Source organism: Lagenorhynchus albirostris, chromosome 8 (genome assembly GCF_949774975.1).
Source record: "Lagenorhynchus albirostris chromosome 8, mLagAlb1.1, whole genome shotgun sequence".
In the NCBI taxonomy this organism is placed as follows: domain Eukaryota; kingdom Metazoa; phylum Chordata; class Mammalia; order Artiodactyla; family Delphinidae; genus Lagenorhynchus; species Lagenorhynchus albirostris.
The window spans coordinates 103,629,621-103,773,799 of NC_083102.1; the positions used below are offsets into that span (position 1 = coordinate 103,629,621).

Here is a 144,179-nt window from a genome sequence, read left to right on the forward strand (position 1 = left end):
AGAGGGTTCCCTTTTCTCCACACCCTCTCCAGCATTTGTTGTTCGTAGATTTTCTGATGCCCATTCTAACTGGTGTGAAGTGATACCTCATTGTAGTTTTGATTTGCATTTCTCTAATAATTAGTGATGTTGAGCAGCTTTTCCTGTGCCTCTTGGCCATCTGTATGTCTTTGGAGAAATGTCTATTTAGGTCTTCTAACCATTTTTGGATTGGGTTCTTTTTTTTGTTTTAATATTGAGGTGCATGAACTGTTTATATATTTGGGAGATCAATCCTTTGTCACTTGCTTCATTTGCAAATATTTTCTTCCATTCTGAGGACTGTCTTTTCATCTTGTTTATGGTTTCCTTTGCTGTGCAAAGCTTTTAAGTTTAATTAGGTCCCATTTGTTTATTTTTGTTTTTATTTCCATTTCTCTAGGAGGTGGGTCAAAAAGGATCTTGCTGTGATTTATGTCATAGAGTGTTCTGCCTATGTTTTCCTCTAAGAGTTTTCTAGTGTCTGGCCTTACATTTAGGTCTTTAATCCATTTTGAGTTTATTTTTGTGTATGGTGTTAGGTAGTGTTCTAATTTCATTCTCTTACATGTAGCTGTCCAGTTTTCCCAGCACCACTTACTGAAGAGACTGTCTTTTCTCCATTGTATATCGTTGCCTCCTTTGTCATAGATTAGTTGACCATAGGTGCATGGGTTTATCTCTGGGCTTTCTGTCTTGTTCCATTGATCTATATTTCTGTTTTTGTGCCAGTACCATATTGCCTTGCTTACTGTAGCTTTGTAGTATAGTCTGAAGTCAGGGAGTCTGATTCCTCCAGCTCCGTTTTTTTCCCTCAAGATTGCTTTGGCTGTTGGGGATCTTTTCTGTCTCCATACAAATTTTAATATTTTTTCTTCTAGTTCTGTAAAAAATGCCATTAGTAATTTGATAGGGATTGCATTGAATCTGTAGATTGTTTTGGGTAGTATAGTCATTGTCACAATATTGATTCTTCCAATCCAAGAACATGGTATATCTCTCCACCTGTTTGTGTCATCTTTGATTTCTTTCATCAGTGTCTTATAGTTTTTTGAGTACAGGTCTTTTACCTCCTTAGGTAGATTTATTCCTAGGTATTTTATTCTTTTTCTTGCAATGGTAAATGGGAGTGTTTCCTTAATTTCTCTTTCTGATCTTTTGTTTTTATGTATAGGAATGCAAGAGATTTCTGTGCATTAATTTTGTATCCTGCAACTTTACCAGATTCATTGATTAGTTCTAGTAGTTTTCTGGTGGCATCTTTAGGATTATCTATGTATAGTATCATGTCATCTGCAAACAGTGACAGTTTTACTTCTTCCTTTCCAATCTGTATTCCTTTTATTTCTTTTTCTTTTCTGATTGCTGTGGCTAGGACATCTAAAACTATGTTGTGTAAGAGTGGTGAGAGTGGACATCCTTGTCTTGTTCCTGATCTTAGAGGAAATACTTTCAGTTTTTCACCATAGAGAATGATGTTGGCTGTGAGTTTGTCATATATGGCCTTTATTATGTTGAGATAGGTTCCCTCTATGCTCACTTTCTGGACAGTTTTTATCATAAATGGGTGTTGAATTTTTTTTAATTAATTTATTTATTTTGGGCTGTGTTGGGTCTTCATTTCTGTGTGAGGGCTTTCTCTAGTTGTGGCAAGTGGGGGCCACCCTTCATTGCAGTGCACGGGCCTCTCACTATCGTGGCCTCTCGCTGCAGAGCACAGGCTCCAGACATGCAGGCTCAGTAGTTGTGGCTCACGGGCTTAGTTGCTCCGCGGCATGTGGGATCCTCCCAGACCAGGGCTTGAACCCGTGTCCCCTGCATTAGCGGGCAGATTCTCAACCACTGTGCCACCAGGGAAGCCCCAAAGCAGGACTTGTAAGTGACTAACTCGTCATTGTGACCAGACACGGGGCTTCCAAGCATAGTGTGGAAGGTGCTAACTGGTTCCTGCTCATAGTGAAACACAGGAGGAGAGTTGGGTACCGATAGAAGAACCATCAGACAAAACAGAACCAGGGCTTGATGATTCTCAAAATCCTCAGCCTCTCCAGATGGCAAAGGTGCTAAAATTAAGAGATTTATTGTCAGGAAGATGTCTCAAGGAAAAGCAGAGCGTGTCACTTCAGAAGGATGAAAAGTTCAGAATACTCACACAAAAGACACTTTGGTGCCCCACAGACCCTCCCCATTCAGCTGGCTGGCCTCTGTCCCTTGGCCGTGCTCAGGGGCCATGGAACAGGAGGGATGGTCTGAGGGCATCAACATCCCTCAGATATCTGATGGGGTCAACCCACCCAAATCCACAGAAGGCTTATACAGTATCTGAGAAAAACTGTCTTGGTGGAAACACTGTCAGCTTAGACTAACAGGGACAACGAATAAAGACGAAGGTGGATGGCAGACTCGAACACTTCTGGCAGAAAACAGGCTGGTGAAACTGCTCACCTGCCAGTACCTTCCATGAGAAAGGAAGGATGGCTCAGAGGGCAGAACCCGAGACTCGGAAGGCAGAGCCAGGGCCACGGGATCTTGTACTCAGGCCTTGAAACTGAAGCCCCTCCCGGCGTTAGCCTGGTGGAATTTCAGAACCTCTCGGGGTCAGTGCCACCCACCTGAGTGCCTCTCCCGGGTCCCCATTTGGCGTGAGGCTGTGGGTAGCTGCTTTCCTACCATTGTACTCAGGTTGTGATGGGGTAGACAGCTTGTCTCTTTCATTTGCAGGCTCTCAGATCAAGAGATTTTGAACCCCAGGAACTTGCTCAGGGGCCACATCTGGACCTGGACTTGACTTAGGTGATAAGAGTTTGGACTTTGAGTTAAATGGGATGAGACTTTTCAAGGGGTGACTGTATCTTACAGGTGTCAGGATAGAGTCACTGGGGCCAGTGGGTGGATTCTGGTGGATGGACTACAAGGCAGTTCCCAGGATCCTGACTTCATTTGTTCATGGTTTCCTGTAATCCCCTCTCCTTGAGGGGGATTACAGGAAACCATGAATACAATGCAGTAAGTCCAGTACATACAAACCTTCAAGTTGCGAACTTTCAAAGATGCAAACATACGTTCCATCAACGTCAGGCATGAGTGAAGTTGCAGCTGGCCCTCCGTCCCCTGTACTGATGACCCTTCAGCTCTACCATCTCCCACCTCCTGTCCCTCCACCAGTCAGTAACTCTTCTTCCTGTTCCCTCGATGCCAGCCCCGTGCCAGCCATTGTACTGTACCACTGTACTTTTCAAGGGACTGTGCTGTAAGATTAAAAGTGTTTATTTTTTGTGTTTGTTTTTTTATGTACATATTATTTGTGTGAAAAGTATTATAAACCTATTACAGTATGGTACTGTATAGCACTGTTAGTGTGTACCTAGGCTAATTGTGTTAGTTGGGTACCTAGGCTAACTTTGTTGGACTTAACGAACAAATTGGACTTACGAATGGGCTCTCAGAATGGAACTCGTTCACATGTAGGGGGCTTACTGCATAGCAAAATTGATCAGATGTCACCTCCATGCTTAGTTCTCAAAGGCTGGTTTCTAGCTCACTCCTCTCTTGCTGCCTCACTCTGTGGGTGGACGGCTGCCATGTGTGAGCTGCCCTGTGGAGGCCCACACAGCAAGGACAGAGACCTTTAGCCCATGGTCAGCAAGGAGCTGGGTTTCTCCATCCAACATCCCGAGAGGAATTGCATCTTGACGATCCCATAAATGAACTTGAGTGAATCTCCCCCATTTGAACCTTCAGACAAGACCTCAGCCCAGGCAAACCTTGTTTCCAGTCTTGTTGGATGCCTTGAACCAGAAAACCCAGCTAAGCTGCACCTGCATTCCTGACCTCCAGAAACTGTTAGAGAACAAATGTTTCCCGTTTGAAGCTGCTAAGTTTTGGGATAAGGTGTGTATAGCAATAGATAACCAATAAGGCCTGTAAAATGATATTTCTTGCACACTTGAGTTTGTGGCCTGAAATTCAAACATATAATAGTATGCATAATTTCACTGCTAACCATATATGTTTACCCCTAAAACGCTTGCAGTAAAAGGAAGACTTATGATTTGCTTTCATAGATTCCGTGGTGTCTTTCCCATAGCTACTAGTTATTTAAAAACTCAGGGATCCCACTCCTTATTTGAAACTTGCTAGCTCACCCACTTTTTTTTTTGTTCTGATTAAAACATCTCCTATTTTATTCATTAAAAATACTTCCTATTTAAAAATTTCAGACTTACAAGAAGTTGCAAAAATAGTACAGGTTTTGTACCCTCTCCCAGTTTCTCCTGTGATAACATCATACATAACTGTAATTCATCATAAACATCATCTGCTCTATTTTTTGAATAGAAGAATAAGTCTATTTGGCAGATTTATAAGTAGGAGTTCACCCTCCATGGAAAGTCTCTGTCACTGGAGCCTTCCCCCAAATGTGGCTTCAGATCGTCATTCTTCTCTTGTTTAACAGAAATTATTCCAAAGATTGATGGGAACCAATACCTCCGTGCAGGCCTTACACTAGGCTGAATCCCACACAATTGCCCACATTGGACCACTCTTTGGACCACATTGGACCACCTAAACCATGGAACTTCACAGGGTACAAGCTGATAGGAAGATGATTCTGCTACTTCCCAGGCCTCGGGTCATCACTGGTCAGTGGTGCTAGATATGCCCACCCTCAGCCTCCAACCTGCTCTCGGGTCTCCCCTACCCCCGTGACCCTCACAAGCAGGATGCTTCTTGGAGGAAACCGGGCATGGATGGTGTTTCCAGCAGGTTCTCCATCTTGGGGTCTCTGGTTTATGCGCCCAGTGAAAGGAGCACTTCCTGGCACTGTGTCCTTCCAGGCTGAAGGGAGAACGACTTCGCTGTTCCAGGTCAGTGTTTATGCTGAGGCTCTAGAGCAGAGTTCCCGGGTTCTTCACAATTTTATTGACTTTCAGTCCTCTGTCAGCCTTGGCTTTCCAGCCGTAGATCCAGACTCAGTGTGTCTCTCATTCGGCGTCCTGATTGCTTTGGGTGCTTTCGTACAGGGAGCAGAGTTGTGTGAAGGTTTTACATGGTTAAATGAGAGAGACAGAGACAGACAGCAGAGAGAGCTGGGGAGGGGGGGAGGGACAGAGAGACAGGAGACAGAGAGACAGGAGAGAGCTGGGGAGGGGGAGAGAGACAGAGACAGAGGGAGACAGGAGAGAGCTGGGGAGGGGGAGAGAGACAGGAGAGAGAGCTGGGGAGGGGGTGAGAGACAGAGAGACAGAGACAGAGAGACAGGAGAGAGCTGGGGAGGGGGAGAGAGACAGAGACAGAGGGAGACATGAGAGAGCTGGGGAGGGGGTGAGAGACAGAGAGACAGGAGAGAGAGCTGGGGAGGGGGTGAGAGACAGAGACAGAGAGAGACAGGAGAGAGCTGGGGAGGGGGAGAGAGACAGAGACAGGAGACAGGAGAGAGCTGGGGAGGGGGAGAGAGACAGAGACAGGAGACAGGAGAGAGCTGGGGAGGGGGAGAGAGACAGAGACAGGAGACAGGAGAGAGCTGGGGAGGGGGAGAGAGACAGAGACAGAGGGAGACATGAGAGAGCTGGGGAGGGGGTGAGAGACAGAGACAGGAGAGCTGGGGAGGGGGTGAGAGACAGAGACAGAGGGAGACAGGAGAGAGCTGGGGAGGGGGAGAGAGACAGAGACAGGAGAGAGCTGGGGAGGGGGTGAGAGACAGAGAGACAGAGACAGGAGAGAGAGCTGGGGAGGGAGTGAGAGACAGAGACAGAGAGACAGAGACAGAGGGAGACGCAGAGAGAGACTCCTACGTGCCCACCTTACAAGGAAAAGCCTGTTCCCAGATGCCCAGCAAATGGGTCTCTTTGCCCTCTTCCTCTCTAGTCTTGGTTCCTATCTGTTTATGAACCAGACCGCGCAAACTTCGGTGTTTTAATGGACTTTTCTCTTGTTTCGCTATATCACAGCTCTTTCCTGTAAACTTAGGGTTAGACCTGCTGCTCTCAGATCACTCTGGCGCTCATGCACACGGAGGGAAATGACCTAGGAGTGAGTTTTTGCACTGGATTGCAAGTTCTGAAATTGCACAACCGAATTTCACCACCACATTTTGTGCGGCAAAATGTTGCACTTTGTTTGGGGAAGATCTGCATCTTAATGAACTAAAATTTTGCCTTTTTAAAGATAAAGTTTTAAAGTGGCAACTTGCATCTCAGTGGGGCTTTGGAATGAGTCTTGGGCTTTAACCCCGACTCAGTCCCAGTGATGACTCTGGATGCGACCTAACTGCTCTGAACCAAGTCTCCTTATCTGTAAAATGGGTCTGATTGTACCTACTGTGTGTGCCTCACTCGTAGCACTGTGATAAAAACAACTGAAATGACATGTTTAAAAGTACACAGTACCAGTTACATGTGAAACATTAGAAGAAATTCTATAACTGAATTTCACTTATTAATATAAATTATAATGTGGTATATGAAATAGCATGTTGTTTAAACTTGATGAAGTAATATTTGTAATGGGCTGGTGAAAGGAAACGATTGTAAAGGTTTATAAAGTATTTTGCTGTGGTGAAATGAAACGCTTTGCCATCAAGACAGATGATGGAGTAGAAGAATATTCACTGACGTGGGGAGGGTCTCAGGATGGGCAGGGGTGGAGTGGAGGGGTCCTCAGGCTTCCTGGTTCCACCCAGAGGGACGTCACAGGGCAGGAGAAGGAAGAAACACTCTGTCCTCAGAGAGCAGGACGGAAAAGTGAAGACCATCTCGTGCTTTTTATTTTATCTTGCTTTACCTTATTTGATCTTCATTCTCTTCTATTCTGTTCTATTCTTGCTATACAGGGAGTGCTTCTTGTGAAGATAAGGACCCAAGCTCGCAGGGACGTGCTTTCCTAGGGCAGCTTTCCAAGTCCATCTTTTCTTCAAAGAAGAAAGGCGTTCCCATGGTGAATGGCCAAGCGTCCACTTGCCCAAAGTCTCCTGAGCCTGGAAAAGGAGGAATTAGAAATATCAGTGGGGAAGAAACATTACTCAAAAATTTTGCAGATACTTGGTGAGTTATTTGGAAACATCCATCTAAATACCCTATGACATTTAACAGCATCAAAGGACCATGCTGCCGTTCACATGCCACGTCACATCTGGTCTCACATCCCATGTTTTCTTTCCTTCCAGATCCTTGCATTGTCTAGACCAGCTGTCCCAAAGATCTTTCTGTGATGCTGGAAATGTTCTGTGTCTACACTGTCCCAGACAAAATCCATTGGCCACGTGTGCTACTGAGCACTTGAAATGTGGCCAGTGTAACTAAGGACCTGAATGTTTCATTTCATTTCATTTTAATTAATTTAAAGTTAAAGCCACATGTGGATGGTGACTGCTGTTTGAGATAGCACAGGTCTACATGCCACTGGAAAAACTGTTTATTACCCTGTGTCTCCTGAGCAGATCATTTCCTAAATGGTCTCTACTTATTTAATGGCTTTGCCACATTAATGTTCTGAGTTTTTGCTGGGGACTGCACTGTGAGGTTGATTCCACACTTCCTCTTAAATGAAACACGTACAGGGTTTTAAACTTGGACATTGTTGACAAGAGCCCTTGCCTATCCTGAGAGGTGTGACTCAAGAACAGGTCTGTCATTTAGCTGAAAGGGTCTTGTTAAGTCCCACACTTAGGTGCCCAGAGCCAGGACTGAAGTGATGCTTGCTCTTGCCTGAATCCAAATAGCGGCGCCCCCTTCCTCCTAGAATCTGTGGTGTATATCACCATGCTGCCGCTGCCATTATTTTGGTGGTGTGGCTTTCCCCTGAAGCCTAGGGCTGTTGGGCCCCTCTCAGGAGCTCTCCCGAGAGCCCAGCGCCTTCTGTGGGGCGGGCTCATCAGGGCTGCAATAGGTAGGCCAGGTTGATGCTGCTCTACCTTTGCTAACGAGCACAGATCCCCACAGAGGGGGTTCGGGCTCTGCTCCCTGTACAAAGGTACCAAAAGCAATCGGAGGCTGGACAAGATGCACAAGTGGACAAACAACTTCCCAGAACCTGGGCTGAATCCACAGCAATAGCATAAATAATAAGTTAAACACAAATAGTCTCTCCTAGAGAATTAAGTGAGCCTTGGTGGATCTGTGCGCCTGGGCCCCGGTGTGATCCTCAAAAGACACACCGTCCTTTGCTTTTCCCACGTTTCGGATCATTTTCCTGAATAGTCACTGTCTGACACACGAGGGGGCACACTTAGCGAGATGAGGTCACCTCGCTGCCGTGACCACACCAGCGACTCAGCCAGTGAGTCCAAGCCCATTTCAAGGTGAGTCTGAATTTAGAGCCAATATCTTCCTTCAATTCTTCAGTTTTCAGACTTCTCACAATAGCGGTTTATTATTTATTGTTGCCTGTGCCATTAACAGAGTGAGGCAGAATGAGTTAAATAAGTTGAAGGGCTATCATTTCCCTTTTACCTTTAGAATGACTACTAAATACAAGGAATGCGACCCTGTTTCCAGCAAATCCTACATATGGGGTTAAATATGTGTGATCTTGACAATTTGCAAGGGTCCCAGATGCCAGGACGGGCGGTGATGTTATCTGCACTGGGTCCTAATGGATGCGTTGTATACGGAGGCCGGTCTCCCGGCCCCAAGGTGAGCCTGGGGTGAAGGACACCACGGGCTTGTCAGTTTTCCTCACGCATGTTGGGAGGACCTTGTGAAGCTGGGGACCCACGAGTCTCCTGAGGCAAATTTGCTCGTGAATGTCAAGGGTCCGATCTGCTCTAGGACACGGCTGCCCGCCAGGCATCAGAGGTCGCTGGTTTGCTCTGACGTTCACACTTTCCCAAATAGTCCATCCTAGCATGGACCAAGAATGCGTAAACGTCAGGGAGCCTCCCGGTTTCCAGGGCTCTGGGGATCCCCCAGTCTCCAAGGACCAGAATGCAGTCAGTTCCCAGGCCATCGGACACAACCCTCAGCAACCGATCTCCCGCTGTTGGCAGGTTTTCTCCCACCCTCGGGTTTCCGTGCATTGTTGCAGCCTCCTGTCTGGCCTCAGCCCTTCTTCACAGACGTTTATTCAATAAACACATAGGGACAATTGCTGGTGACAGTGGTTACAAGTATGAACGGGACGTGAGGCCTGACCTAAAGGAGCCCGCCGTCTGGAGGCCAACAGACCTCACGCATGAGGGCTAGAGCTCCAGGGCCTGGATCTCCCGAGCACTTTCTCCCATCCCCCCTCACATGGTGGGGTTGCCCTTTCTTAAGCACGTGGGCGCCTCCGTAAAGACCCTGGACCCAACTCCAGCATGTTGGGGGCAGGGGAATTCCCACAGCACCAGACACTTCTCGGACAGCAGCTGGGGGTCCTACAGTTTAACTGAGCTCTGACACTGTCTACCTGGAGGCAGGATCAGATGCCACAGGCGAAGGGCTCAGTCCCACAAGACCACCCTCCACTTCAGGGGCCAGTCCCAAACCCAGACTATTACCTGTGCTTCTAACCAACTGGCTATACATCAGAGGTTCCCACAACCCCTCCTTGGGTTCGATTCATTGGTTAGAAGAGCTCACAAAACTCACAGAGACATTTTACTGACTGAGTTCCTGACTTATTATAAAAGGATATAAGGGATACAGATGGACATCCAGATGGAGGAGATGCATAGGACAAGGTGGGGAAAGGTTGTGAGGCTCCCATGCTTTCTCTGGGTGCTGCCATCCCCTCAGCCTCCACGTGGTCACCAACCCAGAAGCTCTCTGAACCCCGTTTTCTTGGGATTTTATGGAGGCTTCATGGCACAGACAGGATGGAGTCAATCATTGGCTGTTGTGATAGATTCAACCTCCAGCCCCTCTTTCCTCCTGGGAAATTGGGGGGGCGGTGAGGGGTAGGACTGAAAGTTCCAACTGGTTGGTTGGAACCAACATGGTTGGTTCTCCTGGCAACCAGCCCGATCCTTAGGTGGGACCCCAAAAGCCACCTTCCCTGAAGGGTTTTCTGGAGCTGATCCCATTGCTTTTATCACTCAGGACAGCCCAAGTGTTTCAGGATCTGTGAGCCAGGGATGGTGCGTGAAGGCCAGTCATATAGGAGAAACGTGCGTGGTGATTCAGGTCAATGAGCAAAAGCATATATGTGTTTCTTATGAGTCACAATATCACAGTACCCGCACCAACCTTACTAGCCAAGCCTTATGTACCGTTGCCTTTCCAGAAGCTACCAGCCCCGCACAATGAGTCCCTTTCCTCGGTCTCGGCCCTTCTCATTAAATTGATCTTTCTTTGTCTGGATGGTTCAACAGCCCCCAAGCCTCACTGTTTCTTGAGGGGGGGGGTTTCTCTCCTTTCCATGAAGTCCTTGTGTCACGTACAACTTTTAACACCAGATAAACTGTGTGCCTTTTCTCCTGTTGACCTACTGTTGGCTTATTTTGCAGACTCAGCCACTGAACTTACTTGGGTAGAGGCCAATTTCCTTCCCTACAGACATCAGGCATCTTGGTTCCAGGGACCCGGAGGCCCCGGGTTAAGGGCCAGTGGAAAGAAGAATCGCTCCTGAGCAGGTGAGCTCCCGAGACCCCTTGCTCAGGCCAGGGGGAAGCGCCACAGAGGTCGAGGTGGGATCCCAGGTAGGGGTCGGAGAGGAGCACCCATCAAGTTAGAGGGGTTCTGGGCTAGAGTGAGGACCCCCTCTGGGTGGGGGAGGTCCCTGCGCTAGGTGTTGACAGAGTTTATGCCAGAACTGCTTTCGGGGGCATAACAGCTGAATAACGGATTTTAAGGGTATTGAACATCAAACCATAAGCTAATGATACTGAGAGAACACATTTCCAGCCTTAACATGCTAAGTGACCAGTTCAGTTTTCACTGCCTCAGGGCTCCGTTTGTCCTTGTCGCAGTGGCAAGCTGGGCTCAGGGTGCAGAAACGCTCTCCCCTGGTAGGTGCTGTGAGACCCGGTCCTGGAAGCAGGGGGTTGGCGGCTGCACTCTCTGCCTTCACCACTAGGGGGCGCGCGTCTCCCGCTTTCCTTGGGGCTCTGGGTGGGCTCTGGAGTTGCCTGTATCCAGCCAGCCCTTTGACATTTTTTTTTTAAATTTCATTTGTGAGCTCTTTTTTGTTTTATTTTACTTTTTAATTTTTATTGGAGTATAGTTGATTTACAATGTTGTGTTAGTTTCAGGTGTACAGCATAGTACTTCAGTTATAGGTGTACAATGTATCTATTCTTTTTCAGATTCTTTTCCCATATAAGTTGTTACAGAGTATTGAGCAGAGCTCCTCGAGCTCTACAGCAGGTCCTTATTAGGTATCTATTTTATACATAGCAGTGCGTGTATGTGTCAACCCCAATGTCCTAATTTATCACTCCCCCCCCACCATGTTTCCCTTTTGGTAACCATCAATTTGATTTTGAGATCTGTGAGTCCGTTTCTGTTTTGTAAATAAGTTCATTGGTATCATTTTTTAAATTAGATTCCACATATAGGCGATATCATATGGTATTTGTCTTTCCATTTGAAGTTTGATACTATTTTAAGGAATTCCAACTCAGATGTTAGAGAATGTTCAGCTAGTTTGCCACACAACTCAAATATTGAGTTTCTTCACTTGTGTATTTAAACTAAAAACAAATTGTGCTTACTGAATTGGCTTTTAAAAATGCTCTGGCCTATAGTGTTACTGGGAGCTTTCCAGCTGGATTGCTTTACTGATGCTGGCTTCTGTGTACACAGAAAGAGCCTCGAGTCCCTTCCAAGGGACCTGTTCTTTCCTGGGCCAAGCAGACGTGTGAACCGGTGGAGATGGGGGAAGGCGGGCAGTCGGTTCCTTCCACCCTTCCAGCCTCTGTGCTTTCTCAGCTCGGTAGCCTGCCAGAGAGTCCCCAGGTCCTCAGCCCAGACACTGAACACACACACACACACACACACACACACACACACACACACACACACACACACACACACACACACACAGAATGGCTCCCTGGGAGGGCAGTGCACATGTACTCTCTTGACGTCTAGAGTCTCCTGAACCCTTCCCTCTGCTCTCAGGATGAGTATGTTCAACCTTGCTTGTTACAGAGGAGGCAGGTTAGAGTGAGTTGCTAACCGAGGGGCCCCCAGCTCCCCAGCACACACAGAGGCCTGGACTTTGTCCATTTGCAGCAGGGCCGCGGAGAGGCCTGGGCCTTCGGGAGGCTGCTGCTGGCTGACGAGGTCGCCGTCCACCCTGGGAGGCCCCCAGTTCTCGGGGGAAACCTTCCAGAGCTCCCAGAGATGCATCCCGTCCCACCCTGGAGTCCAGCGGAGATGAGCACACACCATCAAAGGAAGAGCTGGATGCTTCGAGCTGTCGTTTGTCTTCCGACAGAGATGCAAGGACTTTAGCCAAAGTCCAGGGATGGGGGAGCCAGGCCCGGGGAGGAAACTGCCGTGCAAATCCCTCCTGGACGCCTGGGTGGCACAGCATGTGGATGTGTGGAAATCGCTTTCACGAGGAACATTTCTCTAACTGCAAAGGAAATGAGACAAGCACTTTATCGAGGAGAAGCAGAAGCAAGAGGAAAGTGATTTGCCTTTTTTTCCTCTTTTTCTCCTGAGAGGAGAATGGTCCTGCAAGAATCTACCAGCAGGGCGTCAGAGTCCTTCCCTATTTGCTGGAAATCCCACCCTCCCGCGGCTGCTCTGCAGGTCGCCACTGCCAGGAGGGGACTGGAGGTCACAGGGGGAGCCGCCGGGGCACAGACCCAGGGGAAGCAGGGTGAAAGTCTGGGAGATACCCGTGGGGCATCGGGGAAGAGCAGCCCTACCCCAGAGACACCTTGAAGGGCCTGTGAGCCTGCTTTATTAAAGGGACATGGTCTCAGGCGAATGCGGTGTCCCTGCTGGCAGAGTGGAAGGCCTGATTCCCCAAGGGGAAGTGAAAGTTGCTGCATAATTTGAATATTGGCGGCAGCCTTCAGGATTCGGTACCCCAGGGCAGGCTTCCTCAGGAACAAGCTGCGAGCCCATGGTCTTCTCGGGGGAGGGGGTTAAGGTGTCCCCCTCCAGGCGCTGGACGCTGAGGGGCTGCTTGGCACCCTGGGACAGAGCTGCCCCTGCGGTGGAAAGCTTTCCTGTCTGCTCTGTCCAGCATGGCAGCCAGAAGCCCCACGTGGCTTATGGAGCACTTACAATGAGGCTATTGCAACAGACAGGCTGAATGTTACAATTTATATAGTGCTGATGATTTTAAGTTTAAATCGCCGGGGGTGGCTGGCGGTTAACGTGTGGAACAGCATCGTTCTGTGTAGAACCTCTCTTTGGGGAAGGATCTCAATACTCTGTTCCGGCATTTCCAAGCTGCAGGTGTGGAAAAGGATGCCCTGTTTCTCGAAGCAAACAGGCGAGAAGCAGAATTGCTCTTTGTTTCTGCGCGCCTTTGTTTCCGTGCTCCTTTTCGGCTGCTCTGTGTTTAATCTCTCAGTATAGCCTGCGTGGGGCTGGGCGCGCACCCAGAGTGTGTGGCAGTGACTAGGTAATCCTCAGGGTAGGACACTGTTACCTGTTTTCCTTTCTGGTGGTTTAACACGATCCTGTTGTACGCGAGTTCCTGCCCAGGTCACCAGGAGTCTGAGCTGCCCCACGGCCTCGTAGTGTGGTGACAGCTCCCCCCAGCTGGGGGACCCCAGGCCAGGTGGGGACCCTCTACGCCTCTTTCACATCGTCTCTAGGGCACAGGGATAGCGACACCTTTGTTTCAGGATTGCTATCTGCATTGCTGTGCAGTAGTATTCTTTTTCCTATGTGTCTGACCCAGGGAAATATTCATTCAGGGACTGTGTACCTTGGGCATAAGGGGCGTCAGGAAGTGTGGTTCAAGGGTGACTCTCTGTCACCTTGAAGGAGTGTCTCTGCTTCCCTGGCCTTCGTTTCACTACCTGAAGCTGCTGATAGCGCCCCTCCCCGCCCTTCCTCCGAGGTCCCCTGACAGCCGGCCAGTTCCAGGACCAGGACGGGGGCTCGTTTCCTGCCTCTTTCCCCAAGCCTCTGCTTAGCATTGAGAAGGCCCTTCTCAGGCTCAGTGTGGATGCCCCCCTTCCTGCTGGACCCCCCAGTGGGCTGGCCCCTCAGCACCACGGAGGCTGCAGACCCCAAAAGCCCTTCCGGGTCCCTCTGGCCAAACCCAATGGCATGGCCGTCCCCAAACACATGGCCATGTTCTGGCCTCTGGACCCGTGCTCACCTGTCCCTCTGCCCCAAGTGCCTTCACACCTTTCTTCACCCAAACACCTTCTGTCTTTCCAATCAGCCCCGTCCTTCCTGGTTTTCTGTCTGCTGGATCTGTCTGTTTCTGATGGAGGGTGTTGACGTCTCCAACCGTGAATGGATTTGTCTATTTCTCCTTGTGGTCCTACGGCATATTGGGATGCTCTGTTTGTAGGTGCATACACGTTAAGAATTGTTACGTCCTCCCAGAGGACTGACCCCTTTATCGTGACACAGGGCCCCTCTTTACCCCTGGTAACTTCCCTGGCTCTGAAGTCCGCTGTGTCTGAATGTAGTATAGGCTCCGCTCCTGCTTTCTTCCGACTGGTGTTGGCAGGGTGTGTCCTTCTTCATCCCTTCACTTCAATCCATGCGACTTATGTTTAAAGTGAACTTCTCATGGACGATGTGTAGTTGGGTCTTGTCTGTGGATCCACCCTGACAGCCACTGTGTTTTAATGAGTGCATCTAGATCAATGACATTTAAACTAAGGATTGATACAGCTGGATCGGTAGCCACCACATTTGTTACTGTTCTGTTTGTCGCCCTTGTTCCTCTTCTTTTTAAAAACTTAATTGTCTTCCACTTCTTCTGCCTTCCCTGGTTTGAATCGAGTGTTTCTGCCTCTGTCTCTCCTGACTCAGCTGAGACGCACTTGGTCAGTGGAACCTGGCTGCCCTGCCTCCAGTCCTTGCTGCTCTCTGAGCAGCAGCCCCCAACGCCCCCCCCCCCAGGGCTGCTCAGCCTGTCCCCTGGACGAGACCCCCCTGCCAGGGCCTGAACACCACGACCCACGAGAGAGGACCCTCCTGGAGACCCCGGGAGCTTGGACCCTGTGTCCCATTGCCTCCTGCCTTTCTCTGGGGAGATGACGCCGGCCCTGAAGCAAGTGGAAAGATGGGAGGGGGCTTCAGAAGGAAGAGCCGTGGGCTGGGGTCCAGGCCATCATCTTGGGTGAGATAAGACCTCACAGACTTCCAGACGCAGGGGAGGAGAGTCCATCCTACATGCCACGTGCCATTCCTGGGGCCACAGGGGCATGACCCCAGCTTGGATTGGAGGTTTGGGGGTGATGAGGTAAGACCCCCTGACTCACAGTCCGACAGGGGAGGTTGGCACTTAACACAGCACCGTGAGGGCCCTGACACAGACTTAAACATGCTGCTCCAGGAGCCCAGAGAACTGGCCTTGAGAAAACTCCAAAAATTAGCCAGGGACAAGGGTTCAGCCTTGTCACACGCCTAGTTCAGCAGCCGGCAAGGCTCGGGGGGCATCCCAGGGCCAGCGGGCTCGTGGTGAGAGGGAGCCTGGGTACCAGGCTGCCTTGAAGGTTGGAAGCAGCCTGGAGAGAGGCCGGGGGTCAGGTCTTGATCAGGCTGGATGCCATTCTGGAGGGGGTGGACTTGAACCCCAGACCCGTCTCCCTGACCCCCAGGCCCTCGGTGATGGCAACAGACCCCTGAGCTCATACCCGTGCCTATTTTATTTTTGTAGCAGTGGATATACACGTATGATTGCTTTCTTGTAAGATGGTTCAAAGGCAACTTAGCAAAGGAATTGTGATGCCTTAAGGGGTGGGGTCCGGGTGTGGGCAGGGGGAGCCATGGCGGGTTTTGTGGAGGGCAGTGCCCAGAAGGGAGGAGGGCCCTGAAAGGGGAATCGAACTGAGGGCCTGAAACCGCACGCACCCTTGCTGTGGGGCCTCGCCTGCCCTTGCCCACAGGAAGCGGGAGGGCTGATGCAGCCGCAGGTGTGGGGATGGGGTGAGGTGTCCGGGAGGAGCTGCTGCCAGGAGCCTGGGGCCCTGCCACGGGGTCCCTCTGAGAGGGAGCGGGGTTCTGCCTGGGCAGGGGGCAATGCTGGGTTGCCCACAGGGGCCGTGGACCAGCCGGGGAGGGGACCCTGGGAGAGTAAAATCGGGGGAGAGGGAGGAGGCCTGACTCACGCAGGGAGAAAGAAGACATCTTTGGACAAGTCACACACTCAATGTATCTAGTTGGCTTGACAAAACATGGGAAAGAAGAAGTGAAATTTGTTAACTGTACCGAGATCCAGGCAGTTCACTTCAGGGGACAGCTTTGGTACCAAATTATCCTTATTATGCAAATGTCCTCCCCAAGCGGCTGGGTCCCAGTTCTGCGCAGGGGACCACGGTGGCCACATCTGCTTCCGGTCCTGCGATCCCCCAGGCAGCCACAGCCCATCTGCTCTGCTGGGGCGGCACCCCGCTGCCAGGGAAGGGGGGCACGGGCTGCTTGAGTTGGGGAGGGATGTGGGGCCGGCTCCCCAGGGGTGCCCAGGGCCCCAGGAAAGGGTGGCCACAGGAGACATCGCACAGGGATGGTGCCTTGTTCCCGTCCTTGGCTTTGCCAAAAAGCAGAAAAAGTGAGGGGACTTCACACTGAGGTTTTCACCTTCCTCCTTAGGAAAGTTCAGCCCAGTACTTGGCATTTTTGAAGCATCAGGTCCCAGCTGAGGCCTGAGGCCCGTGCTTCAGGGAGTCCCCATTTCTTCTCTGCCAGCGTCTCGGGTCCCAGCCGTCCTCCGCCCATCCTTGCCTCTTGAACCCACCTGCCCGACCACCTGCTTTTTGGCCTCTTCTTCATAGAGGAGACCCAGGTGCTGGACTCAGCATGCTTTCCTCCTGTCTGGAACAATCGCCCTCTTCCCTCTGCAGTTCCAAAGCGTCTCCCACCCTCCCACCTGGCTCTCCCCTTGGGCACCTTCCTGTGCCCATCCCGCTTTCCTTGCTGTTGTCCACATGACTCTCAAACTCTGACCTGTCTTCACAGCTGACCTACTCTTGTCATCCAATGGCTTCAATTAAACAAAACCGAGCTTCCTTCGCCAATCCCACTGCCCAGCCTCCCTACTAACTGCTCATATAGGACCGGAGACTTGGGGTCAACGCCTCATGATTCCTTCATGTACAATCACTTTAATCATCTTCAGTAGATGATTATGCATGCATGGTTATTGACCTCCGTCTCCATCTGTGAGCTGCTATAACAAAATGCCAAAGACTGAATGGTTTATAAACAACAGCAATTTATTTCCCCCAGTTCTGGAAGCTGGACGTCTGAGATCAGGGTCGGGTGAGGACCCCCTCCTGGGTGGCAGACTTCTCACTGTGTCCTCACATTCGAAAGGGTGAGGGAGCTCCTTGAAGCCTCTTTATAAGGGTGCTACTCCCATCACAAGGGCATCACCCATGTGACCTCATCACCCGCCAAAGGTCCACATTCAAATACCATCACCTTCGGGGGCATAGGATGTCTGCATCTGAATTCTGGGGGGACACAAACATTCAGACAATAGCAAGCACCTACTATGTGCCAGGTACTCTTCTTGACACTGAGGATATGACAGTAAAAAATTGTCCCTGTTCCTGGAGATTGCATTCCAGTGGCAGAGATTCATGTCCTCCCCTCTCTGCTTCTGCTCCAGCCCCGCTGCTGTACAGGTTACAGCCGTGTCTCTCCTGCCAGGACTGCTGCCTGGCCCTCCCATCGCTCTCCCTGGTTCCCACTACATCACTCTCTTCTCTGTCTCCAGTGGCTCGCCTGCACCTGGTTCTCTACCTTTCCACACTTGTCTGGCTGCAGGAACTGAGCTTGCTTTTTGCTGCTTTCCTGGGGTCTGCTGCCTGCAGGATGTGGGCTTTGGTCCCCCTCCCCTTTCTTGCAGGGTAGGGGCTGAGCCTCTTCAGGGGGTGCCTGAGTTTAAGTCCTGTCTGCATCCAGCAGAGCAAGTCTGCCTGAGGTTTGCAAGCCCGCTGTGGTCCATGCACTGAAGCCATGTCCTCTAATCTAGGTTTCTATGGGTAGCACGGATAGGATTTTGACTTCCTACTCTCTGACTCTCTTGTCTATATCTGAGTTGTCTCAAACTTAAGAGGGGGAAGAGAGAGACATTATTAATTTTTAATAATTATTCATTTTTATTAATAATTATTAATTTTCTTCCTCTGTCAAAAAAGAGGGGGTTGATTGAGCTGGAGGAGAGGGTGAAGGCTGTACCTGCCTTGACGCGAGGGGGCTGGGGGGAGTCAGCTTATCCGGACTTGGGGAGCTGGCCCCACACCTGGTATGGGGGGCTCCATGCAGACCTCCAGCTCCAGAATGGTCAGGAGTGGGTCTCTGGAAACTGCATTTTAAAGAACCAGCCAGGTGATTCTGAGTTGCCTTTGAGAACCAGGGTCATGGGGGAGTTTTGGAAGCCCTGGGGCTTGGGGAAGGTGGCGTGGTTTAGGGAGTCCAGAAGCAGCCTTGAGCCAGGAACTGGGAATTTGGGTTAATGTTGGGAGAGGCCAGTGGGAGGACAGCAGCCTGGCTGTGAGGCAGAATTGTTATTCCAGGAGCCAAGGGAATCCATTTCCCCCTCGTTCCTGGGTTCTCTGGGGAAAGGCAGAGAAGATCAATGCTACATAGGCAGTACTCGGGCTCCACCCAGGGTTGCTGCTCTGGGTTCTGGTGGCAGAGAAAGGCCAGCGGGGTTCAGAGCGATGCCCTGGGCTTTGGAGGAATATTGAACTCCTCTGTCAGTGGTCTGAGAACGTCTTCCGAGTCTTCAACAGATTGTCCAGCTCCTAGATGTCTGTTTTGAGCTCTGCTCTGTGTTTGGAGTTGAGAGGTGGCCATACAAAAAAAACAAGACTTTTGGCAATGTCCAAGGGATCCTGTTCCTTGAGAATGCACGTGCTTTTAATGAGAATGCACAACCTCACCAAGGAGTCACAGAACCACCAAGACGTCTTATTTTGATAGCAAAGATGACCAATTAATTGGAAATGGGATCAGAAATCCTTGGCATCTGAACCCCGAATTCTGATGTGTAGCTCCCCAGATTTCACACTAATAATTAAAATATAGCACAGCACTCATCAGGAATAGAACTGGACGGCAGATGAGCCGCTGTTTTCAGGGGGTGGGTGGGGGATGATAAACCGCATGCAGGAAACTTCCAGGGCTGCCCCAGGGGCGCCACCAGAGAGGGAGATGTCCAGCACGCGCCAGGCTGTTCCAGGTGCGCTGGGAACAGTGTCGGGTGTGAGAGCTGCGTCCATACCGCGCTTCCTCTGCTCAGCCTCTTCCCGGCCCCCTGTGCCGGCCACCGGCTCTTCGAACCTTGCTGCGTCCACCTGGAAGCAGGCATAGTCCTCCTGGGGCCAACCAGGCAGACCGATGCTGACTCCGCTCCCTCCCAGGTGTGGAGGTGAAACACTCTGGTCCTCACCATCACCTCAAGAAGGTGACACCCTCCAGGTCAGCCTCCCCAGAGTGGGGCCCACCGGGTTGGGCGCATGCAGTGGATATACCACTGACTCATTGCAAGTTCGCAGGGGCCCAGAGGAAGATTAATGGGAACGATGGTTTACAGCATCAGAAAGACATGCTGAGAATAATCATTCTTAGGAGGACTCAAATAGAATAACAGGTAGTGAAAACCAAGGAATGAAGTCGCGTCTTGCTAGTGGCTCTCGAAGTGGGTGTTTGAAAACTCACCCTCGCTCGTCGCCACGTCCCGGGATCCAGGACGGACGCCACCGCCCCCACCCACCATGCTCGGTTGACGGGCACCAGGGAGGCCGGAGAGAGGAGGGCAGGCAGCTGCTCCCCTCACACCCCTTCCACACACACTCGTTAGGCTTTGTAAGATGTACACAAACACAGTCACGTCCTCACTCTCACGGTCTAACCCCACACTTCTGAGTCACTTTTTCTCCTTAGGTTGAGCGTAGGTCATTTCTGAGTTAATGCAAGCCTTCTTTCTTTTTTGGACCTGTGATCACTGAGAAACGACAGGACATAGCTGTGAAACGGTGGGATGGATCTGGCAATGGGTGTGTCATCACGTCTCTCTAAGCCACACGCTCTTTCAGAACTCACGCGCACTTCGGTGCTGTAACCGAAGGAGGCATTCACCGTGAGAACTTCCTCTGAAGGATGCTGCCAACCCCACTTACGAAAAGCCCCTGGTGCCAGAGCCTGATGTGAAACAGTACAGTCTATGGATTTCATGAAAGTTTCGCCCCATTTGGGTCAAATGTTGGACCATGGAAACTTAGTCACTTCACCTCGTTTAGTAGACCTGAACCCATAGGATGTCTGGCTAGTTGTCCAAAAGGACCAGAGGGTTTTCACCACTGAGAGTGTCTGCAGCAGTGCGGGTCTGCAGCAGAGCTGAAGCGCCCCTGCCCTAAGTGTGCAGCTCTGCACGGAGAGTGCCACCAGGCGGTCAGTGCGGTCGGTCACTGCCTCTGGGCTCCCCGGGCCACGGGCCTGCTGCTTGCGGCATTAAGCACTGCTCTACGAAGAGCCAGGGATGTATGTCTTGCTGCTCACGACTTCTACCTACCCTCAAACCCACAAGTACCCTAAGCCCAGCACAGCTAGGCCCGGGGCGGGGGCGGGGTGTCAGTCTGCTGAAGTGAACTGACGCACTGGCAGGAACGTCGTACGCAGACGATCACATATGATTCCAACTTGTACTGTACCCGCCCCCAAGCCCACCTCTGTCTCCTCCGACCCGGAGGGGGTCTGTAGCAGGCGGCAGCTCTGCAGGACCTTCTCTCAGACTAGCGTGGGCTTCACAGGATAGGGCAGACAGAGTACTGGTTGCATTTATTTGTTCTATCACTACAGAGGAAGCTTTTCAAAATGTGTACAAAAGGATACTCTATTCCTCCAGGGGTACACCCCTTGTTCACAGCAAAACAGAAATAATTTAACATCGTCATAGAGGCAGATTGGAAATACAACTGCATTTTCCCATTTACAATCCTGTACACGTAACTGCCAGAAAGGCAGCCGAACACCTAAAGCTGCATTAGATACAAACAAGTTGAACCCTGAACAGTCATCACACACAACATTGTAAAAAAGTGTATCAGAAAGGATTGGAAACAAGATTGCATATTCATACCTGGTTACACGGGTTCACAGTGAATGCTATGGTGCCAACAGCCTATGTGCTTTTTTTTTTTTTTTCTGATGCCTGTATATCTTAAATAACTCTAATTTTGGTTCATTTTAAAGTAAAACACACACACACACACACACACGCACGCACACACACACACACACACACACACTGGACTGAAGGAGCGTTATCTGCGTTTTGAGTAGTGGTGACCCTTCATTATTGCTGGAACTTAAGAAGTGCAAGAGAGAGAAATACATTTGCTTCATGACTTGTCTACAGCAGTTCATTCCATCTCGCTTTTGTTTCGGCAAGAAGATGACACCATGGAGAGTCACAATCAAAACAAAACAAGAGAAAAGCACAAAAATAGAAAAGAAAGAAAAAGAACTCATATCTCCATAACAGGTAGCTGTCTTTCTCAGTGAAGATTCTAAGATTTCATTCTGCGGTTGATTCTGAATTGGAAGTGAAACGTGCGGGTATCTGAAGCGCTGGGTGCTGGGACATGCCCTCGGGCGATAAAGCAATGGTAACACGATTCCTTTTAGTGACTCTTCTACTAGGACAAGCCCATGCTTTAAGGGACGCGATGCAGGAGGACCTGGGTAAGGAGCGGGCAGCCAGGTGTTTCGCGTGGAGGGAAGCTGGGTGACACGGAGTGGCAGGAACGCCAAGCAGGGATTTCTCATTGTGATCAACGAATCCACCTGCTACTGACGCCCCTCTTTTGGTTGATATTTATTTTCAACGAAACGAGAATGCATGAAACCTAGTCCATCCATGACAGTCCCCAAGACACACACTCACACCATCAAACAGCAGAACAAACCACAGAACAAAAGGGAGTGAGATCATGCAAAATCCTACTTTTACCAGCTAGGAGGAAAACGTTAACAGTTTTCGGTACAGAACATGGCCGCTTTTCAAACATAATTTAATTACTTGTTGACATTATATGAAACTTACTTTAAATACAATAGTTTGAAAGAAAAATGGTGTTACAATAGAAAACCACAACAAAAGGTGTGTAAATAAACAGTTATATTGGCTATAAAAGGCAGAGACAGGGAGGGGAAAGCCCTGGAGAAAAGAACTCCTGTAGCCACTATTTACAGTGGTGGGTCCAGCTCTGTTTGAAGTCACAGGGAAAAATAACTCCGTTCAGCCAATGGACCCTGTGGAGCTGGCTGGGAAAGGACAGGGCAGGTGAACTTGGCCTACAAACTGGAAATCTAAGCAGTCTCTCACCTTGAATATATATGTTCTTGGGGATGAGGTGGGTCTTTCTCTGTAACTGCAAATGGAACTAACACTGTCCACAGCCCAGAGCCTCCCTCTGCCCCTTCACCCAGTGCATCAGTGTGTCACTGCCCAAATTATTACAACTTTGTCTATTTCCAGGTTCAAAATGTCAAACGGTTCTGTAAGCAAAGAACCCCATGCCTCAAGGATGCTGGGACGCCATCCTTTCCAGAAAACTCAAATGCACCTGAGAGGGTATGTTTCTGAAGACTGAAGAGGGATAATTCATTGATGGAATTTATAATGAATCCAAAGGAACAGGAGTCAGGCTCCAGCCTGCTGACGGGAAACATTCTTGCAGGGCTTCTAGACCCTTCCAGACCCTTTGGAAGGCCTCCAGACCCTTGACTGGTTCAGAATTTGCTTAGAGCAGTGTTCTCCGCTAGGGGCAACTCTTGTTCCCAGGGAACATTTTTGGTAGTCAACTCGGGGTCTTATTGGCATCTATCGGGTAGTGACCAGGGATGCTGTTAGCCTATGATGCCCAGGGGAATCTCCTGCAACAGAGTATCCAGCCCCAGATGTCAAGAGAGCTGAGCCCAAGAACTCTGGATTTAGATGAAATGCAGAGGTGCTTGTGCACAATTTTTCCTGTTTCTTCATGGTCACCTTGGACATTTTTGGTGATGACAAATACTGGAAACATTTGAAACTGTATGCCCTTCCTGCTAGATGGTGGAGATGAATGTCCTTAATGACAGAATTACCTTCCTGGTTGGGATGAGAACCCACGGACACCTTCATGGAGCTTCAGAGAGCACCTCTGGGGCCACCTGCCTCTGTCCTGTTGGACTTCGAGTTCTGGTCACGAGATGGTCCCGAGTCAGACAGGTGCGTCCTGCCTACGTGGATGCAGGGTGCAGCTCTGTCCTTACAGGAGAGAGTTTCAGATGGTTGGAAAGTTTAGTTTCAAACAAATAGGTGCTGTGTGTAAGAAGCGTCTCCCGGACTTCACCTGTCAAACTTCCTTGACCTAAAAATGAAGGGTCATTCTGAATCCTTCTTTTACGGATTTAAAAATGAGAATAATATACACAGCGAGCAGGGTAAGAAATGTACTGACGGTAAGAAATCCAGGCCTGGGGCTGCAAACAAAACATTAACTGAGGTCTAGGATGGGCCTTCTGCAGGGAAAATAGCCTTCTGGTCATAGGTAGAACCCAGCAGGGAAGGAGGACAGAACCAAAGAAATGAGTGTGGAATTTAGAATAAAATTTTGGTTTCTGGGGGATTTTATTATCTGAAAATTTCAAAAGGAATTAAGGTTCTAATTTCAGGACTGGTGTTAAAAATGTAGTGATAGGTTTTGAGGGGGGGGCCCTTAAAAGTACTGATATGACGGAGCAGAGGACAGTAGTCCCAGGTGCCCCAGGGGAACAGGAGTTCATCCCACGTGACAACAGGCCTGGGAAGGCTTAGCTGTGGGCTGAGCAACCTCACGGTCTGGAAATCGAGAATGAGTCCAAAGGCTGTGCAACCCCTCGCTCCCTCTGCCCAATGGTCACTTGTCCCCAACAACGTGCAGAATTTGACTTAGAATCATATCTCTGTTTAGAACCTGTGGCCTGTCTTCCCCGGATGCACACGCAGCTTCCGGCCCTGCTGTAGGGGCACTCACCCCCAGGGTCGGCTCACGACCGCAGCTCAGGGGCTGCGCACACGGCTCCTGGGACCTCGGAAACCCCATCTGGGGCGTGAATCCCGTGCTTAGCACGGAACCGGCTCATTCCTTCCCGGGCTTCCGCCTGTTTTTATAAAATTCTCTCCGAACATGACCCATCATTTGGAGGACAGCAATTTCTAGGGAGCAACAGGGGAGGGGATTTCAGCCAGCGGTCTACAGAATTGTCTAGTAAGAGAGCATTTCGGGGGCTCCAAATGGAACCCTGCATCTAACAAGAAAAACTTCTTGTTTTCAAAAGCAAACCAACTCAGAACAAAACGAAACACGACCTAGAGGTCAAAGCACAGCAGGCGGTCCATCCCGGCGGCCCGCGCAGGGGCTGGCGCGGGTCCTGGATGCTCTTCCTGGGGGCGGGGCGCGGTCCGCGGGTGGGGGTGGGGGGTGCTTTAGCTCATGTGGAAGCGGTGCTCCCCCCGCGTGATGTGGGACGAGAACTCGTAGCGGTCCTGGCTGTGGTAGCCGCACATGTTGCACTCGAAGGGATCTCGGAAGCCGTGGCAGCCCATGTGGATGGTGTACATGACGTGGTCCAGGAAGAGCACGCGACAGTGTTCGCACCTGTACACCTTGAGGGGCTCCCCGCTCGTGCCGATCACGCGCAGCGCGTCCGCGGGGCCCTCGGAGGCGGCGCGCAGCACGTCGTAGGCCGCGTGCTCCTCCTTGATGGACAGGCCGTTGCGCGCGTGAGGGGTGAAGTGGTTGGTCAGGTAGATGAGGCCGCCCCGCTGCTCCTCCGTGTTGCTCTCGGTGTCCGTGGAGTCCTGGCAGCTGTTGCTCGGCGACGCCTCGCGCTCGGAGGACGCGGACTTGGCCTTGGAGAGCAGCAGCAGGTTCTCCACGGCGCCGTCCTGGGCCGAGTGGTTGGAGCGCGTGGGGCCCTCGGCGTGGGGCTTGTGGAGGTGGTACATGGGGCTGAGCACCGGGACCACGTCGGAGCTGCCCGGGGGCGTCTGCACCAGGGGGCGCAGGGACTCGGCCCCCAGGTAGCTGATGGCGTTGTTGATGGCCTGGTCCATCACGTGCGTCTGCATCATCTCGTTCTCCTTCTCGTAGCTGGCGCTGCCGTCGTAGGGCAGGTCCGACAGGCACTTGTCCCCTGTGGGAAGCGGGGGACAGTCAGAGAGGCCCAGGTTACCTCTGCACCCGGCGGCACGAGCTGACAACTACACCTGCGGGGCACCGACCTCGGGAGCACCTCCAACACGGGGGAGAGCTGACACATCTCTGCCTGCCGGGCACCTGGCACGGGGCTCTGCCCGGGGTCGGCGTTTAAACCAATTTGTCTGGACAGATCAATAAATGAATTGGGGAAATAAGGATGGTGTGCCAATTTAAACAGCATATATTCAAACGGATGAAACCAATACTTGTGTCTTTTACTCCGGATGTTATAAACATTTTTATATTTAACATTAATATTTAAATGATGTATTTTCAATATACTGTTGTAAGAAATTTACAATGGCTGCTTAATTTATCAAATTTATTTAATTAAAACATAATTATATGATTAGAACAATGTGCGACGTACTTATTTAAAATAATATTATCTCGTATGTTTTAAATTCCCATCTTTAATGCGCTAGAATAAGCCTTAGTCAAAAACACGAAAACTGTGTATTCTTTATAGTGAAATGGTATCAGTCTTGTCAGTAGCACAAAGCTGGCTCTGACTTGCGTGAGAGTGAAGAGCATCATCGGACGCGCCGGCCTCCACATCCTGCCTGACCTCCAATTCCACTCTCGACTCCCAGCCCTTAGCAGCACTGAGCCTGTGCTGCAGAGTCACGTGGTGGAGAGCCGGGAGCAAAGCAAGGAGGCTCCAGGGGTTACATTTACTTGTCCTTTCAAACAATTACTGAACATGAACGATGCCCGAGAATTGTTGTCAAGGACTTGTCAGCAAGCTTCGCCTCAAGAAACTTAAGGTCTAATATCACGGTTTGTAGAAGGCGGCGAGCTCGCTTCCCCTGGAAAGGGGAAATTTGAGAAAAGATTTGACTTCTTGTAATTAACTTTCGAGTATAAATTTTCACAATGAAATAAAATGAATATACTTGAAGATACACCTTCCCGATATACTGGTTCTAAGCTCAGTAGGAAACCATGGCTTCATTAGCAAATTCATTAATGAACTGTCTGTCCTCATGGTCAGGGCTATTGATTCACTGGACTTTCAGCGGTGGTTAGTTAATAAGTCACAGGACGAGAGGCCATCCACAGGCAGGTCTGAATTGTTTACGTTTCACCCCTCGCTCTGCTTCTTTCCTTCTCGCACCAAATCTCCACCAAGCGTCCACCCTGAAGCAGACAGGAGGGACGGAATGGCGAACAAGTAACAGTGGTCCCCATTCTCAGCAGCCCACAGGGGAGACAGACGTTAACACATGATAACATGCAGTGCATCCCTGTCTGAGAAGTTGCATGAAAGGAAAGGAAGGTTTGCTACGGGGACCTAATAAAGCTTTCTAGTATGATGAGGCATATTCCTGCCACTTATCAATGGTCACAGATTTTTTTAAGGATTAATAATAAGTCTAGGAAGTATGGAGCAGTTTATCCTTCTGTTGCTAAGAGCTGGCTGCAGACCGTGAAGTGTGTCCCACACAGGAGAAGCAAGAGGACCGAGAGGAGAGGGAGACTGGAGCCTTGAAGGGATGGGTGAAGGTGGCCAGAGCCCTGGGCTGATCACTAGGCTGGGTAAACCCTGCAGAGACTGTGTCTGAAGGAAGACAGAAAGGTCCGAAGGAAGGAAGCACCCTTCTCGGTCACTGGCGGGAGGCAAAGGTGAGGAATGCCTTCCGGCTGCCTAAGGGTCCAGGTTACAGCTGATGGTGGCTGGAGCGGCTGGTGACAGCAAGGACCCCCACACCTCCCACACTGAAACCTGACAGCACGGTCTGCAGCTAGTTCTTAGCAACGAAAGGAAAAATTGCTCCACAGTTCGTAGACTTATTAATAATCCTCAAAAATGTCCATAACCTTTGATAACTGTCCAGGAGTATGCCCCATTATACCAGAAAGCATCATTAGGTCCCACTTCTTGCTTTGTTAGGGATGTGTATCATACAGCGGCCTGGCTCTCATTCATTCAAATCTGCTGGTGGTCAGGAGTGACACACGCCCTGACAACAGTACAATGTGACCCTTGGATGACACAAAGAAACTTGTCAGTGGACTGCCACGCCCTCTGCAGAACTGCAACAGAATGGAATTTCTACGTAAGTTGGGTGGCAGGGATCACAGAAGTGGTGTTTCTCCCCATTTAAGGTTAGAAGTAATTGAGTAGCATTACAGAAACCACGTGGGTTTTTTTTTCCTGTTTTTGTGTCAAGGTGCCAAGTGTCTGGTTACATTAACCTCAGAGGAGAAGGAGTCCCTTCTGGCTGGTATCTCAGTCTGTCCCTTCACCAAACCCCAGCAGGGAGGGGAGGGGAGTGGACTTCACAGACAATTCTGATACATATAAAAGTGCTTACAGCTCCACCAAAAATGGTGCTTTCCCACCTAATCATCCTGTTTCTCCCAAAGTCATGGTTCTCTGGTTTCCTAAGCAACCATTGAAATCTGTCGTTTTTAAAACTGGGAATCAACAACAAAAGGAGGTAGGAAATAAACAACAACAGCATAGATTTCAGACTCACGTGGCATATTAAAACCACCCACAGAATTTCTCTTCCCTAATATTCCACAAAGTGAGAAAATCCCACAACATTCACTTTGGCAATATGCTAAAGAAAGGTACATAGTCTAATGAAATACATGTTTATAAAAAATCAAGGACCAAGGAAAGAAAATTCTGGCGTGAGATACATGGCAAAGCTTGGCCGTTGATCTCACTTACAAAAACCTTAAGTATGAATCAACAAAATCTTCAGCATTTTCCCCAATAGCCTCATATCCATAGAGAATCAATTCAAATAGGTGTCTTTTTCCAGTTATGATCAAAAAGCAGTTAAAACCTCTGCTAATGAGACCAGGTGACCCTGGCCAAGTGAGCAGTGAGACTGGTTCTCTGGATGGGAGACAGGAGTTAAGTCCTCAATGCTGTACACTGGGAGGAAATAGCCCAAAGGACCAGAGCAGGCCCCTGTGGGAAATACTCCCCAACCAGGTACAGTACAGTGATAACTGGTTTAGGGCATTTAACCAGGTCTCAGAACGAGGGACAGAGGGCGGAGAGGAACTCTTTTAACAAAGGCTGCACTTTGCCTCACCTGAACTCTCCCAACCCCATCCTTGGCATTCTTTCAGTATTGAGAAAAGTCAATAGCTCTCACAGGAAAAAAAAAATCTCAGATACAATAGGAAGAATGTAGACATGTCAATCAAACTCTATCAGCCCAAGCTGAATAAGCAAGATGAAAAGAAAAGGTCATGGTTGCTGTGAAGATATTTTCTAGCAAGACAAGGGAAGAAAGGAAGTGAAACACAGACCACTAAGCTCATCCTAGGGAAAAGCTTAATTCAAGGAAGAGAAGTAATGTTTCATAATTGCTTTGTGACACAGATTCAATTAAAAAAGATACTGAAACATGGCAGGCTAAAACAACAGAATAAGATGAAAACAGAGATTTTCGATCTCAGGAAACAAAATGAGGTCCAAACAGTATTATTACAGAATTAACACATGGATTAGAAACATCAAGTAATAGAACATAAACTCCTAAAAATGGAATTACTAACATAGAGGAAAAACACAAGATAATAACAGTGAATAAATGTGAAAAAGCCAAAAAAATAAACTTAGAGAAATGCTAACAGATATGGAAGACAAACTCTCCAACATAAGGACATCTGATATCTCTGAATAGAGATCACAGCAGACGAAACAAAATATATATTTATAAAAAAGAGAATTTCCAAGAAATAAAAGAGAAAAGAAGGGAATCCCCCGATTAAAATGTCAGGAAATTTTTATTCAGAATGCAAAAACACCAAGACACATCCCAGTTAGGGTATTTAACTTTTAGGTTAAAGAAAAAACTCTTCAGGCATTCAGAGAGAAAATGAAAATCTTGCCTTCAGTCATGATGGCAAGATCTAAAAAGTTCCCAGGGGAAAAAAAAGAGTGAACAACATCACATACTTGTCAGAATGCTCTTCAGGTAGAAAGGCAGCAGGCAGACCTCCTCAAACACAAAGCAATTATGAAAACAGAACACCTACAGAAGCTTCTTGAAAAGAGTGGCATGTAAAGTCCAATCAATTAAGAGATCACTCTAAATAAATAGAAATAGTAGTAGAAGGGCTGGGTCTGAGCCTCTCTTGAGTTCAAACTCAGAGCTCTTTCAATCCCACCAATACCCTGCCAGCTTGTACGGTTACAGCTGCATTCCTACACACTCTTTCTGAATTTGTATACAAGATAGACCACTTCTAGAGGTTAGAGGTCCATCTCCTTTTTAATTTTAGAGATGGAGAAACCACAGGTTAGGAGTGGTTGATGAAAACCCCATCAAGTTGACATGAGGGTAAGGTAGTCATCTGGGGGCAAGAAGAGGCATTAGTTTAGAAATAAACTGCCAATCACCAAACTCTTGGGCAAACACCTAACAGAACACACAGCCAGTTCTGAGCCCTTTTTTCCAATCTCCACTCTGCCATCCTTGTCCTACTGTCTACTGTCGTTCCCCCCGGGACCCTGCCACTTCTCCTGTGCTGTCCACCTCTCCCCAGTGACTCCTTTTTACCTTAGCTTTGCTTGACCAGACAGACGGGTTCTGGTTTTGTTTGTTTGTTTGTTTATTTATTTATTTATTTATAAATAGCACCTAAATCTCAATACAACACCTAAATTGTGGTCTCACCCGCGGTGGCTACTGTGGAGTTTCACAGATAGTTATTTGAAGTCTCCATAAGCTGCAGGGGCTGAAATGCCCATTTATAAAGCCCTTGGTATCCCTCACTTTCCTCACCTGAAGGAGGAAGTGGTACCCAGCTCCCCAGGGCCCGTGACTGTCAACAATCCTCGGGCACACGTGCTGCTCCATCTCTCCTGGTCACCGGCCCCCAAGCCCCCTCCACACAAGGCCTCCAGGGAGGAGCTGAGGGGCCCCAGGCTCGCCTCCACCCGGTGCTACCTGAAATCCCACCCGCAGCACTTGGTCCTCCACGTCACGTCACTCCCACTCTGCACAGGAAACGTGAGGCCTCCCCCCCGCCCAACAGTCTAAAGGCTCAGGTTTGTGTGGGCGACTCCCCAGACCACGTCTCCAGCCGGTGGTTTGCAAAAGTGTTTTTTAACTGAATCCTTCCTCCCCCCACCCCTCCCAACACCCAGCCTCCGATCAAAATGAAGCCTGTTTTAAGTGTCAGAGACAGGATGGAGCCCAAGAACTTGGCCTCCTGTTGTCCTCCCCACCTCCTGCAGGAAAGCAGCTGCCCCAGGCCTCACTGACCACTAACCCCATGCTGGACCCACGCCCTCTCCCAACACACGTTTCCCAGGCTCCCACAGGGCGTCACTCAGAAAGCCCTTGAAAACGAGCAGATCAGACCCAGACTCTATCTTTTCCCAGAATCTGTCAATGGCATATGGGTCCCCATGACTCATAACTTCCATCCCCCAGTCCCGGCACGGCCCCCATACCTCCCTCCCTCCACCACAGCCCCACCGTCCTCGCATTTCCAGTCAATCTTTGGCACTCGAGCTCTCTATTTTCCAAGATGTGGCTCCAATCAAAAACACGCCAATGCTTTCTTCTGCCTACTGCATTGGGGCTACCTTTCTCACCTTGGCATTCCAAGGCCATTCACCTGTGGCCAGGGCTGACTCGGGCTTTACTATTATGGCTTCCCTGAGGATCCGTGGGTCACCCTGGGATGCGCCCTGCTTTTCAGACGTGTCCACACGTCCCACTCTAGCTCCCAAACGGCATCATCATTTCTCTGTATTTGTATCCATCTGCCTAGAACCCTCCTCCATTCTTCCACTGTCAAAAATGTGTTGAAATCCTCTTCCTCCCTCCCAGTGACAGGTCACTGTCAGCTTCACAAGCTTTTACTGATCCTCTTCCCTGGACGTGACCCTCCCCCCTGGTAGTCCTCCCTGGACGTGACCCTCCCCCCTGGTAGTCCTCCCTGGACATGACCCTCCCCCCTGGTCGTCCTCCCTGGACGTGACCCTCCCCCCCCAATCCTCTTCCCTGGACATGACCCTCCCCACCCCGGTCCTCTTCCCTGGACGTGACCCTCTCCTCTATGTTCCTCCTTCTACATTATCTTCATGATATTATCTTTACACTCAGGCCTTCTAAATGTTGTCACTTCCTTGGTGCTAATCTAGGTTCATAAAACCCTGTGATATACATAAAGAGTGGAACCAAGGCTGGAGAGTTTGACTAATTTTGCGAAGGTGACAGTGTGGCTGTGAACTCACACCCTCAGGCTGGGTCCCCAGCCCAGAGCCCTTCGCCCCTCCCTCCTGCCCAGGTGTCATCCTTCTTGAACTCCCAGGGTCTGGGCTGGATGATGGCTACATTGGCAATAACCTCCTAGAGGAAGGGCTGCCCCACCCTGAAAGCACCTGGAACAGGTAGAGTCAGAGGTATCTCCTTGCTGGGCACCTCACAGGCCAGTTGCCCTGCAATTCTGCCCTTTTAGCCTTCAAAGTAGCCCATGTGGGGAGTATTATGAGCTTCTTCTGAAAAATGAGCACCTGAGGCTCAGAGAGGCTGCTCTCCAGGCCATGCCCCCGCTGCCCTGTGCTCCCTGGCAGGCCACCCCCAAAGGACACAGAGCGCCCACAGGCAGGTCTCACCGAGTGCCCCAGAAGCTGCAGAACCACCTCTAAGGACAACTCCTGGGACAAGGTCTGTTATTTTTAAGAAGCCTATTGGAAAACCATTCCGAGATATTTGAGAAATGTTAAGCTTGCCAATGTTTGCTTTTTAAAAAATGAGATATGTTTTCCTTTCTTCTACCCTCAACTAATCACCATTTAAAGCACCCGCGTGGTTGTTCTTTTAAGAGACAGGAAACGTTTAACTCTTACCAACAAATTTCTGAGGCATAGAGCTCTTACGTTTGGCGACGTTACTTGCTAGTCTGTCCAGCACGAGCGAGCGCTCCGATCCCATCTTGCACAGGTCTTCTGCCATTTCACTGTGATTAGTTTCTTCTTTAATGACTAAAGTCAAAGACAGTTAGAAAGACCAGTTTAGAAACACTTACGGTGAAAGGATTCAGTCTCATCATCAGTGTTAAATATGACATGTGTTAAGCGCCTACAAGAGCCAGGATTTTCCCGGAGATTATTTCTAATCATCCTAGCAACCCTGCCAGCCAGATGGAGGCTGACCAGAGCCACCTGCTAATGACACCTGCCTTATCCCCCAAGACCAGGGAATAAGCACCACCACTGTCCCTAGAAGCCGGACTGTGATTAAGTAATTGTGTCCCTTTGACAAGTCCTCTTAACTTTTCAAATACACCCCAATCCACTAATTCAATCAATCCTGACAGCAGCCCTCCTGAGAGTCAAAGAACTCTCAGCTAGAAATGATCTAAGGCTCGGACTCTGCCACAGTGGACAGAGGTGCAGGAGAAACCTGGCCACAGAGATGCTGCAGCCAATCCTGGCAACATGGGAATGAACTCAGAGCTCCTGGACCCTGAACACAGCAAACCGGAAAATCAAAAAAACATGCACCGTAAGAAATCTAGAAATTGTGGAGGTGAATGTTGATCTAGGAAGTGTTTCTAGCCAACCTGTGCTTTTCTATGTCATCCCTTTCTTTCCATAATTGAAGACACAGCTTTGTATCCTGCGTAACCATCCGTGTTCTAGTTTTTATGGTTGGATTTTTGGAAATATCGCTCTTTCATCCCCCTGCAATTTCTCCTAAGCTATAAGAAGCTAAAAATGCAAACTGATTATCTTCCAAATGGCTAATCAATTCTTCCCACACCGATTCTGAAAAGTCCACTGAAATCCCACTGCTCTGTGCTTCTTCCTTTTTCAGATGGGGCGGGCTGATTGATCACAGGGTCTCTGGAAGTTTTACTCATTTCTATTATGGATTTGTCTGTCCATTCTTCAAAGAGGTCCAGATGACAGCTACGTTTGAATACAGCATTAGACATTACTCTTCTTTTTAAAAAAATGCCATTTCCCTCATTTGCTTTTCCAGATACACTTTATAACATTCCAATAAGATTGACAAACCAATTTCATGCTAAAACCATGCTGTGATCCCAGGGGACACACGTGCAGTGTCCAGGCCTCTCTCCCTGTGACTCCTCCATGTTTTCTGGCCCCAGTATTGTTTGCTAGCTTTCTTCATCATGGACTGCACATGACCTGCTAAGATTATTTCTACGCATTTTATGTCTTCATTGCTTCACGATGAACGCCACTTTGAAAAAATATATTTCAAATTGGTTATTATCGCTGGTAAATTTAATTTTTTAGCCTTGGAAATGTGGGTTTCTTATTAAATGGACAAACGTAACAGCCCACACCCTGATTTATATGAGGGGTACCCATAAAATCCATAGAATTCAATTGCACTGGTAGTATTTTTGATCTATCAAGCTGATATGCTTCCCGGTGTATCCATCCTTCTCTGCAAAGCCAGGCCTGTGGCCTGTCCAGGGCGCCTACAGCACCTCGAGCTGGGTTTCCTCTCTGCCAGGCCATGGGGCCTCCTGAGACCCTCAGAGACAGCACAGTGAGGGGCCACGAGCCCAGGGCTCCCAGACCAGTGACTCTTCTGCCATTTGATTCATTTCTCTCTAAGCTTGTAACACAATCTGTGCACCTAAGGCTCAAGGGAACCTCATGTTTTCCACAAAGACATTAGGAAATTATGACAGATGACCAAAAAGGCTTTTCCTAAATAAAATCAAATTCAGAAAAATCAAATCTTCGCTACATCTCATAAGCTAGGCTCTGTCTATACCTAAGCCCAAAGAATGGCTCCAACCTAAGGGGGTGGAGAGGGGTGAGCCCGCTTAAGGGCCCATCTGAGTGCTCACAGGGGCTGGTCCTGGGGGGCCCGGGAGGGATGGGTCATGAGAAATGCACAGAGGGCACAGGTCAACCAGCCCAGCACAGCGAGACCCCCACCCACTGCCTGCCCGAGACCCGGTGTAGCCTTGCATGAATTCCACTGGCTTTTATGGACCCGCAACCAGCACTAACTCCACAGGAGAAGCCGTCTCATCTGAGTACAGGACAGAAAGCCATCATGAAGAATCCCAAACCATCTGATCACCAAAGGGAATCAATCTGCATCTTAGGACTAAATGGATCCACACTCTCTCTGTTTACGTCTTTCACTTTACGTTATCTCAGATCAGAGCCAAATGTTATCTCGAGATGCAATACACAGCGAAGCATCAGAGCACATGAGGAGAAAAAGCAAGCTTCCCTTGAAACCTGTGACAGCTGCAAGACTACAGACAGTCAGGGTCTCCCAATCATCCCACGTTCCAGGCAGGTGCCAACACTGATGAATGAAAACATGGCCTGAAAGCGCTTATTTGATCCACTTCATGAAAAAATCATTTTTAAAACCAGATTTCACATCTTATTTTGATGACTAAGCACAAAGAAGCAATTGATACTCTAGGTTAAAAAAAAAAACAAAAAACACCAAAAACCAGAAAGAAAAGAAAAAAACCCAGACTTTCAAGGGTCACTACAATCTTAGAAGCTTCCCCAGACTTCGAGAGGAAGGGGTTTCAAGGTCACGTGCTCCCTGGTAAGAGGAGGTCTTGGAAAGCTGGGAAGCACAGGGCACTCCTAGTGAGAGTTCAGCGGCCAAAAACATCCCTCCATCCCAGCCGTGGTGGCTCCCAGGCCTGTGCTCTGGTCCAGCTGCATCCCAGCGGGCAGGGGGCCCTCCTTCCCCCCAGCTGGGGAGGGAGGGGGAGCCAAGGCCAGGCAGCCTGTGCCCTCGGCGCTTACCTGGGTACAGTGTGCCTGGAAGGCCCATGCTTTGCAAGTAGTTGTGGCAGCGCTCTTTGTGTTCCTCTAAAGAGCTTCGCTGTTTATAGCTTCGGCCACAATATCCACATTTGTGAGGCTTACCAACTGCAGGAGACACAATGGAGTTCAAGACCCCGATTAAATAGCGGCCGTACGTGTCATGGGAAGGCATGCAATACACTTTTTACCAAAAAGGCAAAAAAAACTCTGCTCTTGAGAGCTAAAAGCATTATGGGCTCCGTCGAGTTGACTGAATTTAAAGATGTGAATGCCCAGGGGTTTCCTGATTGTACCAAGAACTCCTGTTACCTTTTTATCATTTTAACTTGTTCACTGCCTAACAAATTCTCTTCTACTTAAATCACAAAGTCTGAACTTTAACTGGAAGAAACAAACCACTGCAGTGTTATAACAGGGATGCCCGACAACAGGGCAGAGATGTGAGGAAGGCCTGAGCTGGCTGGATAATATACAGACTCAGCTCCAAAGTTGGCCTCTTGTCCATGGCCACACCGTGGGCCAGGTCTGGAGTGACAGTGGCGTCAGGTCTGATGCAACCAAAGTGAATTCAACTCCTAAACTAGTGCTAAACAAATACCTGTGGTCTGTAAGACACCACAGTGGATAAATAGACTTTAATGAAATAAGCATTTTGTTTCCAAAGTGTATTTTCTTGTTCTAACCTGGAAAAGCTCTGTTTTCTCCCCAAAGACCTTCAGGGATGGCATGGCTTCTAGATCAGCCCCGTCCCACAGAATTTACTATGAAGAAGGAAATGTTCTCCACCTGTTCTGTCCAATATGGCAGCCACCAGCCACGCGTGTCCACTGAGCATTCGAAGTATGGCTCACGCCACTAAGAACAGAAGTTTGAATTTCGTTTAACTAATTAAAATTTATACACCACATATGGCTCATGGCTACTGTATTGAGCAGTGCACTTCTATACAGAGTTTAGTTCTTCCTGAATTTTATTGAGTGGTATTTTAGGAAAAGAAGACTAGCACAAGTTCATATCATGCCTAAGTTTAAAGATTTTAATAGCATTTTAGGAGATAAAATGGATAAAGGATCTTCTATTATTTATACAATACAAATTTCCATCCTAAAGCCAGAACCTTTTAGTTCCTTCTCATATTGTTAGATTTCACATATTTGAGAGTATTATGTCAAAATCGATGCCATCCAAATAGGACTGTTTGGTGAAACGGCTTAACCAAATCTTGTATTGGTTAAATCTCTTCCTTAGGTGAACAGAAACTATGGTTTAAGAAGACTAGACGAAAACCAAAATTTGACTTCTGGAACATTTACTGGAGGGAAAAGGGAGCTTTTATTATCTGGAGAAAGTGTTGTATCCCTAACATCAGAGAAACGACATTGACGTATACAATGTTGCTAAAACCGCACGTTTTATTGAGTATGGCCTTTAGAAACTCATAGAATATAGATAACCCACTCAATGTCTTTTCCTGGAAAAGCTACAGCTTTAGCAAATTTCCATACATATAGCCTGGTGTCTGAATACCCATTTCTGTCTGCGTATATGATTGATTTTAATTCTGGAACATAAGAAGTTCATGAAAGCAACTGAACGAAAGTATATCTTGAAGTGTAGTCCACTGTTCTGCAGGAAAGAAGGTCTCTAGCCAAGCTTGCAATTTCCAAAGAAAGCAGAGAAGAAGGGAGGGGAACCCTTCCTCACCCTTCCAGACTACCCAAGCCCCTCTTATCAGTACGGGACAAATCCTATAGCTGGAACCTCAGGCCACCACCTGTTGCCAGGGAAAGCTACCAGGTTGATGGTGGTTTTTAGTGGAATGGGGCTGTGGCCATTTCACAACGGACTAGAACGTGACCATATTTGAATTTGCAGACAAAGGCTGAAGTCCTCACTTCATTCTAGTGAAATCATCTTGTAGAACCTAAGTCATTGTCTTTTTTTTTTTTGCAGGAGTTGTGTGTCGGTGGCACTTTCCGACGGCAGAATCACCAGCAGCCCTGGATCAATGATGGTTTTCTCACTACAGTTTTGTCTACTCGCTCATCAGTGGATCCCTAATAGAAATAAAGTGTCCAGAGTCTACCACTGTTATATATAATCAGCCACACTGAGCAGGATACCATCATGCCTCAAATGAAATAAGCAGGCATGGAGCCAGAATAAGTTAAAATACTGCACTAGATATTTCTAAATTCACCATAGAACTGATACGCAGGAGAGATTTCTGTTGCCAGTCAGAGTGACCCAGGGATGACGACAGTATGGTTGGTGTCAAGCTAGGGCTGAGTCTTTGTGTTTTCTACCAAAGGGGATATTGTGCATCCTACAACTCTAATGCAGTGTTACTGCTGTGATGATGTCAACCCGACTCCACATGAAGGCCACCTGTGAAGTTTCTCTGCCCTAGACCCCCTGGTAGGCTCTGTACACAGACGGTGTCACTGTCACATCGGAAGCCTACAGAGACCCTGCAAACCTCCATCTCGGGGGGACGACACATGTGCTCCTTATTAGCCACACGTGTAAGCACCTGCGAATGCTCACTGTCGCGGCGTCATCATCCCGCTTTGGGGGAGCCGCCTATCTTCCTGTCCCCTGCAGCAAGGTCCTCCCCAGCCCTCAGCAGGGCCCAAGCCCCACAGGCACCCCCGCCGACCTCTCGTGGAGAAGCCACTCCTCGGCTTCGTGTGGCTCCTTTCTCGGAAGATTCTGAGAAGCTCTCCCACGCCATCCCAGTGTTCTAAGAGCATTTGGGAGCCTCTGCCACGCTGACGGTCAGGAAGGAGGCCGGAACGAGGGGCGATGGCCGGACCGAGCATCTGAGAAGCAGAGCTGCCGGGACCCGCCCCCCACTGTCCCTGTGGCCTTGCGCTGACTCCCTGCAGGCACCACCCACCAGAGGAGGACCACCTCCCCACAACACTTGTAAATGCCCAGCACCTCCCTTTCCAGGACCACATGCTCACTGGGAACTTTTCCGAAGGTGAGCCTAGAAACTCGCCCTGTGGCTGGACCCAAGCCCTGCCTCCTCCTGGATGGACACCTCCCGCCCGAGACTGACTGTCCCCTCCCTGCACTCCTGCTGCCCCTCGGATGCTCGCACCACGGTACCCGGCACACGCTGGGGCTCTGCCGTCTCCTCCCCGGGGTGCTCAGTAAATGTGTGATGAGGAAGCGGCCCCAACCCTGGCATCAACTACACCCATCACCTCTGGGGAGCGGGGCCTGAGCGCAAGCCAACCTTCCCCAAGGACACGCATCCCCGCCCCCTGTGCTGCTGTCCTGGGGGCGTCGGGGGGAGCTGGTCTACAGCCTCTTCCTCTCCCACCGCAGGTCTGGACAGTCTGATCAGTGAGTTCCCTGAGGGCAGGGGCGAGGGCCCATCGCCTCCTGCTCTCGGGGCTGGAAGGGCGTGATGTCAAATACCCCTGCGGGTGGCGTGCTGGTACAGCACACATTCCCTCCCCTGTCTTCTGACCTGGAAGGTTACAGGGTCACTGGATCATGAAACACCAAGGAAGCTTCTCCGGGGACAGAAGATCCAGTCTAGACAGAGGTGGATCTGTGCTCTCAGGCTGGAGCGCTTCGAATATCCTGGGACATTCTCGCTTACCATGACCTTGCTGAGACCCTGATTACTCAGGACGCATTTACTAAAATCTCATAACAGCCCCAAACTGGCCTCTCCCACGGAGGCCTCGGCTGGCCTCTGGCGTGACCGTTGCACTTGGGCCCAGTCGGGAGCGCACCCTCAGGGAACAGGCAACACCCATCAGGACAGAATCACCTTATCTACCACCTTTGCAAAGAAAATTGGCCCCACGATGACTCCCGAAATGCTCGGCATGAAACAGTCGCGTGGGAGGCTTAACAGTTAACATTGAGAGACGTATTTGGAAACTTGGGGGTGTTAGCGGCACACTCAAGACAAGTACGAGCTGCCAAATCCTTTAAAAGAGAAACCCACTTACCTGACACAAGGGGACGAGGAGGCCTCTTTTGAAATACTCTACCTAAGATGAGACGTGTGCATGCGTGTGTGCGCGTGTGCACGCGTGTGTACGTTAAGGTTCCCCACCCATCCGAGCACGTGGGGGAGGGCACTGCTGTCTCCGTCAGGTGCAGCCGATGCCCGGGGGAGCGGTGTCCCGGGAGCAGGGCATCCCTGAGAGGATGCCAGGCAGTCCCCAAGCCAAGCCCCGCCTGCGCCCAGAGGACCTACCGGAGTGCGTCCTCAGGTGGCCGGTGAGGGCGTCCCGCCGGCGACATGCGTAGTTGCAGAGGTGGCACTTGAAGGGCTTCTCGCCCGAGTGAAGCTTGATGTGCCGGAGCAGGTTGCCCTTCTGCGTGAAGGAGGCCCCGCACTGGTTGCACTGGAAAGGCCGCTCTCCTGCGGGGACGAGAAAGGAGCCAGTGAGAGTGGGACCCAGCGCTGGGACGAGGGGAGGACGTGGCGAGAAAGTTGTTTCCCGAGGGCCCGGTGACTTCCACCGGCTGCAGGTTTGATGGAACGTGAGGCTTTCAGACTAAACCTGCCAGTTCCTTAACGCTTCACTGGTTGGGTCAATTTGATCTGAAAATCTAATTTTTTTCCCCTAAATCAGAACGGCACATCACAATGCAAATTCAAACTCATTTAAATAAAGCGGCGGCAACATTTTGTGATGAAGAGCCACTCTTCCTCATCAGCAGTTTTGGAATAAACCAATATCCAATTTTGCGTGTTGTGGCATTTGGTGGGGCTTTTAATGTGGCTTTTTTCAAAGGGTCTTTAAAATATGCCACTGAAGCAGCAAAATAAAAAGGAAACTCATTAAAAATGCATTTCAGGATCACAAGTTCATTTCAGCGTTACATTCTTATATTTAAATGAAAGGTACTTCATTATAACAGTTATAATAACTTCTTTTCATTTACATTTTCCCTGTATTTTCCCTTTCAATTTCTTCTCCATTACCTGTCTGTCCCTATGCAGGCAAATCAGGAAAGAGACAGAGTGTGAGGGTGGGAGAGAGAGAGAAAGATTGAATAAAATGAGAAGTTGAGAAACTGGAGGGAAGGTCTGCACCGTCCAGAGAAAAGTCCCGAATCTCCCCGCGATGCTGCCTCAAAATCTGACCTGCACTGAGGTTTCTGGCTTTTTGCTTTCCTCACAATCCTACAACCTTGAAGCTAGTATTGTTCTATCCATATTCATAGAAGACAGTTATATTTTCAGTACAAATATTCTAAGAGGTGCAATTTAGTTATCATTAGGAATTCTTTCAGGGGTGGCACTACTGGAGTGGTGACAAAAACAAAAACAACAAAAAAACACTGGACCCTCTGCTGTGTGTCAGCTCATGTCCCCAAACTCTGAATCCAACAAAGGATTGAACAGGCATCTGTGCTCAAGAAATATGCTATTGAGTAAGTCACAGGTCTCAGAATCTAAAATCGGTGAACATTTTTATTTAACTCTCAATTAAAAGAGGGATACATTTGCCGTGTTTAAGTAAGCATTAAAGCTCTTTTAAAAACAAATGCTTTTTTTTTTTCCTTTTTTTTTTTTTTTAAGAAGGAGAGCTCTGTATGACCACAATATCTGGTGTTGAGATACCATGAGAATGCACTTCCTATTAACAATTTTTTCTTCAGAAAGAAGAATGTGTTAAAATGTACAGTCGATTTTCCCAATTGGCTTACGTGATTTTGGTGAACAAGACAGCACTTAGCAAAAGCGATTAAGTAGAAGCATATCTGGGACTCTTAAAATCTACACCAGATTAAATTTAAAAGTCTATGTTGGCCTCTGAATTTCATGATTACCATCATTCTTAATTTTAAGTGGGCAGGACAGATGTGCTACTGGAAAAACTGCAACTAATTTACAATGATATTCAATCATAGACCATTTGGAAACTTGACACAAACCAGAATATATTCAGAATTCTCCCAAATCTAGATCTAGATTGGACCTGGCTGAGCAGAGGAAGTCCAGCAGGTGGGAAGGTGATTATAAAAGTAACTAACTACCTAAATCTCTGAGTTAGGAGGCCACACTGGATGAGATTAAAATAGCTGATAGTCAGGCAGCCCCGAGGAGCATCCAATAGAGATTGTTAATTACCTACTAGAAACACTTCTGAGCCTTCACACACACACACACACACACACACACACACACACACACACACACACACATGCGTGTGGCTGCCGTGCTTAACTCTAAGCAGACAAAAGAAGGAAGAAGAGTCCAGGGCGACCTCGCAGGGGAAAAGCCTCCACCCACTCGCTCTGGCAGGGGGACCCTCGGGCTGGCTGTTCTGGAAAGCTGGGTGGTCTCATGCCACGCAAATGCGTGTGACAAGGATGTGGGCCACTCTTGGTGACCAGCGTGCCTCAGTGTGACCCCACCCATTGTGAAGCGTCCCCTCTGTGCTGACGAGGCGCTTGCTGGGCTCCCCCCGAGCTCGGGCGTGCTGGAGGGAACACCGGCTTGGACCCTGCGGTCCAGCCAGCGTCTGTGCAGGACAGCCGGTCAGCAGAGTGAGAAAGGACAGATCCTTCCAGCCACGTGTCCCTTCTGCAGAACAGGGCAGGCAGGAAAGACAGGGGCCGTGCCTTGCAGAGTGCAATCTGTCTTCCAGTTTGAGTCATCGGCTCTCGTGTGTCCTGCTGGGCCTGGTGTCTTAATCCCGCTGGTAAGCTTTCCCGGAAATCTATCCGTTTCTGATTTGCTGTGCTGGCATGAACATGTATCACAGGGCCCGGGGACCGGAAGACAGCATTCCCTGAACTGACAACACGGAGCTCAACTCAAGGTGGTTTCCCTTTGGAGGTGTTAGCAGGAAAGGGATCAGGGCCCCGGAGCTAGACGACACAACATGGCCCACGATACCTGTGTACTGCTACTGGTGCTCGCTTGCCCCCCGCACGTATACGGCTGATGGGAGCCAAGTTAGACCAAGTTCCTCCAAGGCTGTATTCCCTTTTAGTTAATTGGGTTGAGGGCTTTCATATCATTAATTCAAAATTTAGTTTTTAATCCCAGGAACTCTATAATCTGCCATTTCAGAGACTCCCTGTAAGAAATGTCTGCGCTCCTTTTCATAACTTAATTGGGCAAAAAAGAAAGTCTCCACGGATGCCCACATCATGAAATTTCTGACCCTATATCTGAAGAAAGCGAATTAAAAAATACACTGAACTACAAGGCTTCGCTTGGGCTTATTGCAGCTGTGCCTTGGAACAGCACCCAGTGCGATGCCGTGTTTATAAAGCACGGAGACTCTGCCTTTCCGCCTTATAGACGGGAACAGAGTGGGCACAGGGCCGGACAGAATAACCATAATTCAGACACCTTTCCTGATGCTTCCTGTTAAAAATCCCATCATTCAGAATCAGATTACTGCACGTTCCTCTCCCACTACCCTCCCTCTGACTCCCCCGTGAGCCCTCAGAGGTTGGCGGGAAAGTGTTACTACGACGCTTGAGTTTAAAAAAATGAAACTGAACAGCAAAACTGGGGAAGTGAAACGGTGTCATCAATGGACGACTCACACAAGGGCAGCCCTGGCCCCGCTCGGAGGCGGTGACGTGGGAGATTGCCCTGGACAGCTGCAGTCCTCCAGAAGGAAACCCCAGTGCGCCCATCCGACTCGGTGACGGCAGGTGCAAGTCCTGGCTTCTGGGGGGACATTAGGTGGAGCCCAGGCTCCCCGACGAAGGGCCCCCTGAAATGGCACTGTTTCCGGTCCACTGGCAGCTGCATGTCCCACCATCTACAGATGCTCCCAGTGTCCTCTGGGTCTGGACCAGAGTCTGCATTTTCAAAGGACACCCCAGTGATTTATGGGGACTTGACGTGTTAGAGAATTCAGGATGGGGTCGGTGATTAGCAAAGCATGTCTTTCTGATACATTCCACTCCGATTCCAGGAAAGTGGAAACCTTCTAGCATGTCTATTTATTCAAACCTAGTTTGGCCAAACTATTTCTATATCGACCTGTGACTATATTTATGCAAAGTGGAAAAGCATTATGAAAACAAATCAGGAGTTCCTTGTTTCGTTTTTGTTTTTTTTTAAAATAAAAGTCAAAGCAGGAACCATAAAACTGATGGTCTCTATGTCCCTCTTTCTGGAATGAACTTGTTCTGTAAGCGAAAGACTCTGCGTGTTGGCACCTACTTGGCCCGTGGCCACTATTCGTGGGCAGAAGTGGGCAGCAAACAGCCGGTCTACTCTGCAGGTCTATGCTTGGCGGGTTCATTCATTAAATGCAATTATTCTTTTTATCAGGGCAGGCAGTCATTATATTTTGGCCATTTAGGATGCCAGCATTTCATTCAGTTATCAAATATTTATTGAACTTTCACTGTATAGTCAGGTTTTACATGAATTAGCAGGAAAGTAATTCATGTGCGAGGTCTATTTCTCCATCAGGAATGAATTGCTATGGGTCCCGGTGTATCCTGTGAAGGGTCTATCATCACGTAACCTACCTTCACATTAATTTCCACCTCATTACAAAGTGGGGAGCCTGTCTACTCTCCTGTGAGCTTCCCTTGGGGCTGGATGTGGCGTGGACATTCCACCGGATAATTGGAGGATTAAGAGGCACATTAGGAAAAACAAAGTCTGCTAAACTGTAGAAGTTAAGTTTTTACCGAAAACGAATGTTGACTGAAAATAAACATACTTTACGGTTTTCCAGTTGTATGACAAACAGAAATTATTTTGGGAACTGCCTGATTCAAATACAAAAATGACAACTCCACAAAGGTCCGCATTTCCTGACAACCCAGCTGTTTTGCTCCCTGAATTTTCTGAGTTCCTGCTTCAGTTTTGATAATCAGATAAGCGTTTGGCCCCTGGGGAAAATCGCATGAGGCTGTGATGCTCTTCCTTACTTCCCTGAGCTAGCTGACAAAACCCACCCTGCTTCTTCAGCCTGCTTCTATCGGTTTGTTTTTCTCCTCTTGTGGAGAACAGGGGCAGACGCTGGCTTTATGATGACCTAAGATGCCACCCACCGGGACAGCAACGGCTCACGGTATGTTTTATGTTCAAACTTTCAGTGACCACTGGAGTTGGCACATTTATTGTGTTGTTTCCACCTTTCAGGCAGAAGAGTAAAGTTTCTGTTTAATTCAAAAGACACCTTATGCATGCAGTTTAGGTAAGATGTTACCTGTTAACATTTTATTTTGAAGACTGTCTAGTGCCACTTGTGGTGACAGTCCTGGTGGGGACACCCGTGACTGGTCACCCACCAGGACCGTGCACCCTGGGGGATGTGGACGGTGCAGAATGGAAACCCTATTCCTCCGGCCCTCAATGTGAGAACATGTCAGGAGCCTGGGTGCAGCCGTCAGACACAAGATTGTCTGCATCCCTTCATTTCTGGACACAGAATACTGTTCTCTACTGCCAAAGCCTCCACTGCCCCGTCCACTAGGACAGGGGTTTGGGTATTAAATTCTTTACCAATTTGAGATAGAAACTAGTGGCAACCAAAGCATCTTGGTGGGAGTGTCACCTGCTGGAGGATAAGCCATCTGAAAACAGAACTCTTTCTGAAAGACTAAATTTTGCTGCTAGTCAATCATTCAACGAATGTTTCTAAAAATCAAGCCTTGTCAGTTTGGATACCCCCAACATGCACATTTGACTCATGGGTTTCTTAGTGGAAAACTGGAGGAGTAGATTTCAGGGTATCAATCTCCTCTTATCTTGCTTTGTCTTGTTTTTTGAAGGGTGAACCACCTGACAGCCCCACCGCCAATATTTAGAGAATGTGCTCTCAGGCCCTTGTCAGAACTTGCATGCCGGTTACCTTTTCCTTTTTGTTTACGGCTTTAATATATAGGATCGAATTGGTGCATGTTCCGAAGTCCTTTTCTGAATATCGCTCCCGAATAGGGAGGCTACGCCTCGCTCAGGACACTCAGCCGGGAAGGGCCTTGTCCTCTGCAACACCCCGTGGGCCCCTCCAGGCCGCCAAAGGAGGAACCACGCCAGGCCTTACCAGTGTGGCTTCTTTTGTGCACCGTGAGCACATTGGGGCCGATGCAAATTATCCCACAGACATCACACTTTAGTTTGCCGTTAGGAAGTCGAATGCCCCCAGCTCCTGACAAAGCTCTGCTGCCTTGGACACCGTGGGAGCCATTCATTTTCTCTCCGGAGGCATCGAGCATCCGTAAGTCCTCCGCACACTCTTCCCCATTCACTTCACAGGCACGCCCATTCTCTTCATCACTCTGAGTCTCTACTTTAACATTACCAGCTGAAAGAGACAATACAACACAGGGGGCCGTTCAGTGTCATCGCAAAAACAGAACAGAAGAGCACAGCAGCACAGACAACCTGGAGGGAGCGACACCTTCTAAACACAGGTTCCTGGCAGCTGACACCAGGGGACAGTGGCCCGGGCTCTGGACCCACTGGCCCACAGGGGACTGTGATATATGGCAACAAGCATCACAGGTTTGGGACCCTCGTCTGCCCCCTCTGTAGGTCCGAAGGGCAGACGGAGGAAATGCATGGAATTTATAAATTCTCGCTTTAGACTGGGTGTGTGGGGGGGGACCTCTATGCAGGGTAAGGTCACTGGGTCCACTGTGACAGCCTGGGTCCCTCTGAAGGGACCTGAGGCCAAGTCCAACACCCTGGGAGCCAGAAGACCCCTCACGCCAGAAGGTGAGTATTGATCACGTAGCCCCCCCGCCCCCGCCCGGTGTGGGACCTTGTTTGGCAAAACCCCCTAAGAAGCGCTTATCTAGCCTGAAAAAGTCCCCTTAAGCATAAGGAAAAGCATAAACTACCTTTCCTTCATTCATGTATGAATAAACATGGAGACAAAACTCAGCAAACGCGCGCTCAGATTTCTGACCAAAGATTCCTGAAAGGGTTCTGTTTGTTTGTTTCTTTGGCACGTGATCACTCTAAACCCTTCTTATTCCATGATGAAAATAAAACCTGCGTCCTAAAGGAGTGCCACGATTTCTCAGGTTTCTTCCAGTTGCTGAAGGGTTGACCAGCATGATGGTGAACGTAACAGATCTGCACTAGCTTTTCAGAAAGTAAGACTCGTGTGTGCATGGGGGTGAAGGGCTCCTGGTAATAGTACAATAACCACTGTCTACTCTGCATTTAGAGTCATTATTTCTGTCATTCACGGATTTTTCTCGGTAAAGAAAATAGTCATTTGGTTTGCATTCTTCTGAAACACCAACTGACGATGGATGGCTGAATCCAATATTGTAATGACCGGGAGAAACTGCAGTTACACTGAAAGGCCTCACGTTCATCACAGTCTCTAGAGATGAATAAGAGGAAGTAGGTAAATTCTGCCCAGGAAAATAATCAATGAGATCGACAGTAACCACGGCTACAAAATCTTTGATCAACACTGTAAATCAGTGGTTCTCCAAGTGTGGTCCCTGGACCAGCAGTACTGGCATCTCCTGAGAACTTGTTGGAAGAGCAGACTCTTGGGTCCACCCTAACCCGCTGAACTAGAAAGTCTAGGCGGTGGGCCCTGCCCTGGGCGTTCTTCACGTGAGCCTCCAAGGGATTCCCACGTACACTCGAGTCTGAGAACAACTGTGCTAGTAACACTCCAAGTTTGTTTGACTCAACACATTTCTCGTGATTTGGAAGCCCAGAGCCCAGACTCTGAAATCAAAAGTCCTGGTTTGGAATCTCAGCTCCACTCTTCATAAGCTCTGAGATCTTGGGCAATCTTCATCTGTCAAAATGGGAACTACCCACACTAGCCCAGCAGGGGCTTTGAGAGGATTTAGTGGGTAAAGAGATGTAAAGTGAACTTAGGCCAGTGGCTGGCCTGGCAAATGAAAGCACGTTCCCATAGAGCCGTCCCCTTGAGGGGGCTCCCCAGGAATGTTCACGGCACGGACCGCGTGCCAGGCACTTTAACTGCCCTGTAATGGGTAACCCTCACAACGGCCCTATAAGTGAGGTGCTGTTACCCTATTTTACAGTTGAAGACGTCCAGGCACAGAGAAGTCGAGCAACTTGCCTGAGGTCACACAGCTGGGAGATACTGCAGGCAGCCTGGCCCCAGGGCCCATGCTCCTAACCGCCACACTGCCCAGGTTGCCCATCAGATCTTTGGAGAGAAGACTTGCAGACAAATAAGCAAATGGAACGAATGAGCTGGGACACGGGCCACACCCCCACTGTGGACTTGGAGACCCCAGAAGTGAGGGGATATCTCTTCCCATCACATCCTGGCATCACAGAAGACTGTCCCGAGGACTCAGTAAGTGGGGGTGTCCAGGTGAGCCCCCCTACTAGATCCCGAAGAGCAGGGACTTGGGAGCATTCTGCATCTCAGCGGCCTCCTGCTGACCTCTCCCAGCCTCCGGAGACAGGGAACCAAGCCCTCCGGCGTGGCGAGCTCAGGAGACGAGACAGGTAAGGAGGGTAGCTGTACCAGCATGTGCAGGAGCTTCACCCCGAGCCCTCTGGAATCACGTGCTCAAAGCTAACTCACTAGGGCCTCCTTGCCCGCCGGGTTCTGCTCCGGAATGCTCAAAGCCCTCTGCACTCCTTCACCGGGGTTATTTTTAATCATCTGTCTCATGGCTTTTGAAAATGAGATGGCGCCAGTTCAGAGCACAGCGGGGCAAATGACTGTAGGTGTGGCAGGTTCTCCAGTGCCCGGAGGTGGGACCCAGGGTGCAGGCCAAGGACCCTGTGGACGGAGGAGGGGAACCAGGCAGATGAACAAGCGTTGGCATGATTCCCTTCGCCCATCTTCCTGCACTCAGCTCCAGGTCGTAAGTTTAGAGGCAACCAGCTCAATGGGACCGACTCTTGCTTTCTCCAAAGCACACCTCAGTATAGGACTTATTGACAATTGCCCCAAACTCCCACCTGTTCTGCATTAAGAAGACAGGTGTTTGTGTGACCGTCTGGTGGCCCTGTGGCTTGTGTCGATGACGAAGTGCGGGCCCTTCCTGGTGAGCAACAGGGGAGCTTCGGGTGACCTGAGGTTTCTGCCATCAGGACACACGTCCCAGTCCCGCGGGCAGCCTGCTGGCAGAGCAGGTAAAGCGCGTCAGGAGTGAACGGGATGAGGACAGCGGGAGTGAAAATTGAGGGACGGATGTCACCTTAAATATCGCAGACGCCCTCAAGCCAGAAGCCTTGACGCCAGTCACTCATCCGACAGCAGTTCGTGAAGGCAGGCCAGCTGCCATGTGACAGCTTCTCTGAGGACCCTGTTCACAGAGCCGAAAACCAGAGGCTGAAGAGAGCTTATTTTAAATTGCCCTCCGATCACGGTGGGTCCCCTCGTACGACTTTAGGTAGATATGTTTGGTGCCAGAAGAGACCAAACTCGAAGAAGAAAATCCAGTATCCTGTGATGTTCTGGTTTTCGGAAAAAAGGTAGGCAGACCCCCAGACTGGGGGTCCCTGCATCACAGTGGCAAGGTCAAGGCAGCGTAAATAATGGGAACCGGACAGAGCGAGCGCTCCAGGTAAGCAAAGGGTAGACGCACTGAGTCCCGGAGGCCAGATGCCGGGGATGCAGAGCCGGACGCATGCTAGAGCTCTGGGGGCGAATTTGAGGCCAGACCGTGACAGGAAAGATCTGTGGCAAGTAAGAGGGGAGAAAGGGGGCCTGAGGGGGCTGGGAGTGGAGGTGAGAACCAGCGGGCAACACGTCAGCAGGGGCTCAGCAGGTTCAAGCACGTGTGCATTTTCTCTCAGTGTTGGGGGAAGGTTCCCATCTCTTCGTGGACAAATGCAGGCTGGGTGCTGGTTGCACGGAAGAGGGGCAGAGATGCCCCCCACCCCTGCGTCTGTGAAAACGGGGCCTCTCGTCTGATCGGGAGGCGAATACAGGCGACATGCATCTTATTTTTGTAGATGATGGAAATCAGGCCACGGAACTGTCTTAAAACATGGCAAACACAGACCAGATCTCAAAGGTCAAAGTCTAACAGACATCCATCACTTAAGGTAGAACACACATTTTAGAAACACAAGCTCGGACAGGGGTGTCGCTTCACCACCTCGGGAAATGGGAAAATGGCTTCGGGGCTTTTAGGTCATGAGGAGCTTGATTCGTGACGAGCCCTGAGCAAAGGACAGCAGAGGCTGCGGTCTTGGGGGCCTCTGTTATTGACATCTAGAGTCCCCTGAGCCAGCCAGGCTGGACGCCTCCTTTACATGGGGGAGGGCAGCCCGGAGAGGGTCAGAAGGAAGGAGGTCGGGGGACACTGAAGCCCATTCCTAGGGGACATCGCGGGGCCTGGACATGCTCGGCTCAGAGACACAAGCCTCCGGCTGAGATCAGAGATGCCACCACCCACCCTGAGCTCCTGAACGAGGGGAAGCAGAAAGAGCGGCAAAGTGGGGATCGGAGGTCCCTCCACGGGGGGCATCCGCCCTGGGAAGCCTCGGAGCAGCCCGAGGGCAGAGGGCAATAGCCGGGGCTCTCGCTGCCAGGCTCCCAGGCAAGGCGCCAGAGGGGCGGGCGCTGGTGCGGGAAGTCCCTCGGGGGTCTGAGTGCTGGTGGGCCCGCGATTCTGAACTCCACCCGCCGAGAGCCAGCGGCACCAGCCTTTGCTCCAACCAGTGAAGGAGGAGACTGGGAACAGGTGCTGGGAGCGTATGCAAGCTGTCCATCTCCTGCAGGTTCACATGCAAGCAGCCCGGAGCCCACCCAAAGGGACAAGCAGGGTTCCTGCATCGTCTCTTGAGAACGCCACAGGACCAGCCCCGTCGTTTTCTTTCTTCAGACCCGCCCGTCATCAATTCCAGGAAATGGTCCGTCCTCCCTAGCCTGCATTTAGTGTACGGGGGTCCACCCCACGGAGGCTGTCTCTACGTCCCTCCCCTCCTCGGGATTCCTAAACCACTTCTTTGGCTCCGTTTCCTTGGACCCCAAACTGCTCAGCCGCAGTCTTGCTTCTGTGACATGTTAGACTCTCCTTGAGTACAGGGATTATACTTACAAATACCTTCTGACTCCATCCTCCCACCACTTAGAAAAATGTCAAACTCAGTAAGGTGCTGAATGGAAGTGATTAAAGCTAGAACATGAAATGGAGACTTCTGTGTCTCTTGACCCCAGAACACTCTGGCTCAGGCCTAGCCTTGCAGCCCTTCCACTGACGCCCAGGAGCTCATGGACGGGACCCCAATGTCATTATTTAATAAATGTGGCTGCATGAAGAGTGGATGCCTTCAAATCCTGAGGCAAAAGCCACTTTCCTTCCCCGATGCAATTGAAAATTCGGGAAAATGAAAGTTTCGTTGTTATATATTTCAGAGGCCTTCTATGTGTTTAGTAACAGGGGAGATCCGGTTGACCCTGGACCCCTGAACCTTAGCACTTAGACAAGTTTAGCAATGAGAGAATCCAGGGAACTCGGGGTCATCGGGGCCTTAGTCTCCTGCCAAGCATCGTGCGGCCTCGTGAATGATCAAATCATTTTAATGCACAGGAATAATGCACACTGGCAGCCCCGCCTCACAAAGGGATTCTGTTTCCCTTTTGTCTTCTTCCTTTCGAATGTGTCTTTATATTTCCTGGTGAGGTAAATGGTACTCTGACAGCATTTTTCCATTGAAAAGATATCCCCAAGCTGTCCCTGTGAGTTTAAGCCAGGGAAGCTCAAAGTGCTCAATATTTTAAATGAAGAAACAGGAGACAGAAGTGTTCCTGCAACTGACGACTAGTAAAAATCAAATGGAATAAAAATATTTAAGAGATATCTTGAATGAGGGTAATTAAACGAAAATTTTAGATGCAGAGAAAACGTGTAGAAGTTTTTGCGCTGCCTCTAAAGGATTTATGAAAACTTTCAAGCATTTTTAAGGTCACTGAAACCATTTATTATAACTTATATCATTTAAAATGCAGGTGTTTTTTTTTCCCTTGCAAAGATGCATGGTTAGGAATACGTTTATCCTTATTTTATGTTTTAGGTTTTAAATGGAATGAAATCAGGGAGAGACACAAGAGGAAGATTATGGAAAAAAGAATGAGTTACAAGCATATTTACATTTTCCTCAGGTAACAAGGGACACAAACTGAGGTACAGGGGGTCGAACAGTTTATGTTTTTAATTTTCAAGAAGGAAAAAAAGAGAGATGAGTGAGGAGGACAATTTTCCACTATGACCACTAGGTGGTGATGTTGGCCCAGAACAGTTGGGTTGCTGTTTGGGTGGAGACTTCATCAAGGTCAACAGCCATTTAGTTACAACTTGGGTACTTGGGAGCGGGTGGGGAAGGAGGAGAGAAAGAGATACTAATACCTTGTGAACCCAACTGTATAAATATATAGACAGGAAGTGTATCGAAACATGTATCATCTGTCTTACAGTATCTCCAAGTATTGTAGAGGTAGCGATTTTTTACCTACTGAAGTCTTCACCAAAGGATCTGCTCCAATATTACAATATGCTCGGGCCTAAACCTTTCTCAGATTTCATGAAAACACATCTGAGAATGCATTATCTTACTCTTAAGTGCTTTTGACTTTTTAATATTTCAACCATGTGATTGCTCATCTCGAAATCAGTTATCTGTCCTAGTGTAACCTTTTATATAACAATAGCAGCACACATATACATATATACGCACATATACACGTTTATATATATATGCATATCGATCTCACAGAAATAAATTTCAAGCTGTTAAAGTTAATTCAAAGGAACATTAGTAAGAGAAAGATCTCTACAACTTTTTTAAACATCTTTATAGGAGTATAATTGCTTTACAGTGTTGTGTTAGTTTCTGCGGTATAACAAAGTGAATCAGCTGTACATATACATACGTCCCCATATCTCTTCCCTCTTGCGTCTCCCTCCCACCCTCCCTATCCCACCCCCTAGGTGGTCACAGAGCACCGAGCTGATCTCCCTGTGCTATGGGCTGCTTCCCACTAGCTATCAATTTTACGTTTGGTGGTGTCTATATGTCCATGCCACTCTCTCACTTCGTCCCAGCTTACCCTCCCCCCTCCCCGCGTCCTCAAGTCCGTTCTCTATACTGGAAAAGCAGTCAATGTAGGTTATGAGAAAAGAGATATCCTTAGGTTGATACTGCTAAACCCTTTAGGTACCAAAGAGTTTTTGATAGCTGGGATGTCAGAAACCTATCTTTAACAGCTACTGACACCTTTTAGACTACAGCCTGTGTTAATAAGTGTTACAGTATTAACAAGCATGGCCTGTCTTCTGATGTTGCTTTAATATTAGATAATTTATTAATACAGGCTCTGAAGACTTAAGTCCTAAGGGGGCAACCAACTTGTACCACTTTGAATATTCAGCTCTCTGGACATTTTTATAAAGCACTTGCCAGTCCTTAACATACTCCCTCAGGGGTGTTGCCCAAACACACTTATCTCTCGATTCATAAAAAAGATAAATGAAATTAACATCTGTGTTTGGTCTGACAGCTCAGATCAGGAGCTTCCCGCACGCAAAAGCACTCAGTGTGCTGCTCAGGAAGCGAGGACCACGGACTAACGGCCTTGAAGCCCCGCGATTTTTCTCCTCTCGGTTCTGAAATTAATACTTCAGAGCAACAGAAGGACAGTATGTATCCTTCTCCGTCCTACAAAACTGTAAAAAGTATCTTGAAAGTATGTTGGGTTATTTAACGGTGACAGAAAGTCTGGCCTTTATCGTCATACTCAACAAAGAGGAGATACTCGTAACGTTCGTAACAAGGCTGTTTAACAGCATTAGGAGGGTAACAATTCTGTCGATACTATTGTTACTTCTACCCTTACTATTACTGCATTGCCACCAGAAAAGGCATGCTCCATAGTATATCCAACAGTCTAAAACCAGGCATACATACCTCAGTGTGTAAGAGATGTTCTCGATGACAGATGTTTAATAAACAGCGTGATAGGTATTTAATTTATCTTAAGGAAGGTGATGAAAAAAGATGCATTCACAACATTTACACTATGGGAACTGAGTATGAAATGAATACACGTTATCATTTTCTAGAAGCAAAGTGTATACTTACGAGAGAAAGAATTGGGAATTATTGCATGAAAATCCCTAAAGCCGTCAACCCCATAAGCAACTGCAATAGAGAAGGCAAAAAGAAAGCTGGGCTGTAACACCATCTGAGAGACAGAGTAAGAGTTTAAAAGAAAGCATTGTTTTTTAAAAGGAAAGTAATATTACTCAAAACCATTATTTAGTTACTAATCTGGTACTGTTAGCCCTCAGACAGAGGGCTGAAACCATAACACAGTGCTTACACAGAAAGACGACCCCACTTCCCAGAGGTCTGATCTCATGGCACTATATCACACAGGCACTGCAGAGCAATGTCTGGTGTGTTGAACATTTGAGGGGCTGCAACCTAGAACATTCTAGAACTTTCTCTGCTGAGAAACCCTTCAGGGGAGTTGGTATAAACAGGTCCAAGATCTCAGCATCACAGCCAAGTGTCTCCTGGGAAAGCGCTTACCTTCACAAAAGCAGTGTGACTCTTAATGGGCTGACTGCATTGCAAATGTTCTTCCTTCAGCTTTTTCTTAGAAAGTGTTCCCAGAAAATTAGAAAATGTTCATGCAACACACTGAGTGGGGAAAAATTCGTGTTTTCTACCTCAAAACGAGCTACCAATTTCTGTGGGTATTCCTTATCAGCTGCTCTTATGAATACTATCACCACCTCAAATCGCCAAGTTTGTTCGGTTTTGTAGGTCATAGCTTTTCAGCGTGTGCCTGTATCTTGAAACTTAATAGATACAGCACATCTCTCTCTCTCTCTCTCTCTCTCTCTCTCTCTCTCTCGCTCTCTCTCTCTCTCTCTCACACACACACACACACACACACACACACAGTTTTCTCTGCTGGAGTGACCCCCAGTAACTGTCTGAGTTATGCATACCGAGTAGCTGCTAAATTAAACGTGTTGCTGAACTACTGAATTAGCAGAGTTTCCTGCAGGAAACAGACCTACTGAAGTTTGCTTAGACCAGTGTTTTCCAAACTTATCTGACCACAGACCCTCCCTTTTTTTTCCTCATGAAAAATTTAGTAAAATACTGGGATAATGGGGAAACAGTTTGGTAGACACTTCCAAAGCTACTCCTTGAAGTCGCTACCTTAATGATTTCCTAGCAAACCCTTAGTCTTCCTCTATTCCTTTTGTTCCTTGAGCATCCGAATCTAACAGTCACCACCTGTGTCCCACCCAGCAGAGCTGTCATCAGGTGGTCCACCTGGGTGCACCTGTGCTCCACGGTCTGCAGACAGTCAAACACAGGATGCTGATTTCACAGCGACCTTTGCAATTCTATCGTCTTCACTGAGTTCTAACCCTTTGTATTGACTTTTGGTACCTCGGTCGCTCTGTGTCATGGGGGTGCTACCATCTCAGATAAGGGAGAAAAGGTCAAGATGTTTTGAAAGGTAAGCATTACCTTTTTAAATCAGGAACGTCACACAACATGAAGTTCTCTGATTAAATGATGTCACTGCCCCAATTCCCTGAGATACGGCTGAGGTTGCTGACAGGGGGCCTGAGGGTGACTTGATTTGAAAGTGAACTGCCTGGTACCTCTTCAGTACAGGCCATGCGTGATGATGAACAGCATTCATCTAAAAGCTGCCTCGCCAGGAGAAGATGTACACTTGTACAGATCCTGGGTGATCAGAGCGTAAGCCTTGAAGTATGGAATTCTGTCGGAATGCTTTACCTTTGAATATAAATAATATTACAGCACATCGTCGGACACTGAACGTTAATCATTTTTCAAGAGCGTCAATTCTTTGCTTAGTATAATTCAAATGAATTTGAAAGCTGTTGTCCTAAAGATTTGATTCCCTTCAAATTACAAAAAGTTTAAAAAACAAAACAGCTGTAGCTATAAAGTTGTTGTGCTTTTCCCGAGGAAAGCTGAACTGATAAGAATTCACCCTTGCTCGGGTACCATACACGTTCCTGCAGTTACCTACTTCTGAGTTCAGGAAAAGGAGAGCTCTCACGCCCTGTGGGGAAATGATGCACAGCAGGGAACCGTGAAAACTCACCCTATCCTGCCCCGTCCCGTCTCGTCCCATCTCATCCCATTTTACTCTGGTCGGTCCAGTGCCTCGGGGAAGGCATTCACCAGGAGCTCTGTAAACACCAGGGACTTACAAGCTCTTTCCACAAGCTGCCTTTGGTCCTCACGAGGCCCTCCAAGGCAGAAACTATCATTAGGTCACAGGGAGGAGGCTGGGTCTTCCAGGAAGCTCTGGAGTTTATCCTCTTGGTGGTTAGCAGGGAAACAGGTGAATCTGAGACCATATGTAATTGACACACAGAGTCAGTACTCCAGACACACACTCTCCCTGCTGGAAGGGCCTCTGGGAGCTGTGCTCTCTCCTTTACGATGTTGGAGAGGCACTGGACCGCGAGAACGTTACGGCACCTGCACGCACACTCACCCCGCGTGAGAGCTACAGCGCATTTACCTACGGAATCCCCTGCACGGTTAGCAGACACACACCACTGTGTAAGCAACAGGTAACCAACGAGGACCTACTGTAGAGCCCAGGGAACTCCGCTTATACTCTGCAATGACCCGTGTGGGGAAAGAATCTGAAAAAGAATAGATGTGTATGTATCTGTAGAGCTGATTCACTTTGCTGCACACCTGAAACTATCACAACATTGTAAACTACCTCTACTCCAATGTGAAAATAAAAATAAAAAAAATAGATGAGCATCAAGGATATATTGTGTAGCACGGGGAATTATAGCCACTATTTTGTCATAACTTTTTTTTTTGGCAGTACGTGGGCCTCTCACTGTTGTGGCCTCTCCCGTTGCGTAGCACAGGCTCCGGACGCGCAGGCTCAGTGGCCATGGCTCACGGGCCCAGCAGCTCCGCGGCATGTGGGATCTTCCTTGACAAGGGCATGAACCCCTGTCCCCTGCATCGGCAGGTGGACTCTCAACCACTGCGCCACCAGGAAAGCCCTGTCATAACTTTTAATGGAGTCTAATCTGTAAAAAATACCGAATCTCTATGCGGTACACCTGAAACAAATACAATATTGTAAATCAACTGTACTTCACTTAAAAATTATAAAATAAAGAATAAATATCTTTACTAAAAAAAAAGGAATTGCCCACACAACAAAATGATGACCAGTGAGTGGTCTGGAAAGTGTGCCCCCCTCCCCCTGCTGCTCTCTGCATGGCCACCCAGCCCCCTTGCCCACGGGCAGTGAGAATGCATGGTGGGCATGGTGGTCAGGGTCTCTTGCGCTCTTTGGACTGCTGACCCAAGTATCCTGCACTCTGATGGTGTCCACGTGCCTGATGAGTGTGAAAATCAGCCACTCCACCTTTCTCCCCGGGCACCTGGGAGGCTGTGTTACAGGTGCAGACCTGATGTGTCTCTGATCACAATCCTGGCTGGTCCCAGAAGCTTCACCATGGGGCCAGAAGTGATGCCTCCTTGACTCTCAGCCTTGTCTTCATTTCTCTAGTAAATTTCACCCCACATTTCAGGCTCTTGTTTCATAAAAAGGTGCAGACACAAACAGATTTAATGAACCTTGTTAAGTTTCCTAAATTTCATGAACTATATTCTTGTAACCAAGAGCAAATTGAGCTCATTTGCTAGGAATTTTTATTCCCCAAATTGTCACGAACATTTTTGTCTAAAACACTGGGAGTGCCTCAGGTTCTGAACCCTATTCAGATGGCCAACTGATGACCATTCTGGGACAAAGGTGAAAGCCCCCAAAACCACACTCTTCAGTTTGCCTTTAGTTGTGCAAACTATAAAGGATATAATTATATACTTCTCACACTGCTGGAGCCTTCAGGAGAGATGAAAACATACTTGGGATTTTCAAACTGGGAGAGAGGAAGTCTGCCCACTTCCAAGTCAAAAAAAGACTCTGACGATTTCAGTGTAAACACATTCAGATTCGTAGGTAGGAGCATTTAGAAATGTGCAGTCATGTGACTTTTTTACATATTCTTTAAATCATATTAGCCTGTCGGTCACAGCCGGATCATCAGTCTCTTATTAACTTGTGTAAGCATGGTTTGCAGTGACCTTTGCGATATCTGCAGATCTAGCATTTCAGGGAAGGGCATCCTCACCCTGTCACTGCCCTAGCGACAGGGTCCCCGAGTGGGCCAGTGGGCAAAGGAGAGGACCAGGGACCCCCCCCAGAGCCAAAACCCCAAGGCCATGCTCCTGCTAGAGAGCTGGTTACATCCTGCATAGGTACCGGATCCAGATTCTCTTGCGATCCTGCCACACCCAGACGTTCCTGGGGTGCCTACTTGTCCTCAGACCATCCTCTATGTTAGGGGGCTCTGTGTCTTGCTGGGGAAGAGAATGCTGACATTTCCTGACCACTCACGCCAAGAAGGGGGTGTCCTTCCAGACTGACAGAGAGGATGCTAGTCCGAGCCCGCACACCGAGCCCACGAGCGCTGGCTGAGGCCTCACACGTCAGCGGAGCCGCTCCCGAGCGGCTCCTGTTGCCACACCCTGCTTCTCGCTCCAGGTCCTTCCCGTAGCCTGGGCCCCGGCGTCCGTTCAGCCCTGTGTCCTGCATGGACACGGGGCAGCGACGTGCCAGCGCCCCGCCTGCAGGGCTCTCCCGGGCTCCGTCCCTCGTCCAGACCCAAGGTCTTCCTTCAGACCCAGCTCCCCGCCCCGTCCCATGTGCGTGGCCCCACTCCCACCCCTGGCCTTCCACGGCCAATTTCTCTCTGAGTTCTGTCTCTCTGACTCTTTTCCAGTCACATCGCAGCCAGCACACGCGTGAAGCCGCTGCCTTGCCCCGCAGGACGGCCCCCACCCCACTCCCGCCCCACATCCTTCCAGGGCTTCCTGCCCACTGCCCGGCACAGGGAAGGGGATGACCTTCACCCTGGGGACCCCGCTTTCAGGCTCCGCTTCCAATCCACCCTGCCCATCGCCCTGAGATCCTCACCCACAGGCTGCCTTTATCAGGGCACCTATGTCCAGAGTTTCCACCGGTCTGCACTGTTGTGATGAGACAATACCCCCAAGTCCTGGGCCAAATCCTCTAGGACTGGTCAGCAATGACCATGACCCTCCCAGCTGGTAATGCTATTCAGACAACCAAACGGATGAACCTGCAGGAAAAATGCAAGAAAAACCAAACCACCGGCTGCACTCATTTGTCAACGCCTTGCAGCCGGTATGGAGACGTCCTCCTCGTCAAGCAGATCTGTGTCCTGTGCAGATGTCAGGGCCACCGGCCTCAAGTCTCGTCCCCCCGACCTGCTCAGCTAGCAATGCCTCTCCGCCCCCCAAGGGGCCCCTCTGCTCTCCCACCCTTTCGACAACCGGTCAGAACCCACCCCCTCTCTCGGTACGACAGCCTGCACCATCTCCACTCCAGAGCCCCTGGGATTTGCGCCCAGTTCTGGAAGCTGGTGTGTCTGGAGCCCAATTCCGTGATCAGATAAAAGGCTACGGGGACTTTGCTCCCTTCTCTCATTTCCTCTCCTCCTGCACAAGACCTAGAACATGAGGGGCTCATCACAGGGTCACTGAATCAACAAACTCCTTATTTTTGGAGACAACCATCCGACCTGGACGTTTTCAGAATTTCATTCCAAGAGGAACTGCAAAGTCTGAGGCAGAAGGCACTGTACTTCTTAGGTCTGAGTGTCGCTCCCAAGGAAGTGGGTGCACTTAGGTCGAGTAAGCCTCGGGGAAAGTGCTGGACTTGCCTTCAGTTTAGAGAACCGAGCACGTGGGCCCAGCCTTTCTGTCCTCCGGCTACTCCTGCCTGTGTCACATCATGCCCCAGATGTCCCCGAACCTGTGTCAGCTTCTGGGAAGAAGGGGCACTGTCGGAGAGCGGGGTGCAGGGGCTGCAGGGCTGGACACTTGGCTTTGTCCCCCCAGGTGATGTGGACCCGGTCAGGCACCAGCTGCCCTGAGCCCCAGCCTCCTCACCCACAGAACGGGAATCATCGTGTCTATTCTGTCGGGTCCACGTGCAGATGCACTGTAACGCTTATAAGGCCCTGCTCTTCAGCCGGCCCTCTTCTCAGTGGAGAGCCCTGGGGAGATAACCAGGACCTATGATAACACCTATCTTCTCGTCAACAAAGACTTCAGGCTGAAAGGATTGGCTGCAGCCGACTAGCACTGACCACGTTTTTAATACACGGGGAAAACAACAGGGCTGGAGCTTTGCAAGACCATGACGGTGCCTAGGAAAGACAGACACCCTCGGGGACCATGTCCTTGGCACCTGGAAACCCAAGTCTTGGCAGGCTTCCCTCCCACCCCAAACACCCTGGCAGGTCCTCACCTCCACTTGGGAATGGGGCTGGGGCGACCTTATAAGGCCTTCACTCACACTTACAGGGTTTCCAGCTGACGGCCAGGTCGTGGGACAGTTTTGGTTGTTTCAAGTGGAAAGCGACAAAATGGTCAAAGTCCACTTGGCATCCCTTCCCACGACCACTGTTGGGTCTGCCGTCCAGAGCAGACAACACACGGAACTAACCAACAGCCTGATGGGCTGACGGGGACAAACCAACTTCTGATTCTCTCCATGGAGGAGACCAGCTGGGGACCAGCCCTATTTCTGTTTATATTTCATTAGTACAATTTTAAGTGTTCACAGTGAACTAAAACTAAATAGCTTGGAAAAGCTCTGATCGCTAAACCTATACTTTAGAAAGGGAAACGTGGATAAGCAAAGACTCTTCTTCTGAAGAGCACAACTGAGCAAACAGGTTCAAAAATGATGATTCTGTTTATGGGACTGTCTTGGAAGTCATTGCTTTGGTGTCCTTTGGAATCGCCCCCTACTCACCCTCTTGGATAGAGTTTACTGCAATTTATGGTGAAACATTCAACAGGTTAAAGAATAGATTTAGGAATATTCTCAGAATGTTGTGTCCTTCTTTTTTTTTCTTTTTTAAAAGAAAAAATACCTTTTTATTGGTAAAAATAGTATTTGCCTATTCAAAGATAGCAAGTATACAGAAATACCAAGATGAAATTTCTAAAATTCGCCTCCAATGCCTATAATCTAAAGAAAACCATGAAAAGGAGAACATGGAAACATAATAAAAACAGAGTGAGAGAGCTTAGCTCAAGCTTTAAAATGAGAGAAGGAAAGGGACATTTTCAGGCAATAAATAAGGGCTGAAGGAAATTCAGATGGCTGGAGAAGCAATGAGAAGCCATAAAATTCTCACCACGGACCTGGGGAGGTTGAAATAGTGTGAGGGCCTGGATGTAGGTGAAACCTTGAATTTTATTTTGTTTTTCTTTTCCATTCAAAATCTTGTTTCGGTGAGGGGAATTTATACTGGATCAGACAGGCCGAAATGGTAAGGGAGGGAGAGTTTGCTCAGACCACTCGCAGGCATGTGGACGGTGCCAATGGGCGGGGCCAGCGCAGGTGCATGGGGCCTCCTTTCAGTGTCAAGGCCCCGTGAGGAGGGGAAGAGACCAGGCGATGGGTGACTGGACCCCTGGCCACACGGACAGGAGGGATGGGGATGGACAGCTCTCGGCCGTTGGGGCGTGTGCTGGGTGTACCCGCAGGTGCTCTAGCTGATGTGACTGTAAACACTGTGCGTGTTTCAGTTGTGGTTTTCCCGGGGCACATTCTTACTGAAGCAACGGGCTGAATGTCACTGCCAGCGCGAAATGAAGCGGTGAAAGCTGAAGGTGGTGTTTCGACGGTTACATGTGCCTGGCCCCTGAAGCACGGTTACTATGTGCACCTCTGCCACACTGAGGAGGTACAGGACGGGCTGCTCTGTCGGCAGAGGGGTGAAGGGAGGGCCCCCTCCGGCTCTGCAGACACTCCAGGCCATTCCCTCCCATCCTTGCAGTTGGCACGGTGTCAAGCCCCACAGATCCCAGGAGCCCAGGCCATGCTTCGGGGAGGCCGCAGATAAAGTAATCTCCCCCGGGACACACGGAGGGCGGGTCCCCTGCTGTCCCTCCCTTCCAGAAGCTCAGGGGGGTCCCTGCCAGAATTCCAAGCAAGAGGTGACTCAGCAGGGGGAGGTGGGTCTGGAAGGACAGCTCTGCCCACCGCCGCGCTGTCCTGAGCCGGGGGGAGCAGCAACGCGCCCTGTCTTCAAGGGCGCTGATCTGTAAGGAGAGGCTGCTCAGGATGCCTGTGCCCTACGGCCCAGGGCGGAGACAAGCCCTCACCCTGCCTTTCCCATCTCTTCCTGTTCTCCGCCCAAAAGCATGCTGTCGGGCAGCAGCTGGGGGTGAGGTGAGGCCAGGCGAGGGGCCAGGATGGAAGAGGGAAGGGCAGAAAGTAGGAGGCACCTCGGGTCCGCGAGCACCTGGGCATCTGCAGGGGGACAGGGCCGAGGCTGGGCAAGTGGCGGGACTGACACGTGGTGGGGTGGGCGCCCCTGGCCTGTGCACTGGGCTCACACGTGTGTGTGCGTGTGTGCACGTGCGTGTCTATGCACGTGTGTGTGCGCGTCAGTGGCAAAGACCGCTCTTCCTGCCCATGTATTTACAAAGGCAGCTCAGAGAAACAGCCTCAAAGGTAGACAGCCAGGCTGTCATGCTGACTCTCACACTCGAAGGACAGTGTCCCCAGGGCACAGACGGGCCCCGCTCCGTCCCACTTCCACCAAGCCCCGTGGTCAGAGGCATCTCCACCGTACCCAGAAGCCATGGTGAGGTCCCTGCTCCCTCCGTTTCTTAGCCGGGAACCATCCTGGAGAGGTTCCCGGGTGAGGAACCCTCCACCTTGACAGTAAACTCACACAGGAGGGGACATGGGCCAGAGGTGCGGCCGCCACAAGCTCTTCAGTGTCTAGTGTGGACTTACTGCGAACCCGGATGAAAGAAGTCTGAATACTCTGCATTTTATAGTCCTTGTCTTACGGAACTCTGACGCTTTCCCGCTCTTCCTCTCTCCTCTCTCACCCCTCACTCTCTACGTGCCTAACAAATGTGATGTCAGTATATCCACCCTCCCTGTAAAGCTCTGGGATATGATCCAGGGAGGGCGCTGGAGATGGATTTGGGGAAGGAAGTCCTGCTGTGTTCCCTCCACCTTCGAGAAGCTCCGGGACCCAGAGCGTCACCCGGCCTCAGGCTGGGTCCCCTCAGATGTGACACCGGCACACAAGGCTGGCTCGGGGGTGCAGACCCTCGGAGGGCGAGGGCCCAGCAGTCACAGGGCACAGACACCCCACACCCTGCGAAGGGACTCACTCATTACTCAGCAGCCCCGCATCCCAGCACTTCAGCCAACATTTCACATCTCTCGGCAAGAACCTGAAACATCCCACTCTTCCCAGTAGGTTTCAGCCGTTTCTTAGGACTAGGGTCTCTCAAAAAGTCCTGTCCTTCCCTCGGGCAACATTTCTTTGAAATGAGGAAGGTTTCTCCTCCGTTTCCCCCACCCCCCGCCCCCCAGCCCCCCGCCGCCACCAGCTCTGTGATTCAAAACCATTTACTGAGAAACGTGTGAAAAGGACCAGTTTAGGTCACGTGTTCTTCCCGTTCAACATCCAAGCTGTACCAAGCATGCGCCATCTAGGGCGGGGCTGCCCGGCCTGACCCCATCCCCCTCCGTCTGCATCCAGGGCAGGGCTGCCCGGCCTGAACCTGTCCCCTCCCGTCTGGGTGTGCTACCAGCTACTGTGCAAAACGCTTTCTGGGCACCCGTTTCTTTCCTTTTTGAAGCTGCCCCATGAGGAAACCACGACCCCACTTTACAAATGGAGAAATAGGCTCAGACAGGCCGCCTGCCCTGCCCAGGGCTGCCGGTGGGGACTGGGACCCAGTTCTCCCCGCAACCCCCAGGGTTGTCTGCTCCCTGCAGCTCACCTGATCAGCCCATGCCTGTCTGCTCCCTGCAGCTCACCCGATGAGTCCACGCCTGACGGGAAAGCAGACTGAACCCTGGTGCCTGAGATCAGGGGGTTATCGCTCGGGAAACAATTCACCGTCTTCCTCTGGTCCCACCAGGGCTGCTCTGGCCTCTGAAGACCCCCGGGGCCGGCAGTGAAGGAGTTTATGAGGAAGGCCCTGAGCGCGCCTGGGCACCTGGCATTCAGGGGCGGCTTACACTCAAGGCTTGCAGAGTGTGGTGCGAAGCCCCGAGGGAGGGCAATAGGGTCTCTGACGGCAGGAAGGTGAAGTCTCAGAGGGGCAGGGGGAGAGAGGCCCCCCACTTCAGGGGGCCCAGCACCAGGGAGTCCCCCTGCTTGGAACCAGCAGAGAGATACGGGGCCTGGTCTCCCAGAAGGATCACGTTTAGAATGAGAAGCGGGAAAAAGGCATCCCCAGTGGACACACAGGGCAGCTGCATGGGTGGCGGAGGTCCTCCAGACGACGGGGTGCAGTGGGGAAGGGCTGGGTTCTGGAGGCTCCTGGAAGCTGAGATGAGGCCCCCCAGGCCACAGGGAGCATCGAGGTCCCGGCTCAGGGGACCGCGCTGGGGGCCCTGGGTTAGGCGTCGGGATGGAGGGGCTGCAGTGGGGGGGCTGGGCAGAGGGGACGTGGAGGAGACTAACAGCCCACAGACAGACAGAGAGACAGTCACACAGGGAAGCTGGGAGCCCGCGGGGGCCCGGGGCAAGCAGGCCTTGCCTCGGGAAGGGGATCCTGGGCGCCCCAGGCTCCAGAGCAGAAATGGCAGCCGCAGGCCTCCGCAGCCTTGCTAGCGGGAAACTCCAGGCTTTAGAGGAGAAGCACGCCGGCGTCGCCAGCGCTTCTGCATTCTGTCTTCTCCCCTCTCCGTGCCTCCCTCCTCCCGCCTCATCCCGAAGCCTCCAGGAGACAGGCCCAGGAGCGCGATTGTGACACGGCAGCCCGTGTGTCATATTGTAACTGCGTTTCCACATCCTCCTGGCTGTGTTGTATAAGCCCTAGAAGAGGAACAAGGGCGAGTAATGAAATACAGGAATGCGGGGAAAGAGGAAGCCCGGGACAGCAGCCCAACCGAAATGCAGAGAATTATGGAGAAGTGACAGAAAGGGAAGCAGCGCAGGAATTGCATTTGGGGCGGCTGAGCAGAGTGTGTGTGCACACGTTCACACTGTCACCCACAGACGGCCCTACATACACACCCCCATACACACACAGACACACACAGACACACACACACATCCATGCACACACACTCACACTGTCACACACAGACGGTCCTACATACACACCCCCTCACACGCCTACAGACAGGCACACGCATACACACACTGCCACATACACACACAGGTACACATAGACACAGACACACACACACATCCATGCACACACAGTCACACACACTCACATACCCAGATACACACATATACACACACTCTCACATACACACACAGATACACAGACTCACACACACACACACACCCCATACACACACACATACCCAGAGACACACATATGCACACACTCTCACACAGATACACCCCCATACACACAGACACATACACACCTACACACACAGACACACACAGACACACACTCACATACACACCCCCATACACACACACACACATACACACAGACATACCCCCATACACACCCCCATACACACACAGACACACATATACTCAAACACACACATTCTCATGTACACAGAGACACACATACACACCCACATACCCAGAAACTCATATACACACAAACATACACACAGTCACACATACACACATACACACCCCCAGACAGACACTGACACTCACACACCCTGTCTTGCATCTCAGTCAAACTTCTACAAGAGGATGATCTCCTAGTTCTTAGCCCGGGAGGGAGAGGGACACGTCTGCCCTGTGGTCGAGTGGGCTGGGGGATATGGTGCAAGGGTCACCTGCACGTCTGCACTAAACCATACTAGATCCAGAAATTCCCAGTAATTCTCGGAGGCCAATCTGTTATTTTTCTCTTGTATTTAAAAAGCCAGAGTTAAAAACATGGTAACATTGCCTTGTGTCATCAAACACACAACTTGAGAGCCGAGACCAAAACAATGGACTAAAGGTACAGAAAGCATAAGTATATGCAGGTAGCTCCTCTTTGGGACGTCCAAATACTGTTTTTAAAAATGAGAACAGGCCACGAGAGTAAAGCATGGAATCAAGGGAAAAATGAGAAAGAAACCGTGAATTAACTCGTTTGCGGTGTTTTCTGCGCGTGGAGATAACCAGCAGCGGTTCTCTATGTTAGGCATTCCCACCGGAGGAGCCTGGAGGGCGCTCAGAAACACGCCTTATCTAGCATTTCCATGGCGTGTGCCTGAGGGGCGGGGGCCCACCAACCTGCCTTTGAGGTCTCTGAATTCAGATGGAAAGTTCCCTCCCGGGGCCCGCCTGGGTTTTTAAATGAATGCACTATCTTCCCCCTTCCTTATTTTCCAAGAACTACTATTGTTCTTATAGAAAACTACTGATTAGCTTTCGAGACTACATTTCAGGAGCCCCTTCCCAGGAGTGGTCCTTTCCGGTTATTCTTCACAGGCTCACATGCTGAATCACACGAATATAAACCGAGAGAGGCCGTGTCCCGAGGAGACGGTGGCCAACCTTCAGCCTGTGGGTGTCACCTCACCCCTGTGCACGCCACCTGGGGTGCAGCGGCCCTGGAGGGGGCTGCCCTGGGTCAAGGCCCTTGTCTCCATCTCCACCCAAGACCCCAGGACTCCACCTCCGGGCCTCCTGGGTGAACGTTCTAGATGACGGTGCATCACCCATCCTTCCTACCCCTCACGTGATGCTTGGATCCTGATGTGGTCCAAGCATCCACGTCAAACCGAGACTGCGCGTTTTCCTTCCTGGGCAAACTTCAGTTTCCTCAACCAGCTCATGTTGAAGACCTGTGGCGCCAACTCTCTGCACCACCGAGGATGCCACACCCACCCCCGGGGCCACAGCCTGACACCAAGGGCACTGTTTACCTGTCTTAGTCTTTGCATTGTTCCTTCCGATTTTGGGACAAAGGGCGGCAATGCAAGAGGGTCGCCAAAGGCCCGTGACCCCTAACTGTCTGAGTCCTTTTTCTCCCTTGGGTTTTGGTAAGTTGGTTTCTCATCTCAGAAAGTGGAAGCTCACCCTCCGTGGGGCAGCCCTCGGCCAGTGGGGGAAGGGGGCCACGCATGCCCCTCCTGCACCCAGCCTGGCGCTCAGAGCGCCCTGGAGAGACGGTGGTCACCTGTGCACTGGTTTTCCCTTCTGCTTTCCGCCCAGTGCCTTCCTCTGCTCCCCCTCCCACAGGCTCATCTTTTAAATGAAATTAACTGTCTGCTCACAGCACTCAACGTCCAGCTGCCCTGGAGGGAACCCAGGCTGGGAGAACCACTGAGCTCTTCCAAGTGGGGGGTTGTTGATCAAGAAGCAGCCCATCTGGGGGCTTCCCTGGTGGCGCAGTGGTTGAGAGTCCGCCTGCCGATGCAGGGGACATGGGTTCGAGCCCTGGTCTGGGAGGATCCCACATGCCGCGGAGCAACTGGGCCCGTGAGCCATGGCCGCTGAGCCTGCGCGTCCGGAGCCTGTGCTTCACAGCAAGAGAGGCCGCGATGGTGAGAGGCCCGCGCACCGCGATGAAGAGTGGCCCCCGCTTGCCACAACTAGAGAAAGCCCTTGCACAGAAACGAAGACCCAACACAGCAAAAATAAATAAATTAATTAATAAACTCCTACCCCCAACATAAAAAAAAAAAATGAAGAAGCTCATCTGCACAGAAGGCAGCCCTGGGTTTTGTTTTTTTTGTTCGTTTGTTTGTTTTGTGTGTGTGTGTGATACGCGGGCCTCTCACTGTTGTGGCCTCTCCCGTTGCGGAGCACAGGCTCCGGACGCACAGGCTCAGCGGCCATGGCTCACGGGCCCAGCCGCTCCGTGGCATGTGGGATCTTCCCGGACCGGGGCACGAACCCGTGTCCCCTGCATCGGCAGGTGGACTCTCAACCACTGCGCCACCAGGGAAGCCCCTAGCCCTGGGGTTTTAAGTCCTGGGTTACAGATAAACGCGGGTAAAACCCGCCAACCAGCGCCATCCGCTGCAGATGCTCCAGAGGGAATTCTGCCTTCCCTGGACCTTTTGTCATTCAGAGTTTTAATACACTTCCTGCACCCTGGCTCTGGGACGGGCTGGGTCCCTGGCGTGAACGGGCCTCCCTCCTTGTAACAGAGGTCCCAGGAGAAACAGGCGAAAGGCTCGTGGACACTTTTCAATAAATGCAGCAGATTTAGAGACTCACTAGCGGATCTCATAGAGCAGAGATGCAGCCCCTGGGTCCTTGGCAATGAGGCTTCCAAAGCCTCTGGGGCCAGGGAGACCCCACGTCCCCACCAGAGGACTGGCTTCGACGGTAAGTCACTGCATCTGGTGACATCAGAGAGTCCCCAGTGTTGTGGCTGGAGGGGGATGGGAGGGAGAGTGGCAAACTTCTTGTCTCCCTCATAAGCATCAGTGCAAAACCCTGCAGGCTTCACAGGGTTCACAGGCCAAGGGAAAAGGAAAGAGCAGCAGACTTATGCACGGTGGGTGGGTGGTGGCCGACATGAGGAGCCCCACCCACCCTGGGGGGGGGCGGTGGTGGTCAAGGGTCTGAAGGCTAAGACAGCACGTTCTGGCCAGAGCTGTGGCCGGCACGGCTGAGGGTACAGAAAAGCAGGTTCCTCTCTCTGTCAAGTGCCCTGGAAGTCTGGGAAAAGTGGAGCTGCAACTTCCGTGGGACGGCGGGGAAGAGGGTGGCCCCTGGCATGTCCCATGGGGAAGCATCGCCGCCAACCAGTCCTGCAGCCCCTCCAGACCCCGGCTCTCCAGCTTGACTTCTATGATGAGATTCTGCCATCGAAGCAAGGAAGGGAGATTCGGGAAGCCATAACCTTGCTGAGAAGCAATTTTATTTTATTTTCAGAAAACCAAGTATTTAAAAAGTCTAACGGTATGTAAGATGGAAAGATACACACCACCCGTGGAATTCAGAGGAAGTTTTACCCCCTGCAAAGACAAAATATTCCTATTAGGCTTGCCAGTTATTCCAAGGTATGTCATGGTTGAGAGCCAAGTAAAATAACATTTCTAATAAAGAAGTAAGGAGATCTGTTTGCCCACTAGATAAAGCCTTTCATTTGCCCACTATGAGCCTTTCATTTTGATTTGGAGGCTGCCGGTTTAAGCGACAGAAAGAAGCACAACGAAAACTTAAATTGGAAGGATCTGAATAAAGATCAAAGAGATTGAAAACCTTAGAAATATAAACTTGAGGATCTCAAGAGCATCACCTACTGATCTCATGCCCATGCCATTTCCCTTACTCAGAAGCCACGCGGCCATCTACAACGACAACGATCTACATCTAGAGCAACAAGTCCGGAAGGAGAAAAAAAGTAAAACTGACCTCTGAGACAACCAATAAAAGAGAAGTAGGAAACCTTTCAGCCAAAATTCACTTGTTTACTCATGGGTGAGTCCCTCCACGCTCGGCGGGGGCATCTGTCTTCCACGTCGTGGGCAGCTGTGGAAACGATTAAGTGGTTCTTTTCTTAACACCCAGCAGATTAAAAGTTGCAAATTAGAAGGTCAAGGAAGAGACTGAAAATATTATCCAAACAGAGGAGAGAATTCAAGGCCAGGGTCATTTAGGCAACAGTGAGTGATAAGTTCCATACACACCACAATGACTATTTCCGAAGCCACGTTCAGGACCTAAGGTTGGACACGTGCAGGTAAGTTTTCTGGCCACAAGAAGACTGCACAGTTGTCATCTGTACGTTACGTTGCAGGTGTGAGAAATGTCTGCTGAAGGAATGAATAAATGGATGAGCAAGCGAACGCCCTGATGATACAAACCTCCCTGCTGGCAGGGCTCACAGTTCGCCAAGCGTGTGCGTGCAACACTCTCTCCAACGTGCTGGGTCTAAGTGTTTACAACAGTGAGAAGGACTTAAGAAGAAAAGGTGAGAGCATATTCAAGATATTCTTAAAAGGATCTCGGGGGGTCTAGCAGGTTCTAGCAAAGATTCCTTATCCAGAAGGGTTAAAACACAATGAACGTAAAATGGAGTAGGCTTGAGTAATTTAGAATACTTAGTTGTGAAGAAATGCTCCCTGCCCCGCAAATGCTACATGACCGAGATGTTGGATGAGGTGGCCTGTGGATGAGAACTGTGACTATGAGGTCAGACCCGGTACGAGATCTGGCACCAGGCCCAGCCTTACAGGGGCACACGGACCAGCTGGCTGAACGATTCTGCGCACAGTAGGGACAGCGAATTTGCCTCACGCCTCCTTTTCTGTGCAGAGATCTTGTAGATCTGATGGCAACTACGTGCCGAGTGCAGACATCTGAGGCCAAAGAGTTTGCTGTCAATTGCTTCCAGGGTCCTGCTGCCAGGAAAGCAGATATATGGAGGAAATACAGAACATTCTGAGATTAAAAACAGGAAATGGGTGAATTCAGTGCCCCTTCTGGGAAATGATGAAATGAAATGTGTTTCAACCTTAAGGTGTAATCATGCAAATCTTAGTTCATCAAGTTTATTAAGGCATACAATTTCTCTGCATGAGAAACGACTTTTTAAACTTAAAAAAAACTAGTACAATGGTTAAATCCACTCCTTCCCAGATCATAAAACTACAAGGCACTAGATGCTTGGGTATTTTCTATTAATAGACAATAAAAAAGGAAAGGATCTAATGGACTATGGTGATATGGTGAGGATTTCAATGATCTCGAATCAGAACTTATAAAGGTTATAATCTGTTCGTTTTGCCCAGAGGTGTAGTCCACAAATTGAATTAAACAACTAGAGTCATCGTGTGAAGACACCAGACCTTTCTGCTAAAAAGCACAGCTAGGATGTTCAAAAGCAGCTCTTCAACAGTAAGTGAGTGAACCAGAAGCCCACTGTCCTCTGTTTGCTGGTGGTCAGCAGCCCAGGCCGGGCTCACTGTGATCCCACTTCAAGCTGACCCCACCGGCATGTGGGGACCAAGCGATTCCGGCAGCTCGGCTGGCCCCAAGATTTCTTTTCACAGACTGACACACAGAGCGGTTGTACAAATCGCACTGAAGATCTACATTTATGAGTAACCAATGCAAATGAGAGGAAATGAAAGACCAGAAAATGATGGGAAATCGAACAGCATAAATAGTTTTACACTTCAGAGACACACTTGCAATGGCTCAGACCGAGGTGGTTATCTGTACGTGATGTAGGGCTGCTGGCCGAGTCTACTGGGGGACACGCTCTCAGAATTATCTTCCCATCTACCTGTCTCCAAGTCCTGGAGGGGTCTCTCTCCAGCTGCAGAATCACCTGCATGCTGTCTCAAGGTCATGGGAAGCACCACGGCCTGGGCTACCATGGGTTCAGAGACTTGACCTGTCTCACCTGCTCAATTCACTCTATTCTCTAGGCTCTGAGAGTTGAAATGGCCTCTGCACCAGGAAAACCCACGGAGGTGGCAACAGAGGGGAGGAGGGGAGGTCTCTACTGCCTTCTTGAGAAACAGAGCATGGCCGTGACCCCTGGGACCCCTGAAGGGGCTTCCGTGTCCCAGGATTTCCCACCATGGCCTCTGGAGCTCAGGGCAGCTGCACTGGGTGCTCAGGAAGGGGTGGGGGGAGGCGCCTCAAAGCCACGTGGTCACGATGGTGATGTTGAGTGACACCCAGGCCTGCATGTCCGCAGGGCCCACCCAGGGCCACGCCCCTCACGGCCACTGCATCCGCGGAAGATCTGCTCCGACACCTCCGTCTGACTTGGGGATCATTTCAATTGTTCCTCACGTGGGTTCTCATCCCTACTTTTGGAATTTTCCAAAATTCCAACAGCTTTCTGGATGAATTTGTAAAATAAATAAGACAAGCTGTCTGGTTTCCAAAGCTTGGACTCAAACTTTGCACAGAGGGTTCCCATCTGCCCCGAACTCCTTTCTCACAGCTCCTAGAACACGACTTCACCTAGAAGAATGCATGCCCTGAATGGGATAGGGTTTCAATTGGGGGGATCCAGGTAACGGGATTTCTTGTTGAAAGGCAACGGAATAAAGGGTTCAACTTGCAATCATTTGCGGGGAAAGCGAAGCCAGCGACTCCCCGCCCCAACTCCCTCACCCAGGGCCGTGACTGCCCAGGGAATACGTCTCCGGAGCACCTCCTCTGAGGTCAGACCAGGGGACGCCTCGGCCCACGCAGACACCAAAGCTGCAGTGATGCTTCCTCGGCCCACGGATATGTGCCCCACCTGACCCCTCTCCCATCAAGCTCTTACAATCCCACGCATTCCTGAGGGAACAGGACATATGTCATGTCTTCTAAAAAGCCTACACTCTTCTCATCAAAGCTGATTGCGTTCCTGGCCTGTCCTGTGGGGTTTTCTGGCTCCGGCAGCGTTTCGTGTATTCTGTCCCCTCGGGAAGGCTGGTCTTGCCTTCCTCATCCCCTTCACCCTTCCCTCTGTGCCCTGCGAACACCGCACGGTGATGCCAGCTGGACTGCAGCGATCGGGGCCACATTCTCCCACCACTTTCCCAATCCCATTGAGAATACAAGACAGTACTGTCCAACGTCGCTCAGCTATACTTGTGTTTTGAACGGTGACAAAGATCGTAAACACACACACTTAAAATAAAAATGGTAAAACTAACAGTCAAAAGAATGAAAGATTTAAGATCAGAAAAGTTGGGTTCACACAGGTTGTGTGATTTGAAGATCAGTTAATTAACCTCATTAACTGTATAACCACCACCTGCCCAAGGAGGCCGGGGGACTCTAAGCACCAACTACCCTTCTAGGCCTTGTTACGGTCTGGGCAGATGCTGGGAACGCTCTCATCTGTAAAACAGAGAGAGTGATGCCCACCTGTCCCACCTGTCCACACTCTGTCTCCCTCCAACTAACGGCGGGTCATTTAAGGGCAGGGTGTCGGCATCTGTAGGGCATGATTCTGGGGCATTTTATTAAGTGAGTGGGTACTATTATGCATAAAATAATAATGGTTTTGTACTATCTCAAGTTGTGTTTTCTTTACTTTTTCCCTTGTCTACCTTCAGAAGAGCTGCCTGCTTTGATCACACCTGCCATGGGATCCATCTGTTCATTCCTGAATCAACATGGCGGCCGGCCTCCTTCCACAAGTGGGCGGAGCTTCCGTAGCTGCTCTGATTGACGCCCATGGTTTCAGAACCACCGCACTCTTGTTCTGACCTTTGCGCCATAGTAACGAGGAAGCAGCACCTCACAGAGGTATCTGACCTCAAAGAATGTGCCAAAAATAACTGTTTCTCAATGTACATACCCTACTCTTTATTTTTCTTGAGGTGAGAATGTTTGCTAACAGCCAGTTTGTGGGGCATCTCCTGAAATCACTCATCAGTCGTGCTGCGTCTTCGTTTTGTTTCCTGTGGGAATCACATGCTCTTTCCATGGACTCCGAAACGTCGGGCCTGTCACTCCCAGTGGCAGCAGCTGAAGATTTCAAATAATTAAAATTTTCTGACAAACTTAAAAACTGAATTCCTTTCCCTGTTTGACTATTTGGAAGGTACGGCCGACTGATGGGCATCTACAGATGTGTCTCTCTGAAAGGGGAATTCTCCTGGAAATGCCTCGGGCATCTCATAGGGAAATCTTGGCATTTTCTTTATTCTTCCCAAATGAAGAAAAGGACATACTTCCTCCTTCGATGACAGTAAAGCATCCTTCCCTCCAGGCTCCCCTGTTTCTCTGTGCATCTTGGAATGTGAGCCTTCCTGACCCAGAGTTGGGAATCCAGTCACAGCAGCAAAACCGTGATGACTACACAAAGCATCACAAAGACCACCCACGTACCTAATATTTTCAAGCACACTTTCTACCTGATTTCCCTTTCACTTAAAACTTTCTAAGAAATCTTTCCGTCTTTATGGTGTACCACCTGCATGTGAATGGTTCACGAAATTACGCGACACGACACCCGACGTTTCAACTGAGCTGTGGAAATTCTGGATTGAAGGAGTGGACCGATTTGTTTAAAGATAACGTTTCTATTTACAAAAGTAAAACTTAAACTCGATGAAAGATCTCATAGACACAGCTGTTTGCAAGACTAGCTTCATCTGGAATAAAATAGGATGGAGGAAGAATTTCAGTGGGAACAATGGTATATTTTTCTGCTTTTTGCTTTGATGCACGGTGTGAGCTTTGCTCCTTTTAAGAACCTTTTAGAAACTTAGGTTTAAAAGCAAGACTTTGACCTTAGGCCTGGTTTGCTGACAAACTACCGTGAACTGCTTCCTTTTTATATCTGCTGGTCCTGATAGCGGGGCAAAGATCCTAAGGGAATCGGGGATCAGACAGAGTGGAGTCATTAGCAGCACAGGTATGCTAATTTCATCTTCTTTAAAAAACTAGATTATCTGAATGTTTTTAAAAAAGGCTACATTTTCATCAGGCAAAGTTGCTGAGGTACCAACATGTCACGGGAGGCCCCCTCTTATTCACCACTGTCCCTGCACGAGGAACCCACAGTCCTTCCAGAAGGACCCTAACAGGCTGAAAGGAAACACACTGTACCCAACAGCACGGGACACTCCAAACGCCAAAGGCACAGGTGCGAGAGGAGGGAGACAGTCTTGAGAGCTGTTCTGAGCAACGGACGATGAGTTCTTATTTGGCGGGGAACCCAAGTCTTGGCTGCACACATCTGACCCGACTGTGCACCTAGGAGAAACCCGCACCCAATCAGGAAGGCTCTATTCCTACGTGGCCCCTGCTCTGCAGAACTAGCACATTAAAGTTCAAAAGGACAGAAGATGTGTTCTGTACCCACGTGTTTATGAACTAACAGCAGAGACTCCTGCACGGTAACAAAATTGGCTTTGACATGCGGTCTTCCCTCGCACCCTGGGGACAGAGGTAGATCTGGACCAAGGGGAGCTCATCTTCGGGGCAGAGACTGGGCTTCCTCTCTCACCTGCATCCCCAGCCACGGCCAGCGAGGCCCTTTGGTGCCGGGTTTCAGGAGACTTGGGCACACCGTGCAATGCCCAGGGACCGTGAGAACAGTGAGGAGAGGCGGAGCAAACAGACGATCCTGTTTATTTCATCACACTCGGAGGGAACCGGAACACATCGGCTGGGAGAAGGAGGTGCTTCGAGGGCCTGGTCTACTGCCTCCAATGATTGGTGGGGCTCCCACACTTCGGAGAAAGCGTTGCTATAGCAGGGATGGCTCTGGACAGAAGCAGATTCCTTCAAGGCTTTTCTAACATTCAGTGTCTCTCGAAACCTCAAGCAGGCTGTCTCACGAGGTGCCCACACAGGCCGGCCATCCCCTATCAAGGATGCTGAGCCCTGGGCTCAGGACCACTCAGGGACTTTGGTCTGGAATGCTTCATGGGACTGGGAATCCATCCCTACCGCAGACACAGAGCAGAGAGCAAGCAAGCTGTGTACACGGCTGCTTCCGTGAGTGCTGGGGTGGCGGAAGCAGTCAGCCTCAGAAGCTTTCCTAAATTGGCCTGGTTTCAAGCACGTGCAGACAGATGCGCCCATTCACCTTTTCCCTAGGGGTACGGTCATATTGCAGTCAGTGCGGGCATGAACTTCAAAGCATCAAGCTAAACGTTTTCATTACTATGAAGCAGACGTTTATAACCAGGCAGAACTGTCTGCCGGACAAGAAGAAATATTTTGTTTCTATATTTTCCCTTCTTACTATTTCTCTCTCTCTGCTCAGCTGCATCCTTCCTCTCTCCACCAGCAGGTAAACTCTTTGAGCCCCGGAATCTCACCTTTCTTAGTCGCCCCTGTGCCTAGCAGGGTGCTTGGGAGGGAGCAGGTAATTAACAAACATTTCTCTCACTAATCAGTCCTCCAAGGCTGGCTCAATCCCCACCTCCAGCTTGCTCCCTGCAATCTGGAACGCTGACACTGCTTAGAACCTGGGCTAGCCATTTAGCCACAACCCTACCAGGGACCCTTCAGGTCCCTCTGTCCATTTAACCCCTGTGGATGCCGGTTCTCACACAGCTTTGACTCCCCATGACAGTTGGTCTAGCAGCTTGGGATGGATTCAGTGATAGCACTTTGAAGACAGTACAGTTTTCAATACCATGTCAAGGAGCAATCGGATTTCTTTCCAATTTTCCAGACTGAAGAGGAGCAAACAAACCCAGAGTCTACGCCTGTAAACATTTTCAATGTAGGGCATGCTAATAATTTCTGAGATCCCAGGATGCTGTGAATTCGGATTATTTGTCCCCTTAAGGGTTGGGAGAAGCCCAGAGGGGGGGGGGCCCTTCACAGACTCTGGACCGCAAAGCAAATCCTAATTATACAGCAAAACTGAAAATATTCATTTCCCTTTTACTTCCCATACATATGGATTTAAAGTTTTAGATGACATTTTATTTTCCCCTCAACTGTGTTAAGTATTGCTTCCTTCCCATTTGTGTTAACTATTTTCCTTCGATGGTTAAAATATTGTTTCCAGACTTTCAACTGAAACGATTTTCTATTTCTACAGCCAGTCTCATGAACAGACACAATAGAGGATTTTCACAATACACTGGATCTGGTATTTCTGAGTGTCAGGATGTTCATTACGTCCTGCTTTTCCCCTCGTTGTGTTACGGGCTGGAGAAGCAGCAGGAGAAGTGCTGCCTGCAGGGACCCTGACATCTAGCTGGACGCAACGCACGGGCACCGGGCATCCGGTGCCCTCAGGGCGGGTCACATCCAAAGGCGGCGCACGTGCCTCACGGCATCTTAGGCTGGTTTTGCATTTTCAGCACTGATGGAGTGCAGGAAGGCCAGGTGTGCTCAGGTGAATTTAGGTACACAGCTTGGAAGTTGTGAAATATATTTCCCAGAGTACAATGGGTACAGAGGTGAGATGTGGATGACAGGTCCTTATGGTACCAACCTGTAAAGAGAATGGGGGAGACAGGCGCCGAAGGGCTTCTTCAAGGACTCATCGGGAGGGACAAAGAAACGAATCTGGAGTTGCAAAGGACGTGGCCTGTCCATCCCCCACGCACGAGGAGACGCGCACGGCAAATACACAGCAAGATGGTCATCCTTTCCAAGCCAGTTTTAAATACTACCTTACACAGGATGCACTTAGGGAAAACGTCTGATTCATTCAATGTACCTGCAGATGCAGGCAGTGCATTCAGGGAGCTCCGCTTCCAATCCTACAACAAGCTGGACTCATCATCTTCCGGGGGTGATTTTTTAGGGTGAACTTATGTCAACCCAGAAAACGATTCTCACTACTTTACAATTTAACTGTGTTTTTGAACCAAACAACAGCATTCCCCAGACTAAGTCAACACTTTCGTGCAAAGGTCTAAGGTTCCAAAGGGACTTTTAACTATTCCTAAAAGAAAAAGAAAGGCTTGCCTCAAATATTCAAAAGCAGGTGCTTGGGGTTCAGCGGGGAATGACGGTGCGGAAGCTACAAAGTGAGTGTGAGCAATGGAAAAATCTGGGCCCCTGAGGACAAGTGCTGGGCACATGCACTCAGGTGCAGCAGCCTGGAACCCAGCCTGGCGGCACGGCATTCCTCCATGTGTGCTCAGCTGGGGAAGGTGTGCTCTTCAGCTCCAGAGGCAACCCTTCCCCATGATGGTTTTTCCTGGTACAGCCCTTTTGTACAAAGACGTGGTTCTTCTCAACAAATCATGAACCAGGTCATCCCTGTCTATTCCATTTAACAAGCAGCAAAAGGCAAGAGCCAGTGACCTTGAACTTGGGAGGCTGTGAGTCTTCCCGTCACTGCCGACTGTACTGTTACATTAGGTTACTTATCGCACAGGTATGCGGTACCTGAGGGCACTGGAGCAGCCTCTCCTTGAGGCCTCCTAAGATAGTTTGTTCCTGAGCTAAAGGTTTCCATTATTGGTCCTTGGACCCAAGTTAGAGAACCTTGATGAAACTGTTTCCAAGATCAATATTAAAAAAAAGACGGGAAGGAAGAAACACTGGCAGGAAAGAAAAAAAGAAAGAAAGAAGGGGAGGGAGAAAAGGAAGGAAGGGAGGGAGGGAAAAAAGGAAAGAAAGAAAAGATGGAAGGAAGGAAAGGAAGGAAGGAAGGGAGAGAGAAGGAAAGAAAGAAAGAAAGAGAGAGAGAAGGAAAGAAAGACAGGAGGAAAGAAAGAAAAAAAGCCTGAGAGAGCGACAGCACAATCAAAGCCACAGTGCTGCCTCTGCGGCTCTTTGGATCTGCTGTGCTCAGGAAACCTAGCAGCCACACAGGGACACGCTGTCTCCTGAGATGCAAGAAGCGAGCCAGTAAGTAAGCATGAGGCGTCCTTGCACAGGAAGGCTGGGGTCTGGCTTGCACACAGCTCAGCCTAGCTGGGTGCCAGGGTGCCCCATGCACGGGCAGCAGGACCTGGTGCCGAGATGAAACCCCAGGCTTGTTTACTCAGGGTGCAGTACAGGCACCGGCTGCTTTCCTTTCCCACATTACAATAAAAGAAAGAAGCCTCTCCTTTACCACCTCTGCCCCATTGCTTCATCAGGTTGCAGCAGCATCTTTTGGGACGTTATCAAGAAGCTTCATTCTCCACAATTTTTGCAAACAAGTTCACCAATATGGTGGTGCCCGGTTTTGGAGCTCAGTTCGTGTGGTGCCTGTCCTAACGGCACTCTTATGGAAATGCGCTTTACGTCTCTAAAACAGTTGCCTTGCTTCAAAATCAAAAGGATTTCCTACCACCCAAAATGACCATGGAGAGTGCATGAGAATAAAATGAATGGATGAAAACTAAAACAAGAAAAAATAGTAGATTTCTGTATTTCATTCCGCTACTATGCTTTGGAAAACTATTTTATTTTACATGTTTACATTTTGCTTTATTCCTGTTACTTTGTACTTAATCAAATGCCTACAAAACCTATGGCTGAAACAGAGCTACATTAAGTAAATCCAAATGATGTAAAAAAAATGGAACCGGACGTAGGTTTTCTCTAAATCAAATGTGGCCAAAACCAGAAGAACTAAAATGCAAAATTTCCAATTCCTTTGTGATGACAATTGAGAAAATGTTTTGAAGATAAAACTGATTTAAAAACTACTTTCAGAAAGTGGAAGACTCTAGTTTTGGGGCTTAATTTCAGCAAGAATTAATTGTAAAAGGTTTTCTATGATGTAATGACACATACTTCCATAGAATCCCAGATCTGCTCCGTCCAGTAGGCAGCTGCTGGACACAGGAGGCTTCTGAGCCTTGAAACATGGGCAATCCAAATTGAGATGTCCTGCAAACCTCAAATACACACTGGGTTTCAAAGACTCAGTAGAAAAAAGGGGTAAAACGGTCATTAATGATTGTCTATACTGACAGCACGTTTAAATAATAAAATTTGGGGCATACTGAGTTAAATAAAATATATATAAAAATTCGTCCCAGCTGTGCCGTTTTTCTTTTTTAATGTGACTCCTAGAAAATTGAGAATTATCTATGTGAGTCTTATTATATTCCATGGACAGTGCTACCCTGGAATAGGTGATTCCCAGATTTCACAAATATGTTCCAGAAATGTTGGCTGTCATTCATCCATGAAACCTTTTCCCAAACAAGGGCTGTTCAAGGTCACCATGTCTCAGAAGGTTTGGAGTCCAGCTGCCTGCGAGGACCTGGCTGGAAGGACCCCACACCTACCCTGCAGAGAGTGTGCATGTGTGTGCGTGCACAGGGCAGGCTGATTTTAAGGATGCCTTGTTAGGAGATACTCCATCAGTCAAAAAAAAAAAAAAAGCTATTGAAATGGGAAACACAAACAAATGAACAAATACAAACCCTTAACTGTTAACACCTATAGCTCTGGCTTCAAGTATAAAAATCAGCAGTGAGTCCACATATTTATAATAATAGCACTTCTTTAAAATTGTAAGTGTCGTGTTGATCATGACAAAATAATTCCCCTCCCCTCCCCTCCCCTCCCCTTCCCTTCTCTTCCCTTCTCTTCTCACTTAAAACCACAGCATTGTCTACTGAACATGAATTTCGCCAAAGGCCGCCTGAACCGTAATGCTAAGATTACCTAAGTGCTCTCTATACCCGATAATAGTTAATCGTCATCATTTAACATTATGGGGGGTGGGGGGAAACAGAGGCCATCAGAAGTGCTGGGGGGAGTACAGGCTAAGTCATATTTTTATTGTTACCGCGTCTGACTGGAGAGAGTAGAGATATTGTGACAGGAGGAAAATTCTGCCGGATTCCAAGAATAACAATAAAAACAATCACAGAGCTGCCTGCAGGGCTGTCATAACGTCCTTTTCTCATTTCAGCAGGATTTCACCTCTAGCGTGGCAGTCCTTCATTCTGAAAAGGAAAGTGGCCGTCTCTGCCACGCGCTCTGTCAGCACAGTGAGGCCCTGGGGTTGCAGGCCTTCCGTCCATCACACCCCACCCTGCGGGGAAGACACCGGATGTTCAGGGCTTCACCGGAATCAGGCCCGGGTGATTTCAGTGGAAATCAACAGCCTGCAGCCACATCCCCTGCAGGGGAAGTGTTCTCCTGGCAGGCAGCCTCGCGAGACATGCCCTAGACCTGCTGAAAGATCCTCGCAGCTAAACTCACTCCTCAAAGTAGGGCACTCCTCAAAGTAGGGCACGAAGACTCTTCCGTTAATCCAGCTGCTGCCAGGGTCAGGTGCTTCGAGCACGAATGTCGGAAAGAGCCTCTCTGGTCCTCCAATGGCGATTAGCTTTCCAACCGCTCCCCAGGCCGCTCACGCATTGCTGGGCCCTCGCTGAGAAAATGTCCCAGTGAAGCCACCACATACTTAGGGACCATCACAGAGGTCACCTCCCAGATCTGTACCCACATCTCAGGGTTGTGTTTCATCCAAGGAACTCAATACAGAAACATTTTTGAGAAGACCAAGTTCAATCCCATGTGTTTTGAAGAACGGCGTGAACCCAATGCTTTCCTGGAAAAATCACTGTAATTTAGCAACATATTGATGGAATGCAGACAAGTCTCGCTTTGCATTTAAAGTTCTTCAAACCGAAATGACAGCAATAATAATAATAATACTATCTCATAAATAAGACACAGAATCCTTTCTAATCGCACTCCCCCAGCAGCGAAACTAAACTGCTAAAGCAGCATTCTACTTATTAATACAGAGAATCTAGCTGCTGTGACATTTCCAGTTTGTGACATCAACAGCAAAGCGTCACTTGGAATCTATTCGTGTTGGACAAGCTGCATCTACCCCTCACTGCCCCCGGTCTCCCCAACAGACTGAGACTTCCCTAACACCCCCTCCAAAAAACACCCACCCCACACAGCCATCAGTAAGATAATTCCTGCTTTCCACTGGAGCTGTCAAGACATTACAACCAGAGTTAAGCCACTGTATGCGGGTAAACTAGCTCTCAAAAAAAAAAAAAAAGAAGAAAAACTCCTAATTTGTAGCATTTGCCCATTTCTTCGGTGTAAATCCTTCCAATCACGGTAGTCCACCGACTACCAATAGATAACGAGAGCCTGGAAGCTTTGATTCCAGCCCGAGAACCTGAAGACAGTCTCCTAGTTGCCCGTAAGCTCCTGTCCCCCCGCCAAGTCCTAACAGGCAAAGGGTTTACAATTCTGAGCGGCTCTGCGGTAACGTGTGAACTGCAGTTCCTGCTAAGACCTTGCAGGGTGCTGGGCTTATCTGGCGGCTACAGTGGGCTCAGCCTCAACCCCACCCCACGGCTGTGGGACCAGGAAGGCGGCTTCCTGGGGCCTGGCTCAACCGAGCAAGTGTTTTCATCTCATCGAACTGGTACTGTGGAAACTTTACAGGGCAATGGTTAGGGCTCGGCTCTGCTTAGGCTTCTACTTTTGCATAAAAGGAGGGGAAGCTTTTTTTTTTCTGGGTTATATTTACACTTCCCAAATCAGAAATGTCCTAACCAGATAGGACAGGTGGCAACTGGCAACCACAGCTCAAAAGCTTTTTTTTTTTTTTTTCCATTTCTTTCTGAAACCCCATGTAGAAGGAAAGTTAACAAAATGTCGGTTGGTTGTTTTATCCCCAGAGCTAAGTATGCTTTCAACACAGATGGAACAAAGCAGAGAATAAAATGGGGACCAAAACCCTAAAACAGAACATACTGCTTATCTCTCTACTTTAATAGGTAAGAATCTATCTTTATTTCCCTCAGTAAACCAACTAGGTACAATGTGATCCCGGATTTAGGTTGTCAGAAGAAGATGGACAGAAGCCCATCATTGGTTTCTCTTTGTAAAAATAACCAGCATTTCCAAGTTCACACACTCCTTTGGAGGCACAAAATGAAACTACAGTGTATTAATGCATATCTGTGGAATCTAGAAAAATGGTACAGATGAACCAGTTTGCAACGCAGAAATGAAAGACACAGATGTAGAGAACAAACGTATGGACACCAAGGAGGGAAAGCAGGGGTGGGGTGTGGGTGGTGGTGAGATGAACTGGGAGATTGGGATTGACATGTATACACTAATATGTATAAAATAGAGAACGAATAAGAACTTGCTGTATAAAAAATAAATAAATAAAATTCAAAAAACAAACAAAAAAAGAAAACTGGAAGCGTGGGTTGGAAATGCCAGGCTTGGGGTATTCCAACCTCTCCGGGCCCCGTTTTTCTATAGGTTATGCCCTTTTAAAAAAAGTCATACTTCTGGTTCTGGGACACTACTGACTGTATTAAAAAATCTTCAACAGTCAGCCACAAAACGCCTGTCTGCAGTGTGAAGCTCGCGTGAGTGGGCACATGGGACCACGTGAGGACAACGGTGTTCAGGTTAGATGGTTCTCAGTGGGGAAACGTGGTGACACCTGGGCATCATGATGAGGGGGTTGAGGTGGGACACAGGGGGCTAAACAGCCCCTGGTGGGGGGAAGGACAGTCAGCCCAGGAAGGGCTCTCCGCCCCAAATACCCATGGTACCCACTGAGAAAAGGGGCCTAAAACATCCACGTGATGAACCCTCAACTTAAAAGCGCTCTCTGCTGTCCTGCCAGCTCTCTGCCTGAGAGAGCTGGGCCGCCATCCCATGCATTCGGTACACGCATCCTGGGCGCCCACCGGATGCTGGGATGCAGTGAGCAAAGCCCAGGGGCGTGCTTTCCCTGCACGTGGGGACAGGCGAAGAGCGAGAGGTCGGTGCTGCCACTTTAGGTCAGGGAGGGCCCATCGGACGTGGCATTCCCGAATGGAGACTGAATGCAGGAGGGGAGAGGGTCACAAGGGCCTGGTGGGGGGCAGGAAAGGCAGACACACCCCAGCCCAGCCCCTGGGTGGCCGGGCCTGCCTGCGCTGGGGCTCCACTGGGCTGTCGTATATTAGTCCTTTCTCTCTAGTCACTCCTTCCCATCTGCCTTCTAACAGACCTAACTATCCTCCTCTGACACAGGCCACCCTGAGAACCCTCCCTGGCTGCATCCTCACAGCCTGCTCCTGGCCCGTCCCCGCATCCCTACTGTCTGCCGGCTGCCTGAGCTCCCCGGCCCCTCCTGTTCCGCTACATTTCGATCTGGGCCTCCACCCCTACCGAGCCCTCTGGGAAGCTACCACCCAACTCCCGAAGGCCCCTTCCCAGCCCCTCCGTCCTCCCTTTCATGCTTCGCATCTTCCCTAAAACCTCTATCCCGGTAACTTCTACACCATGTTTCTTTCCAGAAAATTGTACCCGAATCAAGCAACTGATTCTCTGCTTCCTCCCTCGCTTTCTCTTCCCGACAATCACACACATGTATTCCCGAGGCCCTGGTGCTTAGCACCCCTCCTGGCACAGCCAGACCAGCTCCGTCCACCCCTCCCATGCCCTGCCTTCCAGACAGTTCCTCGGCTACAAACTTGTCAACGGACTTCCAGCCAACCCCAACTCTGGGTCCATTTCCCGTTCTGTTAAGATAATTGCTGCAGTCCCTTCACTCACGTGCCCACACCGCGTGGAACACGCTGTGCCCACTGCTGGGAATCACCTCCCCACCCGGCCCCTCCCAGCTCAGGCACAGGACATCTCTCCCCGTTTGCTGTCCCCAGATGATCTTGCCAGCACTCAGGTCTGGAGGAAACATTTGGCGGGGTCCCCTCCAAACCCCACAGCTCGCTCCCAGAGCTGGCCACGGGGGCCCTGGCTGTGACGTTGCCCACCCACTTCTGCCCCTCCCAACTACCACGCGTTTCCTAAGGTCAGACATGACTCACCTTCGCGCCTCTGTGAGAACTTCAGCTCCCTGAGTCTCCCCATGGCCCCACTCCCCAGCCCAGCTGGGAACAAGCCCTTCTGTCCACTTTCTTTAGAGAAAACTTGATGTCCCTGTGAGCACTCTGCCGTGCCTTACGGCACTGGGCGATCAGTCTGCAAGCTGTAACTGCTAAGGTCTGCGAGGCAGCGGCTGCATCAGCCAGCCAGGGAGAAGGGCTCAGTCAATATTACTGGTATTGAATGGAAGGGCCTCATGTCCTAAGAGTCACAGAAACACAAGTTCAAACGAAGCACAAAGCCAACCTAAACGGTGCAGTCCCAAATCCTAAAGTGAACCCAGTGGGGAGGTGACAGGAGGGCGGGGCCCAGAGCAGCCTGGCCTCCAGCAGGGGCCCTGCTTTCGGTCACACACACCTTGACAGCCTCCAACCGTGTGGTCACTGATCTCCGAGTACAAGCAGGACACACTGGCCCTCAGATGACCTGACAGTTCAGTGCCGCGAGTCCCTCGTCCCCAAGCACATCCTCCCGGTGGGCCAGCCCTCACCACGGCGGGGTTGGTGGGGGGACATTCATGAGCCCTCCACCCTCCAGCCAGGCCTTGCCTTGTATCCCGCTCTCTCCAGCCGCTGGGAAGGACCCGGAGTTTGCTGAGACCCTCTGGTCTTGCCACACTGATCACGTGCTGCTTCCCGTTTGCCTTCTTTCTTGGGAATTTTCGGCGTCTTGTGAGGTCACCACCTTGGTGCTTCTCCTCCAAGTCACCTGCCAGGAGGTGACCTGAGCACGTGCTCATCTGGTGTCCAGATCCCGCAGAGATCTCACAGCAAGCATGCCTGATGGATGATAATGACACCCACGGCTGCCGCTGCACGGATGGCCCTACCTCGCAGCCCCGCCGGCCCCCTGGTTACAGCGATGGGCAAGGTGACACCCTCACCGCACAGGGAGGCGACCTGCCAGGGCTAGCAGGATGGAATCACTGCAGCTGGGTCCGAGGCACAGAGATGCTCCTCCACGCAACCCACTGTGGTGTCCTGTTGACTACCACACAGAACACACACACACACACACACACACACCCCACAGGCACTACACACAGAAGCCTCTGCTGCCTGGTCTCACTTTATATACCAAAACCCAGTACAGGATGGTACCCCATGCAGCACACAATCACTTATTTTAATTTTGTGTAACAACGTGTCAAGATGTTCCACAAAGATCATGATTTCCAAGTGTTTTGCACTGCCCCACAAAACAGAGGTCAGAAAAAACTTAACATTTACTTTTAAATGGGAAGCAATGAACCTGCTACATAATAGTCCCTCTTCAAAACTTGAAAGACTTAGACAGTAGGCAAAATATATATATATATATATATTTGATGCTGTGTCTCACGTTTTGGGAAATTCAGGAAAATGAGAATCTTTCCAACTGGCCTCCTCTTGGTTTGGTGATGTATGGTAACCTCTGTGGTCTCCACCAGGCACCGCAGGCAGAGACGGCAAATTGGAAGATGAAGACGACAGAATCTTTAAAAGGTGCCCCATCAAAAGCACTGCACAATGTGTCAACTACGAAAAGGAGTAAGGAACTAAATAAACCAGAGGCCTGGACACGAATCTAAATGACATGCTTTGAGCTGTTCCTCAGAAGAAACCGGGAAACCCAGATACCCGAGCCCTGGATGGAGTTCAGCCCTGGACGGGTTTCTCTGTGAGACTGTTTCACAGCGCACATCCCATCCCAACAAGCTCGAGACCAGCTGCAGCTAATGCTCAGATGCTGTGAGATAATAGTTCTCCCAAGCTCAAATGGGGTTTCTCGGTTCAGAGGAGATGCACTGCACAGATAAAAACGACTTCCTCTAACTGCTGATTAGATAAGCGGGCGCAGCATCCGTACTCAAACGCCAGCACCCCAGTTCCAATTAGCCCAAAGCCCACTGTTTTCCACCGTGAAAAACTCTCTCCAGCATCTCCCATCAACCCAGGCTGTGGAGAGGTGCTACAGCCCTCACCCACCGTCCTGCCACCGTCATGGTGCCCCGCCTGGAACTTCAAAACAAAGGTGAGATCTGGTACCAGGATCACCAGTGAAAAAGGTATGAAACCTCTTACGGTTCACACTTTAGGTCTGGAACTCATGATGGAATAAAGCAATGTTTACTTCAAGGGAATGGGCCAAAAAAGAGAATTTATGTGTAGACACAATCATTTTCCTGGATTCCAGGGGGAAGAACGCCAGATTTTTTTCTACTTTTTTTTTTCTTTCCATTTTTGCCAGGGTGAATCGAACTCTGGTCAAAATCTTCCAAGGGAAGGACCCAAGGACCCAGGCTGATGCAAGAATTCAGCTTCTAGAAGGCTCCAAACACCACTCTGGGGGATGTGACCTGCAGGAATTACATCCTACGATAAACCACCCAGGAAGCAAGGGCTGTCACCGCCCTACTTTGGGCGTAGGTCCTGAGCAAGGGAAGAACATTCTAGAATGTGGCAGGCAGGCACAAACACACGTCATCGCCCCGTATTCAAAAGGCACCCAACCTCGCATCTCCCTCTGCATTCGAGTGACTACTACACAAGGTCATCCTGACTGTCCATGGAGCCGACCGAGCCTTTGGAAAGCCTCCTTCAACCTCAAACCAGCCTCGCGTCTTTGGCCGTCGGCTAATTCATCCACCCCCTGGGCATTACTGGGCTTCTGCCCCTGGGTCTTCCCTTTGATTCTACTCTAAATCCTAACCTTGCCAGGCATCTCTCTTAGGGTACCATCTGGTTTTCTGGCCTCAAATCTCTCTTCTCCATTTCTGGCCTCTCCCTGTCTCCTCTGCTCCAGCCCAGCAAGCCTCCTTCCCTGCCAGCCATCTACACTCAAAGGGGAAGGGGCTTCTGACTTTACTCACAGTCTCTCTTGGGGCTGGAGCCAGCCAGCCGGCAGTCCTCACCCTTCCTCTCCAGGCCTGTGCACTCACTGATAGCATGCGGCAGCTGGAGGACCCCTGCCCAATTTTAGGACAGGGAAACCCACACAAGCAAAGGGAGAGCAAGGCAGTAATGGGTAAAAATCCACGCCCGAAGGAAGAAAGCAACGTACGGGTTATTGAATAAAGGAGGAAAAGAACTAAGCTTTTCGTTCCTTTACTCAGTCCTGTTAGACGCCCGTCCTGACATCATTTCTACAGGAGACACTTTTAATCACCCCTGGTCAACAGCTGTCAGAAGAACTCTCGACCCATTTTCCACTTCTCTAGGGCACCTGCCATGGGTCACTGAGTAAATTTGGGGGTTGCCTTAGGAGGTCACTGAGTGCATCCTCCGTTTTAGCAGTTTCATACACAACCACTTCAGAGGCGAGATTTCTCTCATTTTTAAAGAGACCACTTCAGAAGAATGAGCTAGCATCTCATTAAGTAGACTGTCCTGATGACTAAATCCCTCATGGCCAGGAAGTCCTCTCCTGTGTCTATCTTACATTCTTCACGCTGCACTTCAGACCCTTGCGTCCTCTATTCAGACCCAGAAGAAAATGGAGCTAGATGAGAGCCAGAGCCTTGGCCTGGCCTTACTCCTCTGACCACCTTTCCACACAGTCCTCCAGGACTTCCCTCAAGACTGCGGGAAGGCTTGAGGTGCAAAGTCATTACTCTTCTCATGCTGGGAATGACCTGCCACCAGTGAGATGCTACCTCCCCATCTTAGGGGGCTGGTTTCTACCTTTCCCGACAACTTGTTGATTACTCAGGTCTGTTCTGCTTGGGATTAGATTTGTCTAAAACTGGTAAGGAGGGCTCAGAGCTTTTCAAAAGCATCCCTTGGCTCCTTCTAAAACAGACACCCAGTGATCTATTATCACCTAAGACTTTCCCATCTTCTCCCATCTTTTGGCCTCTCGCCATTTCTCCTCGACGTTTCCACCGGAGCAGCCGGCACCCTCGACTGGACCTTGGGTCTGGGGGTAGCCAGCACCTCAATCTCTCTCTTGGTCTTGCCCTCTCCTAACTGATCCCTCCCCCGTCTTCTTGGCTGTCTTTTCAGTTTGCTTGATCTCTGGATCACATTTTTTTAATTAGTAAATTCCTCTTCTATTCCTGGTGCTGCAAATCTTATCTATTGTCTTTCCCTTCTCTCAGGGGAAGCTACAACAGGCTCCTTTACTCTGCCCATGAACCTTTAAAAGATCTTTTTCTGCCTTTTACTGTCTGTTTCTGACTTTGTTATTCTGTCTTCAGCAAAGCGAGTTTGCATGTTTTCAGTTACCCCTGGAGACCATTCTGTGAGTTGAGTTCCGATGCTGCCGCCAGTTTGAAATGAGGGCAACAAGGCTCAGAGGTCTGCCTGGGAGGGGCCCAGGCTCCACCCTTGCCCTCCCAGGTGCACCTTCTCCTGGGCCAGCCTCCGCCCTCCTCACCATCCTCCCCGGTGCCTTCTCCCTGGCTCTTCCTTTTCGTGCTGTGCTGCTCCGGCTTCTGTGAAGGGAGGGCCCCCCCCCCCCCCGCCCCCGAGCAGGGCGGGGCTCCTGCTTCCTGTTGTCTGTCCCCTGACCCTCCTTCCTTTGCTTTCTTCCCAGGGAGCTGAGGAAACGTGCCTTTGAGTGCCTTTCCTTTTCCTTCCAGCTTCGAATTCCCCATCTTTTAAAGTGGTCTCCTAACGCTATTGACATACTTCATTTGTTCAGTGCTACCGAAGAGGCATCACTTTAATAAACAACCTACCACCGCCTGCTCAAGCCAGCTGGTTTCCTTCAAAAGCCATAAAGGATGGTTTCTAAAGCTCACTGGCCGAGCGTGAACAGCAGTCAATTTCCTCGATGCTCCTCTCTACCCCTTGGTCTCTGGGATGCTCTTCCACTCACCTGTCTCCTTAAACCTGCCCGCTGTCTCCTCCTGTAGTCTGTGCTTCTGTCCTTTCTAGTTTCCTGGCAGTGACCCATCACTCCTCTGTCCCTGGCCCCCACTTCCAACCACCTTCCCTGCCTGTCCACACGGCAGCCGCTGTTTACAAACCAAGGAAAGAGGATGCTTGGGCATTTGAAGTTTTACAACTCTGAAATTCAGTCTTTAGAAACCTTACGCTGAAAGGAGAAGTGGGTGAGCATCGTGTTGCATGGCGAGCGAGCACTGGAGAGAGCCTGCGGGAGATCACACCCCCCGCAGCTGTACCAGCCACACCTGCACGGGCTCTGTCAGGACCCAGCCCGAAGTTCACCACCAGAACGCAGCCTTGGAACCAGGGGCTTGATGACCTCTTACCAAGGCAGATCACCCACAACCTGAAGTTCTTAAGGGGTGGTATATTTAGACCGTGAAGGCATTTATAACGAAGGCTTGTTTACCTACACCAAGTGGACTCTTCTCCACTCTCCAGGAACCGGCCCGACTTTCAGTTCTCTACAGGTTGCCCAAGGTGACCATGGCTGTCAGCCTGCACAGCAGCTGCAGGGATTTCGGTGCGGGGGCGGAGGGGGGCGGCTCCCCAGTTTCTCCATAATGACCCCGGAGTCCTAACTCTGATGTCTGGGTTCTCGGTTCATTTAAATGGTTAGTGGGTACGTATCCACATAATATCTTCTGGCTTTTGGTCCCTGAGCCTTTGCAAATTTTTATCATGTATACACACCCTCATTGTCCTAATGTTTTTATTTACATTTGATCTTTTGATTTATGTAAATGTGCCTTGAAAGGAAACTTTGCAGCAGTACAGGGTGTATGACAAACCAGTATCTCTTGTAATAAACAGAAGACAATCTTAAACATAAGTGCATCAGTTACAATAAAGCATGCTCTTTTGTGTCTCAGCTTTGGGAAACCCTGAAAGGATGTGTGTGGAACAAAAGGCAAGGTCCACAGACCTCCTTCTCTCCCCCTACTCACCCACATATACATTTTCTAACAGGGAAAAGGGATTCAGAAATGTACATGTTTTCTTGGTTCATCTACGTCAAAGGGCTTTAGCCACTATCTTTGTCTGTTTGTACAGCTAATTCTACAGCTAAATTAAAACAGAAGAACCATAATACCCAGCGTCTACTTGGTTTCCAAGACACATGAAAACGTACAAAATCTGTTTCTTAGTTATCACATTAGGATGTCCTACAGGAAAATAACTGGCGATTTTCAGAACCCCGAGAACTTTACACACATGCCCTCCTTGGCCGTGGCTCTTATGAGCTGATCCACATGAGATCTGTCCTACCTGTCCTACCTCACTTCCACCTGCGTACCCTTCATGATACTCTTTTGTGCAGATAAGTGGCTCTCAACATCACAGTTTTATCTTTATAAAAAGAAAAAAGATAGGTATTCCAAGGAACTGTTGACTCATTCGCTGATGAGAATAGGGTATCATGGAGTGAAAACCAGTCTTTGAGTCAGAAATTGAGTCTCCTTCTGACTCTGCTATGTGACCTTGGCTAATTCACTGCATTTCTCTGGGCCTCTGTTTTCTTAAAGAGGGTGGATTGAGATTTCTCACCATGAACTGTAGCCTGGGTAGGTTAACCAGGGGAGAGATTGCAGATACTTCCATACACATTCTTTTATGGAGAAGGCGTGTAAATGTCCGCTAGTCAAGATTATCTAGATTTTTTTTTAACATTAAAATTTTTCTACTTGTCAAATTTTCTACTTTCAGTTAAACTGGACATTCGAGAAATAGAGATGTGAAGGGTAACTGAAAATGGCCAGATTCAGCTCCTTCTAAAGCAGAGCTATGAAAATGAACAGCCCTATTGCCATTACACATAAAATGGATAATTTTCCCTGTCTACAATCCATAAACGTGGATGTTGCTGCAGTGCGCTGAGGACACGAGGCCAGTGAGGTGCCTGCTTTGGGAGATGCTCCGCAGATTGGCCACGCTGCTTCCCACACAGGGCTCAAGACCGCACTGAGCTGGGTCTCCCGTCCTGCATGTTGTGTTTCCTTGACATGGGGGTTGAGGGGAAACCACAGGTGAAATGACTGTAAAGAGACAAAGGTCCAGGAGGACTAGAGCACGTGACAGTCTGTGGACAGGAGGCCACTTACCCAGTCCTCTGTCACCCTTGGAGCTCTGCTGGCCTCCAGACGTGGTGGAAAGGTCTTCAGGGACAGGCATGGGTTCATCGCCATCGTCGGGGGTGTCACTCACCGGGGGGCTTTCCTTCCCTGAGGAGGCAATTAGGAGCTTGAGTTTCTGGGGACATGGTCACCCCTGGGGTGGTGGTCACTGCGATGGGCCTCACCGTGGTTTGGCTTCATTCGAGTTACTGGATTGAGTTCACGTTTCTCTCTGGGGATTAGAACCTGCTTTCCTTTTTATAAAATAATACCATTGCCACCCCCAAAACTGAGAGGACACAGATGTGAAAAATACATATCACCTAGAGATCACCACTATTAAAACTGTGGTGTGTGCGTGTGCGTGTGTGTACACATACATGGATACTCATATATTACGGATAATGCGTGGTGACATATTTTCTTGATCAAAATAAACTGTACTTTTTAGACATTCTCATAACCAGTGGCCCTAATTCCATAACTTTGTGGCGTCTGTGTAATACTTCATTGCATGGGCACGCTAGGATTTATTTAAATCCTTTTTCTACTTTTGAACTTACATTGTTTTCAATCTGTTTTTTTTTTTTTTTTTTTTTAATGAAACAACACTGTGGTAAACCTCCAAGCAGGCAGCTTCTGCCCACGTTTTTAAGAACCACCGTAGTATAAACCCCGGGAGTTTCGCGCCTGGGTCAAAAGGCATCCACGTTTTTAAGCCTCTTCGCGTGTTAGGGCCACGTTTTCCCCTGTATGTTTGTTCCACTTTGCCCTCCTACAAGCCTGCTCACCACACCCTCATATTATTTCGTTTTTAAGGTCACCAGATTGAGTGTCCTGCTCAGAGCTACACATTCTGGGTCTGTTCACTCTCTTTTTCCAGAGCCAGGGGGCAGGTATTTTGCCAGCTGTCCGATTTGATTAACTTGATGGGGCCGGGAAGCCTGGAAGGAGGATGAACAGGGAATCAACACGATTCTGCCCCACGTGCACAGAGGGTCTGCCACCAGGAATTTTTATCCTCAAAATATGAAAGCAAAACAGAATCCACACAACTCTCAAAGCTGCTTCACAAAGTAGGACTTACCAAATGAGATAGGGTTTTACGGGCTGCCCGACTCTGTTTTTGACTATATTATAAGGTTTCATCGGAAGCTCCAGAAATGGGGAAATCCCTCCCACTCCCAAGAATTCAATACTGGGAAGCCTAGATGTGTAGAAAATGCTCCGTCTCCTTTGAAATGGAAACCCCTGTACCTTCTAACATAGATGTTACCTAAAATTGAGTGAGGAGACAATAAAACCAGGCAAGGAAAGAGCCGGTGAGGCCCCCAGTGGATGCAGAATAGCCCATGAGCACTGCTGTGGAAGACAAGCCTGGAAGACAGGGCGAGGCAGAGTGCGGAATTGTCCTGTTTGTTTGAATAAACCACCTGCGAAAGCGACACAACCCTTCAGGGGAAGGGCAGCACCAGTGCAAGCATCCCCGGCATAGGAGACGACCCTTCCAGGAATAATTTAAAATAGAAGCTGCAAGGCACCAAGGCGATGCTTTGGGGAATAGTATCGCATTCTCTAGCAAACAGACATCACAGGGCTTCCCTGGTGGCGCAGTGGTTGAGAGTCCGCCTGTCGATGCAGGGGACGCGGGTTCGTGCCCCCGTCCGGGAAGATCCCACATGCCGCGGAGCGGCTGGGCCCATGAGCCATAGCCGCTGAGCCTGCGCGTCCGGAGCCTGTGCTCCGCAGCGGGAGAGGCCATAGCGGTGAGAGGCCCGCGTACCAAAAAAAAAAAAAAAAAAAAAACAGACATCACAGTTTAATATTCCAGCTTAGCTGTAATTACCTCAATTGGCATATTTTCAGAAAGAGCATTATTGGGTATATTTGGATAGCCAATACAAGATGGATAGTTAAAGGTGGGGCAGGCTGATAAGAATTTCCCAAGGAAAAGCCAAAGCCCAGAGAGAAATTGATTGAAGTGCTCGTGTTACACTAAATGTGCATTCCATCAGTAATATTTGCATCGCCCTAAAAGGAAGACTTTAAAAGTAGCAACAGCTAAAGACGCAGTGTTACTGTTCACCTGTACAGGTGGGCCAAAGCTCTGAACAGGAGCCCGCAGGAAGCATATGACCAACTGACAACTCTTTTTTCCTTCTGATTTCCTAGAGCTATGGTCTTCAAACCTTGAGCACTTCAGGGAGGTGGTCAGAGGACTCTTTTTCAATTTTTTTTTGGTAAGAATAATATATTTTTTAAATTATTGAAGTAAAGTTGATTTACAATATTGTGTTAGTTTCAGGTATACAGCAAAGTGATTCAGTTATACACACACACACACACACACACACACACACACATATTCTTTTACAGATTCTTTTCCATTATAGGTTATTAGAAGATATTGAATACAGTTCCCTGTGCTATATAGTAGGACCCTGTTATTTGTCTATTTTATGTATAGTAGCATGTATCTGTTAATTCCAAACTTCTAATTTATCTCTCCCCGCCTTTCTCCTTTGATAACCATAAGTGTGTTTTCTACGTCTGTGAGTTTGTTTCTGTTTCGTAGGTACGTTGATTTGTATCATATTTTAGATTCCGCATGTAAGTGATATCATATGATATTTGTCTTTCTCTGTCTGACTTACTTCACTTCGGGTGAAAATCTCTAGTTCTTACACAGAACTTCAATATACGAAACCCGTCCTCTGTGCCCATCTTCAGCCTCTGGCTGAAGGACCAGAGGCCCAGGCCACTTGCTTCTGCGAAGACCCCCAAGGAGCCTCCACAGAACGGACCATGGGAACTCTGGCCCAACAAACTGACCGGATCATTAAAGGTACAGAGTGTGGGGTGTGCACGTTCGCCTTTCTGATTAACCAGCTGTCATGGTTACGGGCTGGGAGCGGGACACTGAGAAACTAGACTGTATTCATGTTTTGTGTTTTTTTTTTTTTTTTTTTTTTTTTGTGGTACGCAGGCCTCTCACTGTTGTGGCCTCTCCCATTGCGGACCACAGGCTCCAGACACGCAGGCTCAGCGGCCATGGCTCACGGGCCTAGCCGCTCCGCAGCATGTGGGATCTTCCCGGACCAGGGCACGAACCCGTGTCCCCTGCATCGGCAGGCGGACTCTCAACCACTGCGCCACCAGGGAAGCCCTTGTGTTGTTTTTTATTCTGAGCTTCCTGATGATAACACTGGAGAACTCTGGGATCAATTTAGATGCCCGGGCACAAGGAAACCAAGGGAGCATCATAAAGAATTGGGATTTATCCAGTGAAGGGATGTGGTCTCTCTCCTCCATTCACGTGAAAAATGCATCCACATAATCTTTTTTCAAATTTAGCTGATTCGTTTCTTGGGAACAGGACCAACTAGAACTTGGTGAGATCCTAGGCGCGCTTCCGCCTGGCTGGGCTCCTGTGCTGAGCTACAGCCCAGCAGTCCTGCAGCATCTCAGCGCTTTCATTGTTTCCTACACGGGGGAGGAAAAGGAATAATGGAAACAGTAGGGACCATGATTCTAAATACCCTGGGTCGGGTCGATCTGTAGGAGCTCCCCACGCAGAAGCAGCGAGAATAAAACATGAGTCTCGGCGTGTGCAGGGGCATCTGGTAAAAAGTCAGCACTGGAAGAGAGCGAGGTGAGACAGCCACGTGCCTGTCACGAGCCCTGCTGGAATTCAGCCTCACCTCGCCCGCACTCTGTGATGGTTTTTAAGAGCTCATCTGATTTGCCTAAAAGCCCCCAAGTTTGAGCAGCGGCTACTGAGGCATTAATCACTGGCTTGAGCCTTGGTACTCAGCGACCCTGGGATCCTTCCCCTGCTGGAGATTTCCACGATGAACCTCCACCACTTCATCAAAACCTTCATGGGGAGCAAACATATTTTTATGTGTTGATTTTAAACCAATTTACCCAGTTAACCGCTTAAAATACAACACCGGGTATAAAATACAACACCATGATAAAAGATAAGAAAATGAAGTTATTAAATCAAGCCAACACACAGCAGATATTAACACACTGTGACTAGAAGTTAGTTGACACGGGGTACAGCTCAGATCTGACCAATTATAAGACAGATTCCATAATAAGTCACCTCTTTAAGACTCTTTCCTCAAGAGTAAAATGAGGCTAAAAAACATGATTTTGGCTTGGCTCACAAGGTTGTTGTGAGGATAAAATAATAAAGTGCATGGATGCTAATATGCTAAATAAGCTTATGGTATTACTTTGTAAATGTAACATCCTATAGAAAGAGGTATGCACAGCACCAAGTGCCCATATGTCCCCCAAGTGCATGTACAATGTCACACAGACACGCAGAACTGTAGACAGTGAGAAATCAAGTATTGAAATGGAAGAATTTAGGAGGTTAGAGGTCATTTTACTTATTTAGAAAAATGGAAGAAACTTCTTACCAATTTCTACGTAAGTTACTTACTACCCATGTTTCAAATAAAGCTTTACCTATGAGAAGCATTTTGGGCAAATTAGATGAGAAAATTGTATAATTAGCTTATCAACAGCAAGCAAATATTCCTCAAGTAGATTATAATTCGCCCAACAAAGTTCTGTGATTCCCTTTCTCCCTAGTGGATGAGTTTTTACTGTGCACAGTTACCCAGGAGAACATAATTCCTGGGTCTAAATAACAACTCAGAAAATAGACTCTACAGAATAGTGGGGAAGCTCCTACTCAGTGCCATGTCTGGCTCCCGCGGGACTTCTGATTGGTTATTGAAACTGTGAGTCTCAGCTCCCTGTGAATTGAAGACGGTCCCTGTATCTTCTTCATGGGGGTCTTGTAAAGTTGAAAGGAGAAAAATGCCGAGGGTGGTGTGTGGTAAATCTCAAGCACTCAATCAATGTGATGTACTCTGATTAACATTTGCACTGACACTTCAACATAGATGAGCCTCATTTCCCAGGCAGGCGATGGATGTCTACAGAGCATAGTTCTTGTTTCCTGGTTCCAACGAACATTACAAACAACCACTAAGAAAACACCCCATAGGGCCCCAGGAGCCTGAGCATCCTCTGAGCTCCATTGGCTCCAGTCCCCCATTTTGCAGAGGACACACAGTGGCCCAGGAAGCATGGAGAATGGTTTCAGGTCTCAGAGCTGGAGGCATAGATGAGGTGCTGACACGGGCCTCACAATTCCCGTCCTCCCACAGGCTGCCTCTTCCCTTAGAACCCAAAACAAACCATAAACCACACGCATAACCAATAATTTGGAAAGCATGCCGAAGAAAGAAGAGACAGAGAAAGCAATAGAAAACTTACCCAAAGGATAAAGGAGATGTGCCCTAAAGGAAAGGATGGCTTTGCTTTAGACACACTCTCCTCCAAGCCTGTTCAACAGCATTTCCCGACTCTGGTGGATACAAGTGGGTAAATATTTACTGGGTGTCTACTATATGCAAGACCCTGTAAACCAGGGCTCAGTCCACATTTAGGATAAATCCCAGGGAAGAAAGGAACAGGTAGTTTGAAAAAAAAGTTAGGTATTAAGTACTTCTCTATTTTTCAAGGGAGTAGTGCACATAGATTAGGTGGACTCCTATGCAATTGCTGATGTTGGAACTTTTTTTCCCTATGATAGTGGCAATTTCGTAGGGTTCAACTTAGAAAAAAATCTATTTTTCTTTTTTGGGAGCAGCATATAACAAGGAATAATTTTGTGGGGAAAGGGGATGATTCAGAACATATTCCTCATATAAATCAAAAATTTAACTTCTGTTTGGCTAAATGTACATCCTTATTCTACAACTTACTGCCACCTTCCTCCATTTTAGAAATCAAAAAGGAAAAGTGATCACTACAAGGATTGTATTGGAGAAGCAGCAAGAAGTAGAAAAAGTATGCTTCAAATCTCTAGTAAAAATGGCACAATTTGGGCTTCCCCGGTGGAACAGTGCTTAAGAATCCGCCTGCCAACGAAGGGGACACGGGTTCGAGTCCTGGTCCTGGAAGATCCCACATGCCGCGGAGCAACTGAGCCCGTGCACCACAACTACTGAGCCTGCGCTCTAGAGCCCGCAAGCCACAACTACTGAGCCCGTGAACCACAACTACTGAGCCCACGTGCCACAACTACTGAGCCCACAAGCTAGAGCCCGCGAGCCACAACCACTGAAGCCCGCGCGCCTAGAGCCCGTGCTCTGCAACAAGAGAAGCCACCGCAGTGAGAAGCCCGCGCACCGCAACGAAGAGTAGCCCCCGTCGCCACAACTAGAGAGAGCCCGCGTGCAGCAATGAAGACCCAACGCAGACAAAAAATAAATAAATAAAATTTAAAAAATATTTTTAAAAAGGGCACAACTCTTTAAATGCTCTAATCTCTGTTTAGAATGCTCCAAGCGTAACACAATCCAAAGGACTATTTGTGTAAAGTACTACAAGTAGCATTTCCTTTGCTAGGAGTATACAAAAGAAAATTTCAGACCAAATCTTGAATCTTTTTTAAACCAAAGAAGAGTTGGCTTTTTCAGGCCAACCTCACTCTTGACTCCACCCCCTGCCAACATTCTCTTTAGCCACTTCCAAACAAATTGAGTGTTTAGCATAATGTTAAGGGCAAGAAAAATAGGAGAAGAAAATGAGGGTTTTGTTATGTTTGTTACCAACTGAGGGGATCAGAATATTGACTGGCCATTCTCCTACAAAACTTTCTAGAGATGCCAGCCCAGGCTCGGACTTTCGGCTTTGCCTTTGGGACAGCAGAGTCTGCATGGACCCAAGGGCTCTCCTCCTCAATGCATCATGTAAGACGCCAATCTGGAAGCCACCCAAGAGGAAGGTGACAAAGGAACACAGAGGATCAGAAACCACGAAGGGGTCTCTTTGCGCCTTTGGGATGTTTAACATCCCGTGTTTCTGGCCCTCTCATCACCTCTAGCCATGGTCTGCAATTCCAGGGAATGGGGCTCACCTCTCCTTCAGCTCAGACTGCATCTACCAGCAGCTATCAGATCCTGGCCAAGCCGAAGGAGAGGCTCCAGAGAGCAAAAATTTTTGTTTTTTTCAATAGTTTTATTGTTGTTGCTGTTCTACTTACATTTAAGAAACAAAGTATGTGTTTAAGGGAAATAAATCCAAATAATGCTGAAAGGTAGAAGATGAGAAACCAAAGTCTCCGTCCCCTTCTTCTCTAACCCATCCCCTCCTTCCAACCCCAGTCTTCCAAGAGGAAGCGCATGTTTAATAAGTATCACTCCAGAATTTTCCTAAACGTATATAAAGGCATGTGGAAAGTGTGTGTGTGTGTGTGTGTGTGTGTGTGTGTGTGTCTGTGTGTGATATGTTTTCATTTCAAAGGATGGGATCATACTCTGCATATCATCCTGAAACACACTTTCCTCACCTTCACATACATGTTGGATGTCTTTCCACATGACTATGTTCCGATGGCCCTCACTGTTCAGAGCTGAACGAACAAGGGCATGGAGGGACCAAAGTTTTCCAGTATCAGCACCAACGCTGCAGCGAGCATCGGCAGAAATGCCCTGTGCCTGTGTGCGAGCATGTCTCCTGGGCTGATTCCTCCAACACAACTTTCGTTTCTACAGATAAGGCCAAATGTGTTGACCAATGTTCACGTCCTCCAACTGTCCATCAACTGCCTACCTGCCACAGCTGAAAAGCCAGGAGTCTGCTGGTACTTCACAGCCTGGAGAGCTCAATCCAGACTTTCTAAATGACAGGAGTGGCAGGGACAGAGCAGCGGGGACTGTGGGCTGCAGGAGGCTGTCTCCAGGTCGAGGGAACTTGAATCTCCCCTCCTGCCCATCTCCTGGGAGCAGCGGGCAGGCAGAGTGGCAGCCGCATGCTCAGCCCTGATCTCCATCACCAGGATGGACCGAGGCCCAGACGCAGAATTCAGTCACAACTTGGAAACCAGTGTGGGCAGGTTGGCCATGCCCAGAGGACCACATGGGCCATTCTAGCGGAGAGGCTTACCTGGGATTGACCATGGGCCTGAGACTGGAGAATATAAAATACTGAAAACCCGACTGCTGCGGACACATCCAGGTTCAGGGCTAGTCAGACAGTGGGCTTCCTGGGCCCATGAATAAGGAGCTGGGCAGGCTTGGCTAGACCGGCTGGTGGTCCAGCGCACGGGCATCGCCCAGCAGGACAGCGTGATCCAACCTTGGGCCTCATCTCCCAGGACTTCCCCAGGCCCTGGGTCTCCCAGGATGGGAGAAGCTATGTCCAATAGGGCTTGAAATAAACCTATGGTGACTGGGGCAGTGTTATTGCCACGTTTAGCAAATATCCTGAATTGTGCCCCAAACTCTGTTTTCCAATCTACTTTCTCCTTGTCTCTCGTCCGCCTCCTCCCTCCATCTTTCTCTCTCTCTTTCAAGCACCTTCACTGGGCTGTGTTTGGACTCTAGGGAAGATCACCCGTCCTTTCTGCTCCCCCAGAGTATCAACATAGATTGAATCCTTTCCAAGTTGCTCGCAGATGTAACAGGAAAACCAGTTTTATCTGGGAGGGAGATTTTTCTGTCCAGCTTGCCACATTGGGATAATCTCTAAGAGCTGAAGTGAAACATGGATACCAGTTCCATCTCGGCCTTTCCTTTGGCAGGACAGCCCTCTACCTCCCCCGCCCCCCACCGAGCACCTTGGCTTTGGGAGCCCACTGGAGCAGGCTTCCTGGACTCCCCATACGGGCATCTCACCAGCTCTCACCTGAAACCTGGGACATGTCTTGACCCTCATCAGCATCCATGGTCCTCGGGTGATCTGAGAAAGAGAGGAAGGGATTTTAGTTGACAGCAAATTACTCCTAAGATACGAGAGAGAGAAGGAGAGATAAGGGCCGAGCTCTTTAACAACGGGGCTATCTACCAAGAATAATGCACTTTCCTCCTTACACACTCGCTGGAGGATCAGACCGGCACAGACCTTGATCCTTTTAAAAACAGCATTACAAAGATTTATAAAAATATCATTACAAGGACAGGAGGACCAAATTTGTTATTTATTGTTAATTTCCTACTGCATAATAACCCAAAATGCAAACTGACTGCAACAAAATTAAGCAGAAAATTAAATGGCCCTGGGTCATTGTAGGCACGGAATTCATTCTCTGGGCCGATCTGCAGTTATGTTCTTTCTAATTTACTGAGCATGCATCGATGAACCTTGAGTCAGCTTGGTGACACGCGTACAATCAGCAATCAGAAAACGAAGCAATTTGCTGAAGAATGTCTCATTTACCCAGGCAGGGCTGCATATATGAGCAGCTGCCGTGCTCCGTCCATCAATAATAAATACACCTCCAGCCTGGCAGATGGGCCTCGCGCCGCTGGCTTTGTCCCCCGCTCTTTCAGGGCCCCTGCCCGAGACTCTGTCAGGCTCTGACGCGGGGAGAAGGAAACCTCACGACGGCTGCCAGACCGGACCCGGAGAGCGCCCAGACCTTCCTGTTCTGCCGACACGTGGCTGGCTCCTCAGGCGGGTGGAAAGAGAGAAAGCCAGCCTGGAGGAGCTGCCCTTGGGTGGCGATGGGGACCGTTCTGCTCGCGGCCACCACAAACACCGGGGAGAGGCCACGTCAGCCGAGCAGGAGGGAGGGATGGCTGCGTTCTGCACTCGGGGTCCTGGCCTGCACCTCACAGGTCTCAGGTAGCCCTGGTAGGTGACATCTGGAGGCTCCGTGGATAGGAAAGCTGGGGCCCACCAGCAGATGACCTCCACCAAGTCTGCGTGTTTATGCTCTGCTGGACAACCTTCAGAAGAGCGCCTTCTCCAACCAGCCAACGGAGCCTGTTTTGACTCGAAATCAGCTCACTTCCTTCTGGGGGACCACCTCTGTCTCTCCTGTTCAGATGTGTGTGTCTGCGCTTTCAGGCCTGTTCTCAGCAGATGCCTGCACAGTGATGGAAGGTTCAGGGGGCCTGACCCTCTCAGGGGAGGCTACAGCTCTGAGCAGACAGAGGCCATGCGTGTGTGTACGTAACAGCCGTCATGGTGCATTCGGAATACAGATTTGCACTTTCAGTCCTGGCGGCGCTAGTCACCAAGAGTCACGGATGACCAGCACTGGCTCTGGATGGGGAAGGTTTGCATCTATTCCTGAAAAAGCCATTGCACTAGTCTGAGCTGTGACTCGAATTTCCAAGGCAAGTGTGGGCCTTAGGGGTACAGCCCGTGACCCCAGAAGGGAAAAAGGCCCCATGGCCCACTTATGTTTCGGCCCCAAGACTGAGGGTCCACCAAAAGCAAAGCCAGACAAACTAGCCCCAGAAGCAAACACGAAACCTGTCTAGGGTCAACAAAAAGCAATGTGTCCAAAGTCTCACATCCTTTTAACAGTAAAAAAGGTAAAAAACCTATGATTCTTCTGAAACATGCTGAAACAATTCTAAAGAAACAAGGCAGACTCAAATGAGAAAAACCTCTGTGTTCACTGAGCAGCATTAATACAAGGTTCAGCTTTCTGAAGACAAACACGGTATGTTACAGTGAAATATCACAAACCAGTTCTAAGGTGTCCCCGTATTGAGGGGGCGACGTATAGTAGATAGAACTCAAATGTTGCAGCAACAAATGATACTCTAACTCCCAATTTTTATTTTGTTGACTTTGAACTTTTTTCTGCTGTGTGAGTGATACATATTTTCCAACTGTTTTAACACAGAGGCAAGTAAATGCCCATAATTTCCACTCCTTAGGACTACTCACATTTTTTCTGTGTGTGTATGTGTGTGTGTGTGTACACACAGAACTTTTTAGAAGAACAGGACACTAAACATATTCCAAATAAACTGTTGTAAAACAATTTTTTCATTTACTACTACACGTATCTTTTTAATTGACAAATATGCATGGACATTCTTGTTTTAATGACTTCGCACTGCTCAGTGGCAGGGACTGATCTCCTCAATACCCTACTGTATATTCAAGGAATTTCCGAGTAAAAAGAGAAGATGTTTCGTAAGGCCCAGCTGATGGCCCCCCACCCCAGCCCTGCCGGAGAAGGTGCCTTCCAGCCCACCGGACCCTACGGACCCTCTGGGTTCACTGTCAGGGCAAAATCTACCCACTCCCAGCTCCCCTTGGTGGGGAGATGTGAGAACATGTCACAAAGCAGCAAAAGGATGCTCTGGGCCTGTGGCTAAGGCCCAGGCCCGGCTCTGCTGGGCGGGCGCGTGCGCCTGTGTGTTCCGAGGGGGCAGGGCGAGGGCACCCTCCCGGATCCAGCCCTGCCTCAGTGTCCATTGGTGCTCTGGACAGTGGGCGCGGTAGGCAGCCGACCCCAGTGATCAGAGGATGCAGGATCCCTGTCACAGGCCTGTTTCCATTTTCACTGAATGTCTGCAAACCCCACGTGGAACTGTTAGGTCCTCAGACTCACTTAGAATTCCAAATGCACTCTCTACCAACCCTACACGGACCCACAATGTGTGGGCCTGCAGCCACTGCAGTCCTGGGGCTGTGCTTACGGGCTGCCCCCCCTTGATTGGACGAATGTTTTGTTGGCATCATCGTTTTGAGATTCGTAAGCTATTAGGGCACAGTCCACGCTGGCCCTGTGATTCCGTGGCCTGTCTTGTCTGACATCACACGGTGGTTCGGGGCGTAGCTTGACAAGCTCCCTCCAACTTCCCCAAAGTCGAAATTTGCATCTCTTGGGACTAAAAAGTAGTGAGTTTTTTGTAAAAGTGACTTTGCTTTTAGGCAAAGACCAAGGAATAATCCGACAATGGAAAACCGTCTGAGGGAGAGGAAACGCCACCCCCTCCAAGACCAAGGAGCTGCCAAAGGGCAGCCTGGAAGGGCCTCGAAGGGGACGGTGAAATAACCCCACCTCCGGGAACACAGGCACGGCCCAGGCTCCGCGTTTCTTTTTAGACTCGTGGAAGCCGTGCCCAGTGTCAAATGGAAAATGGGACTCAGGCTTGATCTGATGTCAGCACAAAAGAGCCTGCAGTCAGGAAGGGGAGTTTATCACAAAAGTGACTTCACACCTTATTTTCACAAACCTTCACCTAAACCCAAACGAAGGCCAGCAGGCCTGTAAAGGGAGATGCCAGAGGGAACTTATTTCACGGGAACATTGCCATATTCTGCTCTGCGCAGGGAGCCCCAGTGATTTGAGGCCAGAGCCAACATATTGATGGCAGAAAACACAACAATCTCAGGAAATTACCGTCACCGGGCGGCTCTTACAGACGTGAACGCTTTTATTGTCTCTTCGGAGTGAGCAGCCCTGAATCCCGCACACGGGGAAGCAGATGCAGAGATAAGGGGCAGCCAGCGGGGCCTGTCCTTTCAGGAGGCACAGCCTGCGGTCAGGACCGTCACTCCCCTGCTGCTGCTCGGGACTTGCCCATCTCTCTCCCCACCGTGCCTCTGGAGTCTAGAGAACAGGGCAACAGTGAGGACCAAGCACAAGATGGAAGAAGGCCCACAGCATCCTGCTTCCACGGTGGCCAGGACAGCAAGACCTTCCGGAAGCCCCTCCCTGACCTCGCCTTCTTTTCCTCCTCCCATATCCACGGGGGTTGGAACCTGGACGCCTCCCCGGGGACAAGCACCCAACAGCCCTGGGCAGTCGTGGCTTCCAAGAGAGGAGCCCGGGCACGTCTCCAGGACGATTGGCCCCATTTCTACCCACCGGAGAGCAAGCAGCTCGAAGAATGGCTCGGCAGGAGCCTGCGAGGACCACTCAGGTGGGAAGGGCCAGGGAGAGCAGGGGTCCCCAGACCCTCCTCAGCCGCCTCCCCTCACAGCACTCTCCCTGAGGTGCCAGGGCTTTTCCATAACCCAGAACGGTGAGTCTGGATTAATGAAGTCAAAATGAAAAGCCAGATGCTTGTCACGAACCACAATTTGATGACTCTCCAAGCCACCCTGATTAATGGCAATTAAAGAATTAAGTACACAGCACAACAAATGTGCTATGACGAACCACACGGGTGAGCTTCTGTCCAGAAATATTTCATAGCCTTTCTTGAGTGCCCTATATATGCCAGAAAAAGAGGGAAAGGAAACGATACCGGGGTTAGTTCGCTTTCTTGAAGCAACTACCACGCGCCTGGCATGTCACTGCTATAATCCCCACAGGCCTGGACACCACCCGCGTTGTCCTCTTGTCTCATCTGAGCGCCCGGCAGAGTGTCCACTGTAGATCTAGTATTCAATCCCCATTTGCTAAGTGCACATCTTTAATCCTTACAATTAAACTCTATTCTTCTTATTATACATAATCCATATTATTCTTTCCATTTTGCAGATGAGAAAACCGAGGCTAAGAAAGAAGTATTCTGCCCAAGGCCACACATCTAAACAGACAACAGAGCTGAGATATGAACCCGGGACCACTTGGGCGGCGGTCCCAAATGTTAAATGTATAAATGGATAAGGAATGGGTGTTACCTGTATCTTCACAGAAAATAAGCATGTTCTTTGTAATACCCTGCAATTAAGGCAAATTCATCACAAAACTTCTACAATATAGTTAAATTCTGGTTATTTGGTCAAATGGATGCTATTGGTTATTTTCCTCCCTGATGAGTGAGGTTGTACTAGAGTTACGTTTGGGGTTATTTCCTTATAATCTCAATGACGTTTATTTTGAAGGGGGAACACGGGCCAAGCCTATAATCTATTTAAAATGTTTCAGGTCACAGACCTCTTTAATAAAACCCATTATTCCTGCTGAGAGAAAGTCTTTTGATCTTCAGACTGGTAGATTTTATTTTTGCAAATCTACCCTATCACTGTGAATTACACTGTCTCTTAAAAAAGGAAACTTTCCAAGAGAAAGCAAAGGCAGTATGCAGGGTCTTTGTGTCTGGTTCTGGAGACCATAGAGGTTTTCCTAACAACTTGACAAAACAGGTCGGGAGAACGTAACAACTTCGGAGCCCAGTTATTCCATTTCTGAGTCTTTTCAGTTTTCAAAAATTAGCTGCCAATCTACACATTTTCATGATTATTCCACAGAGATTAGGGCCGGTGCAAATAACAATGAAAAACAAGATTTAAACAGGATGGCAGGGAATCCAATTTGGCTTTCACACCCCCCTTCCCCCATATTTAACTGAGGCATTCACACACACATACACACACACACACACACACACTTTTTTTAAACTGAGCTACAGAGAACTCTTCCCCCAGCGGTTTGTTCTGCTGTGAACCTGCTTTTTGAGGGCAAATTAGCTCCCATGTGCAATTCTGTCCTCACATTTTTTTTTCTAGGGGCAGGAACTGATATGCAAAAGAGGAAGGGTCAGGGGGAACTCAGGAAGCCTCTTCAAAAAACAGCTGAAAACCCTGCAGTCTGAAAACATTCTTAGTGAGGAGGGATTTAATACAGAATGAAAAGAACCGTGAGACTATTTGTAAAAGCCATCATGGAGCCACCTGTCTCGAAGTGAGGCAGGAAAAAAGATGCGAAATATTAGAAATCAGAAAATAATACAGAAAACGGAGCTGGAGACAGTTTGTGCTTTCAAAACAGGTCCAGAGCTGGGTTTCAGGTGCCCCAGGAAGGTCCAGCACTGCACAACTATTGTGTGTCTGGACCCGCTCACGTGTGCACCCCTGTACACTGGCTCTCAAACTACTAACAGTAACTGCTGTTTATTCAGCAACCCTGGGAGAGGCAGACACACTCAGAATTTACATACTCTTTTAGAGGACTTTTCCTGATTCTGGCCGTCATCAGAGGCCATTTCCTAAGTCACTTCCTCAAATATAAATGGCCTTTTACACTTCATCACTTAAGTAAAAAGTCTAAGTTTAGATCATTTTCTTCTACCTTCTTCCCGATTTTAGAAGACTTCATGCTTGGCCAGCAACTGTGCAACAAAAGTGACATCTCCATCTTTAAAGAAAAATGTAGGAACTGGACCAAAATAATGATTTACACGGATATTCTCATAAGTGTTGATCTCTTGTCATTACAAAGTGAAGAGACAGAGGAACTCAGGAATAGTTTTTGTGTTCCTATTATTTTTCAAAGATTTTTTTTCATTTTTTATAAAATAGATAAATACAAAGTTACAATATGAACTCAGTTTTTTACTCAGCAAGGCAAGATGCTGTCATGAATACAGTATCTCCTCTTGCCTTCTTAGCAGTGAAGTTTTATGCGGACATGAAAAATTCAAAATTAAAACTGTATACGGTAGCAAAATCCACGTGTCTACTCATAACACTCCGAAAAACATACCTGTCATACTGAGGTTTCTACAAAGGCCATTGGACTTCTTTTTAAAGCTATATTTATGTCATTTAGACCCAAGGAAGTAAAATTATGCTAATCCCCACAGGAATACCCAGTGTTTGCAATCCATACATATCTATTTATCAACAACAACTGAAAAGCTATTGTTGATTTTCCCACCGAGGATACCATCCAGTTTACCATATAACTTTTTTTTTTTTTTAATTTAGAAAAGTCTCTCCCGCCTAGCTGGTGGGGAAACAAGAGCTACAAATCTAGATGCAAACAGAGAGAGAAAATGTATTCCAGAGCACCATAGGATGCTGGCTCCAGAGAGAAATGGGTGCAGACATCCTGATGGCTGACTCTCCATGTTAAGGCCATGTGGTTTCCAGGTTAATGGGAAATTCTCCCTAAAGGACTTGCATTCTGAGATCAGTTCTGTCTACAACACCCCAAAATTATCAGCTGTAATGAATTAAATTATCAGCTGTAATGAATTAAAATGAAGTAACTTCTTATAAAAATTCTTAAAAAATCATCTCTATTCACTTTTCAAAACCAAGTTCATAGTACACAGAATGTAAATTCAAAAATCAGGCTCCTTAAATCGCAGCTTAATCTCTTAGCAGCTTCAGTACTTTGGGAATTTACTTTGGTCACCCCAGCTTCAAATGGGTCAGCTGAAGTCAAGTTCAGTTGTATCTGAGAAGGGTAAAGGAAGTACAAATGTATCAATGATTTGGTAACAGTGATTGCTACTGACAGTAACTAAAATAATCACAGAGAAGAATACCACTTGATATTCTGAATGGGTTCTTTAGTTGGACCAAATGATCAAGAAAAGCTCTAGATTTCCATTGTATTCGGTGACAGAGAGCTGAGCTATCCTGTAACCCAAACCTTGTAGGATCCCAAGGACAAAATGCCCAACATAACAGAACACGTAACAAGGTCCATATGGATATGCCCTCCGAGTGGGTATCAGGCCCAACAAGGACTGCTTGGTGTCCGTTCTGTCATCCACAACCTTCAGTCCACAATGTCCTCATGCAAACCCGGGGCGGGGGGAGGGTGTCGTCAGTAGAACCTCACAGAGGCTTACAACTTCCTCGTTTTCAGGCCTACAAAATCATCACATCTTTATGTATAATCAGGCAGAAAATGCTCATATCCATCAGGGAGCAAAATATAGGAAAACTCATTTTAAACACTACAGTCAGATTTTTCTGCAGCCCTTAAATAAGTTTAAATTATTTATTTTCAATGTTTTACTTTTTTTTTTCCCAGCAAATTACATTTCTTTTACAAAAGGCTATCTGCTCTAAATTAAACTGAAAATTCTTGAAATTCAGGTTAAACAAACACAACTCCAGAGAGAAGTGAGAAAACGCAGGTAGAAATGCACTAGAAATTTCTAAACCATTTTTAAATGGTAATTAATTGCAATTATCTCTCACCACCTGAGATAATTAGCAGTATGATTTTTAATTTAATGAAGTAGGATACACAATTTATCAATATGTTTCCACTGTGGATCCCTTTGAATATCACTGCCCTACACAAAACCCAGCACAAAGGAGGAAGTAAAGGTCACTTTTTCAGGCTCAAAGTGGGGCTCACAGCAGGGGGTCGCCGGCTCTCTCTAGTTTCCATTAAAAGCACCGGAGTTCATTTCAGAGTGCCTCCAAAGTCAGCTTATAAGAGATCAATCCCTCATTTTCATTTCTCCTAAAGATTCTAAATTAAACATTTTCCCCATTTGGTCTAAGGAGGTGTCTCACGTACTGTTTCATATGCTCCAAGTGTGCCAGGGAAAGTTTGATGTAAGAACAAAAATCTACCAAAAACTGATGAATCAATACTCGCCGTGGAACCCCTAGCTTTAGAAAAGGACTCCAATCCAAACCATCTTGTTCAATTTTAGACAGTTTCAAACTGCCCGAAAAAGCTTTCGAGTGTCAATTTTAGCATGTGAACTCCACAATGGAGCCCAGAAGTCTGTCTCAGCATGTGTAAGGTCATTTACAAATTCTTTATGCAGTTCTTAGTCGTCTCTGCAAAAACGCCACACATGAGAGACAGAAGGAAGATGGAGACACAGAGGCAGAGACAGAGAGGAAGGAGGGAGGGAAGGGATGAAATAACAAAGCTGGGACCCTCGCACACTGCACCTGCCCTCAACACACCCCAGAAGCCCTGCACCAACTGCACGTCCATGAGAGCTCACTTTTGGCGCGAACATGGCAGGAAGAGAGTCAGATTTCTTTTAGCAGTGAGCTGACTGCTGAAGAAAAACGAATCATTGCACACTTGAATGAGAAAAGCTGAAGGAGGAGCTTTCCCACTCATTGGGGCCCATCTTCAGCAATTCGTTAAGCCGTGGCCCTGTGCCGTAAGCCATCAGGAGGTGAAGCGGGGACCCCCGAAAGCAGAGAGAGCACATGGAAGGTAATGAGGCTCTCCATCACCCAGGACAGACAACGGGAGGGGTGCCGGGCAGCGGCTGGGTCGTAGGCTGCCCTGGGAAGGAGGAGAGTGCACGCTGGGAACATCCCATCTGTGGAAAAGCAGCAAAGAAATGGGCGATCTCACCCAGGAGCCTGTGGCCCCTGGAGACCCAGGGGGGCTGCCCCCCAGTCCTACCTTGGAGGCCTGGGGCCTTCGGACCCTGAGCTGCGCAGAAGCCCCTGGACTCAGCCACCTGCAAGGGACCCTGCTGTCTCCTTCACCTTGTCACTGCCCTCCTCGCCTTCCACTGGGGTGGAGAGGAAGGTGGGCCCATTTGCCAAATATGCAAAAAAGGAGGGAAGGTAGTTTTCTCTCAGGAAAACACGGGCAGGAAGGGAGCCCGTGCTTCCTGTCCTGACCAAAACGGGTTTACAGATTAGGACGTCTGACTTGGCGGGCTTGCGGCGGGTGGGAGCGGGACCTCTTTTAGTCAACAGGCATTCTGAGCACCCCAAAGGCAGAAACAAACGGCCCTGGGAGAAGGGAGACAGAGCCAGGCCTGTGGTGGGGAAGGCAGGCAGCCCCCAGGCCTGGAACTCGGGGTTTTCACCATTTTTCACAGTTCATCCCCAGGTGGATCATGGGAGGCAACCAAGGCATCCACCCACCTGTTCATTGCAGCAAAACAGGAGAAGGAAAAAAAGACGGACTCAAGGGATGAGGCCATTTCCTGCAGAGGAGGCCTGGGCTGCCTCCCCACCAGGCCCTTCTCAGGAGTGACTCCTGGCCCCCAACCAAATACACACCAAAGCAGGGTGGGCCCTGCCCACCTCTCCCCCCTGGGGCTCTCTGCAAAGCTTCTTTTGTTTGCTCTGTTTCACTTGTACTGATGCAGCATTTCACTTTTAATGTTCCCTAACGTCTTACAAATATTTGTTAGACTATCATCAAACGTTTCGAAGTGATGTCAAACACAAGCTATTAAAGCAACGACACTGAAAAGGGAAGGACGTGAACATATATCACAGGAGATGCCAAAGGATAACCTGCAGTGCAGAGTCATTTATTTCACTGCAAAGAACAACAACATGCCAGGTCTCCGTGGAGAAACCAGGGTGGGCATCTGGTCGACCCCATGATAAAACCAGTTTTGCTGGTGTGGCTTGAGTCTGCTTTGGGAGGCCCACGTCCCTGATGAACCCCTGTCTCCCTCCTCATCTGGATTTTAAATGTGTGTGTGTGTGTGTGTGTGTGTGTGTGTGTGTGTGTAATGCCTATGCTCTGAAATGCAACCTGCCCAAGGTCTGGATCACACGTGTACATGTGCCTGTTCTGAGCAAAACCAAAATGATCTGTCTCAAGGTGTCAACTGGATCAACGGTTCTCCCCTTGTCAGCCTCAAAGGATGGGTCACTTGTCGCTTTTACATCTTGTGTTTTCTCCAGTGACATGGAATGATGCCACACACATGCCTGAGGGCTCTGCAGGTACAAACGGACCGACACCAGACAGGGACTAACGGTAACCATCAGGGCTGGAGGGGCAAGGTCTTATGGCCACAAGTGGGAGTCACAGCACCCAAAAATGTGTGTAGAAATAGCGGAAATTAACACAACATTGTAAATCAACTATGCCTCAATGAAACTTTAAAAATAATAATTAAAAAAAAGAGAAATAGCAAGGGCTGTCAGTCAACCCCAAAGGGTTGCTCTCTGTGAGCTGGATTCACTGATATAAGTCTCCATTCAAATAAGGCAACAAAACCAAGAGTTATTTCGTAGTGAAAGTATTTCATAATGACAAATATTAGAGGTGGGAAAAAGAAACAAAAACGCCTCTGAACGCTGCTACCCTTGATGAATTCTGGGTTAACTGCAAATACGTGAGGCAGACACCCAGAGTACTAACGTCACTTATGCTTAAATTCACCATTCCAAGCAGGAAAAGCTGTCTTGTTTTAGTAAAAGGTAAAAATCAAACCAACCAACCAAAACCCAAAAAGGAGCGGCTTTAGTACTCAGGTCAGGTGTGTTTGATGTTATAACCCTTTCCCACTCTGCCCCGTGCGTCTCTCCCCACGCTGTGTGTACTCCCTGTGTGTGTCTGTGTGCATATGGTCACATAATGTCTTTATTTCCTGTATTTATTAATACACATGTAACCGTGAAGGATACACACGACACGTGGACAGGTGGGGTGGAGGTGTTTCACAGCATGGCATGTAGTAGACTGTATATATACACCAGGTCCCCTCAAACTTCAAGAGTTTGACGTTTATATTGACAATATGCTCCTACACATGACCCAACGTGAGACACACAAATTCAAGCCAAGGGGAAAAGATCCCCAAACCAAAGAACCACGATCCTCAGAATCTAGGCCTCCAGTGAGGAAGACACAGTGGTCTCAGCACTACTGGCTGCAGCCTCTTGGCCAGGAAATTGGCTGTGATCTTAATTTTCAACAAGGGAAATGGCTGCAAGGAAACCACTGGTTACCTTCTCTCAGGAGACTTCAGACATACTTCTCAAAAGACCCAAATGCAACATACTTTGATTCACGGACCTGTGGGCTCATCCCAGGAGGCCGTGATGATGGGCTTTTATTGTTACGATGCTCCTGAATTTCCGAGGATATGTAGTTTCCCAAGATGTAGCACTTTTATTAAAATATTGATGAATTAAAGAAGCAAGGAGGAGTTTCTGAAACTGCTGCCTTCAACTATCACCAAGAAACAGGACGGGAAGAAAACCTGACCATTTAACTCAGTGACATATTTTGGTCTTCAGCTCTGGTGGACTTTGAGGCCAGGAAACACATATTTTTTTCCCATGTAAAAAAGGTATAAACATGTATGACCATGGGAAGTTCTGAAATCGGATACACTATATCAAACCCAAGTTGTATAGGATTTTTAAATGCGACATCATTATTTATATCTGTGCACACAAATTATTTTTTAACACGTTCTGTATAATCTGGAATGTAAGCAAGTAATCTTCCGGTTAGAGATATCTGTGACTGCTTAAATTTTAAGCCACATATCAAATAATCTAATTTGTCACTGAAACAATTGCAACACATATAATATACATAATACTTGAATTATTACTTTAAAAATCCCATATAAAAGATGAATCCAAATAACCTCAACAAATAAACATCTTCAGACAAAGCAGTGAATTCAAGAGGCTCAGACCGTTTCCTGCAGGTTCCACTCTCCCCTCAACCAAAGTGAACCAATCCTTAAAATCACTGAAATTTCCATGAAAGTTTAAATATTATGCATATTAAATATTTTCAGCTTCCTTTTTTTTTTTTAACTTTTAACAGAAGGTGAAGGAGATATTTCTTCAATACCAGTTTGTCTTTCCAAGTTTAAAATAAGGTACCTCAGAGCTGAAATACCCCGTGGGGAGCAGGGTGGGGAATTTTGAGTGTTGAAATTGAGGGAAGCACAGGGCCTTGACATTCACTCCGGGGGCTGCAGTCCAGAGAGAATGGGAACTGCATTTGAAAGCTGCATTTGGAAGTGCCGGATCAGACCCTGCGAATCGAATCGTAACCCTTTTTGCTTCTCCAGATGCTACACTCCGTGCCTCCAACTTAGAAGAAAAAACAATCACACCTTCAGGAGATTCCTTAGGAATCACCAAGGATCCTTGACGAATTTTTCAAACACGTTTCAAATACAGTCGCAAGTAACCCGACGCCTTTTGACCGAGGGGTTTCGTAACCTGACAGCCAAAACGGCACTCGGCAAAAGTACTACCAACTTTTCAAACCGGGATAATTCCGATTTTGCGGAAAGCAAGTTCAGACTCGATCTGTTTATTTTACAGTATAAACAAAAAGCTCTCACGTCAAAAATAAGAAAAGAAAGCGCGTTATGAATGACTTTATAAAGGCTGACTTCCGTGATCTCACTATATAAGCGTAGATCGATTTAAACACGACAGGGACCACGGTGTCCTCCCCACGGGGACAGCGGGGCGGCTCACAGGTGTCCCGCGGCCGGCCTGCCCTGCACCTGCAGTCACAGCACCAAGTGGCCCAGGCTTTGACAAAAGTCAGCGCTCCCACTGTCCCCAGAGAGGAGAGGCGGACCCGAGCGAAACCAGGACTTACACATCTAACCGCCTCGTCTTTTCTTTCTTTCTCTCTCTTTTTTTAATCCAAGGTGTCCTACGGAAATTCTACCTGGAAACACTCACGTGGATGTGTGCGTCGCACTCTGGGAGTCCAAGACCGATCCTCGGGCGCCAAGAGCAACCTCGGAGCCGGGCTCGCCTGCTCGGCCCCCTCGCCGCGGCCAAGCGTCCCGCCCGGGCTCGGCTGCGCTCCGCGGGGACCCAGGACCGTCGCCGCAGACGCCGCCCCGGGCGCGGGCCGCGCAGGCACTTGTCAGAGCGCCCGGCTCGCTCGGCCGCCCAGCTCTTCCCAGCTTTCTTTCACAATGACTTCCTGAAGTTGCTCACTCGCATTGTTCCCCATTTCTCCTCTGCGCTCCCCACCCCCCGCCGGCCGCCACCAGGCTTTCGCGCTCCCGGCCGGTCGGCCCGTCCCGCGCGCACAGCGCCGCCCACGGGCCGCGCACCTGGGCTCCGCTCCGCGCCCCCGCGGGCCAGCGCTCAGCCACCTGAGGCCGACCGGCCCGAGCGCGCGCCCGCAGCCCGCGCTGCACAAACTTTGGGGCTGCGCGCCAAGCCGGTCCCGGCGCGCCCTGCCCCGCCGCCGCCTCGGACCCCGCGCACGCTCCGGCACCGAGCGGGACAGGAGCCGGGAGGGGGGCGGGACGCGGAGCGGGGCTCGGAGAGGGACGGGGACGGGTCGTGGGGCGGGACTCGGAAGCGGGCGCGGCGCGGGACTCGGAGCGGGGCTCGCAGCGGGACGCGGAGCGGGGAGCGTCGCCTCTGCCGCCGGTCGCCCGCTCGCGCTGCGCCGTCCCGACCGCAACTCCGGGGCCGCGCGCGCAAACTTTGCCGCCGCGCTGGGCTGGACGCCGGCCCCCCCCGAGCCCAGGCTCTCGGGGCGGCAGCGGGCACGGGCAGTACCTGCTGGCGCCGCCGCCGGCTGCAGCCCGCTCGCCTGTGCCGGGCCCGCTGGGCGCGCCGCCGCCACCCCCGCGCCCGCGCGCCCCAGCCCTCCCCGCGCCGCCGCGCTTCCTCATTCCAGCGCCGCATCCCGCCGCGGCCCCGCGCGGCCGGCGGTGACCGCCTTTCCGCGTCCCGGGCTGGCTGGCGTGTCTGCCACCGCGTCGCGGGGCCCGCGCTTAACCCTTGGGGGTCCGGCGCGGACGACGCGTGCGGGGCCGCTGAAGCCGGGGCGCCCTCCCGGGGACCCGCAACCCTGTGTCCCGGGCCACTCGTCGGGGCACCCGCGTGCTCGCCCGCCCGGGGCACTCGGGGTCCCGTGAAGCACTTTCCCCGACGTCTAGGGCAGCCCACTGCCCGCCCGGCTTCGTTTCCCTCCAGCTAGGGCCACTTGCATCCCCGGTTCTGGCTGCGACCCCAGGTTATGAGTGCCCATCCGAGGGGGTGGGAAAAGTTGATCCTCCGCAAGTGAGGGGAAGGTGCAATTCATTTTCCCAGACAACCAATGGAATACCTCTCGTCTCTCTTCCCTCCCACCCGCTCGAGGCACAAGTTAGGATCGCGCCTTCCGGCTTGGCCTGTGTGCACACGCGAGTGTGAAAGGGCGGCGGCGGCGGCGCGGGCGGCTCGGAAGGCAAACCTGTAACCCCTCCTCGGCTCTCTGCGCCTCAGCCTCTCCCTCCGCGAGCCCCGAAGCGGGAGTGTAAGGCGCTGAGTATCGATTCAAACGGGAATGCCGGCTCTGATGGCGCACCTCTTCGTCCTCCGCGAGGAGTCCGTCATTCTGATCAGGCAGGCCCCACCCGGCAGGAGCCCGGCGAGAGTGCTCAATTTGAGCAGAAGAGCAGGAGTCATGAATTCAACAGATTTGTGCTGGGCATCGCCCCCAACCCCCGCCCAGGCGCCAGGGGAGGGTCTGTTATACGAGCCAACACCGCGGCCTTTCAAGACTTGCAGGGGCGCATCGGTAAGGCTCAGATAAACGCCGGCGCATCCCTGCGAGCAGGACAAACAAAACGGGACCGCGTCTTTCCATGGGAAGAGCGAGAAAGGGCTCTGGGGCCTCGAAGCGGGAGGCTGGGCAGGCCTTCCAAGTGGAGAGAAGTGGCTCCGGGCAAAGGGAACGGGCAGCTGAGTGAGGCCAGGGAAGGCTGTGGCCCGTCGAAGGAGGCTGCTCGTGGCGGGGCCAGGGGCCCTGTTGACCACCTTTGCCTCTGCCATCCCTGGGAGAAGTCTCTCCTACCATCCTTGCGCTGCAAACAGCATGCGCCAAGTTCTTGCTGGACCCCTTCTGCGACCCCGAGACAGTTAACTCCGTGCTTAAAAGCCCAGAGGAGGCTGGACTTGTAGAAGGTTCATTGACTTAATTCCTAGTCCTTCCCTTACCTGTGTGCCCTTGGGAAAGTTATTGAACCTCTCTGAACCTCGTCTTCTTTATCTGCAAAAGAAATAAACGCTACTTCATCCTAAAGAGTCCTTGTCAAGATTCAATGAGGCAATAAACGTAGGGTGCAGGGCCCCAAGGGAGGCAGATGATCCGGTGGAGGGGTCATGACCTTGGATGAGTGCGACACTCTTAGCTCCGCCCCTCAGGCTCCTCTCTTTAAATGTGTGCCATGGTCCCCAGGAGTGCGTGTCAAGGACTCAGATGTATTCATCCCACCAAGGCAAAGCCTCCTGAAGCAGAAGAGCATGAGGCTAGGAGCCCAGGCCGTTGGGCTGTGTGACCTTGACCGAGGTCACTAACCTCTCTGAGCTTCAGTTTCCCCATCTACACATTGACGGTAATAATATAAGCTACCTCCCGGAATTGTTGATGAATAAAGTAGATCACATACAAAACTCCTTGCCATATGCTTCTTGCCATAGCAGAGAGGAGGACTCTGTGAGCAGTAATTATTATTTATTATGAACTCTACTATTACTAGCCAGTCTCATGTACCACTGCAAAGAGGTGGAGCGGAAGGAACTCGGCTTGTAACCTGGGTCTGTGGATAAGACTCCGTGGGGCCAGAGATGACCCTTCCATCAGAAGTTAAAGCTGCTGAAGACAACAGTAGAAGCATATTGGAGGATCTATATAGGGGTAGGGGATTAAAAGAAGGGTTATTATGGGATTACGTGAAACCACGTGTGTGAAACTTTTTAAAGTGTAAAGGACTATATAATTTAAAGAATCTTTCATTCGATAAAAAATAAAAACGATAAACATTAAAAAACACATTGGAGGAGAAAACGTATCAGTGGAAATTGAAACAGGTGTGATCCTCTAAAAAGTTATAGGTGTCATTTTGTTTCTTTAGAAATATATATATATATGTGTGTATAGATAGATAGATATAGATAGATAGCTGTTTCCATAACGTTAGAGTGTTAAAAATAGCTTAGTTCATTCAGACAATAATTGCTAAATTACCATTTTTTTCTTTCGAGATAATCTTCTCAGAACAATAAAAACACCTATAGAATTAATCAAAGTCTACTTATTCAGAACTTACTATAATAATGGAGTCAGTTACGGGCGCTTTTGTTCTGGCAGAGCCTGGATTGCATTTTAAAGGAGAGTGAGTTTTGTAGAGGAAAAGGATAGTTGAGGTGATCAGTGTGGTTATTAGTTGTGTTTCTTACTAGCTGTGTGAGTCTTGGTAAGTTACTTAACCTCTCTGAGTTTCAGTTTGTCATCTGCAGAGCATACCTACTTTCCAATGGTGTTGCTAGAATTCAGAGAAATTAAATGAGATAATGTATGTAAGTAATTACGATGATGATGGTGTTTTGTTCTTTAAGAAAATCTATTAAACAGCAATAAAATGAGCATCCCTTTGCCTCCAGCGGTTGAGAAATAGTATCTTGTTAAATAGTAAGTATCTTGTTAAATAATAGGTAAAGTTTTCTGTAAAAAAATGAAATTCTGTTATCTTTCGGTAGTGTGAAACTCATACAGAATGCTTGTGGTTCTGTATGGTGTGAAGGATCATGAACTTGAGGAAAAAGACCAAGCACTGGGATGAAACTTCTGCAACAAGGGCTCTGCTGCTCTGGTTTCTTTTTCCCAGTTCTTATGATCTCCAGCTTCTGCTTCTTCTGTTTTTGAAAACCAAAGCTTTCCAGCCTGGGGCAAGGCCTCAACCCTTTTCCTTGGGGTTCACTCCTTGGGTTTGGAAGTGAAGAACCAGGACTCAGGGATGGGGAGGTGTCGGGGGCGGCTCATGCAGAGCCAAGACCGTCCAGTCCAGCTGGCAGAGCCTGGGTGGGAAATGCCTGGGGACCCAGAAGGAGACCCCTCAGGGTGCACCATGTCCTCCCCAGAGGCTCCGTGGCTCCTGGTTTTGAAACTCAGAGAAATGCAGCTGTGCAGCTGGGTTTTGAATCAAGGATGTGATGCCGCTGACAACCAAATCCTTCCTACTTTATGATAATTCTTTCACCTTATTCCCTTTGGTATTTGTAAGAAGAATACACTTAGACTCTCAAAAACAGTGACTTTTTATCAATATCGTTTGCTTAGAAGCAACTGAAAAAGAAACTGAGTCAGATATAGTGATTTGGAGGAGATACAATCACCCAAAAGCCTTCCAGTGAAAAGGTTTAAAGATGTTTTGTGTGAGTAAAAGAAAAGCAGATATTGAAGTGATCTGAACAGATTAGGATAAAGAAAACCGAGAGCTGAGTGTCACCCTCCCCCCACTGACTGTATGGGGTAAGTTCGGGATTGGAACACTATTTCTGGTGGTGTCACACCTTCCGGTGGGATGCATTTATTCGTTTATGCAAAGAGCATGTATCCATTGAGCGCCTACCTTTGCGGGTGGTATTTGAGAGACAGGTAGTCCCCATAAAGCATGAGATGTGGTCTTATCCCTGAAGGGCCTCTAACTGCTAATCCAGAAAAGTGGAAACAACTGCATTTTGACATGCAACGCTCTGTGGTAAATTCAGACGCAAAGCCTGCGGACACACAGAGGGTGAAGCTGCTCTGTGGTACTCGAGCTGGTGTAGGAAGCGCTGGTCTTCGCTACCTGCGGGGGCTTTAGAAGAGTTTCCTCAAAAAAGACAATTAACCAAAGGCGAACAGTCATATTCAGGTCACAGCTCTATTGAGCCCAGCTCTGTGGAGGACACTGCCAGACTATTATTGCCAGGTTATTTTCCGTCTAACAACGCAACGAGGATACTCAAGTTCAGAGAGCGTGGCTTGCCCGGGGTTGAAGGTTAAGGGCCAGACTCTGGAGCCAAACTGCGTTTGGGAGCTTGGCAAGCTCCTAGGCTTCCCCGGGCCTCAGTTTCCTCTTCCATAAAATGGGAATATAACACCACCACCAACAGTCAGATCTTCATCAGTAACGTCCACAGTCTGAATGAGTCAATGTGCGCTAAGCAACCTTGAGTGGATACTTAGCACTGAATCAGTGTTCGATACTTTTGAAGTATTCAGTTTCTAAGTGGTTGGGCTGGAATACCAATCTCGGTCACTTCTCTCAGCTATGCCCCCTGCCTATGCCCTGTTTCCCAGCAGAGAGCTGAGATCCCTCCAAGGACTCATTAAGGACCTTTAAGACATCCTCCTCCCGCTGGTGGAAAGTCTTTCTTTCCAGGTCACATTCAGTGTTTTATTTCCCCTGAGGCCAAGTTGCCAATCTTGGCAGCACCAGTCTTGGTAAAGGGATCAGATCGACACATCCAGGAAAGATGAAGGTTTGTGACTGGGCTTTCCAATCTGTAAAGTACATAGACATTGAGTCTAGCTATTTTTGTATTGTTATAGCAACTTTCTCTTTTCAGTGTTAATACATCATAAATCTTTCCTGTCCCATCTGTAGAGGAATTGGGATGGTTTTGGAGAAGGGGTTGAGATTTGGGGCTCTATAGTGGAAACTGTCCTGAAGATATCGGTGTCTCTCCCAGCTCCAGGTAAGGCCACGGTAGGAACTTAGTTGAATTACATCACCTCTCTGAGCATCACGTTCTTATCTGTATCTACAACAGGAGAGTTCAATCCTGCTTCATGGAGTTGGCTTCAAGGTTGATTGAGAGCCTGGATGTAAATCTTCAGTCCTGGTGCCCGGTAATCCAAGACAGTCCCCTCTCTTTCCTTTCCCCTGCTTAGGGAGGTCCTTGAGGATTCTTGGAAGGTGACATCCAGCAGAAAGCAGGTGAGGAAGAAGGCCAAGTGCCTGAAAGGGGTTTGCAGGCTTGCAGTTGGGACTCACCTTGACCAAGTTGCAAATTGATCATTTCTTTATCTGAGAAGAGCTGGGAAGAATTAATTCAAAGTGGTTGGTGCAAAGCCCAGCTGGTTCCAGGAGTAGTAAGTGAGCGTTGATCTAGGGCTTTAAAGTTTACCTAAAACACCCATAAACATTTCTTCTGGACCTGATGACATCAGGGAGGTAGATGTTCACGAGGCCACATTTGCCAGGTTTTTCCCTGTGTCACGGGCTTCTCCGTCTCCTTCCTGAAATGCTGGAGCTCTCCAGACAAGGCGCCAGACATAGTTTTCAATGTCACGTGTATCCTGACGTCTGCCGTTCGGACCTCCCTCTGAAATCAGGATTCATACACTTTACCTGGAGATCTAATTGGCATCTCATATTTACCATGGCCTCAAACCAAATCCCTGATATTTCCCCTCAAACCTGCTTCATCTTATCTAACAGCAACTGGAAATGGCTGAGGCCAAAAAGCCTTGAAGTCATCCTGGATGCCTCCTTCTCTTCCCATCCCATCTGCCAAGACCTCGTGCCAGCTCTTCTTCCAACAGGTATCCAGAACCCAACCTCCTCTCATCTCCATGGCAACCATATTGGTCCAAACTACTGTCGCCTTCCATCTGCAAACTGTGGGCCCTCCTAGTCACTCTCTGCTTCTGTCTTCGCCCCTCACAGCACCCAGGGAGAGCCTGAGAAAAATGAAGTAAGATTGTGTGCTTCTTTGCTGGACGGTGTGCCAACGCTCTCTGACTAAAGCTGAAGTCCTGAGGAGGTGTGATTTTTCTCTCCTTCCTCGTGTCTCTCCCATGTCTCATGTCCAGCTCTTGTGCCCCTTGCTCACTTGTCTCCAGCCACTTGGCTCTGCTTTGCTACTTTTCAAGCATCTGGACCAGCTCACTGTCCTCCGGGTACCTGCCTGCCTGCCCTCCTGCTGGCTTCAAATCTTTGCTCCGATGTCATCTTGGCTCAGAGACTGTCACTTCTACCCTCTGTAAAGCACGGCAACCCTCCCCCCACCCCCACCCAAGAATTTCCTGTTCTCCTTCTTTCTTTCCTTTTTTTCCCTACAGCCCTTATCATCTGTACCATGTTGTAGAGTTAACACTTATTTTGTTTACTCTCTAGGAAGATAGAATATTTTTCCTTTGTTTCCTCAGTGGCTGCAACAGTGACCAGAACAGTTAACTGATATTTCCATTTATGGGTACTGATTTTGAAGGGTTAATCTGACTTTTCTAACTCAGGAAAAACAATTTTGTTTAAGTCAAACAACGAAGAGTTGTCATCTTTGTTGTCAAATTTGCATAGGAACTGCTTTTTCCTGGCTTTAGAGCTGGAAGGACCTACCTTCTCTTTGTTCCTCCGTCCATCCGGGGCACCAGGTTCATGCACATCGTAGGGTTTCGCCTTCACCTATTTAGTGCTTCCTTAGCAACAACAACTTCAGCACAGCAAGTTCCACATTTCTTTCCTCCTTAGGTCTATAGAGCATATGACAATTTAGTTCATACTATCCTAATACATACATTATTCTGTTCATTTTCAAGCTATTTTTCTAAAAGGAGACAAAGAATAATGTACAAATGCAACACTTCAGATTCATAATAAACTTCTCCTGTTCTGGTTGTGTGGGGTGATGATCCTTTTCATTTCTATAGGATAAGAACACAGATTATAATTTACCAAGGCCAGGACTCAGTACTTCTCTAAGTCAGTGATTTAGAAATTATTCAAAGATATAATGTACTCTGTAGCTACTCACAGCCCGATGGCTATGTATTCTTTTAGTATTTACCCGTAATATTCTTATTACTTGCAGATATGTTTTTTCTAATGAAGAAAAAGAACTCATTTTCTATGATATGCATTTCAGAAACTGGCAACTTTATTTCCACTTCAGAGCTCAGATACACTATTTCCTTTAACTCAAACAGTCTTTTGCAATTAAACTGAAGGGTTGACTTCTCATTATAATATCCCCTTATTTTCTATGATTATATCTCATAAACATTCTTTGCCAAGCAGCATTTTCCAATAGGTTATAGTAAATGACACTGCGTTTGGGGAGAAGGGATAATGTATTGATTGATAGATGATAGCAAAGGCTATTGCTAGTACTTGGTGCAAGTTGAGATGGGGGATTTGTATACATTTGTAAGATGATTAACTGTAGCTGGGGACACATTCCACGATCACCAAAAGGTGACAAGCCAAGTAACTAACCTGAGGATACAACTGAGAGGTTTGGCTCCATTTGCTAAGTTGTAGAGTGCAGATGTGCGTTTACTGATCATTCAATCACTATGATAGATCAATAGAACCTGCGTGTTGGTTTAATTCCTTTATTATTAGATTATTTGTGAAGCAAAAGTCAGGTCCATCTTGCGCTCACTCCTCTAGCCTGTGAACAGCCCTTTGTTCACTTCCAAGGGCAGCTCCTGGCCCTTCAGATTCCAATACCATTAAGCCCATAAGACACAGTGTTGTACCAAATGATTGATGCCCTTTGAGCTGGACGGCCTGATGGAGCAGGCTTCTCAGAGCAAGTCCAAGTTCAGTGGTCGATAACCATAAACTTAGCAGCTGCCCCTCCACTACAACAGCGTTTCGGTCATCACCACCAAAAGACACTGGACCTGGCTCTCCCAGCACATACTTCTTGTAGGTTCCTGGAGCTCTCGCAGGCTTCAGTGACAGCTCCAGGCGCCTACAGCAGCAGCAAGGCAGCGTGTGCAGTACTCAGTCATTTATATTTGCGTGGCTTTTGAGCTAGTCAGCAAAAAGCACTCATCTATCTTCTCCTCCCCAGAAGGTTGGACCACGCTATTATTCATATTTTGTGGATGAGGAAACTGAGGTGATGGACCCTCCCAAAGTGAGGAGATTGCAAAAAAAGAGACAAAGCTCTTTTTTTTTTTTTTTTTTTTGCGGTACGCGGGCCTCTCACTGTTGTGGCCTCTCCCGTTGCGGAGCACAGGCTCCGGATGCGCAGGCTCAGCGGCCATGGCTCACGGGCCCAGCCGCTCCGCAGCATGTGGGATCTTCCCGGACTGGGGCACGAACCCATGTCCCCTGCCTCAGCAGGCGGACTCTCAACCACTGCGCCACCAGGGAAGCCCCAAAGCTCTTTCTTGATCCAAACGTAATATTTGACATCTGATCTTCTAACGGTGGTATTGAGCATTTTGATGACTTAGCAGAGATGGTATTTGATGGAGACATTCACACCAGTGGAAAACACTGCTGCTCCACTGTGATGATTCCATTTAACTTTCTGAACATATTGTTTAGCTAGGGCTTGTCAAGCTGGTAGATGAAGAAAGGCCAATGGGACTTCTTTCTTGCTCTGCCTCCCCTTGATCAAGTTTAGACCGAGAAGCGCCCAAGGTCCCTGCCCATGGAGTTGCCGAGACTCAGCCCACAGCCTTGTAGTAATAACAGACAATACATTCGGAAGAGCGGGCTGCATGCCTTGCTTCTTTGCTTCCTCCAGGATAGGCTTGCACCAGAATCATTTCCTAGATATAATAAATTTAGGAGCCTCCCCCAGTGGAACTGACAGCAAAGGCAAAGACTGTCAACCCACCTCCCCCCGTGATGGAAAACTTCACAAGGTTTTCCCAGCAGTGCATTAGGGCAGCTCCGTAAGAACCCACGGTTGTGCGCGCTTTGAGACTTCACGTCTTCCATTAACCAATTCTAAGACAGAAGACCAGTGTCTTTATTTCCCATGTTGTTGAAGTACTTTACATAGGCTTTAACCCAGTTGCTAAATTGCTTGAATTTGTTAAATGTACAAAAGGGCCTCCTCCCCGTTGATGGAGTAAAAGTAGATGTTTGATTAAGTAGATAGCTAGATGTGCTTTTTTTCTCCCCATCTGGATGTGCTAAGGGGGTATGTTTGAAACTTAGCACTCAGTTCATGCCTTTCACAAGGGGAGGGAAGAGGGTATTTAACAAGGTTCATAATGACAGATAGAGGAATTGACACCACAAAAGAAAAAGAATCATTCTAGCATTTCATGACAGTTCACAGACAGATGTCGTTGGCTAAGTGAGAATCTCGTAGACGTGGGGGTAATATACACCTTATATGCATATGGATTAGCGAAAGCAGACTGTCAAGTCGGTGAGTGTGAGATTGTCAAATATGAGACATAGCTGCAGAAAACCTGGAGAACTACTTACTATTTATTTCTTCTCTTAAAGACCCAATCCTGTTGTCTTTTCACAGACAAAAGACTGAGTACTTTAAGGACAGAGGCAGGCCGAGGGTAGGAGGGAATTGAAGCGTTGGATTGGGGCTTCCGGAGGACAGCAGGGTTAGTAGTCTATTCCCTTTGAAGCGTATTTTTCATCTTATCCTACGCCAACCATTCTCTTTTGTTTCAGTAGACCTTACCTCATCCAACAGGCCAATATCTAGTCCCATCTTCCTGATGTCCATGATGAGGGATTCCAGAATTGCAATCGATGGGACCCCAGATAGAGCAAGTTATCTTTGAAGTCCCTTGGAATTCGGTTGACCATGGTGGTCAACCCCATTGAGGTGATTTTAGGCTCTGGACAAGATGAGATGTTTTAGAGAAGCATCCCTGGCCTTCTGAGCTTTGGTAGAGGTTGAGTAGGTGGAGAGTGTCACCAGCCAGAGACGGTTTGGTTTGGTTGGGTAGACAGACAGTGTTCCTTGTTAGAGTCAGGTGACCTGGTTTTGGTCATGCTTCTCTCTTCAGCCTTGGGCAAGTCCTTCAGTTCACCTTCCTAAGCATCAGTTCCTTTGTTCATAAGATTGGAATGGTTGACAAGATGGTCTCTGTGGTCTCCCCAGAATGATCCTCCATGACTTGATTTTGGCTTTGGCAATGTTTCCCTGTGGGCTTGCACAGACCTGAGAACAGCCTTGGAAAAAAGATCTGCAGGCTCTTGGCCCATTATCTGTAAGTCCACCCTCCCTCTGTCCTTTAGTGCCGTGCTTCCCAGAAGTCCCCAAACACTGAGGGCTAACTCTTCCAAAAGCAGTCAGAACTTATCACACCCTGAAACAACACAACCAGCAACTCCATCACCTACTAACCTATACTGACTAAACCTCTTTGGTCAAACCTGGATGGTTTGACATCAGGACTGTGTGAGAAGGAGTGAAGAAGTAGACAATTCTCCTACCTGAAACATAAGTAAAACAGATACGTGCTAGAGAGAAAGACCCACGTGCCTTTGATCTGTGCAGTGCCCTCACAGAGAAGCTTGATGTTTCTTGCTTGCAGCAGGATTTTCCTGGGAAAGTCCTCCTGAGTAAAAGGAGAGAGACACCTGGTGAAGATCAGAACTCTTGGAAAAGGCTGCCCCCTGCATCAGCAAGGGGAGATTTAAGGAAGATGAGTTAATATCAGACTAAAGTAAGTGTATCGATCTGAGGGAAATTCTGAACTCTGCTGTGAGCTAGGCCGTTGGTAAGTAGGAAATGCTTTGGGGAAAACCCATGACTTCCCCAAATGCCTATGTAAATGCCTACAACATGGAAAATGGGCAGGGAGACCCTGAGATCTCAGCAAACACTGTCACTTCAACTGGAAATGTTGAGCTGAAACTGAAGAGAGGCTATGAAGATCAGAATTACAACAGTGTGTAGGTTCAAAGGCCTACAATCATCTGCTGCTCAGAAAAGAGAATGTGATGAAAGTGTAGAGAACATCTGAGTGGAGCAAAAATTCTTTGTAGGGAAAGAGAATATGATAAGAATTATAGAAATGTGTATAAGAAATTATGCAAAGTAAATAGATGAAATTGCCTCTGGTTAAAAAGGCAAAACAGCCTAAGCAAAATGACCTGGGGGGGTGGTATTTTGAAATGGATATATATCATCCAAAAAAGTTTCACATGGTAGGTGAAATTTTCTTAGTATTAAAGATGGATAGGTTGTGAAAATGTCTTGTAGTTATATGTCAAAATGTCCTTATCAATTAGAGATGCCTACTGATCTATTTATGGGTAAAATGAGCTGTGCTTTAAAATACTCCAGCAAAACAACAACAACAACAACAATTATAAATAAAAAAAGCGGCTGAGGGATGGAACCGGGTTCGTAATATCTTTGATAATTGTTGATGGAGGTGATGGCTATATGGGGATTCATTATATGATTATCTGTTTTTGTATATATTTGAAAATTTCTGTGATAGCATTTTTTAAGAAAGAAAAAGAAGGCAAGAAGACCACTATTTAAATACAAATGATAGCTTGAGATAATATTTGCAATGCATATGAAAGAAAGTCCATATATACATATATTTGCTCATATACAAAGAGCTCTTACAAATTAATAAAAAAAAGAAAAAGAAGTAACTCAATAAGCAATGGGCAAATCACTTCATTATACAACTTACAAAAGAAAACAAAGGCCACTGAATACAAGAAAAAGATTCAGCTTTAGTAGCAGTTAAAAAATGAAAATTAAAATATATTGCAAGATATGACTTTTTATTTATCACACCTCAAAGATTGCTGTTAAGGGAGTGGAGAAAGTGCGGCTCCTTGGTGGCATTCATAGGGTGGATTAGTGCGCCACTGAGCATTGCATGTCAATATGAATCAAAACGTAAAATGTATAAGTATACTTTGTAACTTCAAGGAATGCATGCTCAAGAGCTAGGGGTGTGTGTGTGTGTGTGTGTGTATGATTTGTTGGTTCTATTTTTCTTCTTTCCATTGTACTCTGAGTCTTCTTTTTTTTTAATTAATTTTTATTGGAGTATAGTTGCTTTACAAAGTTGTATTAGTTTCTGCTGTACAGCAAAGTGAATCAGCTATACGTATACATATATCTGCTCTTTTTTGGATTTCCTTCCCATTTAGGTCACCACAGAGCATTGAGTAGAGTTCCCTGTGCTATACAGTGGGTTCTCATTAGTTATCTATTTTATACATAGTAGTTGGTTCTTTAGAATGAGGTTTTTAGAAACAGAAATTGAAAACAAACTGAATGTTCATCACAATATAAGATAAAATTTGATATGTTCCTATAAATATATGTTCCTATAAATGAGTAGTTTTTATAGTAGTTCCTGTAAAAGTAGATGATGTAGATGATTTTTTGAGATGAAAAGATACCCACTATGAGTAGTTGAGTGAAAATTCAAATTGCAAAATGATTTTAAGCATTTCACAGGTTTTTCATATATATATATATCTACAAGGCTCTCGCTAAAATGTTAACATTACCTGTGGGTGAGAGGTTCTTGAGTGACTCATACTTTCTTCTTAATAATTTTCTATATTCTTTGACTGTATTACAGTATTATTAGTAATATCTAATATTATCGATAAAGCTATGTAATATAAAAAATTGTAGTTGAGATACCTCATTTGATTTGCTTCATAGAACTAAAAAAGTGTTAACAAGAAACTAAGTTGGGTCAAAATTATGTTGGAAACCATCATGATAACTGATTAATTCATAAGGAAAAAGAAAAATATATAATAAGCAAAGACTGTTTTGAAAATTAATTTAATTCTAAGATATCCATGAGTCCAAGCATGTTAGATGCAAATATTTTGATAGCTTAATTATCCACTTTATTGGAAAAGTGAAAGACAGTTTATTGCACACTGGTAAATAAAACCCAGATATACAAAATTTAGAAAGACCCATAAATATGTCTCCAACAGCATTTATTTATTTTTTCTTTTCTTTTTTTAAAAGTTGAAGTATAGTTGATTTACAATGTTGTGTTAATTTCTGCTGTACAGCAAAGTGATTCAGTTATACATATATATATATATTTTTTAAATATTATTTTCCATTATGGTTTACCATAGGATATGAATATAGTTCCCTGTGCTATATAGGAGGACATTGTTGTTTATCCATCCTATATATAATAGCTCACGTCTGCTAACCCCAACCTCCCATTCCATCCTCCCCCAACTCCCTCCCCTATTGGCAACCACAAGGCTGTTCTCTAAGTCTGTGAGTCTGTTTCATTGATAAGTCCATTTGTGCCATATTTTAGATTCCACATATAAGTGATATCATATGATATTTGTCTTTATCTTTCTGACTTACTTCACTTAGTATGACAATCTCTAGATCCATCCATGTTGCTGCAAATGGCATTATTTCATTCTTTTTTATGGCTGGGTCATATTCCATTGTCTATATGTACCACATCTTCTTCATCCATTCAGCTGTCAATGGACATTTAGGTTGCTTCCATGTCTTGGCTGTTGTGAATAGTGCTGCTATGAACAGAGGGGTGCATGTATCTTTTTGAATTATAGTTTTGTCTGGATATACGCCCAGGAGTGGGATTGCAGGATCATATGGTAGTTCTATTTTTAGTTTTTTAAAGACCCTCCATATTGTTTTCCATAGTGGCTGCACCAACTTACATTCCCACCAACAGTGTAGAGGGTTCCCTTTCCTCCACACTCTCTCTAGCATTTATTGTTTGTATCGAACAGCATTTATGATGAATCTATCACACATCTTGAACCCCAAGATTTAATACACACTTGTGGAAACCATATTAACTAAAAAAAGTAGACACACTTTTCAAACCAGTATAACAAACAAAATGCTCTTTTAGAACATGAGATGAAGGTGGGAAACGTTACAACTGTCCCATAGAAAATAAGCTTTAAACACAGAGAATTTCTATTTTTACATAGTGGAAGCACTAGTTTCTGAAATAAAATTGGCTAAGAAACAAATTTAGATGATGCTTTTGAAGCATTTGACTGTTTTTACTCTGGTAAAATACACATCAAATAACATTTACGTCATAACCTATTTGTACAGTTCAGGGGTGTTAAGTACATCCACAGTGTTGTAAACCATCACCACCATCATCTCTAGAACTTTCTCATCACCCCAAGGAAACCCCATACCCATTAAACAGTTGCTCTCATTCTCTCATTAAACAGTTGCTCTCATTCACCCCTCCCCAGCCCCTGGCAACTATTAATCTGCTTTTATCTCCATTAATTTGTCTATTGTGGATATTTTCTATAAATGGAATCATACAACATGTGGCCTTTTGTGTCTGGTTTCTTTCACTTAGAAAGTTGTTGAGAATAATGTTCATCCATGTTGTAGCATGTATATGTTTTTCACTCCTTTTTATGGCTGAACAACATCCCACTGTGTGATATTTTGTTTATCCATTCATCTGTTGATGAACATTTGGGTTGTTTGTATCTTTTGGTTAATGTGAACAGAGCTGCTATGAACATTTGTGTACAAGATTTTGTTTGAATACTGTACCTGTTTTGAATTCTTTTGGGTATAGACTTAGGAGTGGAATTGCTGGGTTATGTGGTAGTTCTATTTGTAACTTATTGAGGAATTACTAATTTTTTTTCCACAACAGCTGCACCATTTTAAATTCCTACCAGCAATGTATAAGTGTTCCAGTATCTCCACATCCTCATTGATACCCATGAATTTCCATTTTTTTGGATTATATCTATTTTAATCGTTGTGAAGTGGTATCTCATTGTGGTTTTAATTTGCATTTACCTGATGACTAGTGACATTGAGCACCTTTTCATATAGTTGGTGGCCATTTGTATATCTTCTTTGGAGGAAGGTCTATCCAAGTCCTTTACTCATTTTTTAATTGGATTGTGTGTGTTTTTGTTGTTGAATTGTAAGTGTTCTTTATATATTCTGAACACTTTAGATATTCTGGCTGTAGACTAGACTTTATATATTCTAGTATCTAGAGTCATGTTGGATGCATGATTTGCAAATATTTTGGTCCATTCTATGGGTTGTCTTTTCACTCTCTGGATAGTGTTCTTGATTTACTGATGCACAAAATTTTAAAATTTTGATGAAGTCCAACTTACCTGTTTTTTCTTTCATTGACTGCATTAATGTCAATCTTAATGTCATATCTTAATGTCAATTTTCATTGCATTTTGGGATATTCAAATTTATCCGTAAGAGGAACTCTGGTGCATTTTTATCACCCATGATTATTTACTTAAATGTATTTTCTTTCACTGAAATAATTTTGTATTAAAATGTCTGTTTCCTTTGTTGTTGTTCTTCAAAAAGTGCATGGTCTTCATCTAGTTGGTGAAAATAAAACTTTAGTGTAAAATTAAGAAGTTGGAAGCTTTTCATGGGTTTTACCTGTTGTCGTAAAAAAAACCCGTGACCTTGGGCTTTGCTGGTGGCGCAGTGGTTGAGAGTACGCCTGCCGATGCAGGGGACACGGGTTCGTGCCCCGGTCCGGGAAGATCCCACATGCCGCAGAGCGGCTGGGCCTGTGAGCCATGGCCGCTGAGGCTGCGCGTCCGGAGCCTGTGCTCCGCAGCGGGAGAGGCCACAACAGTGAAAGGCATGCATACCGCAGAAAAAACAAAAACAAAAAACAAAAAACCCCCCAAAAAACTGTGACCTAAAAGCTAAAGCTTTCTATGTTAGAGAGATGAGATGTATGCTATAATTGGAAAGAAAGCAACTAAATAGTACTTTTGAAAGTAAAAAGTGATTTCAGTCAGTACAATTGGATCCAATGGTTTGTATTTTCTGATACTTAAGAAATTACAAATCATTATGTACTGAACCATTACTTATTCATTGAGAAAAAAATGTAGTCGCCAACTTTAAAAAAGGATTCAGGGGCTTCCCCGGGCTTGCCTGGTGGCGCAGTGGTTGAGAGTCCGCCTGCCGATGCAGGGGACACGGATTCGTGCCCCGGTCCGGGAAGATCCCGCATGCCACGGAGCTGCTGGGCCCGTGAGCCATGGCCACTGAGCCTGCGCGTCCAGAGCCTGTGCTCCTCAATGGGAGAGGCCACAACAGTGAGAGGCCCGCGTACCACAAAAAAAAAAAAAAAAAAAAAAAAAAAAAAAAAAAAGGATTCAGGATGATTGTAAAAATGATAATGTGGTTAACAATATCAATTCATGGGCTATAAGAGTAGTGACCAGCTATATTACTAGTGACAAATCAAATACTTGAGCTCATCTTATTGTTAGTTTTATAAAATGGGGATGCAACTTTAGTTTTGGAGAAAATTGATCCAAAATAAAAAGTTGCAAGGCAGCATTACAATAATTCCATGCAGAAACATCCTTATAGAGTTTGCTGTCAGAAATCTCATTAGAATAAAAAGCATGGAAGTACAGACATGTCACCAAAAAAAGAGATACAGATGGCAAATAAACATATGAAAAATACCCAACATCATGTCATTAGGGATTTGCAAGTTAAAGCAACCATAAGATATACCTACACACCTATTTAAATGACCAAAATCTCTAGCACTGATAACACCTCGTGCTGACGGGAATGTGGAGCAACAGGAACTCTCAGCCATTGATGGTGGGAATGCAAAATGGTGCAGCCACTTTGTAGAACAGTTTGGAAGTTTCTTACAAAACTAAACATTCTCTTACCATATGATCCAACAGTGTGTTCCTTGGTATTTACCCAAGTGAGTTGAAGACTTAGGTCCACACAAAAACCTGCATGTGGGTATGTATAGCAGTTCTATTCATATTTGGCAAAACTTGTAAGTAACCAAAATGTCCTTCAAAAGGTGAGTGTTTAGAAAAGTGTGGCCCATTCAGACATGGATGTTACTCAGCACTAGAAATAAACAAGTTATCAAGCCATATAAAGACACTGAGGAATCTTAAGTATATGTTACAAAGTAAAAGGAGCCAATCTGAAAAGGTTACATACTGTATGCTTCCAACTATATGACATTCTGGAAAAGGCAAAAATATGGAGAGAGTAAAAAAAACAGTGGTTACCAAGGGATAGGGGGCAGGGAGAGGTGAATAGACAGAGTACAGAGGATTTTAGGGCAGTGAAACTGCTCTGACACTATAATAGTAGATACATGTCATAATACATTTGTCAAAATCCATAGAATATACAACACCGAGTGAACCCTAATATAACTATGGACTTTGGGTGATATTTATGTGTCAGTGTAGATTCATGGATTATAAAAAATGTACCATCTGTTGGGGCTGTTGATCATGGAGAGGGTATGAGTATGTGGAGACAGGAGGTATAAAGGGCATCTCTGTACTTTCTGCTCAATTTTTCTTTAAAAAATAAGGTCCAGGCTGGGGTGGGGAGAGGGATAAATTAGCAGTTTGGGACTAACAGATACACACCTCTATATATAAAGTAGATAAGCAACAAGGACCTACTGTATAGCACAGGAACTATAGTCAACATCCTGTAATAACCTATAATGGAAAAGAATCTGAGAAAGAATATATATATATAACTGAATCATTTTTCTGTACACCTGAAACTAACAAAACATTGTAAATCAACTATGCTTCAATAAAAAAAAAAAGGACTATTTAAAAGAAGGCTGTAAGTGATTGGTCTATTTAGAATGCCACGGGTAGATTGCTCTAGAAAATTAGGTCTCAAGACTTATAGTGTTAGAATTCTCAGGGTAGGTGACAAAATGGTGTATCAACAGTTTTGGCTCAGGAACCACAGGAATTAAGGGGGAATTAACAAAAAGATTTTAAAAGTAAGCATGAGAATCCCTGCAGGAACTGAGGGCCATCCCAGACTTGTGTGGAAGCGAGAGATGGTTGGGGAAGAGGAGGGTCAGAAGTTGCACAGAGATGACTGATTGGCAGAAAGATTTTTGGCTTCTCCTCTTGCCTTTTGCTCACAAGTCTTGGGACACGTTCTGCTTCTTTTCTTGACTTCATAAATCTTCAACAAGGGTCCAGACCACTGATGCCAGCACCTATTGGGTGATATCAGGGTTGAGGAAAACCTGTCTGGTGTGAGATGTTGGGAAAAAAGACACCTGGTGGTAGGTGTTCAACTCCCCACTCCTCTGGTTCTAAACCCCCAAAGCTAGAAAATTATACCTACAAGGACAACCCTTCTAGGACTGCCACCCCCCTCAGGGAGTGACTCTCCAGTTTGAACCTGTGTCCTCACCCTGAGAGCTTGTTGGAATAGGTTGCTTGTGCCCACTCAGAATCATTCTGCAGTGGGTCTAGGGTGAAGCCCTTCATTTGCATGTTTCATAAGTTCCCAGGTAATACTGATGCTGATGGTTTTTGAGAGCCACTCCCTAAGGGCTTAAAGATGGCATCATGAAGAGTCTCCTAGGGTGTCTGCAAAGAGGCATTTGGTGGTGTTGTTCTGGGCTCCCTCCCTCCCCTTAAATTCCTGGGCTCCTGCAGTCTAGGACCCACCTCCCCTAAATACACATGGCTAGAGTGGCTGCTGCTCCCTGGAAAATGAGCTCCGCAGATCAGACATCTGATGATGTAGTACAGCTACTTCAAACAACAGCAACAAGCCGGGTAGCAAATGCCATCTGAGAAACATGGTTAAGTGCTAACTGAAACAACGTATAGTTTTCAACTAAAACAGTTATACACTTTGATATGGACTGAATATCCATATCCTCCACAAATCCCTTTGTTGAAGCCCTAACTTCCCACTGTGATGGTATTTAGTGGTGGAGCCTTTGGGAAGTAGTAAGGTTTAAAGGAGGTCACATGGGTGGGACCCTCAGGATGAGATTAGTGCCCTTAGGAGAAAAAGAGGAGTGACCCCCTATCTATTTCCCCTCTGTGTGAGCACACAGTGAGGAGGGCTATCAACAAGCCAGGAAGAGGGTTCTCACCAAGGACAGAATCTATGAGCACCTTGATCTCGGATGTTCAGCCTGCAGAACTGTGAGAAGTAGGGTCTGCTGTGTAAGCACCCCACCCTGGGGCATTCCCTCAGGATGGCCTGAGTGACAGACCCACCTCGTTTCCTGTCAGGGCCACACCCTCAGGTGCCTGGAGGTGAGCTCTTCACACCCTCTGTTCCTCTACTTCCCAGGCACAGCTGCACCCTCACCTGCTTCCTGCTCCTCTCTTCCAGGAGGCCAGATACTGAACCTGATGGTGAAATCTATTGACCACCTTATAAAGCCCTCTCAGAATCGTATCTGATTGTTCAAAGTTCTGGCCACCACCTGTGTCAGGTTGTGTTCATTCAGACTCTGAAACAAGGGTTGACATGCAGGTAGTTTCTCAGGAGATGATCCCAGGAGGCCCTGGTGGCGGAGCTGAAGGGTGAGTTGGGGAGGGAAGGAGGCCAACACGGGTGCATGAGTGCACAGGTGACACTGTGGGCAGCTGCACCTGCACCCCATGGGACCTCTGGGAGACAAGGGAGCATGCTTAGTTGTTCCACCTGAAGGAAGCTGAGCGGCTGATCCATTGACTCATATCAATCGTCCATGGGGGCTGCTCCCCAGAGGTGATAGTCTTCTGGCACTTTTGTCCAATGACCAGTGTTTGTGTGTGTGTGTGTGTGTGTGTGTGTGTGTGTGTTTGCGTGTGTGTGCAGGACAGGTGGGAGCCGAGGGGTTGGGAGAAGGGCATCTCCTTGGTACCTTATCTTCTCCCAATTACCAGGAAGATCAACAAGGCTTTCCTTCCTGCACCTTGAGGTCTGATTCAGATCAGCGAAGCATCTTTCTCCCCATCTGGTTATTGGTGCCTGACAGTCCTCTAAGTTGGGTACTTTACCAATGAGAGAGCAGAAGTTTAACATTAAAAAATATCCTGAGCCAAATACCACAGAGTCCAGTAGCCCTGGACCACAGATCTCAAGGCTGTGAGCTCCAGAAGCTTCCTGGAATAGTGTCAGAGTTTGTGCATTTGAGGGGCAGTAGGGGTGCGTTTTCCTAGAAGGGGAGTGGTAGCTTTTATCAGGATGTCGATAGGCCTGTGATGCATCCACCCAGGAAGGTTAAGTACCACTGGACTAAAACTGCTGGAGCACGTTTACACAGAAACGTAGTCCCTCGCAAAAGCAAATGGCCATAGCAGTGTCCTCCCTGTCTGATGTGAGGAAGACACTGTTGGAGTAGAGGAAATGGGTAGAGGAGAGAGGTACACAGGAGTGGAAGAGAAATCCCCAAAGCAACGTGACACTTGGAACTTTTAGCCTGGGGGTCAAGCTTGTTAGCTTCTTGGGTGAAGCCAAGTAGCAGCACTGTGTTGATGTTTTGTTTGGTCCAGGAGGTTGCTCACACCTGCTTGCCAAGCTGAACCACAGGATAGATGACAACAAGGCTTACTCTGATGTCATGTTTGCTATGGAACTCCCTCCCTCCTTCCTTCTCTCCTTCCTTCCTTCCTTTCCTTTCAGTCCATTCCTTCCTTTCTTCAGCCTTCAACTCCTAAATCTTTTCCTCCATACATCATTTATCCATCCATCTACTGTCAACTGTCTATTGCTACATACCAGGTCTTGGACCAGGCTCTAAGCCTATGACATGATAAGTTATGGTGCTTTCACTCAAGAGCCCCAGTGTTTAGTGAGGAAGGCGAACATGAAATCTAATGCCGTTCTGGATGATCAATGCTATGAAGAGGAGATAAATAGACTGAAAGCCCCAAGGACATCAGGGGCTTCTTTATAAGTGTTTGTGTCCCCCCAAAATTCATATGTGAATTCCTAATGCCCAATGTGATAGTATTAGGAGGCGGGGCTTTTGGGAGATGCTTAAGCCATGAGGGTGGATCCCACACATATGGGATTAGTGCCCTCATAAAAGAAGCTCCAGAGAGATCCTCAGCCCCTTTCACCATGTGAGGACACAGCGAGAAGCCTGCAACCAGGAGGAAAGCCCTTACCTAACCGTGCTGGCACCCTGATCTCGAACTTCCAGCCCCCAGAACCGTGAGAAGTAAATTTCTATTGTTTATTAGCTACCCGGTCACTGGCATTTTGTTGTAGCAGTTCCAAAAGACTGAGACAATGCACTGGGTGATTTAAGATGTTATTGAAACTTGGACATAATTACGGTTTGATATTCTCTTGGTCATCCACCTTCTAAGTCTGAAAGCACGTTTTAATTTCACCTTTACAAACAAAGATGATCCAGAGTACTGGGGCTTTGTGATTTTCTTCCAAGCAATGGGGGTGGGTTGTCCTACTGTCCTGCATACACATTTTTGGGGTCAGCAGCACATGCTGGGTATGGGCTTGATATTGGGACTAAACCTGCGCTCAGGGACTGTGCGACTAATAACTGATCCATCGGTGACCTAACCCATGGTATGTTACCACTACATCTGCCCAGCTGATGGATGTGGGCTCCTGTTGGTCATACCCAGAGAGGGCTCAGGCCCACTCAATATTTTCTCTCCCTTGAGGTGTAGTCCTAACAAAGTAAAGAATATATGGGAAGAATGCAAGTGCATCTCTCCTCCAAGCGGCCATTTTCTTAGACACAGTGGCCTGGACAAAGCTTATTAATTACTTTAAGCCTATGAAAGTCATTTGCTAGTCTCATAGCAGATGGGTAGTGGGAGCCCACATGGGTCTCACCCATACAAGGTGGGAATATGTCTTTATTTCAACCATAAGTCCCTCCTCTTTCTGGGCACAATTTATTGGACTAGAGTTTGTCTCCTAACCTAAGACGGGCCAGTTAGATTTTCTTCCCCAGGAATTTGGAATTGTTACTTGACATGCTGATTGATATCCAAGGAAGGTCGTGAGCCTGAGGTTGAGGTAGTTCTATTCAGTTGTTGGTATAGATGCCTCAACAAGGAAATGCATTTTGCAGACTCATAGGAATAAGAGGCACTCAGGGAGGAAGAGCGAAGACACGGTGAGACCTGCTGCTGAGGAAGGAACAGACGAGGTTCCTGGCTGTGCTCAATTGGGACTTCCCTGCTCCTGGTTCTAACTTCTGATAAGCCCCGGGGGACCTCTCTGACTTTGGGTATCACAGACACCTCTTATTCCTTATGAGGAAAGAAACAAAGAAAGAAAAGAACATGAGAACACACTTTTTACTTAAGGCAGGTTGAGTGGGTCTCTGTTACTTGCAACCTATGGAACTTGACTTCTTGTCCTAAAAGAGAATCTCAGAGTGTGGGTTATTCTCATGCTTGCTGACCTTGGGCAGTTGAATTTCTTGAGATAGTCCTTTAAAAGCAGATTATTATGATCAGAATGACAGGTACATGGAATCTTTAAGTCATGACCCTAGAATATAACAAGAGCATCAGGAGAGAAGGAGGAACTGGGTGAGAACAGGCTGGATCACCCTGAGGGAAATGAACGTAAATGTCAGACAGAGAGGAGGTAGCCATCGAGGAGAGCAGGGATGTCTCCATACTGGAGGTTTCCAGAAATAAGAGAGCAGTTGCTCATCGGGGACAGCTGGGAGTGTCTGGTGATGAAGTGACCCTCGGTTGTTCCTTCTCTTTGGCCTCTTGAGTCTCCCTCAAGGCTTGTTTGTGGCCATATTTTGTGCTGAGAGGTGAGGTCCTGCATCATAGGAATTGGTCTGGCCGGCTCTGTGGCACAGGGTCCACATCCAGGATCCATCTTCGCCACAGATTTGATGAGCAGACCTGTGAAAATTCCCCACTCTGCAATCCCCTGGATTCTGGTATCCTAGTTGGCTCATCAGAAATACCATGAAGGCGGTGGGAGAAATGACTGACCCAGAGAAAAACAGTGAAACCAAACAGGAAGTTGGAAAAAAGTGAAATTTTCCTATGCATTTTCTTGCCCTTCACTTGTCTCTATTTTTTTGGCCAGGATTCATCCTGATAGACTATTTTTACTCTGTTCCTGACCCAGCGAAACCTCGAGGTTCTGCAAATCTTACCAGATTTAGATTCCATTTGTGTTTTCTCTGTAACCTCTTATTTCTGGGAAAGGGAGAAAATCTGAAGGCACAGCTTCACTTTGCTGTGTGGCCTTGGTCTCTTTTAGGAGGAGGGTGTGTAGGGCCTCAAGCTGCCCTACCGGGGAGGAAACCAAGGGAAGACTCATCTCTTCTCCAGAGTTTCTCTGTTCTTTGAAGCCCTGCCTTTGGGACTTCAGAGCTGGGTGAGAGGCAAGTCAGAAGTGTGCCTTCTCCCTGTGCTTTCCTAAAGTTGTCTTGACGCCGTTTCAGAGCCGTCCCTCATGCCAGTGTACTCAGGAGTGAAAGGCCGGCAGTGGCACATGCCCAAGGGTTCAAGACAAAGTCTCCCACACAGAATTTTCTCACACTCAGCACGCAGGGCAAGGAGAAAGCAAGAGGCACAGGCTGAGCGCTGCGGAAATCACAAGATGAAGACGTGGTCGCAGCTGTGGGGGACGGCAGCTGCTGTGTTTACCATTCAGGACTTCTTGTAGCTGGAATATTCCTAATAGTGACACCAGTCAGCAGAGGAGTTTCAGATGGGCTTGAGTGGAAGGGGAGAAGAAAGAACTGTTCTTAAGTGGATAATTCTCTCGTATCGACTTCACAAATATGGTGTCTGTTGGCCTCTCTCTCTCTCTCTCTCTCTGGTAGTATCAAAGCGAACATTCTGTCTTGTCTGAACTGAGTGAGACCTGAAGTCTATTTCTGGTCCTACCAACTGACTCCTGGGTGACCTCAGTCACTTCCTCTAAGAGCCTCAGAGTTCCCCTCTCTTCAAAGAACTTTAGAATATTCTTGCAACTACATAGAGCCCCCAAACCTAGAAGATGCTAACAGACACAGCCTTTGACTGCTGCACTCTGAGCCCAGGTGGATTGGATTTAGCCAGGGGCAGGTAAGGTATGAGGAGAATATTCCCTGGTCATTTTCATCCTGGTAAAGATGCATCCAAGTGCAGTGTGTTCCTCCTGTCACTTTCTCTGGTTTCACAAAAGCCTGTGGATGAGCTCTCTGATTCCATCCAAAGCTGGTGATGGAAGATCCTGGGAGAACAGAAAATCTTGGAAATGAACTTCAGCTTCAGGAAAAAATCGCCTAGACAAACTTTAAGGCATTGGCCCCAGGCTCTGTTGGGCTCCAGCTACAACAATAGCATGTAAACCAGAAGGAAGAGGACTGGAGTTGAGGAGCCTCAGGTCCTAACATTTTCTGAATCGAGGTAAAAATATTTATTAACTTTATGTGTTAAGTGTTCATATTAAAACTTCTATGGTGACCACTGAAAATAAAAAACAGGAATAAAGTATGTAATTGTCAAACTATTAGTAAAGAAAAAACACAATTCAAAAGGAAACAAGAAAATAGTAAAAAAAAAAAAAGGCAGAATACACAGAAAATGCAAAATGATAGAAATAAATCAGAATATGTCATTACTTAAAATAAATTTGAATAGGTTAAATTTTCTAGTTGAGATTAAACTAGATTTTGAGGGTGGACTTTAAAAATAAACAAAGCTATAGGTTTTTAATAATAGATATAAGATAGATATTTCAGAAGGATTGAAAATGAAACTATCAGAAAAGATAAAGTAGCCAAATAGAGATCAAAACAAACAAACAAAGAAGTGTAGCTATATTCCCATCATACAAAAGAGACTCTAAGGTAAAGGGAATTATGAGAGAATAAGAGTTATTACATCATTGTCAGAAAAATATAATAATTCTTGTAATAAACTTGTAAACTGAGAAATAGCCTCATAATATAGAAATACAATTGCACACACAGGACTAAAATAGATAAATAGATAAATTTACCATCATATTTTTAAATAAATAGAGAGATGTACCATGTTCATGGATTGAATAACTCAATATTTTAAACATGTCAATTTTCCAGATTGATTGAGGAGTTCAATTCAATCTTAGTCAAATCTCTACCATTTTAAGGAATTCAAAAAGATAATTGTAGGATTTATGTGGAAGGGATCCACAAGTTAAGAGTGGCTAAGAAAATCCTGATTCAAAATGCGGGACTATTTTCCTGATCAGCTAATAAGAATTATTATGAATAACATAGTGACTATTATGGTCTAGTCTTAGTACAGAAATAGACAAGTGGATCAATGGAACAGAACAGAGAGCCTAGAAATAGACTCATACATACATGGAAACAATTTATAATGGAGCTAAAATTGCAAATGATGGAGAAGGAAAATTTTTTCAGTAAGTCATAATTAGAGGATACTTCGTTATCTACAGAAGGAAAAAAATGAACTTTAACCCTTTCCTCAATCCATTCCTTTAAAATGAAGACATTAAAGACCAAATTGTGAAGTAAAAAACTTTTATTTCAGAAGAAAATATAGAAAAAAAACTCTTCATGATCTTGAGGTAAGGAAAGTTTTGACACAAAAAGCACATTTTAAAAAAGAAAATATTAAAAACTTCTATAAAGAAAATGAAAAGACAAGCTCCAACCTGAGGGATTCTCTCACAAGTACATACATATCATAGTCATTTCCAGAATCTGTAAAGAACATGTACTACTCATTTTCAGAATACACAAATAACTCCTACAAATCAGATTTTAAAAGTCGATTATAAAGCAATAGCAAAATGACAGAAGGCTTGAACAGGCACTTACAAAAGAGAACATAAATGACTGAACACATGAAAAGATGTTCAACCTCACTAGTAATTAGGGAAATGCAAGTTAAAATCATATTATCATATCACCAGATTGGAAAAACTAAAATATTCAAGAATATAAAGTAGCACTCTTTGTAGAAACAAAACTGTAAGAAACCAGAAGGTCCACTGGCAAGTGAATATTTTTAAAAACTGGGGGTACTGCATAGCAGTTAAAGTGAACTAACTGTTCATCACACATCAATATGAATGAATGTCATGAACTTCTTCTTGAATGGGAAAAGCAAGTCACAAAGAATATAAAAGGTAAATTTCTATTCCTGTAAAGTCCAAAGACATAAAAACCAAATATATTATTTATAGATGGTGAGAAATAAGAATAATTTTCTAAAGAACATAGGACAGAAGGAGATGAGATTAGGAAGGGGGACCTCAAAGTAACGATATACTTGGTTTTCCTAATGCACAAAGTGGGTTCATGGCTGTTAGTTAGCTATTCATTGTACTTTATGTATATTAATAATTTTGTGTCTACTCAATACTTAAGAAAAATTGAACATGTCGTGAATAATTTTCCAACTTCTAACATTCAGTTGTACTTCATTCTTTTTTAAAATGCATATTAGTCTGTAATGCAGACACGTCATTTTTGATCTATTCGTTTCCCTGCTGATGTACATTTAAGGATTTTGTTTCCCAAGTTTTGACATTTCTCATATAACAGAATCTAAAAAGGGCTTTTTAAAATTGGTATTTTTTTTCAGAAAAGGATGTGTCTTTGTTTAATGAAACAAACACACCCATGCTTTCTAGCTCCCCCACGTAGAAGACTTGATGCCTTGGACCTTGGAGAATAAGGAAGAGAGATTCCAGAGAGGTGGGGGGTGAAGGGAGTGAGTCACTCCTGAGGCTGGGGTGATCCTAGCTGTGAGACTGAATCACGCTCTGTAATCCTGGTCTATTATCAAGACACCAGAGAATTTCTGTCTCCTTTTGTTCCGCAGGAGTGAGCTGGACCCTTCATTTTACTGAAACGTCTTCAACCCCTCTGCTACCTCAATGCAAGTTTTTCTTAAGTGGAATTCTCTTATTTGTAAATGTAGTAGGTTTTCTTTTTCTCCGAAAGCTTCAGGAATGGCATTTTCAGTATGAGTGTCGGGGATATTTAGAAAATGCAGGAACCAGGAGTTGGATCTATAAAGAAATGAACAGGAGACGGCACAGGAGGTGTAAATTCTCTTTCCATCAGTGTTTGCAAAGAAGCCCAGGGCCAGCCAATGCGAGGCACATGATGGGCCTCCTGCCTCTACAATGATACAGGAACATTTGTTGATTATTTACTTTGTTGACCATTTAAAAGGGAAAGAAGAATTTATTCAGTTTAGAACTGTTAGTAATAAATGAGTTCCTTTATTATAGATAACTCAGTTATTTTTTTAATAGGTTGTTGAAAATATGACCTGAGATGCCATTTAAATAAAGATGTTATAGTATGTAATGGGTCACAGAAACCAAAAACACAATACCCAAGTAATTAAATAACAGTTAGGAATCAGATTTCCATTAGCCATGCCTGGAATTGGAGCATACTACTTTACTGCTTTCTATCAAGAAGACCTCTAAATTCCCAATTTAAAACGGATACATTTCAAGCTTGTGAATTAGCGTGGGTATCTGCGTAAGAGAATAAATTGGGCCAGAGACTCAGCCATTGTGCTCCTGTGCAAACCCGATTGCTCCTGAGAGGTTATTAGAAGTTCTGGGCTAATGTTCTGGAAAGAATGAATTTGCTATTATAGCAATCTTCCCGCATCATGGTACCTCTGCTATTAAAGCACAATCTCTAGATTTAGCGTGTCCTCTAGGAAAGAGATTAATTGAATTAAGAAGTATTTATTAGAAAAGAAATAAATAGCTCTTGCCAATGAATGAGATCGATCAGCCCAGCCATTAAAGAGGATGGAGGAGGTCTGCCCCATGGTGCTGGGGTTTAAGGTATGGAGGTTGATAAGTGATATTCCAGGGGTTGTGGATCACATTCATGAGCTGTATACATTTAGAGGCACAGAGGAAATGAAGTGTAAAAGAGAGTAATTGAGCCATTGTAAAATCAGATTAGAAAAATGTTTAGGAAAATGTATCGCCATTACCTCACCTTTCTTTTTTCCCTTCTCCCAAACATCTCACTTATATAATCCTCTGTACTGACTGCTACAGCATCTATAGACAATATTAGGAGCTGCTTCCTATTGTCATTTAATGGTATCTGTTGCTATTTGGACATCAACAACGTATGGATAGTTATTTTCTAATTTTCTGTCTAAAAAAGAAAAATGATTCCATTTGGAAAATCTGAAAATGTGTCAAATCTTCTACCTAATTTTATGAAAATTTCAATTAAACAAAGAGAATTCCCCTTTCCTCTAATGTCACTATAACTTTTCTCCAAAAGTGTTATTTTCAAACTTATTAGAATTGAGGAATAGGGGCTTCCCTGGTGGCACAGTGGTTAAGACCCGCCTGCCAATGCAGGGGACACGGGTTTGAGCCCTGGTCCAGGAAGATCCCACGTGCTGCGGAGGAACTAAGCCAGTGTGCCACAACTACTGAGCCTGCGCCCTAGAGCCCGTGAGCCACAACTACTGAACCCACGTGCCACAACTACTGAAGCCCGGGTGCCTAGAGCCCGTGCTCCGCAACAAGACAAGCCCCCGCAATGAGAAGCCCGGGCACTGTAAAGAAGAGTAGTCCCCGGCTCACCACAACTAAAAAAAGCCTGCACGCAGCAACGAAGACCCCATGCAGCCAAAAATAAATAAATAAATAAATAAATAAGAATTGAGGAATAATTGATTTCTACTTGTATTTAAATATGTATGTATTACATGAAATATATTCATTTCCTGCTAATGGGGTGTATGTAAGGCAAAGAAAGTTTGCCCAAGGAGAGTCCTCATTTAATTTCCCAAAGTAAATGTGATTTTTCTTCCACAAGTATTGATCCGTGTGTTGGCAACGACCAGGCAACGACCATAATTGTGGTAATCTCGACTCCCAGCACATCAAGTGTTTGAAGCAGAAGGGACTTCGAGGGTTACCTGGTTACATCTCTGTATGAATGGCCTGTATGTTTGTGTCTTGTTAGAACCCATTAGCAGCATCTCTGCTGACACCGCAGATGCTCTGGGAGCAGTTTAAGGTCCTGTCTGGCTCCACAGTAAATTTTCATTCATGAGGGAGGGACCCGGGTTATGAGAAGTGACTAACATTTTTTTGCTCACTACCTCTGTGTGAACAGGTTTTATGCATCACTGAATTCCCATCACACCTCTGGGAGGCAGACATTATTATCCCCATTTTGCAGATGAGTAAAACTGAAGCTCAGAGCAGCTGGTCAGTTGGTCAAGTTAGACTTGAACTCACATATGTTTTGTATGAACTTATTTTTCCTTTTCTCACTCTCTTCTCTCCCCTCGTCCACACAGCCCAGCTGAAGGTGCTACCATGGTCTTCCTGCTTATATACTGGGTAACGGGGACAGGCTCTCACTGAAGCAGACACTCCACTTCTGCCTCCTCCTGCTCTGTGCCTGACACTTGCTCCCTCACCTGGGACGAGGCACCATAGTTAAGAGCATGGAGTCCACAGCGAGTCTGCCTGAATTCCAGTCCTGGCTCTTCCTCTTCTTTTCCGTGTGTCCCTGAGCAAATTACTTTGCCTCTCTGGGTCTCAGTGTCCTCCTCTGTAAAATGGGGATAATAATAGTACCTCTCCATAGGGTGGCTTTGAGGGGTAAACGAATTAGTTTCTAAAGCACGTAAAAGCATGCCTGGCATGCAATCTGGCCTCAATCAGTGTGGTCGAGTTGATTAAACAGGCACATAAAGGGATTAGAAGGGTACCTGGCACATGGCATGCGCTTAATTAAGTATGTTATTCTTTAAGAACATAATGTGTTGACTTCTGCACAGCTGTTCTTGTGTTTTCTCCATCTTCAGAGACAAGTGTTTAAACTCTGCTCTTCGTGATGGGAAGAGTCCATTTCAGAGAGCCCCCTTTGTGACACCCTGGGTTCTTCCAGGATGGAGCCATTTGGATATGCACTCTCCCACCCCCGACCTTGGTTTAATCAAGTCAGTTTTGATCACTGCTATGTTACCAGTGTTCAAGGACAGAATCCTGCAGCTTTTCTCTTTTATATGCATGCAGGTGCTCAATAAATGTTTATTGGATGAATAAATCAAAGTTGGGTCCTTCATTCAATATGGAGGCTAATTCCAGTTCTTGGGCTCCTGTGTGTATGTGGGCAGGAAGACCCAGCCGTCTGGAGGGCTGCCATCCCAAATGTCCACAGGGTTTGTGCTGGAAGAGAACTCATGCTTTGCTCCAGAGAAAATGGCTGGAGCGTGATGGACTAACCCCTCCCACTTCCTCCCGAGCACATAACAGGGCCCACCCTTGAAAATGACCCGTCTCCGCCCTAACCAACAGGGTTAGCCTCTTGGGAGAGAGGTAGGTCTAATGCCCCCTTGGTTCCTACCTAAGGGAGAAGGGCTGGGTTGGATACAATGAAATGACCTAAGTATACTGAAATAGCAGAAAACAACCCAGCACTAATTCTTTGGCTTTACCTTTTTTAAAATTTGGAAATCCTGGATGATATAGGAAATAGCACAGACAGTGCTAGTCAAGTAAAGTTCTGTAGAGAATGCTGTGTTCCTGGTCTCCCTGCTATTGTGAAAGTAAGTTTTCTCTATGATTTCTGTGGCTTGAAAGTTATCATTAAGTATTGCAATGTGGCGTTTGCATACGGAGTGAAGGCTGGTTGGGGGTCTACCCAGTGGGGATCGCTATAGATGCCAATCACGTGTATAAAATACTGTAGCTAGTTTGCAGAGTGTCTGATACTACCCACTGCTCCCACTCTGTTAGGGGATGGGGGGAGGCTGTCAGCTGGGAGCTATGGAATCGTTGGGTCCTGTTTTTGGCTGGTGTCTTGAATCATCAGGTCCACTTCCTTCGTGGGTGTTGCTCAGGCTGCCCCCTGCTCCCAGCTCATTCTTGACCCTCACGAGGCCATCTTTCTGGGAGAGCGTCTTTTACCCTGACTGAAAAAGATGCTCAGTTTCTCTCTCTGCAAGTTATGGATACTCACATTTTAACTGCAGTTACCCACTCCAAATGGCTTTGGTTGTTGCTAAATCTTTGGGAGAGACTTTCCTCCCATTCTGGAATGTTCTGGCAGCTTTTCTGTTACTTGGGCATGAGTAGAGTGACCTGTGAACAGCTATGACTCCTCTGGATTGAGTGTGTGGAGAGCAAATCCTTCCCCACTGTGAATGTGGTCCTGTGGGCAGACACTCACCCCCATCGCCCGTAGCTGCAGACCTGTGAGCTTTTACTGTTTAACCATTTCACATCCACAAGCGGCCCTGGAATGGCTTAGTCCAGGCCCAGCGAAATGCGTGAGATGGGAAAATGTGGAGGAGAACAGAGCCCTGTCACATGGCGCACGACTCGGAACGCGGCTAAGGATCTCTCCTGATGAAAATAACTGATGGAGAAGCAGAGTTTCTGAAACAACACAGGGTTTGCAGGCGCTGGGGCTG

The 144,179-nt window shown here is 47.9% G+C and overlaps 1 protein-coding gene across 3 annotated transcripts; it reads right to left on the minus strand.

The window, feature by feature from the left end:
* Positions 1-24,552: 24,552 nt before the first annotated feature.
* IKZF1 (IKAROS family zinc finger 1) lies at positions 24,553-112,299 on the minus strand. 3 transcript variants are annotated; one of them, XM_060156234.1, is made up of 9 exons: positions 112,168-112,299; positions 99,010-99,063; positions 90,280-90,399; positions 53,122-53,181; positions 45,116-45,376; positions 39,328-39,495; positions 35,082-35,207; positions 32,163-32,297; positions 24,553-25,262 (listed from the first exon to the last, which is right to left on the minus strand). In XM_060156234.1, the coding sequence occupies exons 2-9, from the start codon at positions 99,047-99,049 to the stop codon at positions 24,553-24,555; spliced, it is 1,620 nt and encodes a 539-aa protein (XP_060012217.1). In that variant the 5' UTR covers positions 99,050-99,063; positions 112,168-112,299. The 3 variants fall into 3 exon arrangements, with proteins under 3 accessions (XP_060012217.1, XP_060012219.1, XP_060012218.1); XM_060156236.1 differs by lacking the exons at positions 45,116-45,376; positions 53,122-53,181 and having other exon boundaries at positions 32,193-32,297; XM_060156235.1 differs by lacking the exons at positions 53,122-53,181; positions 99,010-99,063; positions 112,168-112,299 and adding an exon at positions 91,116-91,146 and having other exon boundaries at positions 39,328-39,492.
* Between the last annotated feature and the right edge of the window lie 31,880 nt (positions 112,300-144,179).

Excerpts from the sequence above, each read along its gene's own strand:
- IKZF1 (XM_060156234.1), bottom strand. The coding sequence starts at position 99,049 with ATGGATGCTGATGAGGGTCAAGACATGTCCCAGGTTTCAG. Across the intron at positions 45,377-53,121 it reads AATTCCCAATTCTTTCTCTC|CTGGTAATGTTAAAGTAGAG; the intron begins GTAAGTATACAC and ends TGTCTCTTTCAG. Across the intron at positions 35,208-39,327 it reads CCACCTGAGGACGCACTCCG|TTGGTAAGCCTCACAAATGT; the intron begins GTAGGTCCTCTG and ends TGTCTCCTGCAG.